The sequence below is a fragment of the Mustela nigripes genome, chromosome 16 (assembly GCF_022355385.1).
Source record: "Mustela nigripes isolate SB6536 chromosome 16, MUSNIG.SB6536, whole genome shotgun sequence".
In the NCBI taxonomy this organism is placed as follows: domain Eukaryota; kingdom Metazoa; phylum Chordata; class Mammalia; order Carnivora; family Mustelidae; genus Mustela; species Mustela nigripes.
In genome coordinates this window covers 48,976,869-49,121,047 of record NC_081572.1, presented here as the reverse complement: position 1 = coordinate 49,121,047, position 144,179 = coordinate 48,976,869, and the positions used below count along the sequence as shown (strand labels likewise).

Below are 144,179 nucleotides of genomic sequence, written 5' to 3'. Positions count from 1 at the left end.
GGAAGCTTGTTGAGGTGGGGCAGAAAGAGAACCAGGCTGAGGGTCAGGAGGCCTGGGTACCGGCTTCACCTGGGACTCATGGTCACCCTTGGATCTCTGGAGCTCAGTTTCCCATCTGGAAATGGGAAGATGAATTGTAGCCTGCTCCTGGAGCTTTGGGGAGAGACAGAAAGCCTCCCGCATGGGATGGGAGCCTGTTGACCTGTCCGATTTGCTGTAAGGCCCTGGTCTGGTCATTGATCTCTCTTGGCCTGTCAGCCTTCCACGCTCGACATAGGCTGGGAGCTCAGGCAGCACTCAGGAGCAAACTCTAGGAAGCTTTAAAGTCGAAACATGTGAAAGACTATTTGCATTTAAAAAGACACTTGGCATTGCCATGTTTTCTTTTAGAGCCAATGAATTGTGTTTTCTAACCTCAGGGCCTTTCTACTAACCATGTCCTCAGCCTGCCCCTTTCTCAGGCACCCCCCAACTCCCGAGGTTTTCATGGAGGGATCTCCCTGGACTGCCTCTGGCTAAATGGCCCTGTGTCACCCCAACCCACTTTACTTTTTCCTTCATACACTTATAGTGGCCTGCAGTCATAAACCAGGGAGTTGTCCTGAGCTCTTTCTCACTTGCCATGTCCAGGTGTCCCCGGCAGATCCTGCCGGCTACACCGTCACAGCACCATCTGAGTCTGATGCCTGCCTGAACCCCAGTGCCTCTGCCTGTGACTGGGTTCCCGTCATCACTCACCTGGGCTAGTGTATCAGCTGTCTCATTGGTCTTCCTGTGCCTGCCCTGGGTCTGCCCTCAGGGGGGCCAGAGGGATCCCTTGAAATCCTGAGTCACCTTCTGTCCCTCCCCTGTCCAGGGCCCTCTTCTGGCTCCCTGCTCACAATGACTTCCCATCTCTACAGCACCAGCTCCTGTCACCTCCTTGCCCTCCTCTCCCCTGCCTTCCCCTTTGCCCATACTGCTCCAGCCACCCCAGCCTCTTCCCTGTCCCTCAAACACATCTGACCCACTCCTGCCTCAGGGCCTTTGCACTGGCTATTCCCCCTGACAAAACAGGGTTCCCCCAGACATCCCGTGGCTAACTCCCTCTGCTCCTTCCTGTTTCTAGCCAGCACTCCCTCAACCCCTGCCCCACCCCGGGCCACACTGCGCATTAACTTGCTTTTCTTGTTTGTTCTCTATCTCCCCTTCTAGTCAGTTCCATGAGGGCAAGGCTCTTGGTCTGGCTTGTTTGCCTCTGAGTCCCAGTATCTGAAACAGTGCCTGAGGCTCCGTAAACAGCTGTTGAAAGGAATGGTTGGATACAGGGGTGAAGGGCCAGATGGACAGATAGGACAGCGGGTGGGAGGAGGATGTGTGCTGATGGTAATTACAACAGCAAAGGCCAACGTGCTCTAGGCACTAATCTTAACATTGTGCAGAGATGACCTCAGTGTTCTAAACACAATGGGGGTTGCGTTATTATATCCCCCACTTTATGGATGAGGAAACTGAGGCACAGAGAGGTCATTCTAGGTCCAACACTGGCAGCCTGGCCCCAAACACCGGTCCCTCTATTTGCCTGCCTTAAGCCCCGAGCATGTGCTGGGCCTCACCTGTTTACCATGGTCCCTCCGCAGGATGTCATGACCGGGCCGTCCTGCTCTACGAGTATGTGGGCAAGCGGATCGTGGACCTGCAGCACACTGAGGTCCCTGACGCCTACCGCGGGCGTGGCATCGCCAAGCACCTGGCTAAGGTAGGCTGGGGGGAGGGGGCTGCCCCCACATGCAGCGAAACCATGGCCCTGGGGGCTGACCCGGGTCTGTGTCATGGCTGGAATGCTGACGACGGTGCCAGCTTGTCCACATGTTACAGCTGCGAATGGGCAGCTGCTGGTGGCACACTCTGCCCTCCCCGCCCCTGCTCCTCCGCAGCAGGGGGCAGCCATTGTGGGCCCAGGCCTTGGGTTCCGTAGGGCTAAGCCTCCAGGGCTGCAGACACCTCCTGAATGTCAGGAGCTCACTGGCCAGGGCTTGGCACATGAGTAATAGGTGCTCATTAAACCCCAATAGAATGACCTCATAAAGGAATGTCCAAGTACAGTGGCTTGCGTCCCGGTTCTCGCCCCTTAGCCCTCCATCCCCAAAACCCAGGCTGGCTGGAGAGCGGGTGTGGGCTTAATGCGGGGAAGGTGACAGAGAATGGCCTTCCGTGCATGGCACTGAGGGCTGCTCCAGGCCCCTGTTCTTCCCTCTGCCTGCTCTACCCACGTCCACCCCCACCTCGGGCCTCATCCCTCCTCTCCCCTCTCCCCTCTGCCCTCCTGTAGCTGCGCCCCCAGGCCGCCAGGGTATGGCAGACATAGCTGTCCTCTTCCTTGAAACAGGGCCCAGCCTCTCTGCTGCTCTCTGGGGATTGTAACTCAGGAAACTCAGAGTTACTGACCTGGGGAGAGGGGAGGCGGGCCGTGAAGCTGGGTGCACTTCTCTCTGACTCTGGGGAGCCTTGGCCAGCTGTGGGATCTACCAGACACCCCTATCCATGTCTCCCCTGAGTCCTGCTTGCCAGGGCACAAAGGTATTTACCGTGTGGCCTCTGCTGCCTCCTGGGGCCTTCTGTTTCTTCTTCTGTGAAATGGGAGAATAGCCTGGAATCTTGTCTTTTGAGGGTCTCAGGTTGTGAGCCCTGAGATGGGGTGTGGATGGTGAGACGCAACAAGGCCTGCTCGGGCGTGTGGAGCTGGAGGTTCAAACTGGCCAGCATGTAAGCACAGGGTCCCCAGTAGGTGCTCAGTAAATGCCGCTCCCCTCTCATTAGACCAGCCAACCCCACCCAGGCCGTCCTCCACTTTGTTTCAGCAAGCACTTACTAAACGCCAACTGTGTGTAGGACATCCTGCAAGACACCAGGGCAGGGGGTACCCCGAGCTTGCCCTCGCTGTCTATGATGAGAACAGCCACAGGTATGATGAAGGCCACATGGTGGTATCCTCATCACGGCCCTCCGCCCCTGAGCGGCTGTGCGAACCTTGTCATACCCAAGTGTGACCTCTGCTAGGTGCAGGGAGCCCTGGGGCACCCCTGACCCAGCCAGAGGGTAAGGTTCTAGGACAAGGCATCGAAGGAGTGGCTACAGGAGAGTGAGGGCAACAGAATTGTAGGCCTTGTGAGCACAGAGGCCCTGAGATCGGACGGGACAGGAGTGCTGGCTGCCAGGCCTCGTGGGTGGGGTGCAGGGCAGACCAGATGTGGCGCAGGGCTGGGGCTTCTTTGGTTTAGTGCCTGCTTGATGCCTTTCAAGACGCACAGAGCCCACACTGCTGCTGGGCTCACTGGGCTGCCTGTGAGCAGACTACCCTCCCCGGGCCCCTGGTCCACTTCGGTGCCGTGTGGCCACGGGCAATGTATCCCAGCTTTGTGCCTTGGTTTCCCCCACTGCAAAAGGAGGGTAGCAGCAGCATGTCCCTCGGCCCGCAGGCGCCAGCTCCCGCCCTTGGAGGGGAGCACCAGGGAAATTGTGCGGGGCCCGGCTGCAGGCACTGACCGCTGCTCTCTCTGCCCCGGCTCCCAGGCTGCTCTGGACTTTGTAGTGGAGGAGGACCTGAAGGCGCATCTCACGTGCTGGTACATCCAGAAGTACGTCAAGGAGAACCCCCTGCCGCAGTACCTGGAGCGCCTCCAGCCATAGCCCCGGCCCCGCGGGGCAGGACCCTCCAAGCCGGACCTCTCCTCGCGGCCTTCACCCCGGCCCTCTGTGTGCTCTCAGGAAACCTGCTCCCCACCGGGGATGGACTCAGAGTTATTTTTGTAAGGACGCTTCTTGGTGGCCCCCAGAAGCTGCCAGCCGACGACGGGCAGTGGTCCAGCTACCGCGGTGAAGGGGAAGCCGGGCAGCTGAGATCCCGGAGGAATACTCTCTGCACACACTGGCTGTCTTCTCACGAGGCCATCCCCACCTTTCATGGGCAGGCCAGCGGGGGCCAGCAGCCAGGACCAGAGGGTGGCCAGGGCTGTCCCTGTGGCTGGTCTGGGTCTCACCTGCTGTTCCCTGCTCTGTGATCGGCAGGGGGGCTGATTTGGGGCCCCCTCTGCCACCACCTAGGGCTGTGTCCTTTGTGCAGCAAGGAGGGGATTGCCTGAGTGGACAGGAGCAATAAGAAACCTCGCGTGCCAACTTCCCAGAGGATGCCACCAGCCCCTTCCCTTCCCCCAGCTTCTGCACCCTGGCACTGGGGGGTGGGCCCAGGTGCGGGGCAGCCCTCCTTCAGGGGCAAAGCCTGGAATGCGTGGATTGCGTACCCCCGCGGCCCAACCGTGCACACACGAGCACATGTGCATGCACACATGCACATGCACGGGACACTGTGTAGGTCTCTGCATCAGTGGAGGGGCTGGTGGAGGGAGCACTGGGTGTTCTCTCCTTGGTACCTGTTCCCTTAATTCCTTGCCCCCTTGTCTGTCAGCTGTGCAGGTAGTCCGAGGTCCCCATGCCCTGTGGCCATCCCTGTTTGCCCCGGCTGCCTGGAGCCAGCCCCAGGCATGACTGGAGCACCAAGCCCCGGGACCCCCCTCTTGTACCGGCCTCTTGGTCCCCCGCGGGTGGGCTTTCTCACAGAGGTCCCTTTGGAGCTCAGGTGGGAGGGAGGCACACTGTCCTAACAAAACCGTCCTCACCTCCAAGGGAAAGAAACAGTGATGTGGTGGGATTTCCTTTTTGGACATCGGACATCGGAGCACCTTTCTCTCTCATGGCTAGCTTCTGGCCCGACATGTCCTGTTGCCTGGCTGGGATCCCAGGGTCCCTCCCAGACAGCTCTCCTGGCCGTGGCCTGGGAGGTGCACACCAGCACCCCTCCTTTGTGACCTGGGGAGGGCTCAGGGTCCTGACCTCCCATGCCCTCCTTCCAATCCATGCCTGCCTCTCTGTGGGGCTGGAGGGCGACCCTGGAGTCAGAGTCCCTTAGGGGCTGAGACATTGGTTCACAGCACATCCCCAGGGGTACCGTGTCCCCTCCAGGCCTCTGGCTGGGGGCAGGCTTGGGAAAGTGTGTGTGCTGGGGGGAACTGGTTGCCACAGTGACCCCTCCCTTTCTGATTGCGTTCACCTCTTCGCTCCCAATCTCAGCACCGAGCTCCCCGTGACCGCTGCAGCTCGGCGGCCCCCGGCAGACATTTGCACAGAGCCCTTCCCGCCCAGTAGCAGGAACAGCTGGATCAGGCTGTACCTGCAGCCTGTCTGCGAGGGGTCCCTGAGCCCTGGAGAGGCAGTATCCTCAGCACCTTCACAGCCTTCTGTGTGCTCACTCCCAGACCCACTCTGGCCTCTAAGAATTCCCATCTCCAAGGGCTGAAGTCATGCCCCTCCTTGCCCACCATGCTCCTCAGTTCTGTTTGCACAGGGCTACAGTGAGGAGCCACAAATGCCCCTGGGCCTCTGCTGTGCCGGTAGCTGGCAGCCAGGAAGAACTCTGGGACTCAGTTGCTGAGTCCCCTCCAAAAGGCTGAGGGTGTCCCATCTCTGGCACAGCTCAAGGAAAGAGTGGGTTGTAGGTCCAAGAGTGGCCCTGGGCCTTCTTCCCCTGACTCCTGGGTCAGGGAGCTTATGGGGCCCCTTCCCCTCCCACTCCCCAGCCACACAAGCCTTCCCAAGGCCAAACATAGACTCAGTCATGAAAACTGCCCAGTAGCTGAGAAAACCGGTGCTTTTTCCTTCCATGGCCTATAGGGTGACACAAACCAGCTCCGGGAGGGCACTTGGCCCCAGGGCACTCCCGGTCAGGCCACAGGAGGGTATCCCACAGCAGTAGCACACGGGACCCCAGGGAGGCCCCTAGGGCAAGCAGAGCCAACCAGAGCAGACAGCCAGCTGGCTTCAAGAGAGCAGCCCTGTCTCAGTCCTCCGTGGGTCCCAGCCGGCACCTGTGTTCTTAACCACATGTGACATACTACACCTGGCCAGCATGCACACAAAACAGTACTTGAACCAGGAGACATGCAGGGTCTTGGGGGACATGGCTCAGCCCTGGGTCCAGGAACAGCTTGTCCCCAGTTCCTGCAAGAGCCACCTGGAGCCTCCTCACCTCTGGCTGCCTTAAGTCCCACCGCCCCTACCGCCCCGGCCTGCCTGGCCCCAGTGTTCAGCAGAGCCTGCTCTCCAAGGCTGGGGCCCTGGTCTGCAGCAGACACAGATCCTAGGGCTCCCAGCCCTTCTCCACCGGCCTATACCACCTCCCACTCCCACCCCCACCCCCGGTGCTACTCCGTGGCGCTCCCACCTCGTCCGCACCCAACCTGGGTGCTCCAGGAGCCCTTCCTCGGCAGGCAGGTCACGTAGGCCGCTTCCACCTGCAGGGGCAGGGGGACATGTGGGGATGCCACCCGGCCCCCCTGCAAGCAGATTGCCCCACGGGCCCTGCGCTCTCCTGCCATGTCTTGCTTGGGGGCTTTCTTTTTCTTGCCCAGTCAAGCCAGGTGGTAAGTCATGTGCCTTTCCTACTCAGGACCTGTTCCAGGTGGTGTCTGGGCCGAGGCCGGTCTCCACACCTGCTCCCTCTGTTATTTTTCAAACTCTTGAACAGATTGCATGGCATACATTTCAATAAAAGATGTGACCTAGTGTGCGGGCTCCAGGACTGCTTCTAGAAGCTGTGCAGTGGGCTCTTGGGGTGGGGCAGGGGGCGACTCCTCCCCCCACCATCCTGCTCCAGTCGGATCATTGCCCCCCCTTTTAGTGACGAGGAAAGAAGTTCAGGTTAAGGAGCCATGGGTGTGAGAAGGAGGGGAGAAGGCAGGCTTGGCAGGCGTGCTCCGTTCTGTCCCGCTCCCTGGTATTCAGCCTTTTACTTAAATGGGCAGCAAAGCCCCCACTTTCTGGTGGGGAAGGCGAGGCTCTGACAGGCACTCGGGGCCTAGCTGAGGTCTCTCAGCAAGAACTCAGTGGCGTCAGGATCTGGGGACTTTGCCATCCTTTCCCACGTCACAGCTCCCGCCTCCTGAGGCCATGGCCATGCGCTCAGCACGGCGCCAGCGGAGCAGCTGGACAGGGTTTACCGGGAAGAGGCTGTGATGTCCTGTCACGTCTCCTCAGCTACTGCTCTTAGACATGCCCCTCTCCCCACTGAAGAGCCTTTCCCTGGGGTTTCTAGTTCCAGGGAGGGCGGCAGGCTCCCGTGGGGGAAACCAGGCGCTGCGCTCGAGGGCCACGTGGCCACGTTTCTGTCTGTCCCACTCCCTGCCCCCCACCCTATGGTCCAGGGAGGGAGGAATTCCTGATTGGGAGTTTTCCTAGTTCCCACTCGGGATTACAGGGCTACCCTGAAGAAGAGGAAGGCCCTTCAGAATCTTGTCTAGCTTGATTGTCATGGCCGTGCCATGAGATCCCAGTTCTTTGGCCTGTTTTACAGATGAGGAGACTGAGGCCTACAATGGGGGAGTCACTAGGCTACAGCCCACAGAGCTGGACAGCAAGAGCACCAGGATCCACACCCAGTCCCTGCCCTTTCTATAAGATGATGCCGGGCTGGAGGGTCCTAGGTCATACTATCTACCCTACGTGATAGATGGTCTCAGAGAAAAATACACACATAACTCTTCTGGTAACTTCTCTGCTCATTTGGAAGGTTAAGTGGGTTCTGCCCTGAGCTACAAGATACACAGCTGAGCAGGGGGGCCCACTGGGCAGGACAGGATGACTGCGCATGTGCACCTGGGGTGTGGTAGGGCTTAGGAGGGAGCGTGCAACCACTCATTCACTCACATCGTTCCTTCCTCGGGGCTGGCTTCTCGGATTTGCTCAAGTCCACACAAATGTCCCCTTAGCTATTCTCAGGGTGCTGCTCCTTCCAAACCAGTGGCCTAAGTTCCCCATTGGAGTTTGGCGAGGGTGTGGAGGCTCATTGTCCACCCACCCCCGCCCCGTGCAGATCGAGCTCCAGGCTTGTCTCATCCGGTCCCTTGTCTCATGGTCCCTTGTTTCATCCCACAGCTGCCGGGATGTTCCCAGCTGCTGAGGACACTCTGCAGCCTTGTGCCCATACCTGGAGCTGAGTCTACAGCTTTGTCTCTGCTGACCCTGCTGTAGCCCCAGCATCCAGCCCACACCGGAGCATTTGTCGCAGTCATACCCGTCGCCGTGACTGGGGACAGCAGCCTGCAGGTCTCCAGGCCCTGCCTTCAGGAGGCACCTCCACCCCACCCCTGAAACTAGCAGAGATGTCAAATAGCAGTTTTCACCTTCTGGGTCCCCTTCCCCCCAGGGGCAGTGAGATCATGGCTGTGCCCCAGCCCAATCTGGTCATTCAAGCCGGCCTGGGTTCCCGTGTTCAAGGAACCGTTCCTCAGAGGCCGAGGTTCTGACCAAGAACGACAGCAGTCCGTGTAGTCAGGAGAACAGAGACCGCCTCACGTACGGCAAACCAAGGGGATTTAGTGCGGGGGACTGGCCACCACACTGCCGGAAGGATGAGAGGAGCAAGTGTGAGAAGATGACCCAGATGTGAGTACCTGTGGGAGGCTGCGGGGCCACAAGCTGGGGCACAAGCTGTCCCTGAAAGCCATGATTGCTGGCCCACTGCCAGGACTCTGCTACCTGAACCAAATCTCGCAGTGGGTGCCTACCCGTGCCTGCTGCCGCCACCACTGCCAAAACGCTCCAGGTCCAGAAACTCGCTTTCACCATCCTCTGGGCTCATGCCGGTGCTCCTTTGGGCAGAAGTGAACAGGCTGCCCGCTGCCGAGGGCTCTGGGACGTGTGGGTGCAGGTGTGATCCAAGGGAGGAAGGGATGTGGACGCCCTCGGACAAGTAGCCAGGATGGAATATTCTTGCCAGCGAGGGGCAGGGCATCTGATACCATGCTGATCCCTCTATGCCAATGGCGGAAGACGACGTGATGGAGAATGACAGCTCCCAGTGCCCGGCCGCCTCCAAATGGCTGTCAGAATGGCCCCTGACGTTTGGAGGCGCTCAGTCATCACGGTGCGGGCGCGTCATGGGCTGCTGTGTCACGAACTTCTCATAGGTGACAGGGCCCTTGTAGGCCGTGGATCAGGGGTTTCGGTGGGAGATCTATGGGTGAGATCCAGCAATCCTCTGAATTTGGGAGAGGGTGGAACGCATGAGGTCAAGGGAGGATCCTTCAAGAGGCTTCTTTCTGGGGCATCTGGGTAGCTCAGTGGGTTAAGCCTCTGCCTTCAGCTCAGGTCATGGTCTCAGGGTCCTGGGATTGAGCCCCATCTTGGGCTCTCTGCTTAGCAGGGAGCCTGCTTCCTCCTCTCTCTCTGCCTGCCTCTCTGCCTACTTGTGGTCTCTCTCTCTCTCTTTGTCAAATAAATAAATAATTTTTTTTTTTTTAAAGAGGCTTCTTTCTAAAGGCTCTTCATGATGAAGTCACAGGTCAGATGAGGAAAGACGCTGAGACCGGACAGGAATACGCCTCTGCATGGTCATTCTGGAATCTAGAATAAGGAGAGTCGGGGAAAAAAGAATTTATGGGTGTTTTAATCTGTTAAGACAAAAAGGCCAACTAAAGGGATGAACTAGGTCAGAGAAGCACGTCCCTTCATTCCTAGCTCCCAAGCTGAATTTGCCTGTGAAAGGAGAGCCTTCCTCCTTTTATATGTGGAGACCCTGCGTTCAGGAGGCCAATCCCATTCCCATGTGGAGTACCCAGTATGTGTCCAGTGAGGATGTGAGGGTGAGCAAGGCAGAGGGAGTCCATCATCAGGGGACCTGGCAGGGCAGGGCAGGAGTGGGAAGCACACACCCAGGAAGAAGACTGTGACAGGGCTGTGGGCATTCACAGACAAGGCACCTACCCCAGTGCAGAGGGCCCTGGAAGGAATATCTAGGTGGAAAGCTAAAGACAGGTGGGCATTGTGAAGGGGTCAGCTTACAGGCCCCATAGGAAGTGGCCCCCACAGGCCCCCCCTCATCTCCTACCACGCTGCGGCCACATAGGCCTCCCTGCTGTTCTTCAGACCTCAAAGTCAGTCCCACCTCAGGGCCTTTGTACATGCAGCTCCATCTGCACAGAATGCTCTTTTCCCAGCCATCCTTGTGTTTCCCTACCTGGCCTCCTTCAGGTCTGTGCCCAGCTGTCACCTTCTTAGGGAGGCCTCTTTTCCCAGAGCCTGCCCTGCCTTTAAGTTGTGACCTACCCCTCCTGATTCCCTTACTCTGCTCTAGTTTTTTCAATCATTTCTTTCTTCTTACATTATATAAAACTGGTTTATTTTAGCTTATTACTTGTTGTCTGCGTCACACTCCTAGGATACAAGCCCCATGAGGACAGTAGTTTATGTTCCATTGTGCTCATTTTGATAACCCCAGACCAGAGCGGTGCCTAACACAGATTTCATGCTCAGCAGTGTTTCTTGGATGGATCGATGGACCAACGGACAGATAGATGAACAGATGGAGCAATAAAGGAAACAAAAGCTCTGGGTAGACTAAACGGCAAGAGCAAAGGCCCAGCAGTGAGGGAGCTGAAGGCATCTTTTGAGGTTGCCCATGTCTGGAAGTGAGAGCGGCAGGAAATGAGCCTGGAGAGGAGCCTGGAGCCAGGTGAAGGACAGCCAGGAGGTGTGGTAGAGTTTGCTCACAATGTGGGGACACGCAGCTGCTCCTGCCAACCTCCCTGTAGCTGACGTGCCTCGGGTCTGAGTTCCAGCCAACAGACTGTGTGTGGAAGTGCGGGAGCCTCCTTCCAGGCTCTGTCTTTCCCATTCCACCACTGCTGCTGGGGACAGCAAGGCCATGCTGCTGGTCAGTCTCCTGGAAAAGAACGCAGGTCCCTGGGCTGCTGCCTGGGCACAAGCCCCCTGCCAAGAGTGAGCTCCCCTTTAGGCTTACTCCATGACTGAGAAATACATCTCTGCAGGGTTGTCAGCATCCAGCCTCTGGGCGTCAGTTACACCAGACAGGATGCTAACTCTACCTGGAGCTGGGTGCTTCCGTTACTGAACACAGGACACGGCGAGTGAGGGCTTAGTGGTCAGGTGTGGAGCCACGGACACAGACTCTGCAGAGCGGAAAGGTGGAGACTCACATTGCACAGGTGCTGAATGTTCGGTACCCTCACTCCTGCCAGGCCCCGGAGGCCAGAACCCGCCACTACCCGGCCTGGGGCTTTTGGGGGCACTGAGGCAAATGAAGCCCATAGTGTGTGCCAGCGGCTCCTTCAGTCTGCAACAAGGCTGAGGAACAGGTGTGTGCAAGATGACCATCTGCCCACGGAAGGCAGGTGGGTGAAAGACCAGAGGCCTGTGGGATTGGACAAGGCCACTGCTACTGGCTGCGAACGGCAGGGACTCAACCTGACCGTGCCCGAGACAGCAGTGGCCCATCACAGCTTCCCTGCTTCTGTAGACAAAGCTTCGGCCACTTGCGAGATCGGGGGCAGTGTCCCTTGGGCCCACCAGCTCAGGGTCTGAGCTGCTCCAGAGGTTCAGCTTTGGTAAACTGAGGCAGAGGCAGACGTTGTGATTAAAAGCAATGAAATGGATCTTCTTGAAAGCTCCATTAGAACATAGTGACGGGCGCAGTCCTCCAGAAATTCCCGAAAGGGGGCCTCCCTCGGTTTTGGAGGGAACTGTACTGCCAACGAAGGGGCCCGCAGCTTGGCCCCTGAGGCCACACCCATGCGGGCAGGTGGCAGAGAAGCCTGCAGACCCCTTCTCGGAGGCAGCCACGGAGTAAACAGGATGGGGATGGTCCTTCCAGAGAACAGAGTTGGGCCCGAGCCAGGGAGAGGGACTCTGTGACACCTGCCCCTCAGGATCCCGTTGTCGCTGGCCTGGTGCTGCCACGAGGTGGGCTGTCTCCTGCCCTCCCTGTGTCAGATGAGAGCTGTACCTGCGGTGATCCTGTCCCCATCCCACCATCTCATCCTGGCTCCGAATGGGCAGTAACTTGGATTTTACTACTAGATCACAGGCTGGTGGAGAACATTCTCCCTCTCTAAGAAAGAGGAGGCCTCAAACCGAAATGGGGTGTGGTGTGGGTGGTCCCTCCGGCAGAGGGGGCCAGTGAAGAAAAAGGGGCACTATGATTGGGGGGCCAGAGGACAGATTGTTGCAGGGACTCCGTAAGTCACCAAAACCCCATGTCCTGCCCTTCCTAGACAGACAGATGGCATCTCCCGGCCTCCCTGGTCGTTAATTGGCAGCAGAAGTGAACAGAGGTTTTCCGAAACTGTCCTCTTCAGGAAGTGGTGGCCTCCCGGAGAGGGAGAGCCCAGCGTTGCGTCTGATCTCTGAAGCATTGTTCAGTCTATTTGTTAGACCAGCAATAACTTAACAAACACACAGGATTGGTCAGGCATCTTTTTTTTTTTTTTAAAGATTTTATTTATGTATTTGACAGAGAGAAATCACAAGTAGATGGAGAGGCAGGCAGAGAGAGAGAGAGGGAAGCAGGCTCCCTGCGGAGCAGAGAGCCCGATGTGGGACTCGATCCCAGGACCCTGAGATCATGACCTGAGCCGAAGGCAGCGGCTTAACCCACTGAGCCACCCAGGCGCCCCATGGTCAGGCATCTTGATGGCTGCTGAGGCTTCTGGGGACTCATTGAAGGCTTATAAGCAGGAAAGTGCCAAGTTCATATTTGTTTTAAAGGAATTATGGCTGCTAGAGTGTGGAGAGAGGATTGCAAGGTAAAGGTTGGGGGTAGGAAGGCAGCTTAGGAAGTCAGGGCAGATCCCCAGTGTCCTGGACCACAATAGTGGAGTAAGATAGAGAAATGGGTTAGGTTTGAGGGGTCCCCAAGTCCACAGCTGACAAGTGGCAGGGGTCAGGACACAACCTGGAGTCTGTCTGGTGGAAGATGTCCCTGTGAGTTGAGGGGTGTGCGTGTGCATGTGCATGCGTGTGTGTGTGTGTGTGTGTGTGTGTGTACACATGGCCCCCAGATACCATCTCCACTATAGCCAGCCCAGGCCAGGGCCCTACTTCCCTCCCTCATCTGACCTCTGGTCTCCCAACCAATCTCTTATACCCTGTGGGCTGCTCTCCACACAGTAGCCATACAAATCTGCCTAAAACCTTGGTCAGACTATGTCCAGTGCCCTCCCACTGAACTGAGGGTATGATCCAAGGGACCTGAAGCAGCACCTTGTCCCTCGACTTCATCACACTTCACTAGCACTGACCTTGTTTCTGTTCTCCCAATCCTTCAAGCTTGTTCCTGCCTCAAGGCCTTTGCATTTCTGCTCACTCTACCTGAAGTTGTCTTCCTCCAAACATTACCATAATTTCACCTTCCTTGTCATTTAGATCTGTTTTAATTAGACACGTGTTCAGTTGCTACGAAATCCAACTCACAGCGGCATTTCCTATATTCTACGTATTACGACGTCTGGAGGATGAAGGCCCAGGGCTGGTGCTGTGGTGCTATGATGTCACTGAAGGCCCAGGCTCTTTTCATCCACCTCTCCATCTCCTGTTGGCTTCCCCCTCCTGCTGTTGCTTCATGGTCACAAAATGGCTCCTGTACCCCCAGGTATCACAGCCATAGTCCAGGCAAGAGGAAAAGTGGATGCTGCTTTTCCTGACCTTCCCGTCTAATGTTGCCTGCCTCCCCAGATGCTCTTTACCTCACTCCCCCATCTTATTCTGATCCTGTATCACTTCCTGGACTTTTCTTACTTGTTTCCTTGCTGGTTGATCCACTCTTGCCCCTGAAACAGAAGCCCAAAAAGCAGGACTACACCCGTCATGTTCCTTGCTCGTCCGCGGCTGTGGCCCAGTGCCAGAAACATAGGGATATTTGTTGAATGAATGAACACTGGAGTCCCCTAGCTAGCTTGGTGCCAGAGTCGGGACTCCAAATCCGACTGCTCACCTCAAGGGCCTGGACATTTCACAGAGAGTCCCTGGGACCCTGTGTGTGAGGAATCCAGGAAGTCGGGGGAGCTGCCCCGTCTGTGTGCAGGTTGTGGGCCTATGAACAAGGAGCCTGTGTTTGCCGGCCTGGATGCAGAGAGAGGTCCTGCGCTCGAGCCCCACATCGGGCTCCCTGCTCGGCGGGGAGCCTGCTTCTTCCTCTGCCTGCCACTCCTCTGCTTCTGCTCACTCTGACAGATAAATAAATAAAACCTTAAAAAAAAAAATAATGTGAGTAGGGTGAAATGAGGTCAGATGGGAGGGCGCCGATCGAGTCTGACTGGTGAGTTCACAAGAAAAGGAAATCTGGACACACAAGGAGACCGTGTGTGTGTGTGTGTGTGTGTGTGTGTGTGTGTGCGCGCGCATGGGGAGATAATGTGAGGACACCTCGAGAATGTGGCTGCTCCAAGCCGAGGAGAGAGGCCTCAGAAGAAACCAGCCCTGGTTTCTTCATCTCCAACTTCTAGGTCCCAGAGGCATGAAAATAAAAATGTGTATGGTGGGGTGCCCGAGTGGCTCAGTGGGTTAAAGCCTCTGCCTTTGGCTCAGGTCATGATCCCAGGGTCCTGGGATTGAGCCCCGCATCGGGCTCTCTGTTCGGCAGGAAGCCTGCTTCCCTTCCTCTCTCTCCACCTGCCTCTCTGCCTACTTGTGATCTCTGTCAAATAAATAAATAAAATCTTTAAAAAAAAAAAACAAAGAAACCTCAGCACCTTAAAAAAAAATGTGTGTGGTGTCAGCCCCCCAGTCTGTAGCACTTTGTGTGTGATGGCAGAAGCACGCCCCACTGGCCCCAAGGTCCCCCAGCCCCTGTTTGTGAAATCGGCCTCTGAGTAGATGTCTCACCTACTTGATGCTCCCGAGGGAGGCACCTGCTCGAACACGAACTATAAAAAGGCACTTTTATCATCAAACCGTCCTGACCCAGTTTGGGCAGGAGCTCTTCCTATTAAAACCGGAACTCCAGTGTCACCCTCCAAGCCCCTGGCTCTGTGTGGCCCAGCCCTGACTTAGGAGCCGGCCAGGAGGGCTAATGGAAGGCAGTGGTCTCGTCCATGTCCTCCTCTGTCACCGGGCTTTCCCACACCCTGGCACAGAGCAGGGTTTGGTGGCACATGACCGAATCACACCCCTCCTCCGAAGCTCCATGACCGCTGAGTGGCCTCGCTGTCATGCCCACGGCCGCCAGTCTCTAGCAAGGAGTCCGAGATCAGTCAGGGCAATCTGTGCCCTTCCCACACTCATGCTGTGAAACAGGGCCAATTGCTTTATCTTCACACAGGCATGAGCTTGGGGTTCCCCAGGAACGTGGTTTGTGCACACACTGGGGCCTTTTCCGTGTCCAAGGTGAGGTGCTGCCAGGAGGGAGGATTGAGGTTCCCTAGGAACAGCCTGGAAGGACACCTGGCTGCTTGCGGCTGGTCTCATGACTGGGCTTGGGCGCCATGGAGCACTGGGAGGTCAGCCTTGTCCCACCGACTGGAAAGCGTTTGCCAATACAGGATTTCAGGAGGGGCTTGTTTCAGGCGTCTACGCCTGTCGAACAAGCCACCGCCAAAAACGGTCGTGGAAAACAAGGCCCATTTCTGGCTGTTCACGGAGACCGTGGGTCAGGAGTCTAGACGGGGCACAGCAGGGGGGGCTTATCTCTCACTCTCGATGTGTGGGGCCTCAGTGGGGATGTCAAGAGACTGTGCTGGTGAAGCTGTGGGGAAACAGCCCCTGGTGGTGGTGGGAGTGGAGGACACTTGGGTGACAGTTGTCAATGCAGCAAGCGCCCACGCCCTCTGAGCCCGCAAGTTGTCTTCGGGAAATTATCCCACAGGAAGGTGTGCAACACCAGGAAGTCATGCAAGCACACGGATTGCAGCCGTCTTTGAAACCATAAAAAGACTTCTGGGAGGCTGCCTAAGAAAAGCAGGGCAGAGGTAACCATGGCGTGTGGCGTCCTGTGGAATCTCGAGCATGCCCAGAGTGACCCCCAGGATACGCTGAAGTGATACTAACAAGCCACACAGCCCGTGTCCAGTATGCACCGTGGGGGTAAAGGACACAGTGGTTAGCAGATAGAGACATTTGCCTATGTCTGGGTCTGCCACAAAAGACACAGCAGAAAGGCACAAGCGATTGTTCTAGAAGGTGTTAAGGACGAAGTAATGGGAAGACCAGGATGTGAGAAACTCACCGTCTCTGCACATTGTTTTGTAACTTGAACATGATGCCATGTGAATATCTTATCCATTCAGAATCAAAGTTCTATCCTTAAGATGCTCACTTTTGATGCTTTTAGTCGTAAGTCCAAACCTTCCTGTGAAAACATGCAAAGATGTCTTTGTTTGCATCCCGGATGCCTACGATGTGTGGGGAGGGGTCTGAGCTGGCCGAATACGCTGGACGCACACTCGTCGCTCCTCCTCGCAGGAGCTGCGCGCCGTAGCCATGTCAGTGCCGTCTGCTCGGTCCATCCCACACGTGCCTTTTTAGACTCTTCCCTGCAGCCAGGACTGGAAGCCTGCAAAGCGCACTTCCCAGAAGCCCCAGCGGGTGACAGGGCCTACCGGAGGCGTGGCAGGTGTCCTGGAGACGGGAAGGAGGGAGGAGCCATCCCAGGCCCGGGTACTGTGGCACCTCAGGCCTCAGTGGTGACAGCAGACACCCCCAGGGGTGTGGTGCTCAGCTCTTGCTCCAGCAAGTGGGAATCGGGTGGGTGTCCTTATTGTCCCCTTGCCTCTCCTGTCCTCCCAACACCTCTGTCAACAATGCTCTGTAGTAAATTCCTTCTGCTTGAAATACCTACGGGGGCTTCCTCTCCCAACTGACACTGACTAGCACACAGAGAAACTTACCACCTTTTACAGAGAGAATTGAAACTCAGAGCAAGGAAGTGACTTAACCAAAGGCAAACCCAGCACCTCTCCTCTCTCACTATGTGCTAGTCACCCCAGTCCCATTTCTGGAACACTCGAGCTCACGCACACTCCAGAGCCTTCACGGGGATTCTCTCTGTGCTGAACATTCTGTCTCCAGCTCTGCCTGTGCACACTCTCCACTCGGGGCCCATGCAAACGCTCCCTCTGGAAAGACATCTCCTCTAGCCCCCCATAGTCTCCAAGTCACTCTACTACATCATCCTGCTTCATTTCTTCTTAGAAAACCTCTGCAAGCATTTACTTTGTTGTTATCTCACTAGGACTGAAAAGCCCATGAGGCCAGGCACAGTGTTCGTCTTACTAAATGCTGTGTCTCTGGGGCCAAGAGTGGGACACAGAGTGCATGCCATACTTATTTGCTCGAAGAATGAATGAACAGAAAGGGTGCTCGATTACTTGTGAGCCCAGCTAGGACCGGGCCATCCTGCTGGCTGGCTGGCTGCTAGCCGCTCAGGAGTCTTTCGGGGGTCCCACTGCCCAGGGGTGCCTACGGCCACAGGGATTCTGATTTCCACCATTCGGTCTGTGCCCTCAGCGCATGCTCAGTTACATGCCGAGGGAACTAACCTGCCTATGAATTGTGAAGCTTCCAGAATGTGTGTGAGCACTAAGAGTGATCAAGAGGCAACCCTGGCGGGTGAGGGGGCTGTGTCTTAGCTCAAGCCAGCAGACTGGAAGCAAACAGCCTGCAACAGCCATTGGAGGCCTTACATCTCCTCTGTGCGGTTGACATGGGTGTGCGACCTGTCCTTGTTGACAAAGACAATGACATTTCCAGAGCTCCTCCTGAGGGGCACCACAGCACAGTGTAATCTCCGCAACCAGACAGCTCGGGTTCAATTCCTGGCACCATTCCTGACCGACAGGGTGATCTCGGAAAGTCACTCAGGTTCTCTGCGACTCAGTTTCCTCATTGACACAATGAGAACATTGATAATAAGAGCATCAGTTTCACGGGGCTGTTGTAAAGATTAATAGTTAAATCACTTAACATGTTTACAGCAGGGCTTGGCGGAACATCACCACCCGTTGTTACTGGTACCGGTGTAACATGTATGTACAAGTTCCACGCATGTATCATATGTAATGCTCAGAGCAGTCCTGTGAGGCAGGGCACTAATATCACCCCCACTTGACAAACAAGGAAACTGAGCAAGTAGTTGTAGAAGTAGCCCTGGAAGCAGAGTGTGGCGCCAGGCTTCACACTCAGCTGTTCTAAAATCCCGAGAGACCCTCTGCATCCCCACACTGGTCCAGAGAAAACAGGTCTGTAGGTGATGAAGAAGCAGCATGGTACTTGTCCAGCAGTCTCTACCGACAGGTTGCATACACACTGGCACCACGAGGCAGGGTTGTGTGACCTAAGCGGGCACTTCCGAGGTACCAATCAGGCCCAAAGTCTAAAGGCTAGTTGGCTGACAGAGAAAGATATTTTAGGGGAAGCCTGGATTTGCTCCGGATTTGCTAGCCTGGCAGTTTCCAGGCAGGAAGGAGAGGCAGTTGAAGCTGGCAAGCTGGGCAACCTCCAAACCACGGAGGGGCCTCTAGATTGTGCTAAGGAGCTTGAATTTCATCATATAGGTAATGAGGGACTGTGAGAGGAGGTCAAGCATTTAAATCTATTGTGGACCGTGAGCTGGAAGGAGATACAGATGAATCCTCTCCTTGATGCTAAGAGTGCCATCAACACCTGACAGCCCTGTGCCCGGGAGTGCTGAGTTCCTACAGGCTTGGATGCTGACAGCAGGCACTGTGCTTTTTCCTATCTGGGAATCTGGAGCCGATTTTGCCATACAAGAGTTGCTCAAATATTTATGGAACCAACTAACGTGTTGTATCCTTGTCTGCCGAAAGCAGGAGAGGGACTACAAGTTCCAACACTGCGAAACGCTCCTCCTCCAAATAGCCCAAAGGTCCATGGGAGCAGCAACTAGGAATCACTGGGTCCCGTTTCCTGACTCTTTCGGGCAGGGTCCAGGCAGGGAAATGCCAGGTCCTGAGCCCGGCTCAGGTGGGGCGATTTGCCCACCATATACTCTCAAAGACATCGAATTAGGAGATTATGTTCATGTCCCCGCACCAAGATAGGAGTGGGCTGTGCGGTGGAGACTAAAGGGTCTCACGGGCCCCATCTAAAATAGGCTTTTCTCTGCACAAGACCGTTTGTTTCATAGCAATGATCACATGCTGGAGTTCTTCTCTTCTTTCTGTTGAGATCTCGATTTCAACAGGGTGTAAGCGGGAACTTTCATGACAGAAGGGACCGCCTCTGTCTGGTCCCCAAAGCATCCGCCGAGTCCAGGGAACTGGGGGGAATGGAGCAGGAGTAGCGAGGGCCTCTGAGAAAGGCCCGTGGCGCCTCCGGCCCCTCGGTGACCTTAGGGGGCAGAGGCCGCTGTGAAGGGCACAGCGGGCCGCCTTCGCGGAGGGCGAGACGAAGGTGCCGGCTGGACACGCCGGCAGCCGGGCGAGCACGAGGGCGGCGAGCACGGGTAGGACAGGGAAGCTGAGGGCAGGCCCCGCAGAAAGCGCGGCGCCCCTCGGCGACTGCAGCGGGCAGCGGCCGGACGCCTCCCGCGCGGTGGTCTGGGAGTTGTAGGCACTTTCTTTCCATTCTCCTTCAGCTATTTGCTCCTGAAGCCCAAGGCCATACGAGCGGGCGGGCGCCTGTGACTCCTAATCTGTGAACTCTGGGAATTTAAATTCTAAAAAGGTGCCCTGAGTAGGACTCTTCCCAGGGTGCTTCCTTCCACTCCGCCTGGTTTGAGAACTACACTTTCCAGGCAACCTCAAAGAGGCGGGGCTTCCGGCGCGCGCGGCGTATTCTGGACATTGTAGTCCCGAAGGGCTCGATTTCCGCCTTCTGCGCAGACCGGGGCTGTGGCCCGGACTACATTTCCCTTCAGTCCGCCCACTATCCCGAGGCCGCCTTGGCGCGAGACATTTGCGAGCTGAGTGTCTCCAAGATGGCCGCTTGGGGAAGGAGGCGTCTTGGCCCGGGCAGCAGTGGCGGCAGCGCCCGAGAGAGGTGAGATCCGGGGGCCTGTTGCTTTTCCAGGGCGAGTGGGTCGGGAACCTGGAAGCCAGTGAGGCCTCCTGGGGCTGCACCGCTGTCCCTGCCTTCGTCCCCGGGCTCCCCTTTCTCGCCCACCCGCCCTCCTCGTACTCCTGCGAGGCACGCGGGGTTCCTGCTCTGGCCGATCCAGGATCTGGGTGGGATCCGGCGCCCGCTCTAGCCCGGCTGAAGCGGCCTCCGCGGAGGGGTCCGGGGAGGTGACGATGCGGGGCCGGGAGAGGTGGGCCGCGGCCATACAGGGGCCGGGGTCGGGGCCAGGCCACGCGGGAAGTACCGGGAGCCCCGTGCAGGCCCAAGGGACCCGCCTAGCATCCCGCGGTCGGGCAGCGTCCGAAGCTCCCGTCCTGCCTGGCCACCAGCGTGGCCATTTCGGCCACGACTCCTGACGTGATGAGGGATGGCTCCGGGGAAGGAAAAGGAAGGGAAGCCTGCACGGAATGGGCCAGCTGTGGGACGGTAGTGCGGTCTGCACGGTTATCAGGGTAGCTTTAACCTTCCCCAGTGTGTCTCCCGGACCGAGAGCCGGCCGCTTCCTCGAACCCTCTGATTCTTGCGACTTTTCGAGGGTTCTCTGCAAGCCCCCTGCTGTGGAAGTCCTTTAAAGTGACCTTTCTTAATGAATGATGAGTGGGTAGGGAGCTAGGGGCTTGTTTCTTCCGAGGTGGATCTCGATTTGGAGAACTGATTTCTAGAAGATGAGATTGTTAGAGTTTTTGTGTTTCGGGTTGAAGTTACAGTTCTTCGAGAAAGCAGTTTCAGCTAGAAGCCACTAGAAGCTGTTCAGCTACTAGAAATTTGGGGAAGGATGTGTATTGGTGGAGTCGCCTGAATTCAGCTGCTCTGTCCATTTTGTTTTGGCTTGCTTGGTATAGCCGAGGTCAGCAAGAAAGTTTTGTGTTTGTGTGTTTTGTCTCTTTGGAGAGGCTTATTAAACAGAACAGTGTCTCCCCCACCCCCCGCTTCCCCTCCCCTCCCACCCAACTATCCTCATTATTCCTTTTCTTCGTTGCTGTTGCCTGCAGATGGTTTTCTCGTTGGGAAGAGTCTTCCTGTTTGGTAGTTGTGGTAGGCCAGCTATCTTAAGCTCAGAGTTATCCAGCGTTGTCTGCTCTGCATTTCCTCTTCCGTGGAAAAGCAGTGAATGGCAAGCAGATATTTTTGTTTTTCCAACTCCAATGTGGTATTTCTTAGATCAGACCATAGGAAGAAGTTCAAGAAGTGACCTCGATGGCCTTTAAACCTGGCAAACGTTTTCAGGATCTTAAATGCGACCATTAATCCTGCTTAGAAAAGCCAGAGTAGCTGAGAGAAAGGCATTTCTCCTTACTGGATAAAAACAGCTAGAAGGGCCAAATGGGAATGCCCCAGACATCATACAAGGGCTGTGCTAGCACAAGTTAAGCTTTTATTGATCTAAGAAATCAGATACTGGGGATATTATCTCCTTGGTTGGAGACAGGCATTAATTCAAAACTGAGTTTGCAGACTAGCAGCCCATAGGCTGAATCCAGCCCTTGACTGTCGATCCTCAGGTTTTGGGTTTTTTTTTTGTTTTTTCGATCCTCAGGTTTTAAAGAGAATTTAAATCAGTTGCCAGTACTTAAAAGTTGGAAGATTTCACGGAAAACTCTACTTGAAAAGCTGAGTGGTGGCGGACTGCTTTTGGTCAGGGCAAGTGCGCTCTAGTTCATTACTCACCTGACAACTTGACTCACTGCAGTTACCTATCTAGTCTCCCTAGGTGTGCAGGTTGCAACCTTTGGCCTGGAGCCGAAGGCTCTGCTCGCACATGCAGATGCCCCAGGAATGGGGCAGCAGATTTTATGGTTCAGGTGGCCCCATCTCTCCTCCTTCAAATATCATGGTGTGTGGCTGGGGAACCTTTCTAGTTGCCTTTTTGGGGAGGCCCTAACCCGGCTCTGTTGGAGGAGTCATTCGTCGGAGCCCAGTTGCCCTAAGATCCTCCCACGCTGAGCAGGGGATGGAAACATAACCCGCTGCCGGGCCAGCTAGCTAACTTCTGGGCACACCTCCATTCCTGCTCAGTGGGTGGAAAGACTGGGAGGGGCAGGCTGGATTAATTGATTGCCCAGCACTGTAGATTAAGAGGCCCAAGCATATTATTGGCTCTTAGGACTGAAATAGGGTGTTTATGGCTCTCTTAAATGAGTTTGTTCCATGTCACATCTGTGCTAACCCAAATATCAGCTTAACATTGGAAGACCACTTTCCAGAATTACTTGACACACCCAGTTGGAGTCTGTTTTATACTGAAAGCAAAGGACACTTTGCCTGGTTTGGGGCAGGAGCTGGAGCAGAGCAACACTTTGGGCAAACTTTCCAGATTTGCCAAGTGGCTGCAAACTCCCAAGCATGACTTGTACTTAAAGGCCCTGCCCAGGACTGTACCGTCCACCACAATTTCAGACATCAGCTGTGTATTAGTCCGCTTCAGAATACACGATGTGTGAATTCTTTACCGGGTTCTTGAGTCAAGAGCTGTGTTCATTCAGTAGCCACTAGTCACATGTGGCATTTAAATTTAAATTAAAAATAGGGGCGCCTGGCTGGCTCAGTCAGTAGAGCGTGTGACTCTTGATCTTGGGGTTGGGAGTTTGAGCCCCACCTTGGGTGTAGAGATTACTTTAAAAAAAAAAAAAATCTTAAAAAATTAAATAAAAATAAGATGAAAAAATTCAGCTTCTCAGTCATACGAGTCAGTCCCATTTCAAGTGCTCAGTAGACACATGGGGCTTGGGGGGCTACCACATTGGGTAGGGCAGATTTAGAACACTTCCGTCACTGCAGAAAGTTCTAGTGATGCAACAGCGCTGGTCTAGACTAAAGGAGGAGAGGGGTGGAAATAGCAAAATGCTAGCTGCTCGCATGTTGATTTTTCTCTCCACTCCGTTAAATCCAGGGACTCAACAGTGTTTGTAATGAAGAACATCAGACTCTGAGCTGTAACCTGAATTCTTGTCCAGAATTCAGCACACTGGCAGCGAGCACACGAAACAGATTGCCACTTGGCCTGTCGGCGTCTTTGAGACACACTTGCCCATCTAGGAAGGCACAGTGCAGGTATCTGTGTGTTCTGCCACTTGGGTGCCGCTCCGGACCAGCTCCTAGACGGGCCCGCCTGTCCTACTTGGGCCGCTTGTCTTCACTCCCTCAGGGCCTCTGGGTGTCCCTGAGCTCTCCGTGATGGTTGGAATGTGAGTATAGCCACGTACTCTCAGCTCCCGCTCTTCCCATCATGTGAACATATGCTTGATCTGATATTCCTCGTGATGCAAGGCAGCAGCGCTGCTCAAAGACCTGGGGTGTCCAGAGGGCCGGGCATACTGGACTAGATGCTCAGGTGTTCGGGGGAACCCCTGGCCTGTGCGGCCGCCTGCCCATGTTTTTAAGCAGTCAGGTCTGTGGGATTGTGTCTTCCTCTTTCTGTACCAGATACCTTCTTTCCCAGGACTTGGTCGTGCTGTTCTGACAGCGTGGCTTTAATATGTGAGTCGGAGAGTGTGGTCCTGGGTGGCTGGTGGAGGGTTTAGTCCTGGTCCAGTTGAACAGATGCGCCACAAGCCATGAAGGCAGGTGGCTCACTTTCTGGGAGTGACATTCTCCTCATTCTGATCTGAGCTTTTCCTTCTAGAGCTGAGGACCCTTAGTGGCCTGGGGTACTTTTTTTTGTCTTGGAAAACTGCCTCTGTGGCTCCGGTGTGTGGTGAAAATGTTTGTTCCTCCTGGCCGTGGCCGAGGTGCACAGGTAGCCATCCATGCCCGAGTCTGGGTGTGGGGGTTCTCCCCAACTGCCTACCGGAAGGTGGAGTCGGCGCACTCGGCCACAGGTTCTGATCCCGGAAATTGGATATTGCAAGTTAAAGTCATCTGCTGGGGTTCATTCTCCTCAGGCACGACGTTCCGTCTTCCTGGATTGACGGGAGCGGTCTGGTTCCAGCGGCGATACTTTGCGCCTCGGGGATTCCGTGCTTTAGACCCCATTCCAGCTCGGGCCCAGCTTTGCGAAGGGCAGGATGCTCTTGTATGGGCGGGGAGTCCGAGGCCAAGCTGGAGCTGGGCTTCTGTGTACAGGGCCTCAGTGAGTGGAGGCAGTGGGAGGAGGTGGGAGGTCCTCCACAGAGCGAACCCTCGGGCACCTCCCAGCTGCCTCTGTGTTCTGTCCCTGCTGCCAGCAGCGGCGTTATGGGCCACGGAGTTCTAGGGAGAGCCAGTAAGCTTAATAGAGTCACAGGAGTGCTTCAGCTCAGTGCTGATCCGTAGGATTTTCTGCCATAACAGAAATGTCCTGTCTCTGTGCTGTCCATTAGGGTAGCCATTAGCCGCAGGTGGCCACGGACGGTTCGAGGTATGGCCGCTGCGTCTAAGGAAGTGGATTTTGTACTTGACAGTTTTAGTTAATTTAAATTTACAAACAGCTGCGTGGGCCAAAACACACTTAACTGGGGTGTGTTTTGCAGCTGTCACCTGGGTTGGCAGAGCCCACCCCATTCCGCCCTCGCTGTGGCACTCACTTGGGAAGAGCTAGAGCCTTTGCCCTGTTTGACCCCAGGCAACGTGGCTTAGAGCAGCAAGGGCTTCTGCCCTTGGCGACAAAGCCAGCGAGTTACCGAGTGGGAACTAGAATCCAGGTCTCCGGACACCCCCCCGCCCTCGGTGTGCGGGGCTCTCTCTGAAACACATGAACATGTCGGGTACCTGTACCTCGGCCTGTTTGGAATCATCCTCAACATTCGGGGCTACATGCCTGTGCCTTGCTGTCCGGATTGGCCTTTAAAGCCACAACACAGAATCCTGCCACTTTCTTTGGCTCCCCAGGAGGCACTTTTTGGTTAGCCAGAAGTACGTTCTAGTTCTGGAGGTCGAGGTATAGTCCAGCACCTCCCAGAGCACAGGTAATGAAGTGGCCACATGCTTACTGGGTGGAAAGCAACCTGACATATGGACCTAGTTTAATTTTTCACCCAGGCGTTGTCTTAATTACTGTAATTGTTCTTCTCCTGTCACTCATTTCAAATGCACTTCCACTACTGTGTGTTGGTGATCTGTCACATTCAGGCCGGGTGAAAACACAGTCTGCCTCCCAGAGCTCCGAGTTGACATCCTTTGTCGTTCAGACCGGAGCTCCCAGCCCAGGCCCGCCTGGGAGCCCAGGGCCCGCCCCAGGAAGTAAGCCCAAAGCAAGCGCTTCCGCTGCTGTTAGATTAGCCTCTTCCTGTTCTGCCAGGACCAAAAAGTGATGGTGGCCTGCACGGTGCCTTGGCTGGTGCTTGCTTGAGGCGACGGAAATGAAATTTTCCTCCTGCTCACTGGCAGAACTGTAGAGGGCTGAGACCAGCAGGATACCCCAGCCATGAGATGCTGCCTGTGCCCCGACCCGCGGTGGTGGGCTCGTTCTCCGGCAGCACACGCCCCTTCGTCCACACAGAGGCAGAGAGTCGCTGCTGGGACTGGGACTGGGCTCCCTCTTGCTCGTCTCGGCTGTGCAGTCTCGTCACCCCGAGAGACACAGGGCTATCAAACAGGAGTTTTCTTTTTGACAGAAAGCTGGCGATTCATTTCCGCATTATAAAAGAAGCATATGTGTGTTTGTTTTCTGCTTTTGAAAAGTACAGAAACCTATGCAGGAAAATAAAACGTCAGTCACCTGGTAGGCCACCATCCAAAGAAAACCCCTGTTGACTTTTCTTCGTGTCCAGCATCTTTGAACTTCCATACTTCCCTCCAGATCTTTTGTCTTGGATTTTTAAAAACTGTACATTAAACACATCAAAAGTATGTTTCTAACATGTGAAAGTCATAAACTTGCTATCGTATGTCTGACCCTTGAAAATACTGTTCTAAACAAAAGCAGGCAGGCCCAGGCAGCCACAGGCACGATGGCGTTTATACAGAACGTCCAGAACAAGGGAGTCCATCCAGTCAGTGTGTGGATTGATGCTTGCCAGGGGCTGGGGAGGGTTGGAGGAAACGGGGAGCGATGGAGTTTCTTTTTGGGGTGATGGAAATACTCCAGAATTGATCATGGCGTCTGTTGCACAACGCAGGGAAGGCAGTAAGCCACCGGATTGTACACTCCAAATGGGTGACTTCTGTCTCAATAAAGCTGTTATTTAAAAAGTATAAATCAAAACCACAGATCAGGATGCCTGCTGTTAAAAACAAAACAGACCGGTGTAAGCGTTGGTGAGGATGTGGAGCAGTTGGACCCCTCATGCCCTTTTGGGTGCAACGCAAAGGGATGCAGCCATGGTGGGGGACAGTGCAGCGGTTCCTCAAGAAGTGAAAAGTAGAATTCCCATATGAGCCAACAGTGCAGCCTCCAGGCATAGATCCAAAAGAATGAAAAACAGAGACTTGAGCACATAGTTTTATACCGTGTTCACAGAAGCATTATTCCCAATAGCGGGGAGGTGGAGGAGGTAGCCCAGGCGTGATTGGGGGATGAACAGGTGTATAGACACTAGATGGAATATTCTTTTATTCATCCTTAAAGGGAAAGGAACTCCTGACTCATGGCGTGTAACACGGGTAACCCTTGAAAATGTGGTGTCAAGTTGAGTAAGCCAGTTGTAGGAGGACAGATACTGTATGATTTGACTTACATGTGGTACCCAATGTTGTCCAGCTCTGAGGGACATAAAGTCGAAGGGTGGGGGTAGGGGTGGGAGCTGTTGTTTCGCGGGGACAGAGTTGTGCAGGCGGAAACCGTCCTGGAGCTTGTTTGCGCCACAGCGGGAAGGTACTGAACGCTACTGAACTGTGCGCTTACAAATGGTCAGGACGGTACGTTTTATGTGTGTGTCACCATGATTTGGAGGCAGTAAACTCATGTGCTCACTGCTCAGCTTAAGTAGAAAACTAGCATCACCCTGGCCCATGTGTCCCTTGCCGCAGGCAGAGGCCCCCTCCTCGCTCATGACGTCATTTCCTTGCTTTTCTTCGCAGTTAGCACACATGAGGACCCTCCTCAGTGGCAGCTTCTCCGGCAGCGCTGTGTGCATTCCGAACGTCCACACGTGTCCCTGCTTTCTCCCCAGTGAGGGATTCGGCTATCCGTTCCCCGCCCGGTGGAGGAGCAGCCCAATTAGCGGTCTCTTCGTAGCAGTGCTGCTCTCCCCACACGGTGCTGCTTGGAACATTTTTGCACAGCTCTGATTTCGGGGGAGGTATCTCAGACTTTGGGGATCTGGGTTTGAGACTACTCTGGTAATTACGGAGTCCCCCGAGACCGGCTTCCCGACGGTGGAGGGCACCGCAGGGCCACATGCTGGGCAGGCTGCCAGGTGCAAAGAGGGTGCCCACATCCAGGGAGTCGAGTTCGGTGGCCTGGTTCTTCGTTATGGCCCCCTTCTCACTGGAAAGCCAGTGTTCTCTGGGAACTCCGCTGAAGACCCTGTCTTCAACACTGCCAGGGCAGATTCAGAGGAGGAAAGGGAAGGGTCTCAGGCCCACTCTGGGTGAAGGGAGCGTGAGGGGGGCCGATAGGAGAGCCCCAGGCATAAGGGCCCATGACCCTGGGGCAGCACCCACAGCAGCCCCTCCAGCTTGGACGGGTTCATGCTCTGCTCTGCTGGCCAGTTTAGAGATCACCAAGCAAATTGATGTCAGCACTGGCATAGGGGGTTTAGGAGCACGACCTTGTACCCTAAGTACCATGGATTGTATTTGGTAAAAGGGCTCCTCTTTTCTCTCTGGAGCCACTCCATTCCTCTCCCCAATGATGGTCGTACATCCCAGGTCTTTGTGTATCCAGAAAGGTTCTGCATGTTTAAAAGCAAATATACACCTTTTTTTTTTTTTTAAAGGTTTTATTTATTTTAGAGAGAGAACACAAGTGGGGTGAGAGGCAAAGGGAGAAGCAGGCTCCCCGCTGAGCAGGGGTCCAATGCAGGATCCTGGGATCATGACCTGAGCCAAAGGTAGATGCTTAACCAGCTGAGCCACCTAAAAGACCCTAAAAACAAATGTATACCTTTTTTAAAGTACACTAAAGATCACATACTATATCACTGTTCTGTGCTTGGCTTGTTCAGGATGACTACAGTCTGCTGGGCAGAGAGGGCACTATATGCTAAGGTAGATTTGCAGTTTGGGCAGGAACATTCTGTAGTCCCAACCTTGACACCCAGGTTTTGCCTTAAATGTTCTGGAGGGACTTTGTGGCCAGAAAGGCATCCCTGGCCTCGCTTTGATAGTGGGATGCACAGTGAGTTGAACTGCCTCCTCTAAACCGCTTGAGAACACAAGGGAAGCCGGGGCTGCCTGGGAGCCAGTCCTCTCCCGGGTCCTGTGCACACGGGGCCAGTCACCCTGTGACCAGTGACTTCCATTTCTGCTGGGACGTCTCCACCCAGCGTGAGACTCTGCCTCTTAGGTGTGCTTGTTTGCTCCAGGTGACTTCTAAAGTGCGGAGTCCTGCCCAGGAGTAAGAACTGAAATGAACTCCGACTCCCCTCCCTGAATTCAAACCAAATGGAGGCCTTGAACGGGGAAACCCTCCTTTTCCTGTCTCATCTACTTCCGGTGGATTCTTCCGGAAACAGCTCATTAACTCCTCCCGGAGAGGCAGCCCCAAGTACTGGCTCACCGCAGTGAGCTGTTCCGGCGATGGCCCGCGTTTAGGAGGCTGCTCGTCTGACCCCGCCAGTGCACAACTTCTCCCCAGTGCACACCGTTTAATTAGGGCCTGTGATTTAATTAGGAGGCTCCCCTGAGCCCAACTTAATTACAGTTACTTTTTCAGAATAAAGAGTTCCCTCTGCCCAAGTCCCAGCCAGTGCCTTTTGCTAGAGTGGTTCCCACCTAGGAATGGAGGCCCCTCCTGGAGGATGCCCCTCCCCCTGCACTCGGGGGCGGTCATGCCATTACCAGTGACTTTTCATTTCTGATGTGACCATAGGAGAGTACTGAGCACTTGTTTTTCTAACAGGGTGAAACTCTTTGCCTCTTAGGTTTGCTTATTTGTTGGCTAAAAATAGTTTTTATTATGCTGAATCCTGCCTGGGAGTAACTGGAGGGAGTGCTCAGTGGTCCCACTCTCTCATCGCCTGTCCTTTTTTCTCAAAGCGTACCCCCGACAATCCAGTTTTCACCACACTTAGCAGGTCACCTTTGAAGGAGGGCTGGGACCTAGAGATTTGGGGGTGACCTTGTTTTAAAAGCTTTCAGTTGTTCTTAATGTGCCCGGTCTGTGACGAGGACGCTCTGAGCCCGGCTCCCCTGTTGCTTTCCTCAGAGTGGCCGCTGCTTGTGTGCTCCGGGATGTGGGGGGGACCGGTGGACCTTGTGTCCTTGATCACGTAGGGCTGTGCGACTCATTGGACAAGCAGAGCTCAGGAGGATGGGCTCAGTACACTGGTCCAGAGCCCCAGTTAGAAGGGCATGGGCTCAGGTGGGGGCACCAGGAGCCAGATGGGGGTCCCTGGACGTTCTCTTGTTCATGATGGTCTGACCAGCCCAGGGACAGGGGGCTGCTTTTCACTGAGGCACGTGAAAGGTGTTCTGTGCTGCCTAGTAACAGGGTTAAGTGACTTGATCCAGCTTCTAGAGCTGCATCTACCAGTGTCCCCCCGGAGGCTGGTATAAAGGCTTTTTACTGGATGAACTGAGAACACAAAACTAAGAGAAACGGTATACACTGGAAGGCGGTATGGAAATTCAGAAAGATCTGGACAGGCTGAAACAAGCCAAATGGAAATGACAAGGCGTGTACGGGTCTATATTTAGGTTAGCCCATCAGGGGTGTGGAAAGATTCTGCTTTGGATGCAAAGTTTGCACTGGAGAGACGTCAAACAGAATCCCGAAACCGCCTCAAATGCCCCCCGTGGCCCATGAGCCAGCTCTGTGGCCTTGATTCACAGCTGAGTCGTCCATCCCTGAGCCTCCAGATTTGTCTTCTGCCAGTGAGGGTCAGGTCACCCATCCCTAGTCCCGGGGGGGATGTTGGATCAGCTCAGCCACTTGAAGTGGGTCTTTGTGAACAGTCTGTCTGTCTGTCTTTCTTTCTTTCTCTCTTTCTTTAAGATTTTATTTATTTGACAGATCACCAATAGGCAGAGGATGAGGGGAAGCAGGCTCCCTACTGAGCAGAGAGCCCGATGTGGGGCTTGATCCCAGGACCCTGAGGCCATGACCTGAGCTGAAGGCAGAGGCTTAACCCACTGAGCCATCCAGGCGACCCGTGAACAGTATTTCTTATGTGAGTGGGAGGAGCGTTTCCTGGCGATAAATACAGAGTCCTGAACGCACAGGGTCAGAATGGCCAGGAACCTTTGGGGGTCCTTCGTGTGTCCCCCTTACACTGAATTTCATTGTCACTCTTCTTGAGGCCTTGTCTTTTCCTAATGAGATCAGAGGGCTGCTTTTTCTAAGCTGTGTGCCTGTGTTCTCGGGGGGTGTTCTCGGGGCTGCTGGCCGGGGGTGCTTTGTGCAGCTTGTCCTCCTGTGACAGCCAGAGGAGTTTTGTTCTCAGTCATCTGAGGCGAGGACGACCCTATCAGTCTTTTGTTCTGTGGGGCAGGGATGACTGCTTTTGACCCTTGCAGAGGGCAGGGTGTTTGGCACTATTGGCCTCAGGTCTGTTGGTTTCCGTCGAAGAAGCCTCCTCCCTCCATTGCTCTGGTTAACCAAGAGCACATTTCATCCTGCCGACCTTGGGCCTCTGCGTGGATGTTATTCTGGGCCGAAACACTCTTTCTTCCTTGTGGCTCCTTTGCAGACTTAGCTCTGTCCACTCAGTCCACTGCGTTGGTCTGCCTGCCAGGCCTGGTGCACATCGCCGGCGGTCATCCCCTTAGAGATCTGGGTACTCCTCCTCCTGTGTCTCTGCATTTTGCCATTTTCTCTCAGGAGAAAAAAAATTCTTCAGTGACTACCTTGTATATTGGGTTCCAGGGACAATAAGACCATAAGCGAGACATGGTGGCCTCTAGAGCTCGGGCTGACTGCTGAGCCAGGTGCCCAGGCTGCGGCCACGGACTTGTCCCCAGTGTCTCGGCACGGAAGTGGGGCACGTGCTTCTCAGCGGTCTCACTGTCTCCTCTTTCCCCCGCTTCCCCAAGGGTGAGCTTGTCGGCCACGGACTGTTACATCGTGCACGAGATCTACAACGGGGAGAACGCCCAAGACCAGTTCGAGTACGAGCTGGAGCAGGCACTGGAAGCGCAGTACAAGTACATCGTGATCGAGCCCACGCGCATCGGCGACGAGACGGCCCGTTGGATCACCGTGGGCAACTGCCTGCACAAGACCACCGTGCTGGCGGGCACCGCCTGTCTCTTCACCCCGCTGGCCCTGCCCTTGGATTACTCCCACTACATCTCGCTGCCCGCCGGCGTGCTCAGCCTGGCCTGCTGCACCCTCTACGGCATCTCCTGGCAGTTTGACCCCTGCTGCAAGTACCAGGTGGAGTACGACGCCTACAAACTGTCCCGTCTGCCCTTGCACACACTCACTTCCTCCACCCCGGTGGTGCTGGTCCGGAAGGACGACTTGCACAGAAAGAGACTGCACAACACGATAGCACTGGCCGCCCTGGTGTACTGTGTAAAGAAGATTTACGAACTCTATGCCGTATGATTGCAATAGGACGGGGAGAGAAGCAAACGACCCAGCCCACGAGAGACGACCCGAGGAGTCAGATGGCCACAGCAACAGTTTTTGCTCTGTGAGGCGGCGGAGCCTGGGAAGGGGTTTGGTTTAATAGTTGTTATTTAAAAAAAAAAAAAAAATAACACAGATCACAGGCGTACCAAGGGTTTTCAGCTCATTACACTAAGATGTGGATTCCCGTAACCCGCGGGGGGTCTGAGCTGTGGGAGTCTGAGCGGGTGGTGGAATGTTGACTGCAGCAACGCTACGGAGGGGGTATGAATGCGCTTGCGGGGTTGGGGGGGGAGGTCTCTAAGTCTGTTGTTTAACTGTACCATCCAGAGCCAACCACAAGCTATTGACCATTAAAATTATGAGAATTTCAACTTCAGGTGTCTTCTCTTTCCGTGACTGCCCACAGCAGGAGCAGGACTTTGAGCGAGGTCAGCACGGACACCCCCCCACCCCCACCCTGAGCGGTCTCACTCTCACGTCTCACCTCACGCTGGCCTCGTTTTCAAGGCCAGCGCTGCTAAATGCCTTTTGGGGCCATGGCAGGATCCAGTGACGAGGCCTAGAGGTCACTGGGTTTCTGTGTGGGGCCACGTGGAAGACTTGGGCCTGGAACCTCCTGTGCAGATTTGGATTTAGAAGGCCCCACAGGGGAACAGCTGCATTTTTTTCAAAGCATCAAAGCTGTTCCTGATGTGGACCCTGAGTTCAAGCCCAGTGCCCCTCCCACCACTCCCCTTCCACACGAGCCTGTCCCACGCCCCTTCCTCCCAGCAGAAGGCCTATCGCACACCATCGTCCACATCCCTCTGAGGTGTTGGATAAATGAAAGATCTTCTCTTCTACACAGCTGTCAGGTCCTCTGCCTTATCTGCAACCTTCCTGAGACCTGCCCTCAGTCCTCCCTGAAGAGCTACATGGCACTTCCTCCTGAAGGGTCCTTCTTTAAGAAGCAAACTGGTTTTAAAGGCCACATCACAAAGATCTGATAACAGAGAATAATGAAAGGGTATGTGGGAAAGTGTCGAGGCGCTCAAGTGGCGACTGGTCCATTTATTATAAGGGGAGACCCAGAGTTTTTAAAAGACTTCAAAATGGACTCTGGTCCACAAAGAGTTGGAATAACTTTAATTCCAGGGGCCTAGAAATACTCGTGACTCAGTTAAAGGCTGGGTGGCAAGATGGTGGGGGCACACTACAGTTGACGCGGCAGCCTGGCCATCTGCAACCGTGGTCGATTGGTAGTGATCCCAGGCACAGAGCGGGTCTTGACGTGCAGGGCCCACAAGCCCGTGGGTGTCTTGACTGCCAGCTCCCAGGCTGGCTGCCATGAATGGTAGGTGTCTCCGTAATAAACGGTGCAGATTTGGAAAGGGAGCCCCGTGCTCTCTGCCTGCAAATCAGATTTCACAGGGGAGGTGGCTGGAAGCTGACAAGCAGTAGCCGTCTCCGTTGGGTCAGCTGAGCTGAAGTCCTCACCAGAAATAGAAGCCAAGTGCAAACAGGCTGGCTCCGGCTGTGCTAAACAAAGTGATTCTTGTCAGGTGGACTAGCCCAGATTCTGCGGTGCCGCCTCAGTTACATGGCCCTGGCCAAGGTGAGGACTCAGGCCTGCCGTGGAGTGCGGGGCAGGACTTGGGTGTTGTAGGCCTCTCTGCGTGACCCGCGCCCAAATTGGCCAGGAAGGGGAACGGGAGGACCGCACCTCCTGCGCCTGGAAGGCCTTCCCCTCCCTTGACCCTGGCTGCTCTGTTTCTGCCGCCTTCCTACTTAGACGTCACTGACAAGTGGGTTATGCTCCTCGGTGATGGGCCACAGTGCTCCCGAAGCAAGAGCCTCAAAGAACCATCAGGTGGGAAACAAAGGCCAAGTCAGCTGGGCCCTTGCCTGCAAAGTCCACACATGAGTCCTGTGTGTGCCCACATCGGTCAGTGCATCATGCCAGCCCAATTACAGCAGTCTTGTTTGAACTGCCCACTCTCGCCCCAATTTCAGAGAAGAGCAAAGAGCCTTCGGAAGGGTCAGCTCATTGAGAAATGGAGAGGAGCAGACCCCTGCAAACACGGACTGTCTCTCCCCTTGGCCTATGAGCTCCCTCCAAAGTGTTCACATCTGGTTCTGCAGCTGTCGTCCCCCGTGAAGAAGGGAAGGGAAACTGTGTCCTTGGAGCCTGCTGGGTGCCGGGCAGTGTGCCCAGGCAGCTGTGCGCTCACTGGTCCATCTGTTTACTCGCGAGCCACTCCACAGTGGCCAGATGTGCAGCGCTGCTGTCTGGAAACTCACTCGGCTATGCTTTCCCAACTCGGGTGTGGGCTCACAGCACAAGTGCGCCTGCTTCTGTGCTGGGACTGGGGAAAGCTCCAAGGAGGCCTACGGAGCAAAGCACAAGGTGCCTTTGAACTATATCTGCAGGCAGAACCCATCCAAGTGCAGCTTTCTGACCTACCCCCACTCCATGGAGGAGAGAAATGGGGAAAAGAAACCCTTGAGGACAGAACAGAGAATCTGGAACAGCAGAACCACCACTGCCCCTGGTGGCAGATGTATCCAAACACTGCTTTGAAAGCAAGAGTGGGTCCTGGCCAGCGCACAGTGTTGGAGAGGGGGGACGCTCGCCCTTAGGGAAGGGCTGTGGCTGCCCTCCCAGTCCAGAGAGCTCCCACTCCAGCAGGCCCAGTAAGCCCCACCTTTGCCTGCCCGGCATGACAGGAGGCCCAAGATGGCCACGTGGACTTTAAGGAGCACTGAGGTCACCAGCCCTAATTAGCCGTCTCCCTGATTTCTGAGGCCAAAAAGCATCTGTGTGGTGCAAGCGCATCTTTCATACCTCTCTGATAGTGCCAACCTCCTCAGGACCAGCTGGACCTCACACCCAGCCTCTGCCAGCCAGCTGGAAGTTGCCAGATTTTAACGGTTGGTTATGCTGCATTTACTACTTATACGGTAGAAAATAAAGTTTCTAAAGTAAGTTTAAGAAAGTGTGAGTCTGTAAAAAATGCAAGGTAAATAAACTTCAGTGGTTTGGGATCTGGCTCAGGTGTCGTGTGTAGGTTGAGAGACCCCTCGTGTCTGCTCCAGGCTCTGCGTACTGACCCGCGCCTGGCCTGGGGCTTGGTGGACTCCACCGCTGTCCCAGTGGCCCCCAAGGCAGCCACCCAGCAGCGGACTTGGTGCCATGTTCTGATGACGCACCATGTGGCTGCTCAGCACGTGTCCTTTAGAGGTCAGCAGGTCACATCGGTCTCCAGTTGCTGCCCATTTTGTTTAACAAGAAAGGACAGCACCTGGATCCGGGCCCCAGTGAAAGTGCTCATCAACTGTGTCCAAGGACAGATGTTCTCTCGTCCCCATTTAGAGGCCCAGTTGCCTCTTGTCGCTGCCCCTTCCTGAGGACCCGCTATGCACTTGACAGTTTTAGTCAGTTTCAGAGTAGGCTTCAGAGTAGCCACTACGGCTGTCACGGGCCGGCTCTTCCCTGGCGCTCACTCCCATGATGTGCAAACAGGCTGAACAGTGAGGTCCTTCTCCTCTATGTTACGAGGGAGGTAGATGGTGTATGTAGTAAATGAAGAGCCAACCCGTATGTCCTTATCCACATTCCAACCATGGATCCCTGGAATGTTCAGGCTGTGCTGGGAACTGGGGACGACCACCAGATCTAACGCTGCACTCCTTGTCCTCCTGTTCCCAGGAATCTGAAGAGCCTCAGACACTAACCATAGGCTGGCTTTGGCCGTTTTAATTTCAGGGACAGCTGTTTAAAATACAAGCGCAACAGGGTCAGAGTTAGGAGATGGCGCAAGATGCCACTAGGACATGCTAGGACATTTTTATTCCAAGTTGGGGAAACCATACAGAACAGCCACCATTTCCATTTTCAGCCTCAATAATAGGTAAAGCTTCATCCTAAACATCAGCTATGAAGTGGATTTACTCAACCTCAACCACGTATTTTTAAATAAATCAGGTGGAAGTAGGCACCCCTCAGGCACAGCTAACTAAAGCGCCGCTCTTTCCGGGGCCGGCTGCAGCCTTAGAAACCCCCAGCCAGCCGGGCTTCGGAGTCTGACTCCCTAGAGCATCTGTGGGACCATGCGGGGGTTTCCTCTCCCTTTTGGCTGCTGTGTCCTTAGTAAACTCATCTGATGGGAGTGGGGCCTGGTCTACACGGCTTCCGGGGAGAGTTCACAGGGAAACTGGGGAATGGCTTTTAGGTACTAAAGTCAGCATCACTTGGGCTACATGGAAAGACAGAACAAACAGAAGCCCGTTTGTTGCGCTGGACGATGTCCTGTAGGACCCTGGAAATGGAAACAGACAACGGCGTCTTCAAACCACAGCCTGCTCCCTTGAGTACTGCGGGGGACTCTGCCAAAACCATCAGTTTGTGATCCAGATCAGTCAAATGAGAGAAGCGGGTCAGGTGATGTCAAGATGTTTTCCGTCTTCAAGGCTGAAACACTCTTGAGGAGCTGGCTCAGGCTGGAATTCAAAGGAGGTACAGTGCTTTTGGCCCTTGAGGACTACAGCCCTTAACCGTTCATTTATTTCAGAGTCTTAGCCCAAAGCCAGCTCCACACTTATTCCTTCAGATGCACCCCTCAGCCCTGAGCAGGTGGCTGTCCTTCTGGGTTCTCATTCTATTGGCAGGGGCTAGCCAGGGAGCTTCGGGAGAAGTGTGTGCTCCCTCTTTCCCACCCGTACGACGAGTACCCAGGAAGGTGTCTACAAATGCAGCTGTGCCCAGGCAGGCCGCCGCCCCGGGTAGGTGCTGCTCCCCACCTCTCCCTCCCCAGCTCAGATGCACGACTAGGAGGTCTTGGACTTGCGCTCCTTTCTGGCCCTGGAGGCCATGAGGCTGAAGAAGAGCCCAGGAGCCAGAGTTCGCAGATAAATGGCCAAGGACGGCAATAGGTCGCTCAGGATCACATCTTTCTTCTTCTTCCCCACAGCAGCCAGGACATCTCGGGCCACCTCTGCAGGGCTTCGGCCCTGGGCCGTGCTCTTGTCCATGACTAAAATAAACAAAACAAAACAAAGACATGAACTATAAAGCAGAAGTTCCTCTCCCAAGGACTTGAGTGGACAATGACCAGTGTCAGCTAGGTTTGCTGAATTTCCCACCACGAAGCTCCCCCTGCCATCTGCCAGGAGGCGGGTGGGGCGCCTCCATCCACAACTGTCCTGTACTCACAGAAGTGACGAAGCCGTCTGCAGTTCCATGTGTACGAGCGGGGAGAGGCGGAGTGTGGGAGAGACGTGGAATGAGGTAAACGGGCCTCCTCAGTGCTTAGGAACCGGTGGTCTGTGTCAAAGACCAAAGGCCAGCCGGGATGGGGTCCCAAAGCGTGAGCCTTCACACACACTGATTCCACCTTGGGAATTGTCTATTGGAACCGACAACGAGGGCTAGTGTGGCCCTGAGTAGGTCTTGAGTGGCTTGGCTTGAGGTCTGCCAGGTGGGGGATGGGAGGAGACTATACTACCCCCCCCACAGTGAGAATGAAGTGACTCAGGAACAGATGTCACAGTTCCCCACGTCCTATGTTACCTGGACAAGGACCAGGAAGAAAGCCTTGGTTTGTTTGAGGTGGTAACAGAGAGGTGCAGGGTTTGTGAGGTGTGAGGCTGGTTAACACCAACTAATGTTCCTCCTTTCCTTATAATCTGACAATTTTGCCCACAAAATAGAACCAGCTGGCAGGTGGAGAGGAATAGGCCACCAGCACAGGCCATTTGCAACCATCAATGAGCCGTGTAAACTGCATGAGCTTCCTCCCCAGTATCTGCTCTCCCTGTGTTTCCGTTAACACAGAACAGGTTTCTGATTGTTACTTACTTTTAAATGCCACAGAGGGAATTGTTAAAAAAAGATTCTCCCAAGTATAAGTAAGTATGAACCTCTCTGGCTTGGTGCTTCTTTTTTTCTTTTTTCTTTTCTTTTTTTTTTTTTTTTTTAAGATTTTATTTATTTATTTGACAGAGAGAGAGAGATCACAGTAGGCAGACAGAGAGAGGGGGGAAAGCAGGCTCTCTGCTGAGCAGAGATCCCGATGTGGGGCTTGATCCCAGGAGCCTGAGATCATGACCTGAGCCGAAGGCAGAGGCTTAACTCACTGAGCCACCCAGGTGCCCCTGGCTTGGTGCTTCTGTTTGGCTCCTGCTGACTTGCTGAGAGAGCCACTATCCAGTCTGGTTCCAGTCTGGCCGGGGGTGGTACACAACCTGCAGGCCGCTGCTGAACATCAGAGCACAGGCCCAAGAGGGCACCTCCACAGAGGCAGGACACAGCAGGTCACTTCTCAAGAGGTGGGGCCATGCAAGCAAGAGGGAGCAGAGCTGACCCCCGCATCAACAGCACGGGTGGGTCGGTGGGCTGGGGAAGCCTCCGGAGCCCGCGTGCTGAGGCCAGGCTGTCCAGCCCACCGGTGCTGACTGCGTGTCAGCTCACCGTGTCTCCGGCTGAAGCAAGACGGGGACTGAAACCGGCGCACCCAGCCTCACCCCAGAAAGCTGCACTCTTTCCTTTGAGCACCCTGAGATCAGTCATTTATTTCTCAAGCACACTGGGCAGGGAATCTTTTGGGTTGAGCAAGCCATACTTTCCATCAAGTTAATCCACTTTAGTTTTACTTTCGTTGACTTTAATTTGGAAGCTTGGGCTTCTAAGACCTTCAAAGGACTCAAAGTCCTGGCCACCAGGCACCCTGTTCCGACAGCTGCAACGGTGAGCTCAGGCTGCAGACGGCCCATGCTAGTGACCACTGAGCAGTGGTATGCATAACCAATACCCACACAGCAAGGTCTGGGGTTTTAAAAATTACATCCCAAATGGAAAAAAAGCAGCACATCTCACTGTGGCCAACCAACAGCTTTTCATGGAAGAAAATGAAAGTAGGGCCTCACCTCCATATGTGGACCCATCAGCAGTGACAGCATTGAGAGACAGGTTGGTGTGGATGTAGCCAGGGCTGATGACTGTCACCTCGATCTCATACTGCTCCATCTCAGCACGAAGACAGTCAAAGAAGGCCTGGGTTGCGTGTTTGGAAGCCGCATCTGCAAAGGTTCATGGCCAGACACACAGGTGAGGGAGAGGGCGTGGAACAGGCCCACAGACTCATTCCCATTCATTCTCTTTTCCTTAAAAACTGATATTACAATTTTAGATTATAGTATTATAGCAGTGTACATTTCCTGAGTTAGGGAAGCACATTGTATTCTTGTTCTCAGGAAATACCCTGAACTGTGTAGAGTAAAGGAATGTCATGTCTCCAGCCTTCTTTCAAGAGGTCTAGGGAAAAAAATTGGAAATTTTATATACACATGTATGTGCATACACACACAACACACGCAAACTAGGACAAAGCGAATATGGTCAAATGCTAACAACTAGGGAATCCGTGTGAAGGGAACACAGGAGTTCTTTGTACTGTTCCTGATACTTTTCTTAAATCTGAAATCCTTTTTTTTTTTTTTTAAGATGTATTTATTTATTTTAAAGAGAGTGCGAGAGGGCAGAAGGCGAGGGAGAGAATTTCAAGCAGACTCCCCGCTGAGCACGGACTGAGGTCACAACCTGAGCAGAAAACACAAGTCAGACATTCAACCGACTGAGTCACCTAGGTGCCCTGAAATCTGCAATTATTCTAATGTTAAGAGTTAAAAGAATCAAAAAACAAAAAAAAAACCTTAATGCCTAATAGGTAAAACATTCACACAGGACAGAGGACACGAAGTAAAAAGTGAAGGTCTTCCTTCTGTCCTCCAGTTCCATTCTCCAGAGGTCACCTGTGCTATTGGTGTCGCAGGACTTATCTTCTACATATCCTATATACATATATATGATTTGACACTTAAAGAATTTTTTTGAGCTCACATTGTCTACATTATTCCTGCAAGTAGCTCTCTTCATGCAGTGGTGCAGAGCGATCGGTCTCGGCGCCCCCCACGCAGGCCCGCCACCCTTCCACTGGTCCAGGACCACAGAAGCCACCCCGGCTTGCGTGGGTGGTTTCCAGGTTTTGTCACTGAAGCAGCACTACCAGGGAGCGTCCCTGCAGGCAAAGGAGTGTGTGTCTGAAATCCATGCCCCACTTTCTTATGTATTTTGTTTGATGAACTTCTGTGGAGTGGCTCTCTGTCAGGAAGAGCTACTGAGCTTGCTCCCTAGGAGCCACGGCTCCAAACATGCTGACAGCACTCTGCGTGGGGACACAGTGACCCGACAATGACATTCTTGGAAAACACACAGCATCTCCACTGAAAATAAGTTTCCTCCAATTCAGACTTCTAAACATTCTAGTGTTAGGAAAGGGGCAATCCATCAGCCAAGAAAACAGGGAAGAAGCAAGGAAGTGTCCCAGCGAGTCCCATGAGAAATTCCAGAGTTGGAACTCACTGCAGCACCTTGTGGGGGCCAGCAGCTTCGCTCTGGGCCAGGCTGCTGGGGGCTGGAAGTGTAGTTTGTGGGTAGGCAGGTAGAGAGAGCGTCTCCTACCAGCTGTGATCCCAGGGGTGCAGGCCAGGGCCTGAGGACAGACAAGAGTCATCCTGGGGGCCCCCCAAAATAGAAGGCTGCACCCTGATGCCAGGTCTCATGGAGTCTCAGGTGTAGGTCCTCAGGCAGGCTGAGCAACCTACACTGTCACCATGGCCGGCAACAGGGAGCCCTGCCGAACTGCAGGGCAACGGGGCTCAAAGTGCCACCTGGGTCATCTTCTTTGGTCCTCACGACAGCAGTGGGAGGCGGGGTGAGCTGCTCTCCCATTTCACAGATGAGAAGACTGTTGCTCACCAGGATTAACCAACATGCCCAGGTGCACTGCCATACTCAAGTCTGCTTGTTACCAAGTGCCCAGATCAGAGATAAATCAAAGTTAAGGTGGAAGTAATTTCGTACAAAGAGCACTTGTATAGCCTTCACCCTGATTTATCTATTACTAACATTTCACCTCACTTGCTTTATCACTGGTGATTCTGTTTATTCCTGAACCGTTGAGCTGCCTTCAATAGCTGTCCTGTGCGGTCAGAGCTGAAACAGAATGCCGGCAAACAGGGAAATCACCACCACAGGAACAAATATGGCCAGAGTGCTTCCCGATTCATAAAGGACTTTCCGTCTCCAGATGTCTCATTTCACCTTTAACGCTGCTCTGTGGAACGTGTGTGGGGGCCATCAGTCTCTTCGCAAGCGAGGAAACGGGGGTCAGAGGAGTTAAGCTACTCGCCCAAGGACATGCAACTAGAACCATGAGGCAGAGCAGAGGAAGAGGAGGTCTTTGTGACAGTTCCAGATCAGCCACGCCGTGTCATCCAGCTGGATGTCTGCTACCGTCCTTCCAAAGTGCTGACCCAGCTCTGCTCTCTCTTCCCTCGCTGCCAATTCTGCAGCTGCCTTTGGGTGAGGCCGGCGCTTAGAGGCAGTGAAAGCAGAGGAGGCTGCCACAGGTCCGTCTAGCAGAGGGCGGAGCAAAGAACAGAGCTACTGGGGCAGTCTGGGAAATCGCCTTTAAAATCTGTCAACACAAGCCCAGGCTCCGTCTGCTTGCTGGCACAATATGATGGCAGGCAGATGGGAGAAATGAGATCTCAAACTTCTGGCGCAGTCACTCGCACACGGAGGTGAGAGTGGGAACTGGAAGTCAATGCGGCAGTTTCATTTTTTTTGGTCCTACTTACTATTTCCACTTTTTGGAGACCCTTCCACGAGTAGCCAGAGGTGGAAATATTTAAGGATATCCTAGGTAGCACATCATTGCTACTGGTCAAGAACTGAAGGAAAAGCAATCTTCCTGTGTCCAGGAAAATGTCTAAATGACTCACGTCACATCTATTCAATGCACTACTACAGACCCACTTGAAAGGATCAAGTGAATTGCATATGTTGATGTGGAAAGTTGTATCAGCGAGTGGAATAAGCAAGGCACGAAAAGTATGTATACTGTAATTCCGCGTCTGAGTCTTTGATCACAGGAGAGCAGCTGGGAGACATCTGCTGCAGAGTGATCACGTGGACATGCTATGTGTCCACGGCAAAACCCAGTAATGGGCTAGTGGCCGACACATGCATGGCACGTACATGTGGGTGCACTCCAGCCCTGCACGCACGACCCTCGCAGACTGCCACAGTCTCCCAGTGGCCCTCCGAGGCTGGGACTGCTCTGGCCTCCTTTTACAGATAAAGACTGGGGTACAGAGAAGTGGGCACCTTTGCACAAGGTCACATAGAGCAGGTAAGGAGCAGAGCTGGAACCCAGACATTCCACTCAGCAGAACACATTGTGATCAAGCCCCCCTCACACTCTGCATTGAGTATTTCTTACATGTCTGAATTCTGCATACTAAATGTGCTATCTTTATAATCATGAGAAGACAATAAGGAAAAACAGTTGGGGGAAGGAGAAGAGAGTACTCACATGCTGATCGGAAAGGAATGCTGATTTTGCCCTGGATGCTGCTGATCGCCACAACATGGCCTTGTCGCCTTTTGATCATGGAGGGCAAGAGTGCTAAAGAAAGACAGCAGAGGTTTTAGCGGAGTACCCTTCTGGTCACTGCAGCTAACGGGGACAAGAGGCGACCTCACTTATCATATGCAGTCAGAGCCAGGGAGGTGAACAGGAAAAGCTTCTCACGGGGAGCGGCACACCGGTGGGAACTCTCAGGCCTCTGGCGCCCAGCAGACAGCCATCGGGAAGGAGCAGCAAGGGGGCAAGGAGGCAGGCAGGCAGACACCTAGTCACTAGGAAGGGTCGGCTCGGTCCCCCTCTCTAGGGAGAGCCTCTCCCCGTGAGTGGTATCTGTGACAAGGCACAAAAATGTCCCCAGTCTGCCTGGGCTTCCAAACACCATGAAAAGGAAATGGATGTGATGCTGTACAAATAAGCTGTCCTTGAGGAGAACATCTTGATTTAAGGCTGAAAAGCAGATCAAGCAAATGCAAACGAAAGCCTGGAGAAAACAAACACCCAAGCTGTAATGACAACACCCATTCCGGGGTAAAATAGATGGAGTTAGGCAACATTTAGCTAAAAAGAAATCAAGTAAAGTAAAAAGAGTGCCAACATGCAGTGCTCTTTTCCCTTTGACTTCAGGACTGTTACCCTTCGTTAGAGCAATTGGGCCAAAGTAGTTTGTCTCCATGACTTTCTTATCCACGTCCGTGGTGGTGTCCACGATGGTGCCTCGGTAGCTGATGCCCGCATTGTTGATGAGCACGTCCACGTGGCCGAAGCACTGCAGGATCTCGGCTGTCGCGGTGACAATGGCCCCAGGGTCCGTGAGGTCAAAGGTCACTGTGTAAGGCTTGTGTGTCTGCACCTGGTCAAATGACAGAAACCTAATGCACCTTCAGAGTGACAGGCATGTGAGCCACATGTCCCTGCTTCTCAGAGCGCTGGAAGTGGCCTGGGCATGGCACGGCACGGGCTCTAGTACCTCTTCCTCCAAAGAAATGTGGCCTGGAGGTTCTTGCCTCTGGTACTCACATCTCACCTGGGCAACTTCTACCCTGAACTGAAAATGCTACTAGAGCCAGGCTCCCCTCAATGCCTTGTGCCAGCATCGTGCTGTATATCATCACGACATTAAACAGTGCCCTTCCTGATGGGAGCCGTCCTTCTCAGACTGTCCTTTTTGTTCATTTGTTCATGAAACATTTTGTTATATATCTCCTATGTGCCAGGGACTGGGGACAGGGAAGAAAGCAAGACAAACACCGTTCCTGTCTTCCAGAAGCATCCTGTCTAGTGAGGAAGACAAATTCTGTAGCTGTGAAGCATATCATGAAGAAGTATAAGATGCCAGAGAAATGAATAACTGAGCCATCTAACTTAGAGGGCTTCCCAGTGGATGTGAGTTTAATAAGAGATTAAAAGGAGGGGTGGGGATGTGAAATCAGAGAAGACGGCAGAGTAGGAAGTGCCAAGAATCTCTTTCCACCTGGACGTTGTACTGGCAGAAACTCTCTGAAAATTCTGGAACTCTGGAGTCTATCTGAATCCCTGCAGCTTCTAAAGCAGTGCCTGGTTGGCAAATTATAAGTAATTTTGGTCAATTCTAGCCATCGCCTTGGTGGTAGGTTTCCATCCTCCATCCCTACATCCCTGTGGTAGGCAGCTGTAGGAAAGACAAGCCACACTTCTTGGGGCAGCAGGAGGGAGCAAAAGTAGGCAATAAAGACCTTGTCTTCTAAAAACCAGGTTTGTGTTCTGGTGGTGGATCACTGAGGTGCGGCATGGAGGCAAGGTGCATTATTTTAATCACCACTGGCTAAAATGGTTTCCAGTAGATTTATAAGAGTTAACACATGTTGTTTTGATATTCAAAAATATAAATAAATCCCCAGAAAACATACCTGAGGAAGCCCAGACAATGGACTTATAAGACAAAGATTTTTAAAACAAATTGTCTTAAAAGATCCTCAAAGTGCTAAAGGAAGACACGGAGAAAGGCAGAAAATTCATGTATAAACAAAATGAGTATCATTAAAGAAATGCCATCAAATAAATTGAAATTATAAAAAAAATTCTGGAGGGGCACCTGGGTGGCTCAGTGGGTTAAGCCTCTGCCTTTAGCTCAGGTCATGATCCCAGGGTCCTCGGATCAAGCCCCACATCAGGCTCTCTGCTCAGCAGGGAGCCTGTTTCTCCCTCTCTGTCTGCCTGCCTCTCTGCCTACTTATGATCTCTTTCTCTCCCTCCCCTTCTCTGTCAAATAAATAAATAAATAAATAAATAAATAAATCTTTAAAAAAAAAAAAAAATTCTGAAGCTCAAAGTACAACTTCTGAAATGGAAAATGCTGCTCTGCGCCCAGCAAAGTTCCATTCTTCATTTAGCTTTACTTCTTAGAAGTGTTCACTTTTCTGACCATCCACCATCTTTTAAACCTCTTTGTATTTTGTTTTTTTCTGGAGTCCAAAGTGCCGACTGACGCCCGTCCTCAGCCCCAAGCATTTGGTTCCCCAAACCACATTTGAGCAAGCAGAAGAGCAAATCAGTGGAACAGAAGAGTGGATGCCTGAAGTTACTGAGTCTGAGAACAAGAAAAAAGAATGAGGCAAAGCAAACAGAGCCTACAGGCACGTGTGGGGACCCCCCATCGAGCGGATCAATAAACACACTGTGGGAATCTGAGAAGGAGAAGAGACAGAGAGAGGGGTGGAAAGAATATCTGAAGAAATAATTGCTGAAAACGTCTCAACTTTATGAAATACATGAATCTACACATCTAAGAAGCTTAACACCAAGTTGGATAAATTTAGATGCCCACATGAAGACATGTTGTAATAAAACTCTCAAAAGATAAGAGAGAGAGAGAGAATCCTGAAAACATCAAGAGAGAACTACTCTAACACAGTGGGGCACCTGGGTGGCTCAGTGGGTTAAAGCCTCTGCCTTGGGCTCAGGTCATGATCCCGGGGTCCTGGGATCGAGCTTCCCACCGGACTCTCTGCTCAGCAGGAGCCTGCTTCCCTTCCTCTCTCTCTCTCTCTCTCTGCCTACTTGTGATCTCTGTCAAATAAATAAATAAAATCATTTTTTAAAAAATCAACTAAGCACACAAGACAGTAATGCAGGAATTGAGGGGCCAAAAAAGCTATAAAGCATACAGAAAACAAATAGCAAAATGGAAGAAGTTCCTCCTTACTAGTAATTATTTTAAATATAAACAATTTAAACTTTCTTATCAGAACACCACTTGATAGCTAGAATTTTTTTTTTATATTTTATTTATTTATTTGACAGAGAGAGATCACAAGTAGGCAGAGAGGCAGGCAGAGAGAGAGAGAGGAGGAAGCAGGCTCCCCACTGAGCAGAGAGCCCGATGCGGGGCTCGATTCCAGGACCCTGAGATCATGACCTGAGCCGAAGGCAGCGGCTTTAACCCACTGAGCCACCCAGGCGCCCCAATAGCTAGAATTTTTTTTTAAAAAATCCAACTATATGCTGTCTTTAAGAGACGCACTTTAGATCCAAAGATACAATTGGGTTGAAAGTGAAAGGATGACAAAAGGTTATTCCATGTAAATAATAACCAAAAGAGAGCTGGAGTGGCTGGATTAGTATCATACAAAATAGGCTTTAAATCAGAAAAGGTTATGAGAGACAAAAAAGGACATTACATGCAGGCATACCTCGGAGACACTGCAGGTTTGGTTTCACACCACCACAGTATAGCAAATATCTCATTTAAGCCAGCCAAACTAATTTTTGGTTTCCCAGTAAAGAAGTTCTGTTTATACTACATTGTAGTCTATTAGCATGTAATAGCATTATGGTTAACAAAACAACATACATATCTTAATTTAAAAATATTAAAAAATAAAAATAAAAATATTGCTAAAAAAGTGTGAACCATCCTCTGAACTTTCAGTGAGTTGTAGTCACTGATCACAGATTACCATAACAAGTTGATAATGGAAAAGTTTGAAATATTGTGAGAATGACCAAAATGTGACACAGAGACAGGACATAGAGATGTGAAGTGGGCAAATGCTGTTAGAAAAATGGCACTGATAGACTAGATCAATACACGCTTGTCACAAAACCTTCAATATGTAAAATACACCCCGTCGGCAAAGCACAATAAAGGGAAGCACAATAAAATAAGGTAAGCCCGTGATAATAGAAAGGCATTCATTAGAGAAAAAAAAAGATAATAGTTATAAATATTTATTACCTAATAATAGACCCTCAAATATATGAAGCAAAAATCAACAGAACTGAAGGGAGAAACAAACAGTTCTATAATAATATTGTGGTATTTCAATACTCCATTTTAAAGAGACAGAACAAGCAATCAGAAGATCAATTACGAAATAGATGACCCGAATACTATAAACCAATAGGACTGAACAGATATATAGAACATCCCACCCAACAACAGCACCACACCCATTCTTCTCAACCACATACGGAACATTCTCCAGGACAGACCACATGTTAGGCCACAAAACAAATGTTAACAAATTGAAAAAGATAACATTTAAAGTGCCTTCTTCAACCACAGTGTGATAAAGCTAGAAATCAGTAACAGAAGGTAAACTGAAAAATCAGTGGAAATTAAACAACACACTCTTAAAGAAGCACTGACTCATAAAAGAAATAACAAGGGAAATTATAAACTATTTAGACACAAATGAAAATGAATACATAAAACACCCAAACTTACGGGATGCAGTGAAAGCAGTGGTAAGAGGGAAATTTGTACCTATAAGTGCCTATATTAAAAAAAAAAAAAAGTTCTCAAATCAATAATACAACTTTACACCTTAGGGAGCTAGAACAGAGTAAACTAACCCAAAAGCTAGCAGAGGAAGGAAATAAAGATTAGAGAGGAGATAAAATAGAGAGTAGAAATAAAGAAAATCATGAAATCAGAAGTTGGTTCATTGAAAAGATCAGCAAAATTGAGAAACCATGAGCTAGACAAAGAAAGAAAGGATGGAGTAGGTCCCTACCTAGGTAAAAGGTTATAGGGGCGCCTGGGTGGCTCAGTAATTAAGGGTCTGCCATAGGCTCAGGTCATGATCTCAGGCGCCTGGGATCACCACCACCCCACCACACCCCCATCACAATGGGCTCCCTGCTCAGTGGGAAGCCTGCTTCTCTCTCTCCCACTCCCCCTGCTTGTGTTCCCTCTCTTGTTGTGTCTCTCTCTGTCAAAAAAAATAAATAAATAAAAATAAAATATTTTTAAAAATAGTTTAAAAAGGTTATAATACAACTGACAACTGTATGCCCATAAATGAGATAACCTAGAAGAACTGAACAGATTCCTCGAAATACACAAATTCCCTGACTCAAGAAGAAATTGAAAAATCTCAGCAGACACAGAGGAGGTAGAAAGACTGAAGCGATATCCTAAAACCTCCCGACAGAGAAATGTCAGGAACCAGATGGCTTCACTGGTGAATTTCACCAAACTTTGAAAAGGAATTAACATCAACACTTGTCATCCTCTTCCAAAAAACTGAAGAATGACAGAACACTTCTTAATTCAATTCTGTGAAGCCAGCATTACTCTGATACCAAGTCCAGATAAAGACAGCACAAGAAAATTACAGACCAGTATCCTTCATGAATACAGATGCTAAAATCCTCCACACAATACCAGCAACTCAAATCCAACAGTGTACTGCAAAGATGCTCACCATGAACAAGTGAGATTTATCCTAAGAATGCCGGCTCGTCCAATATAACAAAATCAACCAATATATCACGTTGACAGAACAAAGGAAAAAACTACATCATCATCATCTCAACTGATGCAAAAAAGAGATTTGAGAAATTCCAACACCCTTTAATGATAAAACCCCAGCAAACCAGGAATGGAGGGGAAAGTCCTCAACATGGTAAAGGAAATTTATGAAAAACCTACACCTAATGTATGTTCAATGGTATGAGACAGGAAGTGTTCCCCTATGACCAAGAACCAGACAAGGATGCCTGCTCTCACTGTAGCTATTCAACACAGTACTAGGTTCTAAGCAGAGCACTTATACAAGAACAAGAAATAAAAGGCACCCACATTGGATAGGAAAATGTACAACTGCTCACAGATGACACGATCCTATACATAGGAGGTCCCGAAGAATCCAGAGAATGCTATTAGAGCTAACGTAAGCTCAGCAGAGTTGCAAGGTACCAGATCAACATACACACACCAGCTATATGTCCATACACCAGCAATGAGTAATCTGAAAAGGAAATTATGAAAGCAATCCATTTATAATGGCAACTAAAAGAATTAAATATATAGGAATAAATCAAACTGAAGAGGTCAACGATTTGTATGCTAAACACTACAAAACACTGCTGATACAAGTGAAAGAAAACCTAAATACATGGGAAGACGTCTCATGTTCATGGACTGGAAAACTTGACACTGTTAAGTAGTCAATACTACCCAAAGTGATCCAAGAGTCAATGCTATCCCTATCAAAATAAGTGCATGTTTTGGAGGAAATTGGAAAGAAAAAAATCCTAAAATCCACATGGAATCTCAAAGGTCTGTTTACAACCAAAACAACATTGGAAAAAAAAAAGGAACATAGCTGGAAGAGCCACACTTTCTGATTTCAAATCTTACTGCAAAGCTACAGCAAACAGTGCGGGACTGGCATAAAGACAGACACAGACCAATGAAACAGGAAGGGCAGCTCCAAAATAAACCCTCATGTATGTGACCAAATGACTGTGACAGGGGTGCCAAGACCATTCAAGGAGGAAAGAACAATCTTTTCAACAACTGGGACTAGGAAACCTGGATATATACATGCAAAAGCATGCAAGTGAAACCTCACCTAACACCATATACAAAAATTAAATCAAATGGATCAGAGACCTAAATGTTGGGAGTTAAAATTACAGAATAAAACACGGGGGAAGGGGTGCCTGGGTGGCTCAGTGGGTTAAGCCTCTGCCTTCGGCTCAGGTCATGATCTCAGGGTCCTGAGATCGAGCCCTGCTCGGCCCGGAGCCTGCTTCCCTGCCGTCCTCTGCCTGTCTCTCTGCCTACTTGTGATCTCTCTCGGTCAAATAAATTAATAAAATCTTAAGAAAAAAAAAAACAACACGGGGGAAAATCTTCATAATGTTAGGTGTGGCAATGACCTCAAGGATGTGGCACCACAAGTACAGTCAACAAAAGAAAAAATAAACTAGGCTTCATCAAAATTAAAAACTTTTTGGTGGCTCAGCTGGTTGAGCAACTGACTCTTGATTTTGGCTCAAGTCATGATCTCTGGGTTGTGAGGTTGAGTCCCCGCATCAGGCTCTGCACTCAGCACCGAGTCTGCTAGAGATTCTTTCTCTCCCTCTCCCTCTGCCGCTCTACCCGCTCGTGTGTGTGTGCTCTCTCTGTCTCTCAAATAAAGTCTTTAAAAAAAATAAAACTTCTCTGCATCAAAGGATATAGATTCACTGTCAAGGAAGTGAAAAAAAAAATCTGCTGAATGAGAAAAAATATTTGCAAATCACAGATCTGATAAGGATATATATTCTATATCCAGAATATATAGAGAACTAAACTCAACAACAAAAACAAACATAAGACAGGAGAAGGACTTGAAAAGACATTTCTCCCAAGAAGACATATAAATGGTCAGTGAGCACAGGAAGAGATGCTCAACCTCATCTGTAACTAGGGAAACACAAAACCATTTCATATCTCCTAGGATAGGTACAATTAAAAAACACACAGAAAAGAACCAAGCGTTGGCAAGAATGTGGAGAAAGCAAGACCCTTGTGCATTGCTGGTGGGAATGTAAAACGGTGCAGCTGCTGTGGAAAACAGATGACAGTTCTTCAACAGGTTAAACATAAAACTACCCTATGACACACCCATTCCAGTTCTAGGTGTATGTTCACAAAAACTGAAACCGGGGACTCAAACATAATATGTACAACTATGTTCACTGCAGCATTATTCACGATAGCCAAAAGGTGAAAACTCCAGTGTACATCAACAAAGTCATAGATAAACAAAATGTGGTATATATGTACACTGGAATAATACTCCGCCATCAAATGGCATGAAAGTTTGATTCATGCTACAATACGGATGAACCTGAAGATACAACGTTCAGTGAAATAGCCAGACACAGGACAAATATTGCATTTTCCACTTATACAAGGAATCTAGAATAGGCAAATACATAGAAAGTAGAACAGAGGTTTCTAAGCACTAGAGAGACAGGAGAAAGACTGAGTTATTGTTAACAGGTATAGAGTTTTTGTTGGGGATGATAAACACAGAAAGTGGTGAGAGTTATACACACCCTGAATGTGTTTAATGCCACGGAGTTGTATACCTATAAATGGATAAAATGATTAGCACTTTGTCATGTACATTTTATTTATATGTGTATCTTTATATGTATGTAAGTACTATGTCACATATATTTTTTCACAATTAAAATTTTAGAAGTCATGGCCAACCTCCCCCCCACTTCCCCACCACACAGAGATGACTAGATATTAGCCAGGAAAGGGGGGAGCAGAAGCATTCACGGAGAGAACTGCCTAAATCAGTGCCAGTAAGTGGCAGAGCTGAGATCTGAAGCCTGCAACAGTCCTGCCTCCTCCAGCAATGGAGACCTGCTGCCTTCGCTGGTCCAGAGCAAGCACATGGAATGTGCGGTGGCCCAGGAATGGCCGCCATCTCCTTAGACACCTGCAGACAATGCACCGCACCCCTGGTCCACGGAAAACACACCCTTGGGCTCACCTTGGTGGCCAGAGAAGCAGAAAGTTCTTTGGTGAGCTCCTCCAGGGCCTCCTGGTTTCGGCCGCAGAGCACCAGCTTAGCACCCGCAGCATAGAAGACTCTGGCACATTCTAAGGAAAGGAGAAAGAACCTTGACAGCTGAAGAAATTCAATGCCTTTCTTTCCCAGTGCAGGCCAATCCAAACTCACTCCAAGTCTCAAAGTATGAATTTGTTTCTTCACGCACTACACACGTTTATTGGCCCCTGCTGTGGACCAGGCGTAGAGCTGGGAGTTAAGACCCCAGTGACAAATGAGGCCCGCTGCTGCCCTAGGAGAGCTCACATCAGGCATATGGCAGACACCAAGGCAGGAGGAATGCCGGAACTGGTGGACAGATCTGTTAGGTACCATGCTCAGAACTTTCCACAATGATCTTTAGCTCCGAACAACCCTGCAGGCATTACCCCCTTTCTCACAACTGAGAACGCTCAGGTCATGCAATGTGCTCAGTGATCGGGCAATGCCAGCCATTGTGAGGCCGTGGTGTGCCGAGGCCTGCGTTCTGGCACAACCTAGGCTGTTTCCCAAGTCACTTCAGTGCACCAGGTACAGATCTACAGAGCGTGCTTCCATGGTTTGTACAAGCACAGGGGCACGGGACTCTGTTACGAAGGGATGGGGCGTGTGAGCGGCTGTTTCTCTGGAAAGTGCTCAAGGCTAAAGAAGAAGCATTTGCAAAGCACCCAAGGGGCCACACGCAGATACAACTGGGACAGAAAGTGGAGCGTCTGACAGTCTTGCCAGGCTGGGAAATGACAAAGGTGAACAACTGCAGCACATGGAGCGCCTACAACAGCAAAGGCCCAGTAAGGGAGGCTGCAGTTTGAAAGGCTCCCTCCCACCGGGTAAGAGGACTGGTGGAGATCAGGCTCTGCTGAACCCACTGCAACATTCCAGGTGACATCAGCTGAGACCGGGGTACCTCTATTAGCCAGTGTTCTCTTGGTGGCAAGAAAAGAGACCCAAATCCCACCGGGGCAAAGCAAAAAGAGATTGATTAGGAGGATGCTGGGATAGCTCCAGAATTAAGAGAAAAGAGCTGAGTGGCCAAGGCTTGGGAGGGACAGGAGTAGCGGCCGCCCAGGGCCACTGGTGGCAGGAACCACACTCTCTCAGTGCTGGCAGGGCCTTTTCTCCACTTTGCCTCCCTGGCCTGGCTTCCCTCCAAGATGAGAACGGGGCTGCAGGCCACTCTGAGTCACACCAACACAGCACCCCCGCCAGACAGCACAGGGGTCTCTGACTTAGGCAAGCTCTGCTGCTGAAATCCCACGAAGCGTGGGGCAGCATCTCGAGGACAAGGCCAGCAAGGCTCACAGGCAAATCCCGAGGCCCAGGGGGAAGGGCAGGGAGAGGAAACCTCCAGAATCTGGGTTAACCTATAGGGGAGAGGAAGGGTGAAGGCCTCTTGCTTCTTGCTTGCTCTGAGCCCAGACATGGCCTGACTGAATGTTTGGGGCCCTGAAAACATACAGCTCGTGAAAAGCAGTGCAGCCCAATGGTCAAGGGACTGGACTGGACCTCGACTGCCCACGTCCAACGCCGATCTTGGTCACTTCCTGGTTCTGTGATCTTGGTAAGTTATAACCTCTGTGTTTCTCACTTTCCTCTTCTACAAAGTACAGGTAAAAACAGCACTGGGACTGCATGAGAGGAAGTGGACATACATATTTTTCTCTATAATACAGTAGAGGAAAAGCACTATAGAAAAAAGCAGCACATAAGTGTTCATTGTTTTCACATTTCTAAGCTGCCTTTTTAAAACATTCTAAAAACTGACTATCAGTGAAAACTGAAACCCAAGGGTTTAAAGAAGCACTGCCGGGGCGCCTGGGTGGCTCAGTGGGTTAGGCCGCTGCCTTCGGCTCAGGTCATGATCTCAGAGTCCAGGGATCGAGCCTCACATTGGGCTCTATGCTCAGCAGGGAGCCTGCTTCCTCCTCTCTCTCTGCCTGCCTCTCTGCCTGCTTGTCAACTCTCTCTGTCAAATAAATAAATAAAATCTTTAAAAATAAAAAATAAAAAATTAAAAAAAAAATAAAGAAGTACTGCCTGTCCATGCCTGCGGGCTGGTCTCCCTCAAACACCCACGGACAGGTCTGCTCGGACCCCTCCCAGGCAGCTGACCAAGGAGCCAGTGCACCACCCACCGTGTCCTGGGTTGAATCTGAGAGGCTCAGGCAGTCTTGTGGTGTCTGGTACCCCGACTCAGAGAAAGGACAGGCCTGCTCTGGGAGCTGTGCGGCAAGCAGTTGAGGGATCAAGCCTGTCACCTCCTGGCTAGGAGCAGAGGACCTTGTTGTATGATCCAGGCAGGGTGTACTGCTCTGACAGCCCTTTCCCCACAAAAGAGCCAAAAGCTTGAAGGGTTCAAAACAGGAGGGGAGAGCAAACTCCAGCATCCTTCAGGAAAACAGAGAGAAAGTTCTCTGACGTCTGGATTGTCTCATGGTGCAAAGCCCTCTCTCTTCACTCTACGGCTCCTCCTTTAGCTCCTCTTAAGCTTTCACGTACCATCCCCAGACCAGCACCTCCGGGCTGGTCTCTAGATGGAGTTTTCTGGAAGGAAGTGCTAAGCAGACTAAATCAAGACCTTTTCAAGTGTGGTGAATCACCTTCCTTGAAGATGTGGCTGATTTGTTCTCCGGCTCATCCTGACAAAGGGCACAAACCCAGACAGAGCCACAGCCCCCACTCAACCTGTCCCTGGATGGTCCGGTTGTTGAAGTCTCAGCCTCTGCACGGCCCATCTGGCTGTGCTTCCTCAGCAGGGCATTCCTCGCAGGGATGGGGGCAGCGGCTGCGCTCAAAGCCAGACACCAGCATTCCTGAGGCCAGAGCTGCTCATGGGGTTTACTAAATCATTCCCAAAGAAGAGGAGTCTCAGGCATGGTTGGCTTCCTCACCCCCTTTCATCCTGACGTGGCTGACACAACGGACGTTTTGTGAGGTGTCACCAGAGTGCAGACACGCACAACCAAAGGTGGGGGAGGCACTCTCACATCTAAATGGCTTCTGGAAAACGGTCACGTACATGCTACTTAAGCTCTGCTTCCTAGCACGGCCAAACACGGAGGAAATTAAAGTCCGTGTAGGGAGTGACAGAAATGAAAACAACAGATTGCAGGGATTCCATGTTCCTTTCTTGAAAAAGCTGACACAGGGAGGCAGGAGGGTCAAGGGAAAAAGTTAAACAGTCCCAAAGTACCATTTCTCTAGCCAGGGCTGCCAGAGGGTTGTCCGGTGCTGCCGGCACTCCTGGCCTGTTCAATCAAGAGAGTTATTCACGACCTCAGGGCTTAAGCTGGCTACAGTGGGTATCCAGAACATTCTGTTCCTCTAGTCAATGGTCTTACTGTTTTATAAGAATAAGCTCATGTAGCTTAAATATACAAAATAGAAGACAAAACAGGAGAAACACAGAAAGCTGTCTGAAGACTTATCAGAGAATCCAGGCTTTCAGAGCGGCTGACAGGGCAGGCAGAGCCGAGCCACTGAGGGCACCTCTGTCTTCCTCCTCCGAAAGCTGAGGTGCAGTAGCGCTTCCTTGGTGGTCCCCCACAGCGGCATTTGTCCTTGACCCGGCTGGTGAGGAATCTGTTCCTATTTTATCTGGCTGGAGGGGAAAGCGGTCCATGGGCTCTTGTCCTTCAGATGTGAAATGGGGCAGCATATAAACAGACTGATTTGGAATCTGGGAAATGGCTGACCTAATATATGATAGAAATACATACACACACACACACACACACACACACAGGTTTTGTTTTTCTTTCAATTGTATTGTCTATTCCTTTCAGTCTTGGTTTCCAGAAGAGGAAGTGTGGAATGACCAAGAGGACACTGTCTTTCTCCAGCATTCACATACAGGAGCACCTGTAAGTCACCATCCCAGCCAGCTCTCAAATACTCTTCAAGGACTTGAAAAAAAAAAAAAAAAAAAAAAAAAAAGCTTCTCTGAGATCAAGAGAAGTGGCTGCTGACTACCCTATATATAGTAGCTGAGTAAGGTCAGAGGACTGACCGTGGCAAAAGGCCTGGAGGCAGCTGTCCCTCTGCGGGTCTGGGTATCTAATGACAGGCCCAGGGTTCACCCGCAGAGATCTCACCAAAAACATCAGAGTGGTGTACAAATGAATCCATGCTTTCCCAGGCTCCCCTGTGACCGCTAGCCACTTCCTCTGCAGACAAGGCCCCGTCTGCTCCATTATGTTTCTGCAACACCCAAGCGCTTCCCAGCCCGGCATGACCATGCTGCTCGCTGCCCTGGGCTTGTGCGCAATGCCCTACTTGCCGGCCCATGCTTTCCTTTCCCTGGCCATCGCCCCTGCAGGAGAGACAAGACTGAGTCCTGACGTCAGACTGGGGTTTGAATCTAGAATTCCTAGGGCAAGTCTCTGCATCCTCTGTGAGCATTTGGTGAGCTAAAGTGCAAGCTGGCACATCCCTCTAATCCACCTACCGGGCCTGGGTGGGAACACCCATTACTGAAATGTCAATGCCCTGAGGTAAGCCCTGGCCACTCTCCACCAGACTGTGAACTCCCTGAGGAAAGGGATCCTGTCTTTCCTTGGTTTGTCCCAGCACCTGGTCCAAGCCTCCCAAATGGGAGATGCTCGATCTGTGTTGTGCTGCCCCCAACCAAAGGATGCAGCAGGGATAGGTTTGCCACAGTTCTGGGTGCCTCGCAGCCTTCTCCTGGGGCACCGAGCGCCGGCGTGGACGATGTGCTGGTGTGGGTGGTATGTGTGCAGATGCTGAGGAGGAGGAAGCAACACACGACATGCCTGCATTTGCTGCTTGCACTTGGCCAGAGGCAGTGCACGTGTGTGGAAGGGAAATGACGGCAGCTCTACAGACTCATCTGTATGAGGCCACGGGTGGTGAGTGACGCTGGGCCTGTGTCCCAGCATAAAACCCCTGGGACCCAGAGCCTCAATGTGTTCACCAAATCAGATGGAACTCACATGAAAAACCGAGTATCTGAACTATCACTTATTCTGTTCCCAACCCCACCAAGGCCACACTCAGGGTGCAGCTGCAGGCACAGCCCCAGGGGAAGGGGACCAAGGCCATGAATCGGGGATGCTTGCTGAATCCAGGAAACCGCATGCTTTGTTTGGCTCTCACAGAGGTAAAAATGTTTTCTAAGTTAGTTGCTGTATTTGACAATTGGGCGTCTTCACATAAAACCCCCAATTTCCACAACTAGCTAGAGTGGAGTGAGGGGGCCCCCTTAGAGGAGAAACAGTGTCTCCAGTTTGCCAGTCTTCCTCGTGGCTTTCGCCTCCCAACACCGATGCGGATGAAAGCCAGGGGCCATTTCTCATCACAATTAGGCTCTCGCTTTTTCCAAGCGGACCAGGGACGGTGACATGCTCTTGTTCCCAAGTCACCTAGCCCGCTTCCTTTATTTACATGCGTGCAGTGGAGGAGCTGCTCCTCTTGTGTGCATCAAGTTCCCTGCCTCCCCCCACCCCTGTCCCCCCGACAGCACTGCCCCCAGGACCCACCTCGCCCCAGGCCCGAGGTAGCGCCAGTAATGACCACCACAGCGTTCCGGAGATAGGCCTTCATGCGCACCCGCTGCAGCAGCTTGAAGAGGCCGAAGACTCCCACACAGCCAAACAGCAGGGGCAGGATGGCCGTAGATGTAATGAAGTCCATGATCTTCACCTTGAACAGACTCTTCCTAAAGGAACCCAAACCAAATGCATTTGTGATATAACAAGTAAACTCAAGGGACTTGCCAGCTCCTGCCCCACTAGACTGATAAAGAGCCCAGATCTCTCTCATGGTGACTTTAGCTCTGAGCCCAGCAACTATCTTGCTGAGGCCCTCGGCTTGGTGGAATATGCATTCTCTCCCTCTGACTGACATGAGCAGACAGCAAAGCCACTGACCTCGTGAAGCCGCTCAGAGGCACACAGCGACCCCAGACAAGCTGAAAGAGTCATTCAGCGCAGGACCCAGTTACCCATGAGTGTGACAGGAGGCTCGGGCATATCCACACTCTCCTGATTCTCCTTCAGGAACCTACTGAGGGGGACTGAAGTATGCCCATTATCATTCTCAACCCATATATGTGGAATTAAAAAACATTTTTTAAAAAAAGGAAAAAGAACACCATACCAATCCTTCTACTCCTCCCTAAGCAAATGGATGTTTCTGGGTGGGGTGTGCCCTGGACTATGTCTGCGATGGCCCATAAATATCCTCCTGGCCACAGGCCTCACAGACACCCAGAGGGAATTCTGTGCAGCGGGGAGCTGCCCTCTGCCCCAGATTCAGGCTGGGAGGTGGGGTCCCCTGCCATGCGCTGAGGCGTGTTCTCACTTAGCATTCACTGGGGAGCCACAGTCAGCCAGGTGAAGTCAGGGCACAGGAACATCTGTGCAACAGCGGCAGTCAATTCCTAGGATCCATCCCTTCCACGGCTGCCCAAATCTCCTGATTCTTCCAAGCTTCCCTGATTCCTTGTCACTCACCCATGCCCCCATGCCCGAAGCAAGCTAGGAGAGGAGGGAGACCCAGGATGAAAGGAAGGTCAAGGATGAGCCAGTGATGAACAACACCATGTCTGCCACTTTGGAAGAAATGCCCTGTCAGGCTATTTGACAAGTGGGCTGAGTCTATTACACAAAAGGCCCACCACCCACAGTCCTCCTCCAGGACTAGGATATTAGAAGCACAGTAATCCCGTTCAGGAAGGAAGAGGCTGGAAACCAAGGGTAGAGCTGCAAACCAGCCTAAAGTTTTCAATTCCTCATCAAATTGGGAGTAACGATGTAAAACCCTCAGTCACCTGCTGAATGTCCCATGTCCTCAACTCCATATATTCAAAAAAAATTTCTGCTTCCATTCCCAAGACAACATCAACTCTGTGGGTGCCATGGAGCCAGGAACCCACTGAAGCCCAACACAGATCCGTTTACATGCTGAGCTGCTTTGATCATGAACCTCAGCATCGGGTGAGCTGTCCTGATCTAGTTTAAACTGCTTGACTGCAAAAGGGTTCTGCTCGCATTTGAACTGCCAACTCAACAAGTTCAGTATTCAGTTTGGTTTTTCATCTGCCTTTCTAAATATATCCAATTTCTTGATCACCATAAATAATTAACATTCTTACACAAACATCTGTAAAAATGACTGCTTCCCATCAAGCTCCACTTAATCCACTTCTGAAAAGTCCCCAGCGACTATCTGCTAAGTGGTTACATTTCCTTCTCACCCTCCATTGTGCCAAGCCTCCATCGGATGAACCAGCAATTAAAGTGGCCTATCAAGTGCCAAGCTCTTTACTGGGTACCACTGGCGCCACCCCCTGCCCACAGCAGGAAGCTGAGGCCAAGTCCCAGGGGAAATGCTGGAGCCCAGGGACCCTTTGTCTGGCACCTGGAGGGACTGAGAACCGTGTAGAGCATGGACCGGCACCTCTGCAAGTTCTGTGGGTCTGCAGGGACCGCCTGGGGGCCTTCACAGGGCAGCCCCTGAAGACCACAGGGTGCAGGAGTACTTCCCGGGGGGGAGGTGTGAATTCTGGGGGGCAGGAATGATTACCAGTTTGTTAGTGCAGCTTTACCGGAAAATTACAGTAATTGACAGAAAGCACAGGTAGGCTCCAAGGTAATCATAGCTCAGAACTTTCATGTAATGAACTTGGGGGTAGGGAGCTTTCGACCCAGCAGGATGGCTGTCTGGGAAGAGCTCTATCCCACCGCCATCCTGGATCCTTACCAGTCAGGTCCCAAGGCGGACCACCCTACTTCACCGAGAATTACATGGGGCCTGGCCAGTGCCCAAGGTGACCAGGGAGTTGAAGAAGGGACTCATGAAGAGACAACAGGCCTCAGCCCCTTGGTGGAGGCGCGGAGCTCCATTAAGTCAGCTGGGTGGAAATAGCTCTGCACATTCCTCCATAGGTTCCTGGAGACCAGAGCCTTGTGGAGCCTGCCTGGTTCAGACCTTCAATCTGAAAGGTCTCCACTGATAAACTCCAGCCGAAGGCTACAAGGGTGTCATGTACCAATATGCAGCCTGTTGCTCCTCAAAATTCAGAGGTTGCAGAGGCCACGTGGAAAACAATAGTTGAGGCAAAGTGACAGCAGTGCAGGGGTTACAAGGATGACCCCTCGAGCCAGCCTGGCTGGATTCACATCCTGACTGAGCCACTTACTTACCAGCCTGGATAAAGGACCTCCCCACTCCAGGCGTCAATCTCCCCATCTGTAAAATGAGGGTATCTGAGTGTCCAACTCACAGGTCTTTTATGAGGTCAGCTGAATTAATATGTGGAAATGTGTGCAAGTCCCTAGAAAAGTGTAAGAGCTCAGTAAATGCAGTTGCCATTGGCATCATCATGACCCAGAACTAACTGAAAGCTCCTAGGCCAGGACTTAGTTTCATGGCAGTCAGATTTCCAAGGCTGTCTGGAAGAGTCCCCAGTTTATGAAAACTGGTTTCTTCAAAATGAAGGAAAGTCATTAAACATAGAGCTTGCTGGAGTTTAAATTTTATATCTTCATAAACCCTTTGGTTTAATGACATTAACATATAGGAAAAAAGAAACCCCGACTTTATCAGAAGAAGTCAGGATCCCATATGCCGAGGTGCATATCAAAAATGTGGCCACCCTAACAGGCACTGAGGCCAGTACAGCCAAGTGAGAGCAGACAAGTGCCCAAGTGTCCCTTGCTCCCCTTTTTTCACACCCAGGGAGAAGCAGGATGAAAACAAACCAGAGGTTGCCCCCACCCTGTGAAGACAACAATAGCTGCCAACAAGCTGCATTTCCATGCACCTTTTTACAACCCAAGCCAGCAATCCAGGACACGAAGAAAACAGAGAGAACTACACACCGTCTTGTACACTTCTGGGATTCCTTGAGCACCTGACACAACATCGCATGCCAGCCTTGGTCTCCTGGCCCTGGGGACCACTTTGCCTGAGGCAAATATGGCAACAGGTTAATGGGATCCATCCTCGGCCCACGGGCCGGCTTCTGTGGGGAGAGTGCACATCTGCATTCAGTCTGGCAAGTCATTTAACAGAATCAGAATGCAAAGTAAATTAGAAATCAGCACCAATTGTGCCCAGCTAACTCAGGAGGATGATGGTGGGAAAAGACATTCCAGAGCAAGCCATTTATTTGAGAGCATTACACTCAGTATCAGGGTAGGTAGGTATTCAGGTCACTTTCCTGACCAGGTGAAGCTGGTCATACAGACAAATCCCAACTTTCTGGGAGTTTCTCAAAATTCTTAAAGACCTTCCCCCTCACTCCACTCTGCAGTGCACAGGGCCATACTGCCAGGCCCCCGGACCGCCAGGACTCTCTGGTCTCTGAATGCTGGCTGGGCCAGCTCCTCCATGTTTCACCATCGGCAGTGAGGATGGCCAAGAGAGCAAGACACGGAGGTAACTCGGCCCTCCCGCCTTGCTGTGGTGTCCGGGGGCATTCTCCAAGCAGAGGCACAGCTTCTAAGTGGAAGGAAGGAACTGTGTCCTGACTGGACCCATTTCCAGAGTAGGAAATACAACTCCTATGTAAAACAAGGTTAGAGGGGGTCAGTTTTCTTTGAAGCTGGCATAGAAGAACTTTAATATGTTTACAAATTTTGCATTTTATACCAAAATGCTTAACTGCTAGTTTCAGATAGAACTGGGAAAGCAAGATTGATGGTATAAAAAGGGAGTGGGAAAAAGAATCTATCCCACGATTTCCAGCACTTGGAGATCAGCTCATACATAAAAGGGACAGCCCAGCATCACTGTGAGCTACAGCAGAAAGTAGGACAAGTTTCAGAGAGAGAGTGAGGTCAGAAAAGGAAGAAGGTGAGATAGCCCCCCTCAAACAGAAACCACAGATCACACGAGGTCCAGAAGTGCGAGTGCACAGCCTAACAGAAAAGGAGGCGCTCACAATCCTGTCTACTCTCTTAATTGACAGGGAAGTGACCTGAAGCAGACCTTACGCTAATAAGGCACATCAGCTGGCGGGAAGAAGTTAGACAGTTCGGGCGTTCACACACTAAGCTCATCTGCTTGTATTTTCATATCCCACAGACTACAGAGCTCTAGACCTAAGTTAAAAGACAGTAAATGGTAGAAAAGTCCTTTCATGGGTGAGTGTTACTTAGGCCTGGACAGCCAGAAAGTTCACGGTTGTCACTGTGACTTTGAAATTCAGCTGTTCCCTTATTCCGCTGAGAAGCTCTTCAAAGGGGCTTCTGGAACCTCAAACTGGAAACAAGACTCTCTCCAAGAACTCAACTCTGAGCAGAAATGTCACTTTAATGTTATTTCATTCCTCATCCTTTAGCCAAAATTTTACACTGCATTTCACAGATGGAATCTGTTCCTAAGATTCCTTTCTTCTCTCAACTAGTTATAAAAAATAAAGTAAATGGAACCATCCACAAAAACAGGTTGTTGGGGGGTGCCTTGGTGGCTCAGTGGGTTAAAGCCTCTGCCTTCAGCTCAGGTCACGATCCCAGGGTCCTGGGATCGAGTCCCACACTGGGCTCTCTGCTCAGCAGGGAGCCTGCTTCCCTTCCTGTCTCTGCCTGCCTCTCTGCCTACTTGTGAGCTCTCTCGGTCAAATAAATAAATCTTTAAAAAGAAAAAAAAAAACAGGTTATTGGGAAGCTACTCAGAACCACACACAGAAATTAAACTATTAATAGCCACACCCAAAAATCAACAGAGGGTATCTGAAAGCCCTCCACATTTAAAGAATAAAAATGATTTCAGGTCCAAAAGAAGGATGAGTCATGAAATAATCTGTCATGTTATGCACAAGAAAATCAGGCTAAAGGGCAGAGAGGAGTTCCAACTGGGAGGCAGGTCGCTGAAATCATGCAGCACAGAGTGGCTTAGTATCACCCAAAGCAGTTAGGATTCCATTCTCACAAACCTACACCACTCTTGAATTTCCTAACTGACGACCAGCATTAAACAGCTAGTCTGTTAAAGGTGACATAAGCTATGGGTCATGCTATGACCGATATCTGAAAATATACTCATCTATTTTCAGAAAGTAAAAGCAGAATGAAGCTGCTCTTCTTTGGTCTCAAGCGTATGAGAAGCAGCAGCTAAGGCCGTCTCTGACTGGAAAGAAAGAACAATGTCCTACCTCAGATGCCAGCTACTTTGCCAGTGGCGGGTCCCAGTGCCAGCGTCTTCTCTGGTCCCTTGACCTGGGGCAGAGTGACTAAGACTAAAGGCCAGAAGACACCTTCAGGTCAGCAAGCCCTCCCTGGAGCGCCGGAACAAGCCAGCGACAAGTGGCCTGGAGGGTGTATTTTGGGATGCCAACCTCAGGGCCCCCAGTTTAAAGGAATGCAGGCTGGCAGCAGTAAAGCTACACCAAAAGGAAGGCCCGAGACGATTTCAGACCTGGCTCCTGAGTGTCCATTCCTGGGAAGAGGAACCACGCGGAAGCAAGCCCCGCTCTCCAGTGAGACGCTGAGCACACACTGCCAGAGCACCAGCCAGGGAGGGTGCAAAGAGAGGTGCCAGCACAGCTCCAGACCCTGCCGTGCAGGCTCCCTACACAGGAGCGGGGCCCCACAGCCAGAGCCTTAGATCTGCTTCTAAAGACAGCGCTCATGATGTCTACCTAGCACCCTGCCACAGAAAACCAATTTTGGTGTCTAATGCTTTATAAAATGAATTAAGTATCACTGGAGGATGCAGGGGTGATCTCACTCTCCTTCCTAGAAAACACACAAAAGGTCCTGACAGAAACCAGACAGTACACCCACTGTAGGAGTCAAACAGAAAAACACCAAGGTGGCACTCAGGGGGCTGGATTCAAGTACACCATGTCATGTACTTGCTGTACAACATGGGCAAACGTATTCGTCATCTGTAAGTACGTATCCTAATTTCAAAATGCGGATGATTATTCCAATAAGAAGACACATAGGAAACACCTTGTACATGTTAACATCCTACACAAACATGCTCCTGCCTCCTAAACTCATGGAGGAAAGGCAGTCCCCCACAGAGGAGCTGGGGCAGGAACTCAACATGGCAGCCAGGCAGGTGGCATTAAGGGTAGTCATGTTTAAGTACATTTGGTAAAAAGAGCAAATGTATGACTTTATACCCAAACCTCATATAGCAAGTACCATCTAGTACCAGATTCAGCTAAGACTGGGATGTAGGGCGATGAATGAAGTAGACATGGTTTCTGACCTCATGGACTTCATAGCCTAGATGAGAAGACTGACAATAAACAAAGAAACACAAAAATTAAATTATTAGAGTTGTGATAATAAAAGAAACAATCATTGTAAAACCACATAGTGGTGGCCTGTCTAAAGGACAAGCCTCGCCTGAAGCTTTAATTCAAAGTCAAAACAATTCAAACCACTATGCTGGTCACACAACACACAACCTGGCCCAGAGAAGCTGCTTGTTTCTGACTCCCGAGTTTTAGATTATCACCTTACGAAATTACAAATAATAGTGAATATGACAGACAAGGTGCCCATGTCAATATAAAGTCAGGAATCTGGTGTGTTTATAATTTTTTTAAGATTTATTTATTCTAGAGAGAGAGAGAGACAGAAAGCATGAGCAGGAGGGACAGAGAAAGAGGGAGAGAATCCCAAGCAGACTCCACACTGAGCACAGAGCCTAAAGTGGGGCTCGATCTCACTACCCTGAGATCACAAACCGAGTTGATACCAAGAGTCAGACACTTAACCAACTGCGCCACCTACGTACTCCAAGAATTCAGTGTGTTTAAAAGGACCTGGTAAGGCCCTCGCCCAAGTATCTACTAGGAACTGTGCATGGGTATCAGCTTCAGAAAGAAGAAGAAAACACAGTCAACAATACTGTACTAAAACTTGGGCACAATTATCACTATATCTGCTATAGTATAAATTCATTCCACAAACATTTACTGAGCACCTACTGTATGTCCATTTTTCCAGGCTCTGTGGTACAATGAGCAAACGGAAAGTAAATTGTTATCCTCTTGGAGATGACATATCAATGGGAAAGGCAAACAGTAAAAACATAAGCAAATAAAATGTACACTGAAAGGATTCTAAGACAATGGTGGAATGGGAAGCACTAGGAATCCATCTCCCCACCTATTCAATGACTGTACCAGCAGAATCTGTCAAGTGGAACCATGTATTTTAGAACTCTGGAGTCTACTGAAGGCTTGCAAGTTCCCTACTAAGGCCTAGCTGGCAAGTTGTGGTTAATTTCAGTCAATTTCAGCTGCAAACACAGTAGCACCTACACAACCTCCACCCCAGGAGCAGGGCTGGCAGCTGTGCACTAGGTTCTGGAGCAACTTGAATGAGGATGAGCAAAAAAGACCCTGTCCTCTAAATATCAGGGATTTGTGCCTGAATGTGGGTTGCTGCTTCCAATCAGAGAGGTGCAGACAGAGGTGGAAAGCCAGTGTGGCTGCACCTCCCTCCATAGTAACAAGCCTCTCCACCTTGGGATGAGGGGGCTGCCAGGGAATTTACAGGGCCAGCAGCAATGTATCCTCCCTTCATTTTCCTCCTTTCCTCTTTTTAGGAGTCAGTAATTGAAGAGTAGGACATTCAAAAGCAATTGAATACATGGGGAAAATTAGAAAGTGACCATGAATGTCCAGGAAAAGACCTGGAAGACCTTAGGTTCATAGATCAGACTGATCCTAGGCACAAAGACAGCCCACAAAAATAAATGTGCCAATTAATTAATTATAAAAAAAAAGAGCAAACACTAGGGACTGGAGAAAATCTGAGTCCAGAGTTACCAAATTATTAGATTAAAATGTCCAGTTTTCAACAAAAAATTCAAAAGGCATACAAAGAAATAGGGAACTATGGCCCATTCAAAGAAACTGTCCCAGTGAAAGACTATAGATTAACCTGGTGAAGATATTAAAACTATCTCAAGCTGCTCAAAGAACTAAAGAAAGACCTAGAGAAAATCGAGCAAATAATGTGTAAAAAGAATGGAAATATCAATAATGAGGCAGAAAACCTAAAAAGAGAGCAAAAGAAAACACTGGACTTGAAAAGAATGACAGAAATAACAAATTCATTAGGGCAATTCAAAGGCAGATGTGAGTACAAAGCTGATAGAATCAGCAAACTTGAAGACAGGGCAATAGAAAGTATTAAATCTAAGAAATGAGGGGGAAAGACTGTATGAAAGTGAGCAGAATATTAAGGGACCAACAAGACACATCAAACTGACCAGCATATATATTGTAGAAGCTTCAAAAACAGGAGAGAGAGGGGCAGAGAGAATATTGAAGAATTAGTGGCTGAACTCTTCCCACCTTTGCTGAAAGACATGACTATAAACACCCCAAAAACTCAAAGAACTCCAGGTAACATGAACTCAAAGAGACCATACCAAGACATCGTATAATCAAACTTTCTAAAGGCAAAGACAGAGAACCTTGAAAGCTAGAACAGTAATTTGTCACAAACAAGAGATCCTCAATAAGATGATCAACACATTTCTCATCAAACAGAAGGCAGTGGACAATATATTCAAAGTGCTAAAAGAAAAAACTGTCAACCAAAAATCCTGCATCTGGCAAAGTCGTCCTTCAAAAGTGAGGGAAAAATTAAGCCATTCCCAGATAAACAAAAGCTGAGATAGTTTATCACTACATCTGCTCTACAAGAATTGTCACAGGAGTCCTACAAGGTGAAATGAAAAGACACTAGACAGCACTTCAAAACCATGTGGAGAAATAAAGATTTCAGTAAAGGTAAATACATACAAAAATATAAATATTAGAATAATTATGATAGTTCATAACTCCACTTTCTGTTTTCGACATGATTTAAAAGAGTAATACATTCTTTTATTTATTTATTTATTGACAGAGAGAGAGAGAGAGAGATCACAAGCAGGCAGAGAGGCAGGGGGGAACAGGCTCTCTGCTGAGCACAGAACCCAACACGGGGCTCAATCCCAGGACCCTGAGATCATGACCCAAGCCAAAGGCAGAGGCCCAACCCACTGAGCCACCCAGTTGCCCCGACTCATACATTTTTTAAAAACAATTTTTAGTTTAAAAGCTAATATTATTAAAACTTTGGTCTGTAACTCCAAATCTTGTTTCCAAGAAAAATTTTTTTAATTTTATTTATTTATTTGAGACATGAGCACACAAGTGAGGTGGGAGGGGCAGGGGGAGAAGCAGGCTCCCCACTGAGCAGGGAGCCCAACATGGGGCTCAATCTGATCCGGAGGCAGATGCTTAACCAACTAAGCCACCCAGGTGCCCCATTTCCTATATAATTTAGGAGGCTAATGCATTTAAAATTATTACTACTTTAGTCTTTGGGGCACACAATGTATAAAGCTATGATTTTGTGACATCAACAACAAAAGGGATGGAGAGAGAGCTGTAAAAGGAGAATTTCTGTTTGTTATTGAAGTTAAGCTGGTATAAAGTCAAATTCCAATGTTACAACATTAGGATGTTACACATAATCCTGATGGCAGCCACAAAGAAAATAACTATAGAACAAACACAAAATGAGATGAAAAAAGAATCAAAACATTTCACTGCAAAAAAAAAAAATCCACTAAATATAAAAGAAGACAATAATAAAGGAAACGAGGGGGGAAAGCAGAGAACAAACAGTGCAACTGTAGAAGTAAGTCCTTCCTTACCTGTAATTACTTTACATGTAGATGGATTAGACTCTGCAAAGGACAAATTTGGCAGAACAGATAAAATCACATGATTCAACTATATGCTACCTACAAGAGACTAACTTGAGATCTAAAGACACAAAGAGGGCGCCTGGGTGGCTCAGTGGGTTAAGCCACTGCCTTCGGCTCAGGTCATGATCTCAGGGTCCTAGGATCGAGTCCCGCGTCGGGCTCTCTGTTCAGCAGGGAGCCTGCTTCCTCCTCTCTCTCTCTCTCTGCCTGCCTCTCTGCCTACTTGTGATCTCTCTCTCTGTCAAATAAATAAATAAAATCTTTAAAAAAATAAAGACACAAAGAGGTTGAAAGTGAAAGGACAGAAAAAGATACTCCATGCAAACATTAAGAGAGTAGGGGTAGCTACACTAGTGTCATATTAAAATGGACTTTAAATATATGAAGTAAAACCTTTGAAGGTATATGAAGGTAAAACAGTCCTATAAGAGTACTTGGAGGGCTCCTGGGTGGCTCAGTCAGTTGCTCATTTGCCTTCAGCTCAGGTCATGATCCAGGGGTCCTGGGATTGAGGCCCTCCTCCCTCTCCCTCTGTCTGCCACTCTGCCTGATTGTGTTCTCTCTCTGTGTCAAATAAATAAATAAAATCTAAAAAATAAATAAAAGAGTAGTTGGGGACTTCAATATCCTACTCATAATGATGGAAAGAACAATCAAAACAAGGAAATAAAGGCCTTAACACGATAAACCAACTAGGTCTAACAGGCATATAAAACACTATCCAACAATTACAGCATATACATTGTTCTCAAGTACACATGGGACAATTTCAAGGACATACATATGTTAGGCCACAAATTCTCAAATTAGTCTCAATATTTAAAAGACAGATATCAGGGCACCTGGATGGCTTAGTTGATTAAGTGTCTGCCTTCAGCTCAGGTCATTATCCCAGCGTCCTGGGATCAAGTCCTTATCCCTCTCCCACTCCCCACTTGTGAAATCTCTCTCTCTCTAGCAAATAAATAAATAAAATCTTTTAAAAAAAGATATCATAAAAAGTATCTTTTTAAAAAAAGATTTTATTTATTTGACAGAGAGAGACCATAAATAGGAGGAGAAGCAGACAGAGGGACTGGGGGAAGCAGGCTCCCTGCTGAGCAAAAGCCTGATGCAGGGCTCGATCCCAGGACCCCCAGATCATGACCTGAGCTGAAGACAGAGGCCTAACCCACTGAGCCACACAGGCACCCCTAAAGTATCTTCTGTGACCACAACAGGGTAAAGCTGAAAATCAGTAACAAGAGATAACAGAAAATACTTAAGAGATAAACAAAAACAAAAATATACCAAACTTATGGTATACAACAAAAAGAGTGCTAAGGAGGAAATTCATAGCTATAAATATGTACATTATAAAACAAGAAAGATCTCAATGACCTAACTCCACAATTTAAAACAAAACAAAACTAGGAAAAGAACTAAAGACAAAGCTAGTAGAAGAAAGGAAATAACAAAGATTAGAACACAAGGATGTCTGGGTGGCTCAGATGGTTAAACACCTGCCTTTAGCTCAGATCATGATCCCAGGGTACTGGGATCAAGTCCCACATCAGGCTCCTTGATTGACAGGGAGCCTGCTTCTCCCTCTACCTGCTGCTCCCTCCACTTGTGCATGCTCTCTCTCTCTCTCTCTCTCTCTCTGGCAAATAAATAAAATATATGGGGTGCCTAGGTGGCTCAGTGGGTTAAAGCCTCTGCCTTCAGCTCAGGTCACGATCCCAGGGTCCTGGGATCGAGCCCCGCATCGGGCTCTCTGCTCAGGAGGAATCCTGCTTCCTCCTCTCTCTCTGCCTGGCTCTCTGCCCACTTGTGATCTCTGCCTGTCAAATAAATTAAAAAAAAAATAAAATAAAAATAAAGGATTAGAGCAGAGATAAAAGAAACAGAATAGAAAATAGAAATCAATGAAACCGGGGCGCCTGGGTAGCTCAGTGGGTTAAAGCCTCTGCCTTCGGCTCAGGTCATGATTCCAGGGTCCTGGAATCAAGCCCCACATCGGGCTCTCTGCTCAGCGGGGAGCCTGCTTCCTCCTCTCTCTCTGCCTGCCTCTCTGCCTACTTGTGATCTCTGTCTGTCAAATAAATAAATAAAATCTTTAAAAAAAAAAAAAGAAAAGAAATCAATGAAACCAAAAGTTATGCTTTCAAAAGGTCAACAAAATTGATAAACCTTTAGCTAAATGGACTAAAAAAGAAAGAAAAAGAAAAGACTCAAATTACTAAGATCAGAAAAGAGAGTGAGGACATTACTACTGATTTTACAGAAATAAAAAGGACAACGAGAGTACTTATGAACATTATACACCAACAAACTAGATAACCTAGATGACATGGACACATTCTTAAAATCCAAAACCTACCAAAACTTAATCACTAAGAAACAGAACATCTGAATAGGCCAATAACTATTAAAGAGACTGAATCTATAATAATAATAAAAAAAAGTCAACAAAGAAAAATCCTGGGGGTGCTTGGGTGGCTCAGTCAGTTAAGCATCCAACTTTTGATTTTGGCTCATGATCTCAGGGTCATGAAATTGAGCCCCATGTCAGGTTACACGTTCAGTGTGGGGCCTGCTCAAGATTCTCTCTCTCTCCCTTCACTCTTCCCTGCTGCTTGCATATGCCCTCACTCTCCAAGAAAAGAAAAAGAAAAAGAAAAAAGTCTCAAATCAAATAGCTTTACTGGTGAATCCAACCAAACATTTAAAGAACTATTATCACTCCTTCTTAAACTTTCCTAAAAAATTAAAGAGAATACTTCCTAACTCATTCAACGAGATCAATACTACCCTGATACCTAGAAAAAAAACACTACAAAGAAAAAAAGAAAACTACAGCCCAGCATCCCCTTTGAAAACTGATGCAAAAATCCTCAACAAAATATTAACAAACTGAACTCAGCAGCATATTAAAAAAATTTATACATCATGATCAAATGGGATATATCCCTGAAATGTAAGAATGATTCAACATATGAAAATCGATCAATGTAATATGCCACATGACCATCTCAACTGACACAACAAAAAGCACCTGACAAAATCTAACACCCTTTCATGATAAATACACTCAACAAAACAGGAACAGAAGAAAACTACCTCATATTAATAAACACTATATATGAAAACCCCACAGTGAACATCATATTTAATGGTAAAAGACTATGAAAGCTTTTCCTCTAGGATCAAGAACAAAGCATGGATGGATACCCACTTCACCACAAAGTACTGGAATGAGGCAAGAAATAAAAGGCATCTAAATTGGAAAGGAGGAAGTAAAATTATCTCCATTTGTAGATGATATGATCTTATACATAGGAAACCCTAAAGACTATACAAAAAGGTGTGAGAATAAATAAATACAGCAAAGTAGCAAAATACAAAGTTCACATACAAAATCAGTTGGTATTTCTATGTACAATGACTAATCTGAGAAGGAAATTACAAAAACAACTCCCCTTACAATATAGCTGAAAAAATTAAATACTTATTAACTTAGCCAAGGAGGTAAAGACTTGTAAAATGACAACTACGAAATAGTCCTGAAGGAAATGAAATAAGATAGAAGTAAATGGAAACACATCCCAAATTCATGGAGTGGAACACTAAATATTACAAAATGTCAATAATACCCAAAGTGCTCTACAGAGGAATGCAATCCCTATCAAAATCCCAGAGACATTCTGTAAAAACAGAAAAACTCATCCTAAAATTCATATAGAATGTCAAATGTCTCCAAAGAGTCAAAACATTCTTGAAAAGAACAAAACTGGAAGACTCCTATTTCCCGATTTTGAAACTTACTAAAAAGCTACAGTAATTGGGGCGCCTGGGTGGCTCAGTTGTTAAGCATCTGCCTTCAGCTCAGATCAGGATCCTGGGTTCCTAGGATCAAGCCCCGCATTGGGCTCCCTGCTCCATGGGAAGCCTGCTTCTCCTCTCTCACTCCCCCAGTTTGTGTTCCCTCTCTTTTGCACTCTGTCAGATAAATAAATAAAATCTTAAAAACAAACAAACAAACAAATAAATAAATAAAATCTTTAAATAAAGATGGTAAACTTTATTGTATTTTATCACAATAAAAAAGAAAAAATAAGTATGTCATCCACAAAGGATTAAACACTAAATGCTGCCCAATTTCAAGTAGGCTCGTGGTTGAAATCAGATTATCTTTAATTCTAAGAAATGACTGTCTTAGTTTCCTCATGGATTTAGATAAATCATTATCCCTGTCCACTTCTATCTTAGACAATCTCCCTTACTGTAATTCATTTAGGATGATGCTTCATCCTGAATTCCAAGTTATTTTTAGAACTGAAAAACATTATTGTGAAATTTGACTAGGAAATGCCCTTTACTCTGAAGCAGTTTTTACAATGCTTCTACTTAAAACTTGTAGTGCACTGACTTTTATGCTAGAAAACATAAAGAAAGGAATTTCACAAACTGAAAGGGCAAAAGGAGAAAAACAGCATAATAACCTGAGAGGGGTTTTCCATAGCCAACTTCTAAGCTTTCATTTAAAAATAGCCTAGTGAGTGCCTGATCACTTTATTTTCAGCATCCTAGCAAATTGCTCCCTGAGACATAGCTATGTCTCCTCAGGACAGGCCCATGGTAGGGAGTCAATAAACTTTATTTCAACCACTCCTTGATTTCCCACTTTTCCCCACACATATTTTTCCTCTTCTCTCTGAGCCTCTTCAGGCTTTAAATATATATATTTGGCAAATTCCAGAATATATATTAAAAGAAAAAAAACACCTGCAATTGAAAACATCTTTTATACATTCACTGTATTTGCTCTGAGCGTGTAACAGTATAAGGGCTACCTTTTAAACTGCATTAAAATATACACTGTTACATAATGAAGCTTTCTTTTTTTCCCCCTGGTGATATTAAAGTTAACAAGCTTAGCCACATAATGAAGTAAAAGCAAATAAATATTAAAGCCAATTTTAGGAGCCAAGAAATGAAAGATTTGTCTCTTTCCTTCCACGGCAAAATGTTGATGGTTGTTGAGGTTGGGTACAGGGTATATGAGAGTTCACTGTACTCTTCTAGTTTTGTGTATCTCTGAGCATTTTCATAACTTCTACTTCACACTCAACTTTGCTAAAGTGAACAATTAGCTACACTGGAAGTACCAACTTTGCAAAATAAAATTAGCTAAGAAATACCCCAAGTAGAACACAATAGGGGACAAACTAACCAATGTTAAGTTACAGTGCCATCTATCTGGGGCAGCATGGCAGGTGGGGTCTTGATTTGGACCTTTCCTGGGACTGGAGACCAGGTGACTACAGAGTAAATCACCAGACTTTTCCAGGCTTCCCCCTCCTGCTGTATTTTCCAAAGCAGCTTGCTCCAAGCTACATTACTCATCCTCTCCTAATCCCTATCTACATTAGAAGCACCTGTTGAAATCCAGCTCCAGGGCCCCACCCAGTAAAGACCTTTGACATCAGTAATACCAGAAAAGGTGGACTTGGGTGGGAATCTGGACTCTTGATGCCCTCCTCCGATGATTTTAATAGATATTAACGTTAGAAGCCCCTGAAGATCTCCTTAATTGTCTACCAACAGAGAGATTTGCCACTGTGAGGGTAACAAGGGCTATCTGACAACCTCCATTCACAGGGTTGGGGTAACTGCCTTTTTTCTGGATTCCATCAACAGAAGCCCAGAAGAGGCTCCCAGCAAGGCCCTTCACCCCCACCCCCACCGCAATAACCAACCCTGCCTCCCCCATATGCCTGGAACCACTGGGACCAATCTCATCATAATTTTTATAGATGTTTACATCAGTCACCAGAGGAAGTCCAGGTCTCTTGAGACATCCCCAGGCTTCCAAACCCTTCTGTGCACTCCCTTTTCCGACCCCACCTCCCACCCTTCCCCATATTAACCCATGGTCCTCTTGGTCAGTCATCATTGAAATCACTTGCATCCTAACTCACATCTTCTACTCTGGACAGCCCCTTCACCATCCTGTTCCAACAATGTCTGGCTCCTCCTGAGGACAGACTCCCCTGCAGACCTCTGCAGTGGTGGCTGTCTTCTCCCCCATACCCCTAACAAACTCGCTCGAAGGTACGGTGGGGCCATCTTTGCTCCTCACTATTCCTCCCTTTCTCCGTAAAACTGCCCTAAAACTTTCTCCCTACAACACCCTTTCTCCCTGAAACTGTGCCTCTTCCTTGTCAGACTATGTCAGACACTGCCCCTCCTTATAATCACCTGCCTTCCTCTTGGCCACCACCATCCCCCACACCCCAGCATTACTTACAAAAGATTTTTAGCTACTCGCTGTTAACTCTCTCCAGCACATTTCCTGTCACCAGAATTCTTGGAGATTTTACCTACAAATGGGTGCCCCTTCCTGTGCCTTAGTTCTGTGACCACTCCTCCACACTACTTCGGCCACTCCCATAGTCAAACAGCAGCCCTATACAATCTTCACATCCTACACCCCATTCTGGCTATTGCCTTCCTGAATTTATTATCACACAGATTACATCTAAACATCTTATCGACCCAACAGTGTTAATAATGATTACTGCTTTCATACGATCTTATAACTTTTACAAAAATTAAGAGAAAACATATTTACAGTCTATTATAGCTACCCACAAGTTAATCATTTGCAGGGCTCTTTACTTCTACCTGCAGAAACAACTTACAGTCTGGAGTCCTTTCCTTTTGGCCTAGAGGATCCCTCAGTATTTCTTGAAAGAGAAGTCTGTAATCAATAGATTACCTCATCTTTGTTCACAGGAGACTATATTTTACTTTCACTTTTGAAGGATAGTTTTAGATATAAAATTTAATATAGGATTTGGTGTTGACAGTTTTTTTGTTGAATGTTGGAACTCCACTGTTCTGTGACAAGCATTCTTTTTCCAATTATTGTTACACTTTATTTTTTTAGAGCTATTTTAGATTCACAGCAAAATTGAGCATAAAGTACGGTTCCCTTATACCCCTTCTTCTCACTGGTGCACAACCTCCCACACTACCACCATCCCCCATCGCGATGGTAAATGTTACAACTAATGAACCCACAGTGACACATCATTACCAACCAAAGTTCATAGTTTATATTAGGTTTACTGTTGGTGCACATTCTATGGGTTTTGAAAACTATATAATGACATGTGCCCACCACTGTAGTATTATATAGAATAGTATCGCTGCCTTAAATATTCTCTGTGCCCACTGATTCATCCTTTCTTCCCGCACCCCAACTCCTGGCAATCACAGATATTTCTACTGTCTCCATAGTTTTGCCTTTTCCAGAATGTTAGATAACTGGAATCATACAGTATGCAACCTTTTCAGAGTGGCTTCTTTCACTTAGTAGTATGCATTTAAGGTTCCTCCATGTCTCCTCATGGTTTGATAGCTCATTTCCTTTTCACACTAACATTTTCTTGTATCACAAAAAATACATGTATTATTTCTGGATGTACCAGTTTATCCCACTACTGAAGGGCATCTTGGTTGCTTGTGGGTTGTGGTAATTATGAATAAATATGCTAAAAACATCTGTTTGCAGGTTTTTGTGTAGACGTAAGTTTTCAATTTATTTGGGTAAATACAAGAAGTACAACTCCTGGGTCATACGGTAAGAGTATGTTTAATTCTGTAAGAAACTGCCAAACTGTCTTCCAAAGTGGCTGTGACATTTTGCATTCCTACCAGCAATAAATGAGAGTTTCTGTTGCTACACATCCTTGCCAACATTTGGTGGTGTCAGTGTTTTGGATGTTAGCCATTCTAATACGTGTGTATTGATATCTCACTGCTGTTTTAATTTGCAGTTCTCCAGCGACATACAATGTTGCACATCTTTTTCATGTTTACTTGCCATCTGCATATCTTCTTTGCTAAGGTGTCTGTCAGTCTTTTGCTCCAATTTTCAGCTCTTCATTTTCTTACTATTGAGTTAAATTTTTTTTTTTTAATTTATTTGACAGAGATCACAAGTAGGCAGAGAGAGAGGGAGAAGCAGGCTCGCTAACGAGCAGAGAGCCCAATATGGGGTTATGCTGGGATCATGACCTGAGCGGAAGGCAGAGGCTTTAACCCAGTGAGCCACCCAGGTGCCCTATTGAGTCTTAAATTAAGAGTTCTTTGTATACTTTAGATAGCAGTGCTTGATCAGATATGTCTTTTACAAATATTTTCTCCCAATCTGGCTTGTCTTCTCATTTTCTTGACACTGTTTTTTCCAGAGCAGAAGTTTTTAATTCTAATGAAGTCTTATCAAGTATTTCTTTCATGGCTCATGTCTTTGGTGTTACATTTAAAAAGGCTTCAGTATACCCCAGATTATCAAGGTTTTCTCCTACATTATATTCTAGTTTTATAGAGTTGTGTTTTACATTTAGGTCTGTGATCCAGTCTGAGTTAATTTCTGTAAAGGGTAGAAGATCTGTGTCTAGCTTCATTTTTGTGGGTGTAGGTACGCAGTTGTTCCAGCATCATTGTTGAAAAAACTCTCTTTGCTCCATTGTATTGCCTTCACTCCTTTGTCAATGCTCCACTGAGTATAGCTCTGCGGGTCTATTTCTGGGTTCTCTGTTCGGTTCCATTGATCTGTTTGTTCTTTCAACAATTCTGTACTGTTTTGATTAGTATAGCTCTACAGTCTTGAAGTTGTATGATGTCATCCTCCAACTTCCAAGTCAGCCATTCTGGGTCTTTTGCCTCTCCATATAGATTTTAGAATCGGTTTGTCAATATCCACAAAATAACTTGCTGGGATTTTTATTGAGATTATGTTGAAATCATAGACAAGCTGAGAAATGACATCTTGACAATATGGGGTCATTCTACCTGTGAACATGGAAAATCTCACTATTTAGATCTTTTATTTCATATATCAGAGTTTTGAAGCTTTCCTCATACATCTTGCACATATTTTGTTAGACTTAAGTACCTCATTTTTGTGGAGGGGGAAGTTAACAGAAATGATATTATCTTTAACTTCAAATTCCATTTGTTCATTGCTGGCATATAGGAAAGTGATCGACTTTTATAGATTAACTTTGTATCCTATACTCTAGCTATAATTGCTTATTAATTCCAGGAGTTGTTTTTTTGTTGTTGTTGTTTTGTTTTTATTGATTCTTTGGGTTTTCTATAGAGACAATCATGTCATCTGCAAACAAACAAAAAAAAAAAAAAAAAAAAGGACAGTTTTATCTTCCTTCCCAAACAGTATACTTTTTACTTCCCTTCCTCATCTTATTGCATTAGGACTTCCAGTACTATGTTGAAAAGCAGTGGTGTGAAGAGCATTGTCTCGTTCCTAATCCCAGTAGGGAAGCTTTGAGCCTCTCACTATTAAGTAGGTTGATGTTGGCTGTAAGTGTTTTTTGCCATTTGAGGAAGTTCTCTTCTATTACCAGTTTGCTGACAGTTGAGACATTTGTTTTTTTTAAATCATGAATGGGTATTGGATTTTGTCAAATGCTTTTTCAGCATCCATTGATATATAAAATAATTTTTCTTCTTCAGTATGTTAATGTGATGGGTTATATTAGTTGATTTCTGAATGTTCAATCAGTCTTACATGCTGAGATGCATTCCACTTAGTCATGGCGTATAATTCCTTTTATACAATGCTTGATTCGATTTGGTAATATTTTGTTGAGGATTTTTGCCACTATGTTTGTAAGAGATATTGGTCTGTACTTTTATTTTCTTGTAGTCTCTTTGTCCAGTTTTGGTACCAGGGTAATACTGGCCTCACAGAGTTAGGAAGTATTCCCTCTACTTCTGTCTTCTGGAAGAGACTGTAGAGAATTGTCATAATTTCTTACTTAAACGTTTAGCAGAATTCACCAGTGAACTCATTCAGGTCTGGTGCTGGCTTTCTACTTTGGAATATTAATTATTAATCCCATTTCTTTCACAGATATAGGCCTATTCAGATTGTCTATTTCCTCTCGCATGGGTGTCACACATTGTGTCTTCCAAAGAATTGGTCAATTTCATCTCAGTTATCAAATTTGTGGGCACAGAATTATTCATATTCCCTTAGTATCATGTCCATGGGATCTGTAGTGATGTTTCCTCTTTCTCTTCTGATATTAGCAATGTTCCCCCCACCGCCTTCCTTATCAGCCTGGCTGGAGGCTTATTAGTTTTACTGGTCTCTTCAAAAAATCGCTTTCAGTTGGGGTGCCTGGGTGGCTCAGTGGGTTAAAGCCTCTGCCTTTGGCTCAGGTCATGATCCCAGGGTCATGATCCCAGGGTCCTGACATCGAGCCCCGCGTTGGGCTCTCTGCTCAGCGGGGAGTCTGCTTCCCCCTCTCTCTCTCTGCCTGTCTCTCTGCCTACTTGTGACCTCTGTCTGTTTTGATAGAGATAATAAAAGATAAATAAAATCTTTTTTAAAAATCAGCTTTCGGTTTTGATTTTCTTTACCTATTTCCTATTTTTCAATTTCACTGATTTCTACTCCCATTATCATTATTATTCTGCTTACTTTTGATTTAATTTTTTCTTTTTCCTAAGGTAGAAGATTAACTACTAATTTTGGATTTCTTTTTTTTTCTAATATATGCATTCAATGCTATAAATTCCTAAGCATAGTTTCCACTACATTCCATAATTTGGATAAATTGGAATTTCATTTCCATTTAGTTCAAAATATTTTAAAATTTCAGATTCCTTCTTTGACCCACATGTTATTTAGAAGTGTGTTGCTCAGTTTTCCACATACTTTGGGGCATTTTCCATCTACCTTTCTGTTATTGACTTCTATTTTAATTCCAATGTGACCCGAAAGCAGACAATATATGATTTCTATTCTTTTAAATTTGTTGTGTTTTATGGCCCAGAATGTGATCTATCTTGGCAAATGTTCCATGTGAACTTGAGAATAATTTGTAATCTGTTGTTGTTGAATGAAATATTCTATAGATGTTCTTTATATCCAGTTGACTGATGGTGCTGTAAACTTCAAATATGTTCTTACTGATTTTCTGCCTGGTGAATTATGTTCATTTCTTATAGACAGGTACTAAGTCTCCAATTACAATAGTGTATTTGTCTATCTGTCTTTGTAATTCTATCAGTTTTTAACCACATGTACCTTGACACACTATAGCTGGGTGCATACACAGTTAAGGAATGTTATGTCTTTTGGGAATATTTTTTACTCCCTTTATCATTATGTAATGCCCCTCTTTATTCTGGATCACTTTCCTTACCCTGAAGTCTGCTCTAAAATTAATATAGCTAGTCCTGCTTTCTTTTCATTAGTTTTAGCATAATATATCTTTCTCCATCCCTATACTTTAATCTATATGTCTTTAATACTTAAAACAGGTTTCTTGTAGACAACATATTTTTAGGTCTTCTTTTTGATCCACTCTCAAAATTTCTTTCTTTTGATTGGTATATATAGACCACTGAACTTTAGAGTGACTATTTATATAGTTAGATTAATATGTACCATACTCTTTACTGTTTTCTCTTTGTTGTCATCATTCTCTGGTCCTATTTTTGTCTTCCACGCTTTTTCTACTTTTTGGTAGCATTTATGATTCCATTTTCTCTTTTTTAGAATATCAGTTATACATCTTTTAAACTTTTTTTAGTGCTTGCCTTACAGAATGCAGCATATATTTATAACTAACCCGAGCCCACTTTTAATTAACACTATACCACTTCACAGATAATGCAAGTGACAAAATACTAATTCCTTTCTTCCAACTCTTAAATCAGTGCTGTCATTCATTTCACTTATATATAAGCATATACAAACTGATACATTTTTCCTATTATTATTCTAAACAAACTGTTAGGCCAATCAAGAAGACGAAAAATATAAGTTTTTATTTTACCAATGCTCTTTCTTCTCAGACATATATCTGACTTTCTGATCTATACCATTTTCTTTCTCTGAAGAACTTTTAACAGTTATTGCAAAGGCAAGTTAAAACTCCCTCAATTTTTGTTTGTCTGAGAAGACTATTTCTCCTTCACTTTTGACAGATTAACTTTCCAGGGCATAGAATTCTAGGCCTTTTGGGGCACCTAGCTGGCTCAGTCAGTGGAGCATGTAACTCTTGATCTCCAGATTGTGAGTTTGAGACCCATGTTGGCTGTAGACATTACCTAAAACATAAATATTTAGAAATTTTGTTTACAATTTCTAGGCATTTTTCTCTTAACATTTTGGAAGTTTCATGCCATTCTGTTTTTGCTTAGGGTTTCTGAGGAGAAATCAGATGTATTTATCTTTGTTCCTCTATGGGTAAGGTTTTTGTTTGTTTGTTTTGTAGGGGGTGTAGTTTTTATTTCTTTCAAGATTTTTTTTTTAATCTTTGATTTTCTGAAGTTTAACAATAGTATGCCTAGTTGTTCTGAGATTTTCTTGAAATTATCTTGCTTGGTATTCCCTGAGCTTCCTGGATCTGTGGTTTGGTGTCTCCAATTAATTTGGGAACATTCTCTATCATTATTGCTTCAAATATTGTTTCTGATTCTTTTTCTTTTCCTTCTGATATTCCCATTATGCATATATTACATCTTTTGTAGTTGTTTCATAGTTCTTATATATATCTGTCTTTTTGCTTTTCAGTTTTGGGAAGAAAGGACCATAAAGGAATAGCAAGGAACAGAAAGGAATAGAAGAGAAAGTTCCTATTGGCATATGCTCAAGCTCAGGGATTCTTTCCTCAGCCATGCCCATCAGAGACATTCTTCATTTCTCCTGGTGTTTTCTAACTCTAGCATTTCTTTTTTTATTCTTTCCTAGATTTTCTATCTCTCTGCTTATATTATCCATCTGTTCTTGCATGTTGCCTTCTTTTTTTCCTTTTAAACTCCTTAGCATATTAATCATAGTTTTCAAATTATCAGTCTGAAAACTCCAACTTTCTTGCTATATCTGACTCTGGTTCTAATGCTGTTCAGTCTCTCCAAACTGTGTTTTTCATCTTTCAGTATGCCTGGTACTGTTTTCTTAAAAGGCAGAAATCAGAAGGCTCAGTTGGTTAAGCATTTGCTTTCATCTCAGGCCATGACCCCAGGGTACTGGAATCAAGTTCCGTATCAGCTCCTTGCTCAGTGGGGAGCCTACTTCTCCCTCTGCCTCCTGCTCCCCCTGTTTGTGTTCTCTCTCTCTCTCGTGTTCTCTCTCTCTCTCTCTCTCTCTCTCTCTGACAAATAAATAAATAAATAAAACTAAAAAAAATAAAGGCAGAAATGATGTGCTGGTTTAAAGGAACTGAAGTAATAGGCCTTGAGAAATGTAGAGGCAGTGGAAGCATGCTATGGTTCAATGATTAGATCTAGTCTTGTGGTGAGCCTTTCCTCTGAACTGAGAACTTTATCAGTGGTTCTTGGGGTTTTATCCCCCTCTTCAGATAGGACAGAATGACCAGACAGACCTGGAATTGAGTATTTCCCTAAGTAAGTTCCCTAAATAAGGGAACTTATTTTCCCTTTCCCTTAGTAAGTTCCCTAATTAAAAGAGTTTCTCCCAAGGGCAGGTTTTGTTAAGAACAAAACACTCTGCCACATTTCAAAACAGTTACTTTTCCCTCCCCATAACAGAAGCACAGGGGAATTTTCTCCCAATATTCACTGTGAGGGCCTGGTGGAAGTCCTGGAGTCAAAACTCACAAAACTATGAGGCCCCCTTTAGACTGGGTCCCTCCAGAGTTCCAGAGTTTTTAACTCTCAGACTTTTCCACATTAAGCCTCCAGCAATTTTCAATTACAGTTCAAGCTTTCCTACAGCAGTACTGCACGAATAAGTATTATTGTCTGTATCCACCCGTCTTGCCAATTTTGGTGGCAGCAGTTTGCTTTGTGATCTCACGACTCTCATGGACCTAAGAATTGGCTGATTTTTCCACTTGTTTTGCTTTTTACTTGTTAGGGTGGAAGGGCAACTTCTAAGCACCTTACATGTTGAATAAGAAACCAGAAGGTCCAACACCATTCTTTAAGACGAGAAGTTAAGCCATTAATCATATATGGTTGTTTCCTGTATATGAGGAGTAATTTTTCACTTATTGCTTTTAACTTTGATCATTGGTTTTCAACAGTTTTACTATGATGTATCTAGGTGAGAATCTTTGGGTTTACCCAACCTGGGGTTCACTGAGTTTCCTGGATATATATACCGATGTTTACAGTAGCCTGAATAAAATCCCCCAAAGATGTTCACATCCTATTCCCTGGAACGTAAGAGTATATTACTTTATTTATATGGTTAAAGGAACTTTACAGATATGATTAATTAAGGACTTCAAGATGGGGAGATTATCTTGCATTATCTGGGCAGGCCCAATACAATCATAAGAGTCCTCATAAGAGGGAGGCAAGAGGGATGAATCACAGAGTAGATGTGAAAACAGGAGTAGAAATTAGAGTAATATAAGGAAGGGGCCCTGAGCTAATAAATGCTGACGGCCTACAGAAGCTGGAAAAGGCAAGTAAATAGATTCCCTCTAGAGCCTCCAGCAGGAACACAACCTTGCTGACACCTTGATTATAGGACTTCTGACCTCAAGAACTACAAGGTAATAAATTTATGGAGTTTTAAGCTATTACATCTGTGGTAACTTATTATAGCAACAATAGGAAATAAATACAATGTTCTTCACCAAATTTGGGGACATTATTTTTTTTTTTGTTATTCATTTATTCATTTCAGAGAGAGAGAGAGAGGGCACGAGCAGAGGTTGGGGGGGAGTAGGGAGTGGAGAGGCAAAGGGAAAGGAAGAAGCAGGTTCCCTGCTGAGCAGAGAGCCCAATGCAGGGCTCCATTCCAGGACCCTGGGATCATGACCTAAGCCAAAGGCAGTCATTTAACAACTGAGCCACCCAGGTGCCCTGGGACATTACTTCTTTAAATACTTTTCTGCCCCATACTCTCTTCTTCTAGGACTTCCAAATGATAGTATACTTGATATTGTCCCAAGGATATTTGAAGCTCTGTCTTCAACCTTTGTTCTTTTTGCTATTTTCCCCTAGGTATGAGTCACAGTTTCCTGTTTTTTCAACAAGTCTTACAAAATTTTTTGTTGAAAACTGGTTATTTTAGATATTACCTTATAGCAACTTCAGATTCTCATTTTGTCCTCTGGAGACTGCAGAGTAGCTGACTTTTAAAATTTGTTTAATAACTTGCCTGTACTAAACTTAAGGATTTTGTTTCACTCACAGTATGTGGCCAGTGATGTCTCTGCTCAGTTTTTCTTTTCTTCTTATTTTTATTTTTATGCTTGGATTCCTACTGGTGGTTATCTGAATATCTTAATGGTCAACCATTGTATGTCAGTATTTATGCCAAACACCTCAGACAAGTACAGCTTCTACCCTTTGCAGATGGATCTATGTGTGGTATGGGAAGTAATTTCAAAATTCAAGCAATTTTCAAGTCTTCATCTGCTTTTACTTTTCATCAAGCTTTCTCGTGACTAACTCCTCTGTAGTCGCACACTATCCAGGGATGTGTGGATAGCCTGGGGCCTTTTTTAGCAAACTATGCTCATACATGTAGCTTTCCAGTCCTCCGGAGTACGTGGTCCTGTCAAATTTCCAGCTCGTCTACTGATTCACTGCTTGCCCAACCAGGGCCACAACATAAGAATAAGAAAGCTTCTGGGCATGGTTTTTTGTTTTCTCTCTGTTCTAAATAAGGTAGCCCCAACAGTGAAATAGCTATTCACCTGGTTGAACTACTACACTAACTGAGCTGGGGGGATGGGATGGGATGGGAGGAGCTCTGGCAGGAACACCACAGATTCCCACTGGTCTCACTTAGTGTTTGATGCGTTTTCATGAAGAAATGCTTCTCAAATTTGTTGTGTGTCTTTGGTTGATTTCTGGACCTCTGAAATGCTTGTTTCTGACATATGTCCTGTTTTATAGTTGGTTTTGGGGGGAAATTTGCAACCTCTTTATCATACCAGAAGTCTTCTCAACTCATCCCAAGGACTTAATGGACTTTTTCCTACTACTAGAAATGAAACTGATGATCATAACACAAACCTAATCAAATGGAAATTCTGTCTCCCAATTCATCCAATCTGAATGTCTTCATAATCAAATACTGCATGTCAACTAGAAACTTTCAAAAGAGATGGCTTCTCAGATATGATGTGTGGCCAAGTTAAATTTTAAAATGTTGGGGGTGGGGGAAGCAGTTAATTTTATTTTCAAGTTTATGAGAAGAAAAAAAAACAACAACAAGATACTAGATCGCTGTGAAATTTGCTTCTTGTTGGAAGAATTTACACTTTCTCACTTTATCCAGTATCCCTGGCCTGGTGTCAGTTGCTACAGGTGTCTAACCATAACTTTCTTCTGATAAAATGCAGAACCAAACTTTGTTTCTTACAATTCAGTAGTTTTTTTCCCAATAAATAATTTCTTTTAAATTTCTCTTGATCTTTACCTAAGATCAACTTTCCAGCTACCATTTTTCTATTGAGATTTAAGTGACAGGTATGATCATTTCAAATTACTGATATGATACAGCAAACTGTCTTTGGATCCAGCCAGACCTAGGTTCAAATACCAATAATCAGACTAACCAGGTAAGTATCTCTAGACAAGCTACTTGATATTTCAGCCAGTTTCCTTATCTGCAAAATATGTCTAATACCTGCCTCACAGAGTTGCAGGAAGGATTAAAATGATACCAATTATCTCTACGATTACTGGGTTATCTACTTAGAAATTCGGTAGGTAATATCAGAAAGGGTGAAAAGAAAGAACAAAGAAGGGATGCCTGGGTGGCTCAGTTAAGCGTCTGCCTTTGGCTCAGGTCATGATCCCCGGGTCTTGGGATTGAGTCCCACATCAGGCTCCTTGCTGCTTCTCCTTCTGCCTGCCATTCCCCCTGCTTATGCCCTCTTTTTCTCTGACAAATAAATAAATAAAATCTTAAAAAAAAAAAAAAAGGGAACAAAGAAAATGAATAAATTTATCTTCCTTGCCATGTCTCATGTGAGTGTTTCTCAACCTGAAAATCAGATCAAGAAGAAAGCCCAGACTGTCTGATGCCTCAATGCCAGAGCTCCTGGAACACCTGGCTGTACTTGATCTGTCCGCATGTGGACTCTCTCTGGAGGTTTAAGCCCCTATCCTGTTTCCTGTGCCAGACACAAGGTATATGTTCACAAATATTGTTGAATCAATGACAAACAAATGGGCAGCATATGTGAAATGAGCAAACTGAACACTGTAGCACCTTGGGCTCCCTCGAGGTACTCCTATCTCCTAGTTTTCAGGAGCTGGAACTTCAGGCCCCAATAGCTATCCCAAAGAGTGGAGAGCAAAAGCTCTAACACTTTTGTACAACCTACTGGATTGGACCCTTGGGAGGCACATGCACAATATGTAAGAACCACCACTTGTCACAATTTGTAAATCTCCAGGTTAAGAAGAGAGAAAAAAGCTTGCCCTTTGTAAAGACCTGTCAACTGATAGGAAAAGAAGGACAATGATGCTTTCAGATGCTTTTTATAAATTACACAATCCTACAAGATATAATATCACAATCCTTCAATCTCTTGAAAATGTAGCAGAAATTACTAGATATCCCAACTCCTGAAACCAGAACTGCATTTCTATTTCTAATATAATTCATCTTTTACCTATTCTGTGATAGTTTTTAACACACACGAGGACTTTACTGGAGTGAAACAATAACAGTAAACAAAAGTCCAAACTGTACTTTAAAAGAGTAACTTTTAGCTTGTTACCATATATGGCTACTGTGAAAAGACAAATACCAATAACAATTACTTTTTTTAGCGTTTGCAACTTACTGGGCTACATATTCCATACCCGTGATCTCATTTCCTCCTCATAGCAATCCTATGAGGTAGGTATGATAGTGATTTCCATCTGCTAAATGAGAAAAGCTATGTGACTGAAGTCACATAGCTAGCAAGTGGCAGAACAGAGATCTGAACCAGGTTTTCAGACTCTAAAGTCCACATTAAGTGCAATAAATAGGGGGTAAATAATAATATTAGTAATCCTTTAGTTGGAGCCTTAAAAAGGAAGAATTTTAATACTATCTAGATGAACAGATTCCCATATTCAGCTGCAATCACCCAAACAAAATACAAAGGCTTTTATGCAAGAATTGAATATAAACAAGCTAACTGCTTAACAGAAACTCAGTACAATTTCCTTGATTCAGTTTAGCTACTGTTTTTTTTTTTTAAGATTTTATTTCTTTATTTAACAGACAGAGATCATAAGTAGGCAAAGAGGCAGGTAGAGAGAGGGGAAGGGAAGCAGACTCCTCACTGAGCAGAGAGCCCAATGGGGGGCTCAATCCCAGGACCCCGGGATCATAACCTGAGCCGAAGGCAGAGGCTTTAACCCACTGGGCCACCCAGGTGCCCCCAGTTTAGCTAATGTTTTAAGCCAATCTGGACTGTAATACCATACATACTCACAAGAGAATTTTGAAGTAACAGTAGTTTCCTAATATACTTTCCAATTTAAAACTGCTAAGTACTACTCATATAAACCTAGAAAATCTTACATCTCCCTTCAAAACATAGTGCTCCTAGTGCAAACATGACCTTACGTGATAAAATAAAGCTCTAGCTACAGCAAACAAGTTCAAACTACTGGTAAGCAACGTTCCATTAAATCAGCAGCTATCAGCAGACCATTCCCTCCACAAAGTAGATGAGTAGACAAGTGTCAGGTTACCGTAGGGCATGGGAGGGAGAGCCCAGGCAGAATCTAAAAGCATTTATTCAATTTCCTACCTTAGTGGGTGGCAAGTAGCTTCCAAGCTAAATTTATTTGCCATTCAACCTCAATTTCCAGCGTCTGGTTTATAGCTTTCCAGAACAGATTAATGGAGAGTTCGTTTCTGCTTTAAAACCTTAACTTTACCTACCAAAGAAAGGTCTCCTATGTCTATAAATGGGGTTAGAAACAAGACAAAAGACCCAAAACAGTCATGTTTGGTAAGCCCCACATCACCAAACCAAGTCTTAACTTAGTTACAGTCTCAGACTCTTCCAGAAGTGGAATCTTAAACCAGCCAATCAGGAATCACCCGGTCAGCATTAGTGAGGTAATCTGTCTTATAGACCCCCGCCATCTCCTAAAGGAAAGTGACGTTGCCAAAACCAATCCACATTTTGCTAGTAAGGCTTCCTTGTTCCCACTCTCTTCTGCTTATAAAAGTCCTTCATTTTGTATAGCTCCTTGGAGCGCCTTTCTGTCTGCTAGATGGGATGCCGCCTGATTCATGAATCACTGAATAAAGCTAATAAAATATTTGAATTTCACTTATTTGAATTTTTGTTTTTTAACACTGGGTCGAACTAAGGAATGACATTATTGACATTAAGGAGGACTAGACAAGCACTGGAAGAGTTAACTACGAGAGACAAGCGTTTTGGCTGGAAACTACCAGGAGTACCAATATACATTTTTCTTTGAATCAAGGTACAAGAAATTATGGGCTACATTTGACCATTTGAGGGTATCCTAACTATGCAAAACTACATGGAACTCACTTAAAAGTCCTCTTCGGAATAATCCCCATTCTGTGTGTGCTCTAGTCCAACATCTTATTGCACTGTAAGTTTAAGTAAATTTTAAAAATTGACTTTCTCTGTTTCCAAAGGGAAAGAGATCTTTTTTTCCTCCCTCCTTTTTCTTAGAGCATTTCTTTGAATAACCTAGTATTTATATAAAACTTTCCTCTGTCCTTTGATATGTATGCAAATCTTTTTAAAGGTTAAATAAGCTAGCTGCAGAACTCAGGAATGTTTTTTCGAAGGTCCTAAAAGCCATCTCTTTTAAATGTTAATACCCAGGAAGAAAGCGCCCCCTCTCTCAGTCACCGGAGGAGTTTAGCCTACACATCTCTATTCCCTGCACACGGAGATTAGAGAGGTTTTACTTTTCCTTTAGATAAAGGCAATTAATTAGTACAGATGGCCACCCCAATTACCAGGTGAATTTAGGAGGAACTACCAAAGCATATATATCAAATGGTGCTGTCAAGTCTTCTTACAAAATTACCATTAATCTTGAGACTGTGTTTGTAATGAATTATAAATGGTAGAGTTTCTTTTTTGTTTTTGTCATCTCATTAGCAGAGTACTTGCAATGTACCCCAGTCCTGGTTAATGCTTATTCAATTACAGAACTAGCTTCTTTCATTCCACATTTGTGGAGACCATTTCTTAGGTGGGCAGATCTTAACTTTTCCCCAACATAAATGTGGAGAAATTTTATTCCCTGCTTTCCCAACTCTGATGGCTCCCTCAATACAAGGAAAAGAAAAAAAAAAAAAAAAAACCCCCCCCAACAAGAGTTTGGTCCCCCCCCCCGCCAGGGACTAGCCCATTACTGTCATCTGAGAGCCAGATCCTCCCGTATCATTGCCTTTGTGACATCTCCACTTGGATTATTTCAAAGACATCTTTTTCAAAACGGAACTCATGTTCTTCCTCCAGGGGTTCCTATCACAGAAGCACAAGCTGGAAAATGAAGAATCAGCTCTGACAACCCCCTTTCCCTTCTCATCCCAGAGTGAAAATATGAACAAGCCCTATTGATCCTACCTCCTAACCAGTCCTGAGGAGCCAAAGTGACCTTTTACTAACACAGTCCCACTGATGATACTCTCGTGACTGAAATTCTTCAACAGCTTCCCACCATTCTTAGGATAAGCCTTAAATCCTTGGCACGACCTATGAGGCCTGTGTGGTCTGACCCCAGCCTATCTCTTCAACCTCATCTCCCTGACTCTCTCCCTCCCTCTCTGCCTTCCAGTCCCAGATGAGAGCTTACGCTCCATGAGGACGGAGACCACGACTATTTGTTCATGCTGTATCCCTAGCCGGGTGCCTAGCACATAACAAACGCTAAATAAATATTTGTTGAAGAATAATGCTGATAAGAATGCAGCACCTTAGGGGCACCGGGGTGGCATAGTCAGTTGGGCGTCCGACTCTTGATTCTGGCTCTGGTCACAGTCTCAGGGTCATGGGATCTAACCCCATGCTGGGCTTCACGTTCAGCAGAGTCTGCTTGTCTCTCTCTCTCTGCTCCTCCCCCTGCTCTCGTTCTCTCTCTCTCAAATAAATAAAATCTTTCTTTAAAAACCTGCAGCATCTTAAATGGAAGGCAAAGAAAACATTAAATTATGCATGGCAAAGGAAAAGAATGTCCTTATACGTTTGTATCCTAGGTGGCTAACATAGGGTGTGGACCACAGTGCAACTATAAAATATTTGTTAAATCATTTAGCAAAAGAGAGACAATATGATGAAACAAAATATTGACACTCAGTGTCTATTTAGCTTTGTAGTAGAAATTACCAATGCCAATTAAGTCTCCCATTTAGGTATTTATCCCTCCTCTCATCCCCAATCCCCATTCTGTGGGCAACCAGAGGTCTAATCACATATTTGAAGGAGGCTGGACTCCAATCAGAGCTGGAAAATAGATATGGTTTGTGGAATTCATTATAAATTCTGAGAAGCAAACAAACCAAGACTGGAGAGTGATATTGACCCCCACCTACATTTTGTGTTAGACTTGGGCAACATTTGCCACACAGTAACTATAAGACAAGCTCCTCCTATTCTCAAGGCTTCATACATGCCCTTCCTTCCCCCTGGTTCACCCTTCTCCTTGCCCAATTTAACTCCAACTCAATACTTAAAAGTCTCAGCTAAATATTTCCTCAACAGAGCCTCCCTGTCTCTCCTCACTCCCTCCCGGGGCCAAATGGCTGCATTATACATTCTCATAGCACCCTCTACCGTCCTCCATAGCATGCACCACAACCATAATTAATAATTAGTTTGTAATTCTTTACCTGCCTATCACCATTGTTAGACTGAGAAGCAACCTGACAACAGGGATTTTGTCTGTTTTGGCCATCACTGTATCCCCGACACCTAGCACATTGCTGGTAGAGAGTAGGTGTGTTCTGCTAAATGAAGGAATGACTGAAGTACACAGATAAGCACCAGCTTTTGGAGTACGTAGAACTGGTTCTGCCCTTACTAGCTCTTTGCCTTTGGATAAATTTCTTCCCATCTCTGAGCCCATTTCTTCCTCTAAAAATAACTATTGCTACTTTACAGAGTTATTGTAAGAACATATTTAGCATAAAGTTGAGCATACAACATTCAATGAATGTTTACTGTTATAATTATGGAGAAAAAGAGGAAAGTATGTTAGGGAAGACACATTCCACGCTCTTGACTAGAACACAAACACGGCTCCCTTTATACAAACATACAGTTGCAAATCTGAATAAAATATTTTAAGTACACCATAGGAAAGTATTATCTAAAATTTTGAACCCTGAAGAAGAGGTCACAAGCAGTAATTTCTTTCACATCAGCTATTACATCACTCTTTCAAGATATGTGTGCTATGGGGCACCTGGGTGGCTCAGTCAGTTAAGCATTTGCCTTTGACTCAGATCTTGATCCGAGGGTTCTGGGACTGAGTCCCACGCATCAGGCTCCCTGATGAGCAGGGAAACTATTTCTCCCTCTTCCTCTATCCCTCACCCCTGCTCATGCTCTCTTTCTCTCTCACAAATAAATAAAATCTTAAAAAGAAAAAAAAAGATATGTATCCTAAAGCAAGGGAAACAAAAGCAAAAATAAACTATTGGGACTACATCAAAATGAAAAGCTTCCGCAGAGTGAAAGAAACAATCAAAACTGGGTGCCTGGGTGGCTCAGTGGGTTAAAGCTCTGCCTTCGGCTCAGGTCATGATCTCAGGATTCTGAGATCGAGTCCTGCATCGGGCTCTCTGCTCAGCAGGGAGCCTGCTTCCTCTTCTCTCTCTCTCTCTGTCTGCCTTTCTGCCTACTTGTGATCTCTCTCTCTGTCAAATAAATAAATAAAATATTTTTTAAAAAACTAAAAAGACAACCTACTGAATGGGAGAAGATATTTGCAAATGACGTAGCCAATAAAAGGCTAGTATCCAAAATATATGAAGAGCTTATAAAACTCACCCCCCCCAAAAAATAACCCAATTAAAAAATGGGCAGAAGACATGAACAGACATTTTCCAAAGACATCCAGATGGCCAACAGACACATGAAAAGATGCTCAACATCACTCATCATCAGGGAAATGCATATCAAAACTTCAATGAGCTAATCACTTCACAACTTTCATAATAGCTAAAACCAAAAACACAAGAAACAACTGTTGGTGAGGATGTGAAGAGCAAAGAATCCTCTGGCACTGTTGGTGGAAATGAAACTGTGCAGTCACTGTGGAAAACAGTATGGAGTTTCCTCAAATATTAAAAACAGAACTACCCCATGACCCAGGAATCACAATACTGGGTATTTACCCAAAGAATATGAAAATATTAATTTGAGGGGTGCCTGAGTGGCTCAGTCAGTTAAGCGTCTGCCTTAGGCTCAGGTCACAATCCCGGAGATCTGGGATCGAGTCCCATATGGGGCTCCCTGCTGGGCAGGGAGTCTGCCTCTCCCTCTGCCTGCTACTCCCTGTGCTTGTACATTCTCTCTCTCTCACTCTCCTTCTACATCAAATAAATAAATAAAATCTTTTAAAAAAAGAGAAAACATGAATTCAAAAGGATATATGTACCCCAATGTTTACTGCAGCATTATTTACAATAGCCAAATTATGGAAGCTGCCCAAGTGTCCATCAAAAGATGAATGGATAAAGATGTGGTGTATATATATACAATGCTCTGTGTGTGTGTATATACCTACACATATGATATATTCCCTGTGTATATATATATATGATACATGTATATTGTATAATATGTGTATATTGCATACATATATTGTATGATAAGTAAATGTATATTGTATAGCATGCTTATTATATATATTGTGTATACGTGTGTGTATATATACATCTATGTACATAATACTTGTAATTCAGCCATAAATAAGAATGAAATCTTGCCATTTGCAACAACATGGATGGAGCTAAAGAATATAACGCCAAACAAATTAAGTCAGAGAAAGACAAATACCATGTGTTTACTCATGCCTAATTTAAGAAACAAAACAAATGAACAAAGGAAAAAAAAAAAACCAAAAAACAGAGTCGTAACTATAGAGAACAAACTGATGGTTACCAGAGGGAGGTGGGTGGGGGGATGGGTGAAATAGGTGAAGGGGATTAAGAAAACACTTAATTTTTTTTTAAATTAACATATAATGTATTATTAGCCCCAGGGGTCTGAGAATCATCAGGCTTACACACTTCCCAGTACTCACCACAGCACATGCCCTCCCCAATGTCCATAACCCAACCACCCTCTCCCTACCCCACTCCCCCCGGCAACCCTGTGTGTTTTGTGAGATTAAGAGTCTTTAATAGTTTGTCTCCCTCCCAATGCCATCTTGTTTCATTTTTTCCCTTCCCTACTCCCAAACCACCAACTTTGCCTCTCAAATTCCTCATTATCAAGGAGATCATATGATAATTGTCCTTCTCTGATTGACTTACTTCACTCAGCATAATACCCTCTAGTTCCATCTACATCATTGCAAATGGCAAGATTTCATTCCTTTTGATGGCTGCATAGTATTCCATTGTGCGTATACATATATAAAAATACATATATGTATATATATAGTACTAAATATATATGGTATTCCATAGTATTCCATTGTGTGTGTGTGATATATATATATATATATATATATATATATATATATATACATACATATACATACATCTTCTTTATCCACTCATCTGTTGATGGACATCTAGGAAGAGAACACTTCATCTTTTTTTTATTTTAAAGATTTTATTTATTTATTTGACAGAGATCACAAGTAGGCAGAGAGGCAGGTTGAGAGAGGAAGGGAAGCAGGCTCCCTGCTAAGCAGAGAGCCCAATTCGGGGATCAATCCCAGGACCCTGGGATCATGACTTGAGCTAAGGCGGAGGCTTTAACCCACTGAGCCACCCAGGTACCCCAAGAACACTTAATCTTGATGAGCACTGAGTAATATACGGAATTTCTAAATCACTATATTGTACACATGAAGCTAATATAACACTGTGTTAACTACACTGGAATTAAAATATTAAAAAATAAAAAAAATTTTTAAATAAAAATTAAAACAACCTTCAAAAAGATGTTTATAAAGCCAAGACTCTTTCTGGATGTGAATTGATCATGCATTTATGTGGCTTGCACACTCTTGTATACAGTGTCGGGTTCTTAAAAAGCAAAGTACATCATCAACCCATTAGAGCAGGGCAGCAGGATTCCAAACCTGCACTTCAAAACCTAGAGAACCTCAGTCCAGCTGTGTTGACCTTGGCCCAGGATATGCAGATAAAACAACAGGCTTTTGCCTTTAAGTGCCCTTCCCTCCCAGCAGGAGACTCCAAGACTTAATGAGAAAATGTCCCTTCATTCCAGAGTTCTCCAGCATCTAAGGGTAACCTTTCTCTCCCTTCTGGTATATTCTACATTCCCCAAGATAATCCCCTTTAAAATTGTTTCTGTTCTCTCTTAGATTCTCCAAATTTAGACACATCATTCAACCTCTCTGAGCCTCAATTTCTTCATCTGTAAAAAATGGAACTAAAATAGTACTTCTCCGGGCACATGGGTGGCTCAGTCAGTTAAGCATCTGACTCTTGATTTTGGCTCAGATCCATGATCTCAGGGTTGAGGAATAGAGAGCCCTGTGTCACACTCAGGCAGGAGTCTGCTGAATATTCTCCTTCTCACTTTCCCTCTGTTCCACCCTTCCCCAGGGGTGTCTGAAACAAATAAGTAAGTCCTTAAAAAATAATTAGGATAAGATAGTACTTCCGTCTTGGGCAAATGGCTCAGTATATGCCATAAAATTAAAACATGGTAACTACTGTTTTAGTGTTTGTACCAGATCCCTAATCAATCTACAATCCAGGAAAAAATTTACAACAAAGATCCTTTCCAATGATATAAATTTTTGTTTTGTTTTGTCTTCTCCAAAGTCTGTGTTTTCTACAATAAAAGAAACCCTCCATGCAGGGATAAAAGGAATGATCCTAAAGAAGCTTCAAATGTTGTAAAGAAAAATAATAGAACAAATTAGGTGGTCTTCTCTGTCTCCTGAAAAAGATCAATTCAGCAAAACATAATTTATGCATACACATCTTTATAATGCCTCCTTTTAAAGCGAGCCCTATTGGGACTACATAAACTACCATCAGCTGTTAATCTGGAATCTTCACCACACTGTCTTTGGGGACAACAGAAGGTCAGCCTAGAAAATCCCAGCGAGAAGAAGCACTCAGCCTTATTGGTCACTCCTGACCAAGGCCCAGTCATGACCCTACTTCTTCCTCCCATCTCGACTCCTTCCCATCCTAAGCCTCAGGAGAAATAAAAAGCATCATTACCTTAGGAAAAAGTCGAGAGACTTCTGTGTGTTCTAAAAGCCCGCCTCCCCCACATATTTGTTGTGTGTAATCTCAGCTTTTGTAACTCCGCTGAAAGTATGTAATACCACTCACTTTACTCTTTGGTGGTGAAGAGTAAGAAAAGTTTCTACAAGAGACAAGAGTCCTAAGTTAGTTCCCCTGCCTACCCTTCTGAAGAATTAGATCATTTGTACTACTTGTATCTCTGGATCACCAGGCTAAGGATCCCTTGGTCCACCTGCCACTCCCTTAGAAAGCCCCACCTCCATACCGGTTGGAAGACGCGAAAAGCACTTCCTGGCAATTCCACTACAAGAATCAAGTATTAGCTCCCTAAACATAGGTGTCTATGGCGCCCAGAAGTAACTTCCTAACTCGCAGATCACTATACCAAGGGAAATTAAAAGAGAGTTCTATGGGTACCACTTATTTCCTAACTACTGTGTGGCAAAACACTAGGCGGGGTGCATTCTACTGGCAATCTCATTGACGTTTCACAACCACCTCACGAATACGGGCGCCTTATTCCCCAAATTACTGCCGAGTACCCAGGCGCCAAGAATTTAAGACATTTGCCCAAAGCCGCACAGGCAGAAAGCGGCGGAGCAAGGACTAGGGGAGTAAGAGATCTGAAACAAGCCCTTCCCGCGGGGGCTCCACAGTCAACCCTCCCCGCTGCCGTGTGACAAACGGGATCTCCTTTGCGAATCCTAGGTCTCTAACGCCAGGCTCCAGCGCCACCAGCCTCTAGCGCTCGAGCTTGGGTCACGCCCGCCACCGCGGGGCTTCACGTCGATGGGTGCGGAATCGGGGAAACGGACAGGCCCTAGCCTGTGCGGGTCCGCCGTCTCATGTCAGGCCCTCCCAGCCGCACACACCATCACCGGGACCTCAGCGAAGGCGTCGGCCGCCCCAAGAGAAAGCGCCAGAGGCAAGGCTCGAGTGTAAGCGCGCAAGAGCGGAGTCTTTCCTCAGAGCTGCGGGGAGCGGCGGTCGGCAGAGGCCGGCTCGGGGTCCGCGGCCTCTGCTCGGCCTCGACACCCTCTTGCCTCCCTTTGCCGGGGCCGGGAATGCACTCGAGTCGGGATACACCCGCGCGCCTCAGTTCCGGGACGGTCCCTCCGCCCCTCGCCACCGAGGTCGCTTCCTCCCCAACCCCTACCTGGTAGCCTCCGCGACCATGGTCAATCAACTTTATCCTCCCGCCTCGGAAGTGACGCGAGACTTCGCTCGCCCCGCCCGCGAGGTTCCGTCCAATCCCGGCCTTTAGGCTGCGCGTGCGTGTCGGGCGTGCGTTCCTCGAGGTGCCGGAAGGAGGCGCTGCACCCCGAGGTCTGAAAGGCGAACTCCTACCTAAGTGCCTTTCTTCCATCTTTAGGAGGGAAATTCAGAAGGAGGCCCGTTTGGGTTTCGTGCACTCTCTTGGTGGCTTGTTGGGGTGAGGGGGAGTGGTCGGTACACTGGAGAATGTTTGGACTTACTATAAATTGAAAAGACATCATTAAAACAGTAATATATAAGATCAGTGGAAAAGAAGAGCCCACAGGCATGTAGTCATGTTTTCCCCCACAAAGGAGCCACCATAAAGCAATAGGAAAGTTATTTTCAGTAAATAGAGCTAAATCAATTGAATGCCGATATGGGGTGGGGGTGGGTAATGAGCCTCGACTCCTACCGCATACAAAAAATCAATTCAAAAGTAGAGCTAAATGTGAAACGTACAGCTCTAGAAAATAACACCACAGTATTGTGACCAGGACACGGAAAGTAGCAGCCCTAAAGACAAATGTTGATAAATTGGGCGTCCTTAAATTTAAGACATGGAAAGACAGAAGAGAGTACCATGCAAGGAATAGAGCCGAATAGATATATGCAATACATACATCTGGAAATGATTTTTATTCAGGATATATAAGATCTCTTGCAAGTAAATTTTTTTAAAAGATCTGAAATGGTTGAAGGGGAACCACGGGAAGAAGATATTGAAAGAGTAACTGAGGAGAATTCTCTTAGTTCAAAATTCAAGAGATGCCAAAAGGGAGTAAGTTGAAAAATCTCCCTTTCTGTTCTCCAGGTACCCAGTTCTCTTCCCAGTAGATAACAATGCTACTAGCTATGCTTGTCTTTCCAGAGCCATCTTATGCATAATCCAGCAATTCTGTGTACATTCAGCTTTCTCCCCATTGTCCCTTGTTTTACCAACAGGAAACTGTAACACTGCTCTGTACGTAGCTTTTATTCACTTTAGTCATTTAATAGTTCATGGAAATCCTCACAAGTACTCACAAAATCTAGAAACAGGAAATTGTATTTCTAACTAAATTTTAGTTATCTTTTCAAATAATATGTTTAACATGTTTTCCTTAGACATTTTCACAGGAGTTTGTATACCCTCCTTCCACTGTTCTGGAAACTACAGACTTTTTTTTTTTTTTTTTAAGATTTCATTTATTTTGAGAGAGAGAGAGCAGCAGCGGGGCAGAGAGAACGGGACAAGCTGACTCCCCACTGAGCCAGAAGCCTGAGCCACCCAGGCATCCTGAAACTCTAGACTCCTGCTTGCTAGTTCCCAAAGTGGCACTATCCCACTAGCAAACCCAATATGATCCTGAGTCCTTACTGCAAGACTGAGCCAGTTTCCTAGGGTTAATTTTCTAAGCCTATCATCACTTTAGCCAACAGAAGCTTCAGTCCTACTTGGAGTCATTCTGTAAGCAAGAATAAATTCCAATGTTTTTATAACCAATTTGAATTGGATCTTCTGTCAAATGCAAGTACAAGAACTCTAACTTCCCAGCCAAGATATTATACAAATAGACACCATGACTTTCAATGAAAAAGTGACAGGGGAATTCCTAAGAAGACAGAATAGGGGCGCCTGGGTGGCTCAGTGGGTTAAGCCTCTGCCTTGGACTCAGGTCCTGATCCCAGGGTCCTGGGATCAAGCAGAGAAAGAGGGGGAAGTAGGCTCCCTGGGAGAGCTCCCTGGGAGCCTACTTCCCCCTCTTTCTCTGCTTACTTGTGATCTCTTTCTCTGTCAAATAAATAGATAAAATCTTAAAAAAAAAATAGACATACTATTCCTCTTGCTAAGTACAACTAAAAATCCTGGACAATATATATTTAAAAAGCATAAGAAGTCTGAAAGGTAGAGGGAGGGCACACTGGCTAGGGACCTTGGAATTGAAGGAACAACGTGGTGGTGGTTTTGGTTTTGGTTTTGGTTCTTTGCCTCATTATTCCAAACTGGATACTAGAGGGGCAGGCAACCTAGAAATGCCCACATGCACAAAACTCCCCCCAAAAGCTGGCTGCTCTCTCTAACTAGAAAGACAAGGAAAAGGGCAGCCTTGGAAGACAGAAAACTTAAACAATGGCTTTACTCCAGCCCAAACTCCCAAAACATATTCTAGCCCTATACCCCCCAACCCCCGCCAGCAAGAGCTAAGCAGAAAGCTCAGACTTCCCCTCAAGCCAAGCTATAGAGGGACCCAGCTACCATCTTCTTCCCTCTCCTGATATAATGTCAGAGAAGGCCAAGTAGAGAGCATGGACTTTCATTCCCATTGGACAGAAGGCTCTCACCCAATATGGTGTTAGTGGAAACTGTGTGGGGAACCTGGATTTCCACCCATACTTAATGGTAAAAAGGTGGTGTTAGAGGAACTAAATGAAGAGTCAGGATCTTTACCACCACTCAGCAGCAGTAGGGCCACCTTCCACCCCACATTCATGGAGTAGCTCAACAGTTCCATCAACCAACAGAAATTAACATTTGTGGGACCCCCAGCAACAACAGAAAACACATTATTTTTAAGCACTCACAGAACATATGTCAAAATAGACCATATTCTGGGCCATAAAGAACTAACCTCAACAAGTTTAAAAGAAGTGGAATTTATATAGAGTGTGTACGAATTACAATGGGATGAAGCTAAATATCAAGAGAATAATGACAGGAAAACCTCCCAAAACTTGGAAGCTTAACACTTTTAAATAAACCATAGGTCAAAAAAGGTAATCTCGAGAAATTTTTTATTTTTTTTATTTTTATTTTTAAAGATTTTATTTACCCATTTGACAGAAAGAGATCACAAGTAGGCAGAGAGAGGCAGGCAGAGAGAGAGGGAAGCAGGCTCCCCGCTGAGTAGAGAGCCCGATGTGGGGCTCGATCCCAGGACCCCGGCATCACGACCTGAGCCAAAGGCAGAGGGCCAACCTGCTGAGCCACTCAGGGACCCCTCGAGAAATTTTTTAAAAATACATTGAACCTGGGACGCCTGGGTGACTCAGTTAAGTGTCTGCCTTCAGCTCAGGTCGTGATCCTGAGGTCCTGGGATCAAGTTCAGCATGGGGCTCCTTACTCAGCGGGGAGCGTGCTTCTCCCTCTGCCTGTTCTGCCTGCTGTTCCCCCTGCTTGTACGCTCTCCCTCTCTCTCTCTCTCTGACAAATAAATAAAATCTTTGAAAAAAAATACGTTTAACCAAATGAAAATGAGAATACAATATATCAAAACCTGCGGGACACAGCTAAGGTGGTTCTGAGAGGGAAATTTGGTTACATAGAAAAGAGAACAGTCTCAAACAAGCTAAAAATAAATTAGGGAAAAAAGACCAAAACAAACTGAAGAAAATAATAAGGGCAGCAGAAATCAACGGAATAAAACAAAATTAATGAAACAAAAAGCTGGGTCTTTCAAAAGATAAAATTGATAAACCTCTAGGAAGACTGACAAAAAAGAGGGAAGACACAAATGACTAATATGAGTAATGAAATGGTGTTATCACTACAGACCCACAGACATCAGAAAGATAATAAGGGAGTACTAAAACAACTTAAACACATAAATTTGACAACTTAGATAAAAATGGGCCAATTCCCTTAAAAGTACAAACTATCACAACTTGCCTGTAGGAAAGGGAAAAGTACAATAGAGAACTACTAAAGAAATCATTGAAAGCCTGCCAAAGATGAAATATCCAGGCCATGATAGTTGGAGAATCATACCAAACATTTAAAGAAGAAGTAATACCAGTTCTGCAAATCTCTTCCAGAAATTAGAAGAGGAGGGAACACTTCCTAACTCATTCTATGAGGTCAGTCTGTATTACCCTGATACCAAAACCAGACAGAGCCAATACCAAAAGAAAAAAGGAAAGAGAGGAAAGAAATAAAGACTCCTATAGGTCAGCATTCCTCATTAATATAGAGGCAAACTTCTTGGTAAAATACTAGCAATCAGAGCTCAGCAGTATGTGAAAAGAATTATGCACCCTAACAAAGTGAAGTTTTTTCCAGGAATGCAAGGCTGTTTTAGTATTTGAAAAATCAATCAAAGCAATCCATGATATTAAGAGATTAACGAAGAAAATAAAGCACATGATCATATCACTCGGTACAGAAAAAGCTTTTGACAAAATCAAACACCCATTAATGAAAAAAAAAAAATTCAACAGACTAGGAATAAAAAGGAACTTTCTCAACCTGAAAAACAGCAACTATGAAAAACCCACAGCTGTTGATATAGCTAATAGTGAAAGACCAAACACTTTCCCTCTAAAACTGGACAAGGCAAGGGTATTCACTTTCAGTGATGCTATTCAACCTAGTACTAAAAGTTCTAGCCAGTGCAAAAAGCAAGGCAAGGAAATAAAGGGCATACAGATTGGAAAATAATAAATTCAAGTGGATTTCTCATACGTTACTGGTGGGAATGTAAAACGGTACAGCCACTCCTGAAAACAGGGTGAGAGTTTCTCAAAACAAAACATAAAACCTAGTAATTGCATTTATCCCAAAGAAACAGAAACTTACAAAAAGATGAAAACCCAAACACAGTTGTTCATAGACACTTTACTTGTGGTGGACAAAACAGGAACCAACCAAAATATCTCTCGTGGTTAAACAAATCATGGCACAACCATACCACAGGATACTACTGAACAAGGAAAAGGAATGACTTGTTGATTCTTGCAATAATTTGAATGAATCTTAGGAGCATTATCCTGAGTGAAAAAAGCCAACCTCAAAAGGTTATCTACTTAGGATTCCAATTATGTAAGATCTTAAAATAACAGATTAGGGGTTGCCATGGGTTGCCATGGGAGAAAGGGGAATGATTTTGACTATAAAGTGGTTAGTAGGAGGAAGATCTTTGTGGCGATAGAGGAATTCTGTGTCTTGGGTGTACTGGTAGTTACACAGATCTACACATACGACATGGAATTGCACACTCGCACACAAACACACGTACATTGTCAGATCCCTGGCTTTGATGCTGAACTACAATCATGCTCTATCTATAATTCATTCAAAATAAAGTTTAGAATTAAAAACACACACACGACAAGGGTTGAATTACTTAGCACATCAGCCTTCTCGTTCTTTTTTTTTTTTTAAAGGTTTTATTTATTTATTTGACAGAGAGAGAGATCACAAGTAGGCAGAGAGGCAGGCAGAGAGAGAGAGGGGGAAGCAGGCTCCCCACTGAGCAGAGAGCTCAATGCGAGTCTCGATCCCAGGACCCCGAGATCATGACCCAAGCCGAAGGCAGAGGGTCAACCCACTGAGCCACCAGGTGCCCCAGCCTTCTCATTCTTAAAATGAAGATAATAAAGTGTGAGACCAAAGGAGTAACACCTGTAAAGGGCCACATAAGTCAGTGCTCAATAAATCGTAGCTGTCGTTCTGATTGCTGGTGGTGGTGGAATCATTGTCACAAGAAGACAAGGATCCATAACCATAGTTGCCTCCGATGAGAGCAGAAAAATGAAAAAAAAGTTTCATTGGTAACAACACAGATTTTGTAGAGGTCTTTTTTTTTTTTTTAAGATTTTATTTATTTATTTGACAGACAGAGATCACAAGTAGGCAGAGAGGGAGGCAGAGAGAGAGAGGGAAGTAGGCTCCCCGCCGAGCAGAGAGCCCAATGCGGGGCTCCATCCCAGGACCCTGAGATCATGACCTGAGCCAAAAGCAGAGGCTTTAACACACTGAGCCACCCAGGCGCCCCAGATTTTGTAGAGTTCTAAGGACAAATTTCCTCTCAGCAAATGAACTCTGACATGACCCCTTCCTCCCACCCCATGGATCTTTTTAATAAAATCGGTTTCCCTTTGACATGTGCTTCATATGATGCTACTTGGAGGCTGTGTGATGATTCAGAGGACCCCTCCTTGCCTTCTCCACTGCACTGAGCTACCAGGAAAGACGACCACCTTCCCGAAGCCCTTGAAATTGCATCAGTAGTTTGTAGTACTTGTCTTGGCACTTGTCATTATCGCCTCTTCATCTCAGGGACGTATTTGCGAGTATAAAGGTTATGCCAAAGATAGTAGATGGTCAGAAGGACACCTGGGAAGTGATAACAAAAGAAAGGCAATGCAATTTTTAGAACATTGCCCATCTGAGAGCAGAAAGCGCAAAGCTGAGGGACGCCTGGCTGGCCCAGTTGGTGGAGCTTGTGACTCTTGATCTCAGGGTTATGAGTTTGAGCCCCACAGTGGGGGTAGGTGTGTAGAGATTACTTAAAAATAAACCATTTTTTTAAAAAAAGCACAAAGCTGAGACACACAGCTTCGTGTGTCTCACATGTTCTATTATTGGTGGTTCCTGGGAAATGTTCAGCTTCCTGGCGGGAAGGGGAGTTTTATGGCTATTCACTGAAACTTGTGAGAAAAGCAAATGCTGGTGACTGCTGCATAGAGATTGTCTCTCTCAGGTAGCCTGTATTCTTCCCTGAGAAGAAAGATTTCTAAAAAAAGTTTTTTTAATTTTTGATTTTTTTAATTATTAATTTTAAAAAGATTTTATTTATCTGACAGAGACCACAAGTAGGCAGAGAGGCAGGCAGAGAGGAGGAAGCAGGCTCCCCTCTGAGTAGAGAGCCGGATGTGGGACTTGATCCCAGGACCCTGGGATCATGACCTGAGCCGAAGGCAGAGGCTTTAACCCACTGAGCCACACAGGCACCAAGATTTCTAAAAACTTTTAAGTAAAAATGTCCTATAGATCCTATTGCCTAATGCAACTAATAATGTGTACACTGTATTTCTTCATAGTTTTAATCAGATGTAATATTCAAGAGGAACACCCATAAAAGGCTAGGAGTGTCAGAGGGAAAAGACATTTTCACAAAATTGATTTTTCCACAGGAAGCTGGTGACATTCGGGGCTAAAATTGTGCTATTCAATACAGTGACCTCTAGCCAACGTGGCTATTTCAATGTGAATTAATTAAAATAAAATAAAACATTCAGTTCTTCAGTCATACCAGCTCTATTGCAAGTGTTCATTAACGGATAGAAAACATGTCTGCCATCTCAGAAAGTTCTATGGAATAGCGCTAGAGGAGTCACAGCAAAGGTACAGAAGGAATGAAAAACATTCCTTCTGCACCATTGTTCCTACTAGATTCTTCTACTCCTGTCAAAGACATCTGCGTGTGGAACAATGCGCTAATGTCAAATGGAAAAAAATTAACCTGCAGACACCGGGATTTGAACCTGAGGAGTTTGACTCCAGAGCACACCCCTGGACATAGCTAAACAGCCCAGTTTTTCCCAGGAGAGAACACAGCTGGACAGCTGGTTGTGGACGTCTTCTTTTGTAGTCCAGGGAGAAAGTTCTCTGGACTCTGCCCCCATCCTACCCTGCCACACACGCGTACACACACACACACACACACACACACCCCGGAACGCTTGGGGTTTGGTTTGAATCAAAACATGTCAATTTAATGGTTGGTCCGTCTTACTTGCTTTTCTCTTCTATATTCAAATCCAGGGCTCCCACCGTCTAAGGTCTCCTGGTGTGTTTAACACACACACACACACACACACACACACACACAGTCCCAAAATGCGATGACAACACTTATGGAATACCTCTGAGGTTCCCATCTCACAAATCAATGATTTCAACACGCAAATACAGTGTGATGTATTTGTGTTTACAATTCCAGAATTCCTGGGGAGATCTGCAGACAGCTGGTTCAGGGGTGGGGCGGGGACAAGAGTGTAGATCGTGTGACGAGCGACATTTTTCTCTCTCCCGTCAGCGTCTCTCCGTGACTCCGCGGCCTCACACGACAATAAAGTCAGAAGTCTAAAACCGAGGACCTGGATGACTGCGAAGCCGGGGACAACTGCCTGGCGGGTCCGCAGCCCACGCGTTCCCAGGCTCGCAGGTGGGGGAGGGGAAAGTCGCGCTCGCGGAAGGGTGTGTTCCGAGCTCTTCCAGCAGGAGGCGCCCGCGACCGGCGCGAGGGCGTCCGAGGAGCCATCTCGCGAGGGCGGTTCTTGCAGCTTCCATTTTCTCCCCTTTCCAGGAGGCGTCTGGGTGCATAATCTCCACAGGAGGGACTTGTCTGTGCCTTGCTTGCCTTCTTGCCAGCTCTCTTACCTTTTGAGCTCCTCTTTGTAGATAAAGGACTCTGGTGTAGGGAGCGGCTATCTTCCATTTCTTCTTTTCCCGTAAGGACAGGACTTGCCAAAGCAGTTCCTCTCCCGCTTCACCGTTCACCAGGGACATGCACGGGAGCGGAGAACGAGGTAGCTTAGCTGCCAGGTTCGATATTCTTCTATTCCTCGAGCACTGGGATTTAGCCGAAACAGAGGCCATGGATTTCTGAGCGTGTCTGTACGTTTGTGGTGGTCACATCCCTCTTTGAGGCAGACAAGGAAGCTTTGATCTCAAGGTTTCTCCCAGGAAGGGACTGAATCCTTGGGACTCAAAGCTGCGGCACCTGCCGTTTAGCAACTTTCAGACTTTCTGCCATCGGGAAGGTATTTTTGGTTAAAAAAAAAAACAAAAAAACACATGTGATCATCAAAAATTCTGTCTGAGGACCTATGAGACGCTATTTGTATCTTACTTCCCACATGCAACCCCATCAGCCATGGCGACACGCGGTCTGTGACATTTCTGGGTTAGCTTAAACCGTCTGATCTGGAAGGTGAAATGGGAAGTGAGAGCTCCTGCCATGGCCTACCCGGAGGCAGGTGGAAAAATCATGCAATGAGAGCCTCCGAGTCTGTGGGTTGGGCTACTGGAGCCCAGGACTTCACACCTGGGCTTAGTATACTGTAAGTGCTCAGAAGAGGACCGACAGGGCATCCTCCTGGATGAAGGTATCTTTTGTGGAGAAACACACCTCATTTTCTTACTTCCTATTTCCTATGTGTTCAACAAACCCTTATACGGTGCTTACTACATGTAGGGTACTGTTGGGTACAAGGAGACAGCAGGCACAGCTCCAGCCCCCCCCCCCCCAAGAAATTCACGATCTGACAGAGAGAGAAGACATGAACACACTTAGCCATAACAAGAGAAAATGGCATGGGGTAGAGAGTTACAGTTACACTGCTGTGGAAATTTAGAAGGAGATGAGTAGGGATGGGCATCCAGGAGGGCTTCCTGGAAGAGTAGATGTTTGTGTGGTCTTTGCAGGATACAGAGAATCTGGAGATGTCCATTTCACCCTTAGTGACATTAGCAAGGGCACAGAGGATGGTTAGCTGTTTGATCTGGCTACTGCGCAGGACAGGTGAAGGGATTTTGGACAGCAGACAGGGTCAGACTGGCCTGTGTTCTGCTGGGAGTGGGGGGCGGTTTTGTATAGTTCACCAGAAAGATCCCCACAGCTTCTCTCTGAAAAATGACAGAAGAGGGTTGAGAGTTGAGGCAAATAGCCCAGTTAGGAAACAGGAGTAACGCTGTTCCCAGGTAAGCATATAACTTAATGCAAGTTCACAGAAAACACATTAAGGAATTTGGAAAGTTAATTCATCATTTAATAAATATTTCTTGCATACCTACCATGAGCCAGATGCTTTAGGAATAATGAAGGGAACGGATTTCAAAACTAGGGTCCTGAGGCCAGAAATGCAGTGGGAAAAGGCTGGAATCCAGAGACGAGGCAAGTGTAAATCCAGTGTGACTTGGCAATGCACTGGATGGATGTGGAGGGAGCAGGAGAGGCAAACATAGCTCAAGCAGGATCCTGGGTGATGTAGATATAAAAGAAACAGGTTTGGCTGGGGGTGGGGGATGAAATGAGTTCAACTTCAGGTGTGTTGGGGTTGAGGTTCTGACAAGGGAGCCCTCCAGAGCAGCCCAGCAAGCATTGGGCTTGTCAGTTCGTCGGGCCTGGAGACAGAGCTGAGACCACGGGAGTCCAGAGGATCCCCTTAGGAAAAGGGAAAGGGCCTGAGCTGCAGGCCCACACTGTGAGGTTAAAAGAGAATAGGGCTGAGGTAGATTGAATTATCCCTCACTCCTGCAGAAGGATTAAACATTTCTGCTCCGTAGAACTCAGGCACAGCCATTAGATTTCCATAACCAGTGAAATGTGGGCGGCAGTGACGTGTCAATACTGAGCAAAAACTAGAAATCAGTGTGCAGTTTATCATGTCTGTTTCTGCCTTAAGATCAGCAATGTCCCATACAGAGGCTTCTCCAATAGTCTGGGTCCTAGAATGAACAAAGTGAGAGGTGGGACCTCAGATTGTAGAGTATAAGCCTTGACAATGTCTGGTCTTCTCTCTCTCTCTCTCTCAATACAAATGCCTGACTTAAGTTTTGATCAGCAAGGTATCCACCTCAAAGTTGAAGAAACATACTGCCAGTCACAGACTACACACAGAGCCTGGCTACTTCCTTCCCATTCCGGATCCTTTGATTTAGAAATCGTGGCTGATTTCAGTGAATATTTGAGCTACTTGCCCTTTTCTCTTCCCCGCACTTTAAATCCCCCCTCTTGTGTTTTCAACTCACCAATAACAAGTGAGCCTGTGAAACCCTAGGCCCCCACCCCTTGATCCCCCCCAAAGAGTAGAACTCATGGCGCATGCTTGCCCTTCTGTCCCTACCCTCCCCAGGCCCCCCTGCTTCGACCTCGCTGTGTGGCTCCAGATGCTGCATATTTTCCACATCTTTTAAAAATGAATCTGTGTTTTTTCTTTTCTTTTTAAGATTTTTATTTATTTGTCAGAAAGAGAGACTCGAGCCCGCACAAGCAGGGGAAGCATCAGGCAAAGGGAGAAGCAGACTCCCTGCTGAGCAAAGAGCCCAATGCGGGGCTCAATCCCAGGGTCCTGTGATTATGATCTGAGCCAAACTACTGAACCATCCAGGTGTCCAAGAAATTCCAAGATTCTAAAGACACTGTTGCACATGTGTAAAATGATGTATGCACAAGACTATTCAGTGCATCTTTATTTGTGATAACAAAAGGTTGCAATGTAGGCTTACTGGGTCTGAGGACCCAGAGGGGGCCACACAGGACCAGCCAGGAGGGTCCTTGGCTTTGCCCAGGATAACAAGCCAGGAGAAAGTGAAAGCAGAGTTCACTGGATAGAATTAAGTATTAGATTATAGCAGACTGAGTGTCTAGGAGACTTGGAAAGAAAGGAAAGTGAGTCTCATCATTGCTCGGAGTTAGGGGTTTATATGAGAAAGGGGTCCAAGGTCCGTGTTCCTTCGGGATTCCTGGGTAGGGTCCAATCACAGGTGAGTGACAGGTGAACAAAGGAGTTAGTTCAGAAATCACTGAAGGCTGGGGTATTGATGCCAGTATTGGCCAGGGTTTGTTCAGAACTAAGGGTTTGTACTGGAACATTTTTGGGATCTGGTATTTCTTAGATGTCACTGGGTCTATGGGGGTTGAGGATAAAACTCAGAGAATGGTTAACTTTCTTGATTCCCCCCTTAGAGTGGGAACATAGCTTCCTCCGTTTATTCAGACACAAGGAGAGCCTTTCTGAAACAAAGTGCTTTAAGTTTCCCTATCTCGGGTGGACCAAGCCAAGCACTCATTAGTGAAAGTTGGTTAAACATATTTAAACTTTCTCCGCTGGAATATCATGAAACTCAAAGAAGAAAATCTGTGCTCCAATAGGGGAAGTCACTATATATCTTAATGACATATATAAAGCTAAAAAGGCAAAATGAAACTAGATTTTCCTGCAATAATACAATCTAATAAGTATGTCCCCCACCTCCCAAACTCTAACTGGTTTACAACAGCTACATTTTTGTGCTCACGGATCTGGGGGTCTGACTGCTGTGGGCTGCCAGGCAGGTTCAGGTGTGCTGCACATGTCTCTCACTCCGGGGCCCAGTCTGAACATGCAAGCTCTTGTCCTGGCAGATGGTGGGAATGCAAGTGTTCTGGACATAACTTGCCACATCTCCTAAAGCCTCAGCTTGGGATTGGTGCACTTTTACCTCTGTCTGCCTTCTGTTAACTAGAGGAATGTCAAGTTCCACGGCAGCAAGAGGGAAGTAAGTTCTAACACGGTGGAGGGAGGTAAGAAGAGTGACGATTAACTGAGCAAAAGCCCAATCAAAGCACAGATGCACACGTGTACAAGCTCTGAGGGAACCCAAGGAGGGGAACACAGACACTGGGGCAGGCAGAACCATGATGAATGACTTTTTATACATTCTATTTGTTGAGCCCTATTTGTGTATTAAGGTCACATTTCTGAACCATGTGAATAAAATGTAAGTAACTCAGAAAAAAAAAAATCTACATTGTGCCATAGACCTTGATTGTGAATTCCCAGAGGGCAAGATCTGTATCTTCTTTCTTTCCACATAACCATGTTCTTCTCAGACATTGAATGACTGTGTTATATAAATGTTGATGATGTCATGATATTTTCTTATTTGCCACTTCTCCCATGAAGCCTCCCCCAACTCTGCCTCCTTCCCCAGGCTGAAAAATTTTTCCCATTCACAGAACCTTTTGATATTCTCATAGCTCCATTCACAGGGAGGCTTGGGGAACAAATTCCCCATATAGTTGCATTAATTATCCAAACTACCCTTTGTCTCCACCTCCACCGATGGATTCTCAAAGAAAGGAATTGTATTTTTCTATCTCACCCTTTTTGGTATATATTAAGCATTAATAACCTTCTTAAAAGACCACTTTTCAAAGATCAGTTTAGGTTTATAAAAACATTGAGAGGAAGGTACAGAGATTTACCACCACCACCTGTCCCTACACATACACATGCTCCCCTATTATCAATATGAGTCACGGGCACAATACTTTTTTTTTTTTTTTAACCAAGAATGAATCTCTATCAACACAAAATAACCACCCAAGTCCACATTTTACAATAAGGTTCACTCTTGGTGTTGTATATTCTCTGGGTTTGGACAAAACCCTAATGACATGTACCTACCATTATAATATCATACAAAGTACTTTCATTGTCCTAAAAATTCTCTGTGTTCTGCTTATTTATCCCTTCTTCTGCCACCCCTATTAATCTTTTGTTGAGGGAAGTTTAAGATATGAGACTTTAAAGCATCTTATCTTTAATTGAATTTAAATTTAAGAAAGTATAAAGCATCTTACTTTAATTTGTGCTTATGATACTTAATCCCCCCCTTGTAATTTAGGTACTGATGTTTGAAGTCATAGGTGTACTTATCTATAAAGTGAATGTGAATAATACTTAGTTATTTTGAGGTTGTAAAGTGCTATGGGGTCCAAATGTCACCTAGTGTATTATTGAACATGGACAGATAGATAGATGGTAACAAGCCTCTTAACTGAGGGATAAGAAAATCCTTGCTGGAATTCATTTAAATTCTTTCTCTTCTCTAAGTTTCTGGTTCTGTGTGAAATGGGTACCATCCTCCTGGTAATTGTTGGGGAATCACATTTCGCATTTTGATTTTAACAAGATACTTGCTTTTCTCCTTTTCACCTTAAATTAAAAGAGAAGAGATGCAAATTCTGACCCCATCATGGAAGGCAGCTCTTCCTACCAGCCAGCTTTGGAGCTGGTCGAGTTATCAGTGATGCTAAAATTGCCTCCGGCAGCTTTAGGAAGCACGTTGCAGGAGACACATTGTCCATCAGTCTAGAGATTGGTAGGACTTTCAGCTAAGATGTCTTCATCAAGGATTGGGCTTGAGTTACGTCTGGACCAATCAGGCTCTGTCTCTAGGGCTTCACTGAGAAGCGACTTCAAGTCTGAAAAGTAAAAAAAAAAAAAAATAAGGGTGGGCACAGATTGGCTGATACTTCCTGGTACCCTGTCCTATGAAGCTGCCTGTTAACTTCTGTTCCCTGAATCCCTGCTCTTTCCCTATAAAATCCCTTTTTGTCATTGTAACAGGAATAAATATTGATCCTCTTGATGGATATTGGCATAAAGGTCCCCAGATTTTTAGCCGGTCCCACTGTCTTCAACAAAAGACTACATTTCCCAGCATGCATTGCAGACTAGAGAGCCAAAGAGATGTCAGTAACCGGGAGTCCACCAGTCCCCAGCGTCCTAGGAGGGGGGCGCTGAGCGCTGTGTCCACCTCGCTGCTTTCCAAGGAGTTAATGCTGAGGGGATCCTCGCGTTCAGAAAGTAACCCAGTGTGTGGGGGTGTTGGGCCCCGGGGTGACCTGCGGGAAAGGCAGCCGAATTGAGCAAGTGAAGGGGTAGCCCATACTGTCACCCAGTGATTCCCTGGTAGGTGTATTGCCAAGAGGAATGTACCAGAATGTGCACAGCTGCTTTATTTGTAATCACCAAAATGCAGAAACGACCCCAAAAGTTCAGCAACACACAAATTGTGATGTAATCATACAATGTATTGTAACAAATCAATGGGAAAGAATTAACTGTGCTAGGGGCAATGCAGATGAATATCACAGACATTGTGATTGATGATCTTTCACAAAGACACAAAGTTGAGTACCATTTCATGAAGTCTAGGAACAGGGGATGGCAGTGGCAGACGCCAAAAGAGTGACTTCCTGGGGCTGGGGAATGTGATGGGGAAAAAGGGATGAGAAAGCCTTGTGGTACAGGAATTAGTCTACATGCTGATCTGGGAATAATTCCATAGGTGTCTACATACGTAAAAATTCTCCAGGTTGTACATTCAAGATCAGTGCGTTTTACTATCTATATAAAACGGTGTGTATATTCCACCACAAAAAAAGTAAAGGATATCCTAAATAACAAAAATCCAACTGAGTAAAAACTTTTTAAAAAGATTTTTATTTATTTATTTAACAGAGAGAATAATAGCGAGAGAGCAGAAATGCAAGCAGGGCGAATGGGAGAAGGAGAAGCAGGCTTTCTGCTGAGCAGGGAGCCGGATGCAAGGCTTGATCCCAAGACCCTGGGATCATCACCTGAGCCAAAGACGGCCGCTTAATGATTGAGCCACCCATGTGCCCCTCAACTGAGTAAACTTAAGAGATCTAATTGGCTTTATTATTGATTCATGACTCAGGCACCATCCCATCTAGCAAGTAGAGGGAAACGCCAAAGGCCTACAGAGTAGAAAGGCTTTTTATAGGTCAACAAGGAACAGAAAACAGGAAATCATGAGCAGAGAATTCATTGTTTTAGGCAAGGCCACCCTCCTGAAGGGAATGGAAGGGGTGTATCAGCAAACTTTCTAGTGCTGACCAGGAAACTCCAATGTCGAGTGGTTACAGGTTACACTCCTGGGGGATTGCAACTGCATTTGGGTTAGGTATTAAGTCTTGCTTTACTGACTTGGGCCTTTAACCTCAGCAAGGCCATTTGGGGTCAATGATTTTCTTCTTGACAGATACACCACTTCATTCTTGCGTCAGTATTCCCATAGGATCCAAAATGAGCTCAGAGGGTTTTAACAGGAATTCTCTACTTTCATTTTAATCAAATTTGATTTTCTTTTTTTTCCTCCTCCCCAAATTTCATTTTCTAATAAATCACTCCCTATCATCTTTCGGCTGAACTAAAAACTCCTTTGATTAATGACATAATAATTGTGGTTAAAGGAATAGGTTCTGGGGCCCAGACTTTCTGGGCCTTAAATCATATCACCGCCTCCCACTAGCCACGTGAACCTGAAGAAAGTGTGTAGCCAATTTTCCTCATTTGTAAAGTGAAGTCGTTATATTACCTACCTCACAGGATTGTTGAATAATTAAATGAGTTAATACATGAAAAGTGCCTAGAATACTAAGAAGAATGCATGCTATTGTTCCTGGTGCTCAAAGCCATTCATCCTTTGTCCCCTATCAACCTTCCAGTGGATGTCTCCCCATTCACTTTCCAGTATCTACTCACTCAGATATACTTAACCATGCATTTTCACTTCTTCTCTTTTCATAAGCTGCTCCGTCTGCCTGAAACACCCTTCCCTCAGTATGGTGCACCTAACACATAGTTTGAGCACAAACATAGAGCACCAGCAAAACAGTTAAAAAAGAACCCTCCAAAAAAATTCCAAATTGCATGGAAGGAGTTATTATGGGAAAGTCTAAGTAAAAATAGTTTACTGAGCTGCACTGTACCCTTTTATGGTCTAGGGTTGTTTGCGTTTGAATTGCATCTGTGTGGTAGGAAGAGAGGTGACTTTGATGATCCTCCTTTGGAGAGGTGAAACCCGTCTCCTTGAATCTGGGAGGGTTTATAACCATGGAGAAATGAGCCCATGCCCTTTCCAAGTCAAGGTGAAATCAGTTCCTTCTGGTTATTTTGGGATGCAGGCTCTTGGAATCCTCCTGAGGAAGCCCAGGCCATATGAAGGCAACTTAGAGGGCTTCGACAGCCACAACCGAAGCTCTAGCCAATAATCAGTGTCAACTGTTAGACCTTTCATTGAGGAAGCCCTCGAGATGATCCTAGCACCAGCCATCTCCCTGCAATTATATGAGATCCTGACACAGAACAATACCAATCAACTCCCATAACCATGAGAGAATGGAATGATTCTTGTTGTTTTAAGCCACGAGGTTTTGAAGTGATTTGTTATATAGCAATAGATAACTGGAGCATTTTTAATGGAACACTCCTTCCCTCCCTCTCTATTCCCATCTGAATAACCCTTCTTGTTCTTCAACACTTGGCTCCAGTATTCCCCCTCTGGGAAGTGTTCTCTGACCTCTAAGTCTGAGTGAAGTGCCCGACCCCTGGAGCCCCCACAGACCTCTGGGCATCCCCCACCCCAAGCTCTATAATCATTGTTCAGCTGTCTGATGCCCCCATTTAAAATGTTAAACTCACATGAGCAGTGACTATGTTTTTCACCCTCTGTATTCCCAGTGGCTAGGGCAGAAGTAGAAAAAAAGTAGGGGTAGTAAACCATGAGAACCCCAACAACTTTTTCAGCAAAGCAGGGACTTAGGAGTCAAGGGATGGCCAGAATGTGTCAGGGAGAGTCAAAGCAGGCTTAGGGACCAGATTGTCAGGTTCCCTATCCTAGCTGGGTAACCATGGGCAAGTTACCAAACGTTTCTGTGTTCCAGTTTCTTTCTTTCTTTCTTTCTTTTAATTATTTATTTATTTGACAGACAGAGATCACAAGTAGGCAGAGAGAGACAGGGGGAAGCAGGCTCCCTGCCGAGCAGAGAGCCCTCATGCAGGGCTCAATCCCAGGACACTGAGATCGTGACCTGAACCAAAGGCAGAGGCTCAACCCACTGAGCCACCCAGGGACCTCTGTGTCCCAGTTTCTGTAATATGATAATGGTGAAGAAGATACTAAAGAGTCTCACAGCTTAGTATTGAGCACTGAATAAAAGTTTTTTCTTTTCTTGTAAAACATTCAAAGGAGTCTAGCTTTCAGAACAAATGGCTAGCAGATGAAAAGAAATAGTGCTAATAGTAAAGGTTATTATATCCAAATTGTCAGTCCTGATTGGATAATGTATTCTTGTTGACAAAAAACTGGAAATTCCTGTCTTTTATTAACAAAAAATAAGACACGGTTTATCTAAAGATGACAAGCTATGGGTATTTGTACTTCAAGGCTTTCTGGAAGCTTCTATATCCATGGCCTATCTCAGAATGCAAAGTTTTTAGAAATGTAAACCTTTTCACTTTTTGAAGGATAAACATTTTCTGGGTTGAAGAGTTGGATGCATCTAGGTGAGATGAATGTCTTAGTAACTCCTTAACTGGAGTTTTATGAGGACTAAATTATACAGTATATCATAGAACAGAGCTTGTACATAATAAGTATTCGATAAATATCAGTTGTTGCTACCACTGATGTCACCACCATCATCAAAGCCTGGCAGAGCCAAGCTTCCAATCATCTTTGCCACTAAAGCTCTATGAGTTTGCACCTCTGGGCCTCAGGTTTCTCGTGGGCAAAATGGAAATTAATGCCAACTTCACAGGGCTATGATGACAATTACACAAAAGTATAGACAGGAAAGTGGCTTTTTCAAGAAGTGTAGATTATTAACATCTTGAGTATTTTCTCATAGAAAGCTAACTCGTTTGAGAGAAGAAACATTCCATACACTCTTCATTTTCATTTCACTGTTATTAAGTAAAAGCTGTTATCAATCTTTTCCCCATTTCTGGCAGCAAAAAGGCTCTTTGCAGCCTGTTCTTTGTGTATCATGATGAGTCGCATCATTTCAGAGCCAGGCCTTAAAAACTGCAGGTCTTACAAATTAACAGAGCGAATCTCAGAAAGGACTAAAGATGTAATGGTTAGAGAAAATATTCTGCATCTCAAACTATTAAAAATAATAGTTTAAACCATTTTAAATAATCTATCTAAATAACCTATTAAAAATTTATTACATAAACCATCTATTATAATCCTAAACAATTTAAAATAATATGATTTGATAAGAGAGTAAGTTGTGAGAGGTCACAAGGTACACCCTCTGCTACAAAACGGAGAGTAATGTGAACCCTGAGAACAGCTACCAGCTTGTGTTTGCCATTAGAATAATTTTTTTTTTTTTTTTGGGTTACAAGTGTTATTTGAACAAAGAAGCTTCAGAAATTGTTGCCATGTTCTGCAAAAACAAACAAATGAAACCTGCAACAAAGATATCATTCGTACATAGTTACTTTAGTTGATAGTTTGTTGCTGAGGGGGATAGCATTATGATTGATGTGTCTGTATTCCTAATAGACACTTTTTAAAAAGATTTTATTTATTTATTTGACAGACAGAGATCACAAGTAGGCAGAGAGGCAGGCAGAGAGAGAGGAGGAAAGCAGACTCCCCGCTGAGCAGAGAGCCCGATATGGGGCTCGATCCCAGGACCCTAGGATCATGACCCGAGCCAAAGGCAGAGGCTTTAACCACGGAGCCACCCAGGCGCCCCCCTAATGGACACTTTTACCTGTTAAATCTGAAGGGGATCATTGGCCCCTTTCTCTTTTCCCACATGTGGGAAAGACAGTGTCCAACTCTTGGATTTATTATTTAACAATGAGTCTGAGAGTTTCAGAGTTTGAATTCTGCTAAGAAATCGCAATCATTCAGTCTGCTCTGGATTGAACTTGTCTCTTGTTTGATCTAGAAAACTTCTTGAAGACGTCACATGTTTACCCCTGAATATGGTGGGCATTACTAACTTCAAAATGATATAAAATATATCTGGGATTACTTTGTTAACATTTAATTCTGGTAGGAAAGTCATAACAGGATTTGGTGAAATTTTCACATTTCAGGATTTTCTAAATTTAAACAGGACTTTCCCGATTGGAAGGACTCGGTGGATCCCTCTGTGGACTTTTTCAAGAGAGAGAGAAAGTGAGAGAGAGAGGAAAGAGGAAAGAAGAAGTATGAGGGGAAGAAGATAAGAAGTATGAGATGTCTCAGTGAGAATCATGAACACTGAGTCATCAAGAAAATTGTTAAAAAAAAAAATAGAAAGAAAATTGCTTAGCAGCTTTTAGTGGGCGTCTTTATTTCACTTTCCAAAGATCAATAACAGCATCATGCTTCTGCTTAACCTATATGAGTTTCCTTCACGTTCTCGTCCTCTTCCCTGAGAGAGGAGACACAGAACCCCAGCAATCGTTGTGTAGCATTCCATATGATGTTAATTTCTCTTCTCTTTCAGCCACAATCCTGGACTGTCTAGTCTGTACCTAAGCGCTATGAGGTTGATCACCGCCACTTCCCTTATCTAAAATAGCTGGGGGAAAGCACAACAGAGAAACAGAAAGTCCTTAATATACACAAATACAAGCAAAAACAGAAGTATTCATATTTCCTAGAGTGTTTACTCTAACTGGGCAGATGCCATGCTGGTGTTTATAACTCCTTCCTTCACAACAGATTTCATGTGACCTCTACCCTCCCTCCACTGGCATCTCAGCTAGTCAGGGTTCTGTACCTCCGGAAGGATCTGAGCCCCAGTGTTGTCATTTAGAGTATGTTGCTATAATCTTCCATTGACTTTTGCTACTGGATCTGGAAGCCCCAGGTCCCCTCTGAAATCCCCTAGGACTCAGATATGGCCTTCCCTGGCCACATTTTGCATCTGCAATCCTATCTGGTATTCAGGATCAATCTTCCAAGCCAGCCTAATAATTCTCTTAATTGCCTGTTGGTTCAACAGAAGAGCTAAAAATACCTAGGAGATATCTCAACATCCAATTAAATGGAGTAATTGTTGTGACCCCTGTGGAAACTTTCCTCCATTAGAAACTATGAACCTGGGGGTGCTTCGGTGCCTCAGTGGGATAAAGGCTCTGCCTTCGGTTCAGGTCATGATCCCAGGGTCCTGGGATCAAACCCCACATTGGGCTCTCTGCTCAGCGGGGAGCCTGCTTCCTCCTCCTCCTCTCTCTCTCTCTCTGCCTGCCTCTCCGCCTACTTGTGATCTCTGTCAAATAAAAAATTTTTTAAAAATTTTAAAAAAAGAAACTAAGAACCTGATCCAGGTTGAGACCAATATAATGACAATGAAAAGCAAAAATTTTTGCACATGAATCTATGTGTAAGAATAAAAGGTCACCTCACATCCATTAGGGTAGCTACCAAATAATAATAATAATAATGTTGGCAAAGATGTGGAGAAATTGGAACACTTGTGTACTATTGGTGGAAATGTGAAATGGTACAGCTACTATGGAAAATTGTGTGATGGTTCCTCAAAAAATGAAAAATAGAATTATCATATGATCCAGCAATTCCACTTTCGGACATATACTCAGAAGAATCAAAAGCAAGGTCTGAAAGAGGTATTTGTAGACCCATGTTCTCAGCAGCATCATTCAAAATAGCTAAAACATAAAAATAACCCAAATGTCCATAAACGACTGAATGAATGAATACACAAAAGGCGGTGTATCCATACAGTGAAGTATTATGCAGCCTTTAAAAGGAGGAAATTCTGACACCTGCTACAACACGGTTGAACCGAGGACAATATGCTAAGTTTATAAGCCAATCACGAAAGGACAAATACTGTATGGTTCTGCTTATAGGAGGGACCTATCATAGTTAAAATCACAAAGATGGATAGTAAAAGGGTGGCTTCCAGGGATGGGGTGGGGGGTGGAAGTTATTGTTTAACAGGGACAGAGTTTCAGTTTTACAAGATGAAAAGAATTCTGGAGGTGGATGGTGGTGACAGTTGCACAACAATGTCAATATACTTCATGCCACTGGACTATACACTTAAAAATAGTTCAGATAGTAAATTTCTGTTATGCGTATTTTACCATAATAGAGGAAGAGAGAATGAAAGGAGCCTCTTCCAATTCCACCTCTGATTTCCAGCCCCAGGGTTCTGGCTACAGGAGAAAAACAGCACTACATGTTTATCGCTGGCTCAAAGTATGTGCTGTGTCTTTCAGGACAGTCTCCCAAACTTGCAGGCATTATCTCACAGGAGGCACACAAATTAAGTCTTCTATAGGCCACGCCCACATTCTAAAAGCCCCATAGCTTTCCAAAGATGCTAAGGATCCCGCACCAATGTTCCCAAGGGACATTCTCTGCACACTCTCAGGGTTCAGGGAGTTCGGAAGAGTCGCATGGGAGAAATTTCCTCCACCATGTCTAGCTCACTCGGGAGGGATTCTGTCCTTTATATCAGTGATTCTCCAAGCACAGGCCCAGACCGTGGAGAGACTGGGTAGAAATGGAAATTGTTGGCTCCTGCCACAAACCTACTGCGTTAGAATTTTCCGGAGTGAAGACCACCAGCTTGTGTCCTAATAGGCACACGCAAGTATAAGGGCAGCTGTTTAGTGTTAAACTGGGAATGTTCTGCCTCTCAGCCTCATTGAATATAGGCTGAGATGATTTCAGGTTTTACTCAGCCTATCAAACAATCCATTAAGGCCACTTCCACTACTCAAGCTACTCAAATCCTGAAGTCCTGGCAAGTAAATCCATATCCCTAAATTCTGTCTAATCAAACAAAATATTCTCTTCTCCTTGATCTAGTGCCTTTAAAATCCGTTTCCATTCATTTCCCCAGATTTGGGGTGATAAGTCAGTAAAATCTTATAATTCGTTCATCATCTTGTATTTCTTTCGGTGTGTAGGCAACACAGTACTTGTCCTCTTGAGGCACGCTGGGATCTGACTCTAGTTAGGGTTTGAAGGTAATGAGGAGACATGGGCGGAGGGAGTCCCATTCTAATGCCTTATAAAGCAACTGCCTCCAATGAGGTCATTACATGGTCTTCAAGCAAGGAAGGCTTGGGTTACATATGAGATCAAGGGTCTAAGATATATCCAAATTCACCCAAATGTCTTCCCCAATTCCTTCCTAGTCATTGCAAGGAATGAGTTAAAGTAGCTGAAAAGCCTGGAGGGACAAAAGTGGAAAGATGGTGTTACTGATAGATAAGCTATTCTAGACTCTGTAACAGAGCCCACGAAGCTGCATTTAACACTGCTGTTGATAAAGCAGTTGCTGGCAGCAGAAAATGCTTCATCTTCCCTCATATCTGCAAATCTCACCCATTGGCTCTTTAGTGGTGGAAGCTAATTGGGCTGCATCTGGCAAAGGAGCCTGGGAAATGTAGTTTTGGGGCTTCCATTTCTGAAAGCACAAAGAAACAGCGCAGCAGGTGTGGGGCCAAGTGCCCCCAGACAATAGCTGGCTATGTTTATATATTTAAAAATTATTTTTGAAGAGAGCAATGTGGGCCCATGGTAAAAATTCAAACACTGTAAAATAGGCACCTAAGAAGCCTCTGTCCTATCCCTCTTCTTCCTCAGAGGAAATGATGGTTACCTGTTACTTATATTATGCTCTAGAAATATCTACAATATATACAAGTTACGTGTATTTTAGAGGTATTGGGGTGGACGTGATGGTCTTTTTCTGTAAAATATTAAAAAAATATGTTCAAAAATTCAATAGCAGCTAAAGAAAACAGGAATATGAGTTCAATAAAAATATTTTCTTTTTTAAAAAACATCTTCTTTATTTTTTGACAGAGAGAGACAACGAAAGAGGGAACACAAGCGGGGGCAGCTGGAGAAGTAGACGCAGGCTGCCAGATGAGCAGGGAGCCAAACGCAGGGCTCAGTCTCTGGACAGTGGGATCATGACCCGTGCAGAAGGCAGACGCTTAACGACTGAGCCGCCCAGGCGCCCCTAGAAAATATTTTCTTGTAATGATCTTCTTCCTGAGTCTTCTTGGTTAGACTCCATTCTTAGATACTCAATCAAACATTAGTTTTGATGTTGCCATGAAGGCATTTTGCACGTGTAATTAAACACAAAATAATCTGGTAATCAATTAGAATAATCTTGGTGGACCTGGTTCAGTTTACTGAAAGGCCTTAAAACCAGGACTGAGGGTTCCCTGGGAGAAGAAGCTTTAGCCCACACACATGAGTTCTGGCTTGCTCTTCCCAAAGGCCTGCCTCCTGGACTTCAGGCTTGCCTAGACAGTCTCCCCCTACCCCATTGGATAAGTCAATTATTTGCAATAAATCTCGTAGTATAATCACTTATGTGTTATACTTCTCTAGTTGAACCCTGAATGATATACTTGTTTTATCATATATCATCATCTCTCTATCCATTCATTAAACCAATATATTTTGTTATGCTTTTAAAAATAAATTTCAGGGGCACCTGGGTGGCTCAGTGGGTTAAGCCTCTGCCTTCAGCTCGGGTCATGATCTCAGGGTCCTGGGATTGAGCCCTACATCGGGCTCTCTGCTCAGCGGGGAGCCTGCTCCCCCCCACCCGCCTGCCTCTCTGCCTACCTGTGATATCTCTCTCTATCAAATAAATAAATACAATCTTTTAAAAAAATAAATCAATAAAAATAAAAATAAATTTCAGCCACCATATACTTTCTTCTAAATACTTTATCATGTATATCATTAATTAGAATCTATTTTTTTTGCATTCAGAGGATTTTTATTTTATTTTTTATTATTTCTATTTTTATTTAAATTCAACTAATTAACATATAATGCATTATCAGTTTCAGAGGCAGAGTTCAGTGATTCATCGGTCTTATATAACGCCCAGTGCTCATCACATCACGTGCCCTCCTTAATGCCCTTCACCAGTTACCCCATCCCCTCAACCCCTTCCCCTCCAGCAACCCTCAGTTTGTTTCCTACGATTAAGAGTCTCTTATGGTTCGTCTCCCTCCCTGATTTCATCTCGTTTTATTTTTCCCTCTCTTCTCCTATGCTCCCTTGTTTTGTGTCTAAATTCCACATATGAGTGAAATCATATGATAATTGTCTTTCCCTGATTGATTTATTTCCCTTAGCATAATACCCTCTAGTTCCATCCCTGTCATTGCAAATGGCAAGATTTCATTTTTTTTGATGGCTGAGTATGGAGGTGTATATATGTATATATGTAAAGTATATATGTATATACACACACACATGTATTACATATATAATATACATATCAACCTTCTTTATCTATTCATCTGTCATTTGACATGTGGGATCTTTCCATAGTTTGGCTATTGTGGACATTGCTGCTATAAACACTGGGGTGCATGTACCCCTTCAGATCACTACATCTGTATCTTTGGGTAAATACCCAGTAATGAAATTGCTGGGTTATAGGGTAGCTCTATTTTCAACTTTTTGAGGAACCTCCATGCTGTTTTCCAGGATGGATAACCAGCTTGCATTCCCACCAACAGTGTAGGAGGGCTCCCCTTTCTTTGCATCCTCGCCAACATCTGTTGTTTCCTGACATGTTAATTTTAGCCATTCTGACATGCAGAAAACAAGTAGATAATTACCAGAGGAAAATCCTTCTCCTGAAAACCACAAAACACTGCTGAAAGAAATTAAAGAAAACAGAATAAATGGAAAGACATCCTGTGTTCATGAAATAGAAGACTCAGTAATTTTAGTATTGTCAATTCTACCGAAAGCAATCTACAAAATCAATGAAATCCCTATTAAAATCTCAACAGCCCTTCTTTTGCAAGAATAGAAAACCCAACCTAAAATTTATCTGGAATCTCAAGGGAGTCCAAATAGCCAAAACAATCTTTTTTTTTTTTTTTTGTAAGGATTTTATTTACTTACTTACTTACCTATTTGAAAGAGGGAGGAAGGGGGAGGAGAAACAGAGGGAGAGGAATAAGCAGACTCCAGACAGAGCAAGGAGCCCAACACAGCGCTCAATCCTATGACCCTGAGATCATGACGAGCCGAAATCAAGTCAGAAGCTTAACCGACTGAGTCACCATGGCACCCCCAAAACAATCCCGAAAAACAAAAAACAATTAGAGGAATCACATTTCTTCATTTAAAAACTGACTACTAAGCTAGAATAATCAAACAGTGTGGCACTGGCATAAGGATAAAAAAAAAAAAAAAACAGACCAATGGGATAGGATAGCGCAGGAATTAAATCTCATATCTGTAGTCAGTAGGTTTTCAACGAGGGTGCCAAGACCAGTCAATGGAGAAATAATACTCTTTCTAACATGGTGCTGGGGAAGCTAGATACCCATGTGCAAAATGAAACTGGACTTTTACTTTACTCCATGTGCAAAAATTTACTCAAAATGGATCAAAGACTAACATTTAAGGGCTAAAATGCCTTGAAGGGAACATAAGGGGAAATCTTTATGAACTTGCCTTTGGCAGCAGGTTCCTCAATATCACAGCAAAAGCCGAGGTAACAAAATAATAAACAGATAAATTGGACTCTTCAAAATGTGAAGCTTTTGTGCATCAAAGGACACTATCCATTAAATGAAAAGACAACTTGCAGTGGGAGAAAATATTTGCAAATCATGTGTATCATCAGAGTTTAATGCCCAGAATACATAAAGACCTCCTACAACTTGACATCAAAGAGACAACTCAATTTGTCTTGTCCTTGGCAAAGGACTTGAGTACACGTGCAAATAACCAACCAGCACAGAAGATAATGGGCAACATTGGTAGTCAAAACCACAATACGATACCATCTTACATCCATTCGGATGGCTGTAAGTTTTTTAAAAAGAAAAATTACACATTGGTAAGGATGTAGGGAAACTGTAATGCTCACGCATGGCTGCTGAGAAAAAGCTAACTGATTCCTTGCAAAGTTAAACATAGAATTTGCACATGACCCAGTAGTTCCACTCCTTAGTATATACCCCAAAGAACTGAAAACCATTTAAACAGATAATTCCACGCCAGTATTCACAGTAGCATTATTCACAATAACCAATCAGCAGAAACAATCAAGTGTCCATCAGCAGAAGCATGGGTAACCTTGTGTGTCCACACACTACGGAATAATATTCAGCTGCAAAAAGGAATGAAGTTTTGATCTATGCTACTGTGTGAATGAACCATGAAAATATTGGGCGGAGTGAAAAAAGCCAGGCACAAAAGGACAAATGTTGTAAGATTGCACTTATTTGAAATATCTAGTGAGGAGTCTCGTTCCTGGTTGGAAAACTTTGTGTGACTTTTCAAGCCTGACCACAGGGCATCACAAAGGCTTTCCCCATCAGGCCTCATGGGCATGCATGGGAGTGGGGTGGTAGGTCGAAGCTTTCCCCCTCCACAGGGCTCAGGCTCAGGCTTGGCAGGTGCACCTCGGTCTCCAAGGAGAGTGGCTGTCAGGGACTCTAGCCCCTGGCTGGCCGCTCTCCTTGCCCAGGTGTCTTCTTGGCCCAGGTGCCTTCCTTGTTGCCTGGAGCAAAGATCTCCAGCCGTGCGGCTTCTTTATGGGAGGATTGGGGGAACCCCAGGGCTCTTTCTCCAGTGGGATTCAGTACTCAGCCCTTTTCCACTCTGAGCCCTCTACCTCATCTATCCTCTGACCAGGGTTCATAAACCTGCCTTCTGTTGGGATTCCCTCCACAGAAAGATGACCTTACACCTGTGCTATCCACCTGACCCTCAGCAGGTGCATCGTTTCACGGAGGAAGATGGAACAGGGGGAGTCCGAGCCTGCTCCAGTTTTAGATTCTTCTTGTATCACCCGGTAAGTGATTATAACGTAACTCTTTCATTCTGGGCTTGTTGCTCTCCTCCAACACCTGGCAACTCAATGAGTGCTTTCTCTCTCTCTTACCCCCAGCTGGGCTGAGCTCCTAACATCTAGAATAGGCAAATTCATAAAGACATAGAGTAGACTAGAAGGTGCGGGGGGTGGGGAGGGATAAGAAGGTGGGGAGTTTCAGGTTAATGGCCACAGAATTTCCATGCGGGGTGATGAAACATTTGGGATACAGACAGCAGTGTGGCTGCTCCTTATGAGTCCAACTAATGACATTGAATTATACACTCAAAAATGGTTAAAATGGCAAAATTTGTTACATATACATTACTATAATAAAAAAGAAAAATTATAAAAATGAAATGCACAAATATTAGGTTACGTCTTCTGTGGTTTGACAAAAATGTATAAATAACTCAAAACACATTGAAATTTATCATAAAACCATAGTGTCCTCATGCCCTTTTCTGTTTCATGTCCGTCTACAATCTCCCAGAGGCAGTCACTATTCTGAGTTTTTTTTTTAACAAAGATTTATTTTGCTTATTCTAGAACTTTATATAAACAAAATCATATACTATGCTTCCTTTTGCATAAGGCTTCCTTCACTCAGGAAACTGTTTTTGAGATTCATCTTTGTTGTGGGGAGATGTGATTCATTCCTTTTTATTGGTGAGTAGTAGTATTCCAGTGAATGAATTCACCATTTTTAACCATTCTCCTATTGATGGCTACTAGGGCTGTTTTCAATCTGGGGCTATTATGAAGAAAGTGGGTACATTGTTTTGCAAGTTTTTTCATGAAAATATATTTTCAGGGAGCCTGGGTGGCTCAGTCGTTAAGTGTCTGCCTTCAGCTCAGGTCATGATCCCAGGGTCCCAGGATTGAGCCCCACATCAGGCTCCCTCCTCAGCAGGAAGCCTGCTTCTCCCTCTCCCACTCCCCCTGCTTGTGTTCCCTCTCTCACCATGTCTCTCTCTGTCAAATAAATAAATAAAATCTTAAAATAAATACACATATCCATATATACATATATGGATATATATATTTTTATATTACGGATATATATATATTTATTTCTCTTGGTTTATATCAGAGAGTGGAACTCTGCATCATGGGGTGGGTATGTGTTTAATTTTACAAGAAACTTCCAGACCTTTTCCCAAAGTGGTCATCACATTTCAGATGAGATCAGACAGTTCAGGGTAGTATGGCCATAGATGCTTGTCACATTTCAAATTCCCTTCAATAATGTGAGAGTTCCAGCTGCTCCCACATCATCACAAATATTTAACGTTACTCACTTTAACTTTAGCCAGTCTGACAAATGCATATTGGTATGTAATGGCTGTATACTATAGTTTTAATTTACATTTCCCTGATGACTAACAGTGTTCAGTGTTTTTCACTTGCTTATTGGCTATTCGTACATCTCCTTTGGTGGTGTACCTGTTCCAATCTTTTGCCTATTTTAAAATTTCGTTGTTGGTCTTTGCATTATTGATTATAGGATTTGTAATAATATATCAAAACTAGGTGCTAGTCCTTTTTCAGATATATGTTTTGCAAATATTTTCTCCTAGTGTGACATGCCTATTTATTTTCTTTTTTTTTTAAGATTTTATTTATTAATTTGACAGAGAGAGATCACAAGTAGGCAGATAGGCAGGCAGAGAGAAAGAGGGGGAAGCAGGCTCCCCACTGAGCAGAGAGCCCAATGCGATGTGAGGCTTGATCCCAGGACCCCGAGATCATGACCTGAGCCGAAGGCAGAGACCTAACCCACTGAGCCACCCAGGTGCCCTATTTATTTTCTTAATGGAGCCTGACAAAATGCAGAAATTTTTATTTGATACAGTCTCATCAATTTTTGTTTTATTGTTCTTTTCAGTGACCTAAGAAATTTTGTTTACCAGCCCCACCCCACCCCCGCCCAATCCTGAAGATGTTCTCTTGATTTCTTCTAAAAGCTTTACGGCTTTAGCTTTTATATCTATGATTCATCTTGAATTAATCTTGAATTCTATATGGTATGAGGTAGGGACTGAGGTGTTTTGTTTTGTTTTGTTCCGTAAGGACTTATGGTAATTCCAAATCTATCTGTTGAAAATTCCTCATTGGATTGTTTTGGTGTCATATTAAAAATCGACTGACTATACAAATATGCATCTCTTTCTGGGCATTCCATTCTATTCTGTTGATCTGTCAGTCCTTTTACTAATATAATACCACATGTCCTGATTTTTGTGGTTTTACGTTAGGTATTAAAGTAAGACGATGCAAGTTCTCTTTATTATTCATTTTCAAGATTGCTTTGGATATTCTAGATTCTCCAATTTCTCAAATAAATTTTAGAATCAGGCTGTGGATTTCCATCAAAATCCTGCGAGCGTCATGACTGGGATTGTGTCCAATTTATAAGTTTGTGTTTAGGAAACTGTGGCCTTTGGCCCAAAGATAGCCACACATTTTGTAAATGAAGTTTTACCGGAGGGGCGCCCGGGTGGCTCAGTGGGTTGAGCCTCTACCTTCAGCTCTGGTCATGATCTCAAGGTCCTGGGATGAAGCCCCACACTGGGCTCTCTGCTAGGCAGGGAGCCTGCTTCTCCCTCTCTGCCTGCCTCTCTGCCTACTTGTGATTTCTCTCTCTCTCTGTCAAATAAATAAATAATTTTTTTTTTTAAAATAAAGTTTTACTGGAGCACCACCCTGATTCTTCATTTATTTATTGTCTAAGGCTTCTTTCACTCTACAATGCAGAGTTATAAGCAGTTACAACAGAGACCACATGGCACGCAAGCCTAAAATATCTAGCCCATTAAGAAAAAATATGCAGGAGCGCCTGGGTGGCTCGGTGGGTTAAAGCTTCTGCCTTCGGGTCAGGTCATGATCCCAGAGTGCTGGGATCGAGCCCCGCATCGGGCTCTCTGCTCAGCGGGGAGCCTACTTCCCTTCCACTCTCTCTGCCTGCTTCTCTGCCTGCTTGTGATCTCTGTCTGTCAAATAAATACATAAAATCTTAAAAAAAAAAAAAAGAAAAAATATGCCAATCTCTGCTATTGATCAGTATGAGAGGAAACTGATATCCTAAGGATAACGAGTCTTCCTATTCTTGAGTATGATATTTTGCTGTTTATTTAAATATCCCCTAATTTTTCTCAGCAATGTTTTGTGGTTTTCAATATACAAGTCTTGCATGTCATTGGTTAAATTTATTCCTAGTAATTTCATTGTTTGAGGAACACTATTATAAATGGAAATGATTTATAATTTTATTTCCAATTCCTTGCACTTAGAATATAAAATACAATTAAATGTTGTATACTAATTTTCTATCTTGTAGAATTGCTAAAGTTACCTTCAGGGTCTAGTAGTTGTAAATTCCATAGCATTTTCTAGCTAAATGATCTTATTGAAGTGCCAGTGTTAATTTTTCAGATTTTTGTGCCTTTTATTCCTTCTTTTCTTGCTTTATTATAGTGGCTAGGACCTCTTAGTACAATGTTGAATAGAGCTGGTATTACTTTGCTCATGATCTTGTGGAACACCATTAAACAGTATATTGAGGGTGGGGTTTCTTTTTTATAGATGTCTTTTGTCAGATTGACAGAATTCCTTAGTATTCCTAGTCTACTGGGAGTGTTTATGATGAATGAGTATTAAGCATTTTGTCAAATGCTTTTTCTTAACTTCTTGAAATATGGTTGTCCTTTATTATCTTAATATCCTTTACTATCTTAATATAGTGAATGACTTGATTTTCTAATGCTAAAGCCATTTTGCCTTACTGGGAGAAATGCTACTTGGTCATGATGTATTATACAATTTATCTACTTTTAGATTATATTTTCTAGTATTTTCTTATGAAATTTTCCATCCATATTAACAGAACTTATTGGCCTGTAATTTTTAGAATGTATTTTTCACTAGAAAAAATGCATTTGGGGGCACCTGGGTGGCTCGGTGGGTTAGGTCTCTGCCTTCGGCTCAGGTCATGATCTTGGGGTCCTGGGATCAAGCCTCACATCGCATTGGGCTCTCTGCTCAGTGGGGAGACTGCTTCCCCCTCTTTCTCTCTGCCTGCCTATCTGCCTACTTGTGATCTCTCTCTCTCAAATAAATAAATAAAATCTTAAAAAATGCATATGGCATTACAGTTCTACTGACTTCATAAAATGATTTGGAAAGTATTTCATCCTCTTGTTTTTTGAAAGAATTTATGTAAGGTTGGTATTATTTATCTCTTAAATATTTGGCAGAATTTATTAGTAAAATCCTCTGGTCCTAGTTTCTTTGTGGAAGATTTTTTAAAAAATAAATTCCATTTCTTTAATAAACAAAATTCTATTTTTATTTCCTATTTTATTATTTTGGGTCAGTTTTGGTAAATTGTATTTTTCAAGGAATGTATTCATTTCTTCTAAGTTCACGAATTTGTAGGCATGCCATTGTTTATAATATTCTCTTATTCTTTTAGTATTATTGGGTTCTGTTGCAAAGCCCCTTTTTCATCCCTAATGTCACTAACTTGTTTTTATTTCTGTATTTTTAAAATTTTTTCTAAATAGGGCATATCGATTTTGTTAATGCTGTCAAAGAAGCACTGTTTGGTCTTACTAGTTTAAAAATTATTTTTCATTTTGTGGATTTATGGACTTAATTTTATAATTTCTTTTCTTCTACTTACTCTGAAGTTACTTTGCTCTACATTTTCTAGCTTCTTATGGTAGACCCTTAGGTAACTGATTAGAAATTTCTTTTCTGATAGAAGCATTTGTAGCTCTAAACTTCCCTCCAAGCTTAGCTGTAGCCCAGAAATTTTGATTTTATTATTATTCATTTCCAAATCTTTTCTAATTTTTCTTGTGATTAGTTCTTTGATTCATGAATTACTTGGCTCGTTGGCCATCTGTATGCCTTCTTTGGTGAATTGTCTATTTAGGTCTTTTGCCCATTTTTTTTTTTTTTCCCTCAGGGAAGTGTTAACACAGTCCCCTACTAGCATGTGGGAAATTGCAGAGGTTAGCAATGGATGAGCCTTGCTCTAGGAAAACCACCTTATAAACCATGGTGTCTCCTTTTCCAGGTAAGAGCTGTGTGTGTGTGTGTGTGTGTGTGTGTGTGTGTGTTCTCCATTTTAAAATCAGAGCTGTTTGGTTTTTTATTGCTGAGTTCTCAGCTATTAATTTTTCGATGCATTCTCTCTCTCTTGTCTTTCTGGAACTTGAATTGCACTTATGTTAGGCTTTTTGATATTATCCCATTGGTCCCTGGGTGATTATTTGGTTTTCATTTTCTCTATCCTTCAAATTAAATTAAATTAAATTAAATCCTTCTATTGATCCAGCTTCAAATTCACTACCATTTTATTGTCATTTACATTCTGCTGTTAAGCCCAATCCAGTCCGCTTTTTTGTGATAGGCATTGTGGTTTCCAACTGTAGAGTTTCCTGTTGGTTCTTTCTGCCATTTCTATTTCTCTGCTGAGGTTTCTTATCTTCTCATTCATTGTGACAATATTTTCCTTTATGTCAGGGGTCAGCAAGTGACAGTCTGTGGGCCTAATTTGCTATTCTTGTAAACAAAAATTTACTGCAAGCCAGCCTCTCCCTTTGTTACATATTGTAACTGCTTTTGCAGTACAACTGCAGAGCTGAACAGTTGGAACAGAGATCCTGTGTGGGCCACATAACAAAAGACACTTGCTAACTGAGCTTTTACAGAAGAAGGTGGGTGGGTGACTTCTGCTTTACATCATTGAGCATAGTTACAACTGTTTTAAAATTTTTCTCTGCTAGACAGTATCTGAGTCATTCTAGGATTAATCTTTACAGATAGTCTCCTTTCTTGAGAATTCGTCACTCCTTCTTGGTTTTTCATAGTGGAGTAACTTTTTCTTTTAATATAGACACTGGGGGCACCTGGGTGGCTCAGTGGGTTAAAGCCTCTGCCTTTGACGCCTTTGACTCAGGTCATGATCCCAGCGTCCTGGGATCAAGCCCCGCATCGGGCTTTCTGCTCCTGCAACCACCCCCCCCCCCCCCCCCCCCCCGCTCCCCCCCCCCCCCCCCCCCGCCTCCCTCCTTCCCCCCCCCCCCCCCACCCCACCCCCCCGCTTCTCTGCCTATTTGCGATCTCTGTCTGTCAAATAAGTAAACAAACAAACAAACATCTTAATATAGACACTGAATGTTATGTTGTGGGGATTCTAAACTCTGTTCCAATCCTCTGAAGATGGGTTTTGTTTTTTAATCATCTTAACTTTAAATGCTGTCTTTTTGGATGGCAGCTCAAATCTCAGTTTGGTTCTTTATTTTTTGCTGAGCTACTCTGGGGATAAGCCAGAGACTGGGATTGTTTAACATACAGAATGGCTCCTTTTCTCTGGTTCCTCTTTTTTTCCAGAATTCCTCCACCACTTGCAAGCAGCTATGGTTTGTCTGAACTCTGGATTTTCAGGTCAGAACAACTGTAGGTTTACTATTGAAGTTTTAGTCCCCATGCCATATAGATAATATATGCTTACCCTTAAGCTAAAAGCTATAAAAACAGGATATTCATTCCAAGTTGGTCCTTCTCCCAGGTGTTGGCTGCCCTCCGAAGGTTGGCTGCCTACTTTCCTTCTCTCTCTGATACTTTGTAGTCATTGCCTTTGCTCTGTTTTGTTTCTTTTGTTGTTGTTCAGAGTTTCTAGTTCTCTGTAGACAGGTCAGTTCCATTAGGAGCTTTGTTCTGCCACACCAGAGACAGAAACCCTTAAAGTCCCTTTTAAGTTATAGGTCTCATTTCTGTTTTTCCTTCCTTATAATTTGCTTCATAAATGGAATAGTTTGTCCTATGAATGATCCCCCCCATTGTATATTTTCATATTGCATCACTGTCATGTAATTTTATTCTAAAAAAAAAAAAAATGTCACCTTATTTCTTCAGGTCCCTTCTACTGTTTTTGAAGAAGTAAAATGTTCCTGGCACTGGTGTATTCTTTTTGTGAAGTAGTGTATGGACAGGATTTTCCATAATGTATCCATCCAGACTCCTGACGGTTGTTTCAAACAATGTGGCAGTTTGTTGTCCTGGAACATCCTCCTTTGTGTAAATATGTAACCATATATGATGCAGTTTTGCTTAGTCAGATGGCACATGTATTTATATTTTTATGGATATTGCCCTCTAAATTTATTCCTGTTTACCTTCCTAGGATGCCTGCTTCTCCAAAGGTTTGTGCTATGTAATTACTTTTGAAAATGTGTGCATTAGTTTCCATAACAAATTAACACAAGCTGGGAGGTTTCAAACAACAAAAATCCTTTCTCTTACACTTCTAGAGCTAGAAGTCTGAAATCAAGGTGTTAACAGGGTTGCTTCTTACTGGAGACTGAGGGAAAAACTGTTTCATGCTTCTCTCCCGTGTCTGTGTGTCTCATTATCTTTGTTTTTCTGCCAGTCCCAGCTGGCAGTACTTCTGTGAAGATATTTTATTAGATCTACAATTTGCACACCTAATCTCTCCAGCAAAGGATTGTCCAGCCACACTCTCACACCTTCTCATCTTTTAGATATGATGAGACTTCTCCAAACCTTTGAGTTCTGGTTCCTTTTTTGTGTTTAATAATTTCTTCTCTCATTTACTATTTTGCTCCTGCATTTTCCTATTGACAGGAAAGAGAAGCCAGGCTGCACTTTCCATATTTTGCTTGGACATTTCCTCACCCAAATAGCCAAAGTCATCCCTGCAAGTTCTACTTTCCACTTGACAGTAGAAGACAATTTAGCCAAGTTTCTGCCATTTTATAACAGACATCACTTTTTCTCCAGGATCAATGACCTGCTCATTTCCTTTGAAACCTTACCAGGAAAATTTAACCTCATGTCCCAGGCTGCCATGCCAATATTCTGCTCATGATGATATGTGTATTCTCTAAAGATAACAGAAGCCATCTCTCCAGCTCTCTTGCTTCTTTCAGGATCTTTCAGCAGAATTACCTTTCACGTGTATATTGCTATCAGCAGTCTATTCAAGGCATTTTAGCCTTTTTCTATCAAGGGTTTCAAAATTCTTCTAGCCTCTACCCATAACCCAATTCCAAAACCCCTTGTTCATTATTGCATATTTGTTACAGCAGAATCCCACTTACAGTTACCAAAGTCTGTATTAGTTTCTTAGGGCTGCCATAACAAATTATCACTTAACAACAGAAATGTATTCTCCCACAGTACTGGAGGCCAGAAGTCTGAAATCTAGGTATTGGCAGGGCTGTGCTCCATCTCTCTGTCTCTGAAGGTTCTGGGGGGGGGGGGGGGTTGTCAACCACCGTTGGCATTCCTTGACTTATAGCTACACACTCCACCCTTCACTTGTTTTCCTATGGTGTTCTTCCTGAGTGTCTGTGTGTCTGTCCTTATAGGGAGACTGGCCATTAGATTTAGGGCTCATCTTAATTTAATATGACCTCATCTTAATGGATCACATCTGTAAAGACCTTATTTTCAAATAAGGCCACATGCACAGGTCCTAGAGGTTAGGACTCTAATGGTTCAACACACGGTTCAACACACAATAAAACTCTGTAAATCTTTGACATGCTTTGTCTTTCTCCTGCAGCTGAGACCTTCATTTCTGGTGGTGTGATTTCCTGATGCTAACAGCTGGGTGGACACAAACCTGAATATTGGAAATTCTCTCCAGGACTCCAGGCTTTTCCTGCTAGCCTGGGCTCCCATCTCCATGTGGTGCCAAATAGCTCTTTGTCCCAAACAGCATCCTGACTCCCTTTTTTTTCGGGGGGGGGGTACCAACAATTTGGGGAATCTTACTTCTCCCTCAGTGCAGCCTTACCAGGATTATATGACAATATAATATGCCATATAATTATGCACTCCCCTAGCTGGGGGGGGGGGGGGTCAGGTGAGTTAAATTAAGCCAATCAGAATCTTTCTGCAGGGCTTTTACACACATACACACACCCCCAGACCCCTGGATGATGGGAAAATAGGTGGCGTAAAGTCAACTTTGTGTCAGGGTCTCCCATGCTGCTCTCAGGTATGGTGATTCATTAGAGGCCCTCACAGAACTCGGAAAAGCTGTAATACTCATGGTTACAGTTTATCATAATGAGAAGATACAGTTTAAAACTAACAAAGGAAAAAGATACAATAGGGCAGAGTCGGGGAGAAACCAGGGGTGAGCTTCTAGTTGTCCTTTCCCAGTAGAGTTGTATAGATAGTGCTTAATCCTCCTACCACAATGTGCGACAACCACACAAAGTATTGTCAACCAAGAGAGCTCACCTGAACCCTGGGTTTTTATTGGCTGTCAGTCACATAGGTATGGAGGGTCCACACACTAAACTTAGCTCCCCTACTCCAGCCCCAACACATTCAAAGGTCAATATGATACAGTGTAGCCCGGGGCTTCCAGCAAATGAAAACAGGCATTTACCATAGATCACATTGCCAACAGAAACTATAGGCATGACCAAGATTTTAGTTACACAGGGCGTTCTAATCAAGCAGGATATTTCAAGGACGCAAGTTGCTCCTAGAGCTGTCTCCCAGGAGCTCTTATGATTCAGTCCTTCTTTTGGAATGTGTAGAATCTGAGTACCTCAAGTCTGCCAAGTTAATCCTTTATTTTGCCCGCACTTATTCCTTGACACTCCAGATTTTCTGAAAAGAGAGGGAATTTTTTAGCGGGGCTTCTAAGAAGGGAGATACCCTTTGTTACAGGATTTTTTTCTCGGTAGGTGCCCATGGTTCTTGGTCACACCACTTTGGAGAATGAAGAGGTGGACTGGACAGAGTGGTGGGCAGCAAAGCAAGGTTTATTGAGTGACAGCAAAGTGATAGTACAACGCTCCCAAGGAGGGAGGGGACCCTAGAGGGTTGCCACTGAACTTTCTAAATCTAGGGGGTTTTATGGGCTTGTTGGTGGGCTGTCACATGCTTAATCTGACCTGCAGGTTGTCCAACCACACCCTTAGCGTTCTCTCCAGAGCAGGCCTTAGCATCTTTTGTGAAATGGATACACTGAGAATCTCAGCAATCATCAAGTTCTGGTTCCTTTCTGCTTAATGATTCATTCCTCCATTTATCTCTTTCCTCTCCCATTTTACTATATGCAGGAAGGAGAAACCAGGCTGCACCTTCCATACTTTATTTGGAAATCTCTTCACCTAAATACCCAAGGTCCACCCAACAGCAGAACACCACTCAATCAACTTCCTGACACTTCGGCCAAGGCTGATCTTTCCTCCCATGTCCGATAACATGCTCATCCTTTCCTTCTAAGGCTTCACCACACGTGCCTTTGACATTCACACACCAGGCTGTTGTACCAACGGTCTGTTCACAATGATACATATACTCTCTAGGATGATGGAAGCTTTCTCTACAGCTCTCCTTACTTTCTTCTGAGCTCTCACTAGAATCTCTAACATGCATATTTCTATCATCAATCTCTCCCACGCAATCTAGCCTTTTTCTACCATGAACCTCAAAATTACAACAACATAAACATATTTTCTCACAGTTCTGCAGCTAGAGGTCTGAAATAAAGGTGTCAGCAATGTTGATTCCCACTGGAAGCTCTGAAGGAGCCTCTTCTGTGGTCCTTCCTAGCCTCTGGTGATTTCCATGATCCTTGGTGTCCCTCAGCTTATAGATGCATCACTCCAATCTCTGCCTCCATCTTTAGATGGCCTTCCCCCTCTGTGCACCTGTGTCTTTGTTTTCTTTTCTTATAAGGACATTAGTCACTGGATTAGGGCCCACTCTAATCCAGTATATCTTCATTTTAACTTCATTACATCTGCAAAGACCCTCTTTCCAAATAAGTTCACACTCACAGATATCAGGGATTAAGATTTGTACATATCATTTTGGGGGATACAAGCAACAGAAGAGTCTGCAGCTGGCCTGGGAAATAGTGGCTCTCTAACCAGCCTGTGAGAGCCAGACTATGGAGAGAAGCCACCTTTTTTTCTTCTGACTCAAGTTTCCCCTCACCCCTCTTTTGTGAGCACAGCCAGAGAAGTTTATTAAATGAAGATCCAGGGAAAGGTCCCGGGAGTGAGAGGGGTCCCCAGAGGGTTGCCCCTGATTCAAGTCTTCTAAATGCCCTTCAATGAGGTTGCTGAGCTCAGTTTTTCTCTTAGAAATGAACAGCTGGGGACTGCATCCCAGACTTGGTCATCAAATTAGCCTCTCGACTTCATCCCCACTCAAATGATTGCTGCTATGAATAATCATGGAAATGTGCACCAGCCCCTGCCAAGTTTAGAAAAGCCCAAATGAGGGGAGAGAGGAAGCCATGAAAATAGGTGGGAGAGGAACATTTCTGGCAGAGAAACAGCAAGGACAGAGGCCCTCCAGCCGAAATAGGTGTGGCATGTTTGAGAAGTGACATGGCAGAGAGCAAGCAGGCAGAATTGTAAGACTGACTCCAAGAGGGGTGAATACACACAACTTTGCTCCTCAAACTCACCAATCAGACAAGCTGGTCTCCCTCCCTTAAGGTGATGAAGGACATTTAGAAGGCAGGCAGGCAGGGACAAGGGGCCCCACCCTAAGAGGAAACCACTCTTAAAAGGATTTTACAGCACCCCGAAGGAGCCCCCCACCCTTTCCCTTGATAGATAGGTGACAAAACCCTGATTGGATGACAGGTGCAAGGAGGGCTTATCAGATTAAAACAGCCCACCATCAAGCCCATAAAACCCCCTAGATTTAGAGAGTTCGGTGGCAACCCTCTAGGGTCCCCTCCCTCCTTGGGAGCGTTGTACTATCACTTTGCTGTCACTCAATAAACCTTGCTTTGCTGCCCACCACTCTGTCCAGTCCACCTCTTCATTCTCCAAAGTGGTGTGACCAAGAACCATGGGCACCTACCGAGAAAAAAATCCTGTAACAAAGGGTATCTCCCTTCTTAGAAGCCCCGCTAAAAAATTCCCTCTCTTTTCAGAAAACCTGGAGTGTCAAGGAATAAGTGCGGGCAAAATAAAGGATTAACTTGGCAGACTTGAGGTACTCAGATTCTACATTCCAAAAGAAGCTTCTGGAACCAGAAGTTGATGGTTGCCGAGATTCTCAGTGAATCCCATGAGTCCTGTCAATCATAGCAGAAGCTAGAAAGAGAGCTGGATTATCCAGGAACAATCGATGGCAAATATTCACGCTTGATGATGAGGCTCCCCTTGATGTACCTAGGGATGCACAATAATTGTGAGACGAATGTAGCCCCCAAAACAGTACCAGCTTTGACTGCAGAGGACAGTGACAGGATGACCTGAAAGAAGGCTGTTAGGCTTCTGGAATTCTACAGGTAGGTTCTGATTCTACAGGTAGCTGTCTGATAGAACTATGCAGCTGTAAATACTCATTATCCTTCAGGAGAAGGGAAGAAAAACTCCAGTGGTGGCTCAGACGTTAGGGAGGCCCGATGGGGCATCTACCTCTGCGAGCCCAGAAGTGGGAGTCAGTGGAACTACTGCAGGTCCAGAGCGAAAAGCGTCACGCCCTGGGAGATTATTCTCAGCCCTTAAACATGAATTGATTTCGCCCTGCTGGGGTTTGGCTTGCTTGGGACCCATAGTCCTTTCATTCTTCCCAATTTATCCCTTTGGGAATGGAAATGTTGATCCTATGCCTGACCCACCTTCGTATTCTAGAAGCAGACAACCTATTTTCACAGACCTGTGAATGGAGGGGAATTCACTCCAGGAGGGACCATACCCAGAGAGTCATCCATACCTGGTTTAGATGATTTAGGAGATGAGATTTTGGACTTTTTGAGTTGATGATATTTTGTAATTAAAGTTGATATTGGAATGTGTCAAGGCTTTGGGGGATGTAAGGATGGGGGTGAATATACTTTGCATATGAGAAGGGCATGAATTTGGGGCAGCTAGAGAGCAGACTGTCGTGGGTAGAAATGTGTCCCCCACCCCCAAAAGAGATGTTGAAGTCCTGTTGCTTTAAGCCACCTAGTTTGTGGCAATTTGTTATGAAAGCCCCAGGAAGAGTAGATGTTGCTATGTGACTGAATTCTGGCAAGTGGGATCAGAGTAGAGACAACATGTATTAGTGTCCTTTAAAGGGTAGGGCTAGGCTTTTTCCTCCCCTTTTCCCCTTTCTTTTCCCCGGTGGCTATAGTGGAGATGACGGTCTGCCTCTTGCACTGTGCAGACCTGGGAATGGCTGAGGGATGGCTAAACAACAGAATGGGAGAAACTTGAATTTCTGGCCATTGGAGCAGTCATACCAACCTTACAGTTCTTATATCCAGATCATTTTGAAATTGACTTAATTTTTTAAAAGATTTTGTTTTATTTATTTGACAGAGAGAGATCACAAGTAGGCAAAAAGACAGGCAGAGAGAGAGGGGGAAGCAGGCACCCCTCTGAGCAGAGAGCCCAATGCAGGGCTCGATCCCAGGACCCTGAGATCATGACCAGAGCCGAAGGCAGAGGCTTTAACGCACTGAGCCACCCAGGCCCCCGAAATTAACTTAATTTTGTTCATGCTTCTGTTGTTTCTGTTCCATGAGCCAGTATTACATTTTAACATATACTATCTGTATAATATATCTAACAGGGACCTAGAATTGGGGAATGCAATCAAGGCCAGATAGCAGTGGCAGGGGTGGAGAATATGGGGGCGGCTCAGCCTGAAGGTGGAAGCAGGTAGCGGTGGAATTGGAGCACGTGACTTCAGTCATAGGGAAGGATATTTGCAGGAGCTGGGAAAGCTGGCAGGTCTTAGCTATGGACCTAAAAATATATAGGGCTAAAATATATACAGGCTAACGTGTGTGAAATGCATTAAATGAGTGAAGCCAGGCTGGAGTTTAGCAGACTTGGACGTCTCTCCAGCAGCCACATATTATGCCCTAGAAATCCACAGGTCATGTGGTCTTGTGTTTTCAAACGGCAAGTCATGGGATGCCGGGGTGGCTCAGTGGGCTAAGTGTCTGCCTTCAGCTCAGACTCTGGGATCGAGTCCTGCACCAGGCTCCGTGCTTCTTCCTCTGCCTGCTTCTTCCTCTGCCTGCCGCTCCCCCTGCTTGTGCTCTCTCTCTCTGACAAATAAATAAATAAAATCTTAAAAAACAAAAAAACAAAAAACACTGCAGGTCAGGACCAAAAAATAGATAGAAAATAGATTTACAGACAAATCTTAATTAAATGGAGGAAATTATACCAAAGAGTAGGATGAAATGCTGTTTTGTGAAATGGTTATTTTGGTTATTATATCCATGTATGTGTGTATTGTGTTGCTAAGAAAACATGTTCTTTACTGTAGATCTGGTATTCAATGAAACCAAATCCCTGACTTCCCCAAAAGTCATATAGCCCTTATGAAAGAATCAGTGCAGGTGCGCTTGGGTGGCTCAGTCAGTTAACTGTCTGTCTTCAGCTCAGGTCATGATCCCAGGTCCTGGGATCTAGTCCCGCACCAGGCTCCCTGCTCAGCAGGGAAACTGACTGCTTCTCCCTCTCCCTCTGCCTGCCACCCAGCCTATTTGTGCTCTCTATCTCTCCATCAAATAAATGAATAAAATCTTTATTTTTTAAAAAAAGGAAAGAGTCAGTGCATTTATATTAGTAAGAATATGTGCCCCATGTTCAAATCTCAGCTCTGCACTTATTGGTTATTGGATATTGGGATGTTCTGGGCCTCAATTTCCTCATCTGTGTTATAGGATAATCAGAGTACCTGCTTTGTAGTATTAATTACTGTGAGGATTAAATGAGAGAACATCTATAAAGCATCTATCATGGTACTTGGCATATGGTAGGCTTATCTTCCACTTCCTCCTCATTATTGTCATTAGTCAAAGTGGTTGTTAATTGTTATGTCTATCAGTTGGACCCTAAACTGGTAAGGAATAAGCATTTTCCTCCTAGAGATTGAGAATGTAAAATATATGTAATGAAAACTTGCGTTTGGAATTGAAAGGCTTATATTACCTTTTGCTGCAAACTGGAGCCTAAAGGAGCTTGCTGGCCAGTCCCCTCACCTTACAGGAGGCCTAGACAGGGGAAGAGATCTTCTCCACCCGTGAGTTAAGGCTCACCCAATTGAGAATAGATTTGTGTCTTGAGGTCCTCCTTACAACTCTCTCCAGGGACCCCTCCCCATCTCAGCCCTGAGCATTGTCTCCTGACCCTGATCAGCTAATGTCCATATCATCTGCATCCCTGGACATTTTCTGTTACCTTGTGCCCCCACACAGCTGACTTGCCAGCTCCCTGTCTTAGTTTGGGACGAGGCTATAGGCTGTTTGTACCCTTAGGACGTATTCCAGGGCCCTGTCCAAAAGCATGGCCCACTCATAGCCTCACAAATCGATCCTGTTTGTTTCAGGATTGCCATTCCACATTGGTGAGAGAATACAGAGATGAAGAGCTTATTAGTAGCTATAAAGTCTCCTTTTTCCCCTCTTTTTTCTCCAGTAAGTATTCCCCAGGATTCTCTGGCAGCTTATTTCTGGAAAAATGCCACTTGATATCCCCATCAGTTAGCTGGTCTAGAAGGAGAATATATTAGTTTTCCGTGGGCTGTAACAAAGTACTAAAATTTAGTGACTTAAAACACAAGTTAATCCCCTAGAGAATATTTCTGGAGGCCAGAAGTCTGAACTGGGTTTCACCGGGGTAAAGCCAGGGTGTTGGCAGGGCTGGCTCTTTCTAGAGGCTTTAGGGGAGAATATGTGTCCTTGCTTTTTGGTTTCTAGTAACCGACTGCATCCCTTGGTTCATGGCCCGTTCTCATCATCACAATTTCTTCCATCATACTATCTCCTACTATTAACTGACCCTCCTGCTTCTCCCTTATAAGGAGTCTGGTGGGTCCTTGGACTCACCTGGGTAATCCAGAATCCTCTTCCATCTCAAGGCCCTGTGATTAAAATATGAATATCTTTGGAGGTTATTATTCAGCTCATCATTTTGGTGCACTTTGGAGTTCCAGGAACTAGTGAGAATTCTTGTCCTTTTCCTACTACCTTTGTGTTCTGAGCTCTTTCTTTGAAAGGGAGACAAATAATACCTATAATTTCATTAAAAAGAATTAAGTGAGATGATATCTATAAATACCCAGCCCAGTATCTGGCACACATCAGGCCCTGACACATATCGGGTTTCCTTCATCTCCACATCCTTTTTTTGGCTTTCAAACTGACCACCTCCCCAAGCCTGCAACCTATTTCCCAGTGTGGGAGGCAGCCTGATGATGCCATTAGTACTGGCCTCACCTGGCAATCCCTGGTGTGTTAGCAGGGCTCTGCACACCAAAAGGCACTGTTATTGTTTGTTGAATCAAACTTCAAGTATGAAGGCTGGGAAGATGGCACAGTAGGAGGACCCTAAGTTTGCCTCATCCCATGAACACAAGTAGATAACACTCACTGCAAAAATAGCCCAGAAAATGAACTAAAGTACAAATTCTATAACCAAAGATAGAAAAGAGACCACACTGAAGAAAGTAGGAGGGGGAACGATGTGCTTTGGGAGTTGAAAGGACCTTGACACTGCGTGGTCAGAAGAGAGCAAGTGTCACGGAGAAAGGCAAGAAACAGACTATCACACTGGGGAGCCTGCACAGGAAAAATGAATCCCCGTAATATCTGGATTTGAAAGCAAGATGGGCCAAATCTTCTGAGGGGGCTTAAATCCTGGAATTCCAAAAATCAGCGGGCTTGGCTGTGGGAGAGCTGGGAGGGCATTAGGAAGCTGTGTCCCTGCCCTTAAAGCGACAGCACAACAACCAACCTGTGGAGATAAAGCATGGAAGCAGTAGTTTGAAAAATGCCTGTGGCGCATGGGAGGGATAATGATTTACTCATTTCAGAGAGTGGCCCAGAGAGGCAGGAATCATGGAGAGAACCTTGCAGGAACAAAGGAGCTGGCGGGCACCATTTCCTTCCCCAACCACTCAACATAAACTCCCAGCTACCTGCAGGAACCAGCAGTGCTAATACTTGCTAACTAACTCATTTATATAAACCAACCCCATGGGATGGGCAGATCTGCCTTTTCTACTCAAGTTTGTCTAAGGCGTAAAGTTGCAGGCCCCCACCCCAAGAAGACCTGCAAATCCCATCAACACCTTGTCTCTTGACCCATGCCTTTTGTGGGGCCTCCCTCTGGTAGTGACAGTGCCAGGTCTTATTTTGAAAGCAGACCAGTTCACACCCTGTTAAAATACACCCCACCCGGGCAGGGAGCAAACACTGCCTAAAACAGGCAAAGAGAACCTCTTCAGACAACTGGATTATAAGAAAAAGCAGAAAGGACTCAACAGGAGGGCACATGTACACACACAGGAGACACTCTCTATGTATGTCTCCTACACAGGTCCTGGGGCAGCGGGGACACTGCACTGCAGGGCCCTACAAGACCTCTTCTTCATAACATCATTACCTTCAAGAGGAGGAGATGTAACTGACTTTTCTAACACAGAGAAACAGACACAGAGAATTAGACAGAAGAATATGTTCCAAATGAAAGAACAGGACAAAACCACAGCAAGAGACATAACTGGAATGCATATAAGTGATATGCTGGATAGAGAATTTAAAGTAACGATCATAAACATACTCACTGGACTTTAGAAAAGAGTGGAGGACATCAGTGAGAGCCTTAACAAAGAGATAAAAAAAAAAAAAAGAACCAATCAGAGATGAAGAACACAATAAATGAAATTAGAAATGCACTCAATGGAATGAATGTCAGGCTAGAGGAAGCAGAAGAATGAATTAATGAACCGGAATACAGAGTAATGGCAAGTAATCAAGCTGAGCAAATGAAAGAAAAAAGAATTGGCAAAATGACAACAGACTTAGGGAATTCAACATCATCAAGCTTAAGAACATTTGCATTATAGGGATCCCAGATGAAGAAAAAGAAAGAGAAGGGGGGGGGGTAGAAAATTGATTTGAAGAAATAAGAGGTGAAAAATTCCCTAATCTGAGGAAGAAAACAGATACTCAGATCCAGGAGGCACAGATATCCTCCCTCCCCCCAAATTAACCAAAGGATGCCCACACCAAGACACATAGCAATTAAAAGAACAAAAAGTAGTGATTAAAAAAATTTTTTTTAAAGCAGAAAAAGAAGACAGTTACATATAAGAGAAACTCCATAAGGCTGGCAGTGGATTTTTCAGCAGAAACTCTGCAGGTGGAAGAGAGTGGTATGATATATTCAAAGAGCTGAGTGGGAAAACTCTGTAGTCAAGAATACTCTACCCAGCAAGGCTATCTTTCAGAATAGACAGAGAGATAAAGAGTTTCCCAGACAAACAAGAACTAAAGGAATTCATTACAACTAAACCAGCCCTACAACAAATGTTTTGTTTTTCCTAAAACAAATATTGAAGGAGACTCTTTGAGTGGAAAGGAAAGACCATAAGTGAGAGTATAAAAAGTTTGAAGCACAAAAGCAGTAAAAATAAGTATATCTGTGACGTGGAAGGGAGAGGACCAAAGAATGGGTTCAAACCTAAGGAACCACCAATGTAATATATACTGCTATATGCAGAAGATATTATATATAGATGTAATGGTAACCACAGATCAAAACCCAGTAATAGATATGCAAAGAAGGCCAACAAACCATGAAAGAGAACAAGAGAAGAAAGGATCAGAGAAAATCTATAGAAACTATAATAAAACACATAATAAAATGGCAATAAATATACATCTATCAACAATTACTTTGAGTATAAGTGAACTAAACACTCCAATCCAAAGACATAGGGTGACAGAGTAGACAAAAAAACAAGATCCATCTGTATGTCTGCCTGTAAGAGACTCAAATCAAACCTAAAGACACTTTGCAGACTGAAAGTGAGGGAATGGAGTAGCATGTATTATGCAAGTAGATGTCAAAAGAAAGCAGAGTAGCAATACTTACACCAGACAGAATGGACTTCAAAACAGACAGTAACAAAAGACGAAGAAGGACACTACATAATAGTAAAGGGAATAATCTAACAAGAAAATAGAACAATTGTAAATATTTATACAACTAACATGAGAGCACCCAAATGCATAAAACAGTTAATAATATACATAAAGGAACTACTCAGTAGTAGGATAATAATAGTAGGGGATTTAACATCCCAAATAACATCACTGGACAGATCATCGGACAGAAAATCAGTAAGAAAACAGGGACTTTAAAGGATACTCTGCACTAGATGGACTTAACAGACATATTCAGAACATTCCATCCTAAAACAGCAGAATACACATTCTTTACAACTGCACATGAAACATTCTTCAGAACAGATCACATATAGGCCATGAAACAAGTTTCAACAAATTAAAAAGATCAAAGTCATACCATGCATATTTTCTGAACACAATGCTATGAAACTAGAAATCAACCACAGGAAAGATCTGGAAAGAAGACAAATACATGGAGGTTAAATCATATGCTACCAATAATGAATGCATCAGTGAAGAAATAAAAAGTTACATGGAAACAAATGAAATGAAAACAACAATCCAACATCTGCAGGATGCAGCAAAAGCAGTTCTAGGAAGAAAGTTTATAGCAATAAAGTCTACCTCAAGAAGTAAGAAAAATATCAACTAAACAACTTAACCCTATACCTGAAGGAGCTAGAAAAAGAACAAACAATACCCAAAACCCGTAGAGGGAAGGAAATAATACAGATTAGAGCAGACATAAATGATACTATAAAAAACAACAAAACATATCAATGAAACCAAGGGCTGATTCTTTGAAAAGATCAACAAAACTGATAACCCTTTAATCAGACTCGAAACAAAATGGAGGAGAACTCAAGTAAACAAAATCACAAATGAAAGAGGAGAAGTAACAACCAATACTGTAAGAGAATATTATGAAAAATCATATACCAACAGCTTGGACAACATAGGAGGAGTGGATAAATACCTGAAAAGAGATAACCTCCCAAAACTAAATCCAGAAGAAATAGAAAATTTGGACAGATAGATTATCAGTAATGAATTGAATCAGTCATCAAAAAACTCCTAACAGAAATAAAGTCCGGGACCAAGCAGCTTCACAGGTGAAATCTAGCAAACATTTAAAGAAGAGTTAATACCTAGTCTTCTTAAGCTATTCCAAAAATAGATGAGGATAGAAAACTACCAAATTCATTCTATGAGGCCAGCATTACCCTGGTACCAAAACTAGATAAAGACACCACAAAAAAAAAAAAATAATAAAATGAAAAAAAGAGAATTACAGGCTGCTATCTTTGAAGAACACAGAGACAAAAATCCTCAACCAAATACTAGAAACAGAATCCAACAACACATTAAAGAAATCATTCAACTTTTCGTCAGAAGGGCTAAAATAAACACAAGAAACAAAGGAGTTGGAAAGGATGTGGAGAAAAAGGAACTCTCTTGCACTGTTGATGGGAATGCAAATTGGCGCAGCCCCTCTGGTAAACAATATAGAGGTTCCTCAAGAAGTTGAAAATAGGGACACCTGGGTGGCTCACTGGGTTAAAGCCTCTGCCTTCAGCAGCTCAGGTCATGATCCTGGGGTTCTGGAATCAAGTCCAGATTGGGTCCTGGGACAGAACCCCGCATTAGGCTCTCTGCTCAGCGGAGGCTGCTTCCTTCTCTCTCTCTCTCTCTGCCTGCCTCTCTGCTTACTTGTGATCTCTGTCAAATAAATAAATAAAATCTTAAAAAAAAATAGAACTACCTTATGATCCAGTAATCACACTACTGGGTAGTTACCAAAAAAAAAAAAAAAAATCAAACACTAGGAACACCTGGGTGGCTCCGTTGGTTAAACACCTGCCTTCTGCTCAGTCTATGATCCCAGGGTTCTGGGATCAAGTTCAACATCGGAGTTCTTGCTCAGCAGGGAGTCTGCTTCTCTCTCTGCCTGCCGCTCCCCTTGCTTGTGCTCTCTCTCGCAAATACATAAAACTTGAAAAAAAAAATCAAAACACTAATTCAAAGGGATACATGCACCCCTACATTTACTACATTATTTACAATAGGCAAATTATGGAAGCAGCCCTAGTGTCCTTTGATAGATAAATGAATAAAGAAGATGTGGTATATGTACAATGGAAAATTATTCAGGGGCGCCTGGATGGCTCAGTGGGTTAAGCCTCTGCCTTCTGCTCAGGTCATGGTCTCAGGGTGCTAGGACCGAGCCCTGCATCAGTCTCTCTGCTCAGCGGGGAGCCTGCTTCCCCCTCTCTCTCTGCCTGCCTCTCTGCCTACTTGTGATCTCTCTCTGTCAAATAAATAAATAAAACCTTAAAAAAAAAAAGAAAATTATTCAGCCATAAGAAGAATGAAATCTTGCCATTTGCAAAAATGTGGTTGGAGCTAGAGAGTAGAATGCTAAGTGGAATGTCAGAGAGACAAACAGCATAGGATTTCACTCATACGTGGAATTTAAGAAACAAATGAGCGAAGGAAAAAGAGAGAGAGAGACAACACAGAAACAGACTCTTCACCGCAGAGAACAAACTGAAGGTGACCAGAGGTGAAGTGGGTCGGGGGATGGGAGAAGCAGGTGACAGGGACTGAGGACACTTAACACAATGAGCACTGAGTAATGTCGAGAAATGCTGAATCACTATATCATACACCCGAAACTCATGTAACACGGCATGTTAACTATGCCAGAATTAAAATTAAAAACTTAATAAAAATAGTGTACCTTTAAAAATAAATAAAAATAATGAAAAACTTTTCAAAAGTTTTAAGAATGAACAACAGTCATGCATTCATTCAACAAACGTTATCTAAGGTCTATGAACTAGCAGGAATAGATGCTTTTGAACTACAGTGACATATTAAGATGATGTGAGGCGCTTAAAAAATATATGCATGCCTCTTCCTTGCCGCAGAACGACTAAAAGGAGTTTGAAGGGCACGGGGTGGGGATGTGAGTCAGTCCTTCATTAGAAAGTTCCCTGGTGATCTTGAAGAGAACCGGGAGCTGCAGATGGCTGGTCTGCACCAGGGCTTCCACTCTGTGCTCTCTTATCCTCACAGAAGGGGACACAGACCTTGAGAGAAGATCTGGTGCTAGGAACGAAATGAAGAGGGACACCATGCTGGGTGCCTGCTGGGGGCAGAGTGGCTTGTGCCACATGAGGTGTGACTGCTGAGGGACAGTAAAAATGGAGGGGTGTGGCGAGGTGGGGTGGGGGGGAGGAGCTAGTGCCGCTCCCTTGAGGCAGGAGTGAGGCAGGCAGGGGTCACCGAGGACCCTCAAACGGCGTGGCAAGGCGTTTGGATTTTATTCTAAGGGCAACAGAAACTAATGGAGAGATGTGATCTGATTTGTACATATCTAGGATCGCTCGTAATGGGAGCAAGAGGCTGGGTCACTGGCAGGGGAGAACTCAGGACTGGGTGTTGGATGTGGAGGGGAAAAAAATGGATTTTTCTTGAAGGAAGAGTGAGAAGGGCTTAATGATAGACAAAAAGGAAGAGCACATGAAAGCACAGGGTGGGCTCCTCAGGCCCAAAGAAGAGCAGGGCAGGGGCCGGGAGGAGGAGGGGTCACAGGACAGGGAGAGAGGGTGCAAAGGGGAGCAGTGGGCAGGCCGGCTGCTGGGCAGGTGTAGTGATACAGGCACAAGTATTTACTGAGTGTTGGGCACGGGTTAGGTCCTGGGTACACATCAGTTTAAAAAAAAAATCTTACCTGCAAGGAGCTTGCATCCTGGTACGGGGAGAGAGGAAAATCAACGTGATAAAAAAAAATAATAATGTGATATGCAAAACTATAAAACAGACTAAGCAGCATCTGAAATGCTGAGTGAGGAGATGTTTGCAATTTTAAGTAGAACAATCAAGAACTGCTCACTGACCAAGACTGGGTGAGGGAGCCAGCCATATCTGGAGAAGAACTGTCCAGGACTTCAACAGCAGGTGCAAAGGTCCTGAGGCAGAAGTACTCCTGGTGTGTTAGAGGGCCTGGAAGGAGCTGAGGGTGGCTGGGGCAGAAGAGCAAGATGACAGCAGGAGGAAAGAGCTGTGGAGAGATGACACGTGGGAAAGATTTAACTTGTTTTCTTGCGTGTGTGGTAAAACTCACA

At 45.7% G+C, this 144,179-nt stretch overlaps 3 protein-coding genes across 4 annotated transcripts in view; 2 read left to right on the top strand and 1 right to left on the bottom strand.

The window, feature by feature from the left end:
• The window catches only part of NATD1 (N-acetyltransferase domain containing 1), an 11,442-nt gene extending 4,845 nt beyond the window's left edge, over nucleotides 1-6,597 (top strand). Inside the window, exons 2-3 of the mRNA XM_059379033.1 lie at nucleotides 1,620-1,738; nucleotides 3,553-6,597. Coding sequence (XP_059235016.1) covers nucleotides 1,620-1,738; nucleotides 3,553-3,669 — 236 coding nt within the window. The 3' untranslated portion in view covers nucleotides 3,670-6,597. The remainder of the gene's footprint in view (nucleotides 1-1,619; nucleotides 1,739-3,552) is intronic.
• Nucleotides 6,598-19,714: 13,117 nt separating this feature from the next.
• TMEM11 (transmembrane protein 11) lies at nucleotides 19,715-31,866 on the top strand. Of its 2 annotated transcripts, XM_059378963.1 has the most exons (3): nucleotides 19,721-19,821; nucleotides 22,790-23,084; nucleotides 30,952-31,866. In XM_059378963.1, the coding sequence occupies exons 2-3, from the start codon at nucleotides 23,074-23,076 to the stop codon at nucleotides 31,466-31,468; spliced, it is 528 nt and encodes a 175-aa protein (XP_059234946.1). In that variant the 5' UTR covers nucleotides 19,721-19,821; nucleotides 22,790-23,073; the 3' UTR covers nucleotides 31,469-31,866. The 2 variants fall into 2 exon arrangements, with proteins under 2 accessions (XP_059234945.1, XP_059234946.1); XM_059378962.1 differs by lacking the exon at nucleotides 22,790-23,084 and having other exon boundaries at nucleotides 19,715-19,821.
• Nucleotides 31,867-35,231: 3,365 nt separating this feature from the next.
• On the bottom strand, nucleotides 35,232-94,160 carry DHRS7B (dehydrogenase/reductase 7B). Its single transcript, XM_059380912.1, has 7 exons — nucleotides 94,076-94,160; nucleotides 56,285-56,463; nucleotides 50,730-50,839; nucleotides 42,598-42,814; nucleotides 41,911-42,003; nucleotides 38,399-38,551; nucleotides 35,232-36,507 (listed from the first exon to the last, which is right to left on the bottom strand). The coding sequence occupies exons 1-7, from the start codon at nucleotides 94,093-94,095 to the stop codon at nucleotides 36,302-36,304; spliced, it is 978 nt and encodes a 325-aa protein (XP_059236895.1). The 5' UTR covers nucleotides 94,096-94,160; the 3' UTR covers nucleotides 35,232-36,301.
• Between the last annotated feature and the right edge of the window lie 50,019 nt (nucleotides 94,161-144,179).

What these genes read in the sequence shown, in the direction of transcription:
- TMEM11 (XM_059378962.1), top strand. Translation starts at nt 19,760, where the DNA reads ATGGCCGCTTGGGGAAGGAGGCGTCTTGGCCCGGGCAGCAGTGGCGGC. An exon ending in GGCGGCAGCGCCCGAGAGAG is followed by an intron (nt 19,822 to 30,951) that starts GTGAGATCCGGG and finishes CGCTTCCCCAAG; the next exon opens with GGTGAGCTTGTCGGCCACGG.
- DHRS7B (XM_059380912.1), bottom strand. Translation starts at nt 94,095, where the DNA reads ATGGTCGCGGAGGCTACCAG. An exon ending in TACCTCGGGCCTGGGGCGAG is followed by an intron (nt 50,840 to 56,284) that starts GTGGGTCCTGGG and finishes TCCTTTCCTTAG; the next exon opens with AATGTGCCAGAGTCTTCTAT. An exon ending in CTGCTTCTCTGGCCACCAAG is followed by an intron (nt 42,815 to 50,729) that starts GTGAGCCCAAGG and finishes TCATTTGACCAG; the next exon opens with GTGCAGACACACAAGCCTTA.